Source organism: Psammomys obesus, unplaced genomic scaffold (assembly GCF_907164565.1).
Source record: "Psammomys obesus unplaced genomic scaffold, mPsaObe1.curated_primary_1811, whole genome shotgun sequence".
NCBI classification, from domain to species: domain Eukaryota; kingdom Metazoa; phylum Chordata; class Mammalia; order Rodentia; family Muridae; genus Psammomys; species Psammomys obesus.
The window spans coordinates 408136-539333 of NW_026589732.1; the positions used below are offsets into that span (position 1 = coordinate 408136).

General features: G+C 44.3%; 3 protein-coding genes across 8 annotated transcripts; 2 read left to right on the plus strand and 1 right to left on the minus strand.

Moving 5' to 3' along the window:
• The first annotated feature begins 29054 nt into the window (after positions 1–29054).
• Positions 29055–30821, plus strand: Ccin (calicin). The gene has a single exon (XM_055605420.1). The coding sequence runs from the start codon at positions 29055–29057 to the stop codon at positions 30819–30821; it is 1767 nt and encodes a 588-aa protein (XP_055461395.1).
• Positions 30822–46716: 15895 nt separating this feature from the next.
• On the plus strand, positions 46717–67577 carry Clta (clathrin light chain A). Of its 4 annotated transcripts, XM_055605256.1 has the most exons (7): positions 46717–47073; positions 53484–53521; positions 54828–54945; positions 60540–60651; positions 64930–64983; positions 66141–66176; positions 67128–67577. In XM_055605256.1, the coding sequence occupies exons 1-7, from the start codon at positions 46857–46859 to the stop codon at positions 67297–67299; spliced, it is 747 nt and encodes a 248-aa protein (XP_055461231.1). In that variant the 5' UTR covers positions 46717–46856; the 3' UTR covers positions 67300–67577. The 4 variants fall into 4 exon arrangements, with proteins under 4 accessions (XP_055461231.1, XP_055461232.1, XP_055461233.1 ...); XM_055605257.1 differs by lacking the exon at positions 66141–66176; XM_055605258.1 differs by lacking the exon at positions 64930–64983 and having other exon boundaries at positions 46718–47073.
• A 3843-nt stretch (positions 67578–71420) lies between these two features.
• Gne (glucosamine (UDP-N-acetyl)-2-epimerase/N-acetylmannosamine kinase) lies at positions 71421–117305 on the minus strand. 3 transcript variants are annotated; one of them, XM_055605286.1, is made up of 12 exons: positions 117252–117305; positions 100782–100987; positions 95984–96435; positions 91308–91460; positions 89128–89340; positions 81566–81653; positions 80453–80663; positions 77944–78073; positions 77397–77618; positions 75422–75604; positions 73141–73257; positions 71421–71962 (listed from the first exon to the last, which is right to left on the minus strand). In XM_055605286.1, exons 1-12 carry the CDS (start codon positions 117300–117302, stop codon positions 71727–71729), a joined length of 2262 nt encoding a protein of 753 aa, XP_055461261.1. In that variant the 5' UTR covers positions 117303–117305; the 3' UTR covers positions 71421–71726. The 3 variants fall into 3 exon arrangements, with proteins under 3 accessions (XP_055461261.1, XP_055461263.1, XP_055461262.1); XM_055605288.1 differs by lacking the exon at positions 117252–117305 and adding an exon at positions 106611–106876; XM_055605287.1 differs by lacking the exon at positions 117252–117305 and adding an exon at positions 106316–106604.
• Between the last annotated feature and the right edge of the window lie 13893 nt (positions 117306–131198).

Here is a 131198-nt window from a genome sequence, read left to right on the forward strand (position 1 = left end):
ACCTGCCTTAAAGAGTTTCTCGGCCATTTTAAGTTTTCTCTTTTGAGATTTTATGCTTAGATTTTTAAAAATTATTTTATGTCACCTACATTTGTGTTTTGGCTCTATGTATGTCTGTGTGAGTGTGTCAGATCCCCTGAAACTGGAATTATAGTTGTGAACTGCCATGTGGGTGCTGTGATTTGAACTCAGGTCTTCAGGAAGAGTAGCCAGTGCTCTTAACCACTGAGCCATCTCTCCAGCTCTCTTAGATTCTTAATTAGATTATTTGTTTTCTTGACATCTAGTTTTTTGGATTTTTTTCTTAGTTCTTTGTATATTTTGTATATTAGCACTCTATCAGATGTGTAGCAGGTAAAAAAAAATCTATTCTGGGGGCTGTGGCTTTGTTCAAATATAGTGGTCTTTGCTGTGAAGAAGGTTCTCAGCTTCATGAGGTCCTTTGGGGGGGGGTGAATTTCAGCCATAACATTTTAGTTGTGTGTAATTGAGATCTCATTGCAGTTGCTACTTTTGAAACACCAGAATTTTTCATATCAGTTGCAGTATCGTACACATTTTCAAACAAGTTCTTTGTATTATTTAGAAATAATTGTGTTGTTTAGAAACTTTTTACCTTAATCTTTTTAGAGGCATTATTATACAAAAATCACATATCTAATATACTCAGTGAACAATATTAATTTCAGTCTATTGCTACCCAAGAATAAAGCATTTTGCTTTCTAATACATTCTATTTCAGTATATCGCACTGGTATATGATGGAGGAAGGTGTTGCCTAAGAGAGAATATACTGAATGCTTTGCCTCCTCCCTCTTAAGAGTCTTCAGATAATATTTTCTTCTCATCCAATATATTCTGATTACAGTTTCCCCTCCTTATACCCTTCCTAGGTCCTTCCCAACTCCCCTCCCATCCACATGCACTCCCTTTCTGTCCCTCATTAGAAAAGAACAGGCTTCTACGAGATAACAATAAAACAACAAAATAAAATATGATAAGATAAAACAACTGTCACGTCGAAGTTGGACATGGCACGTCAACAAAAGCTGAAAACTGTAATAAATGTCTACCAGAGGACCTGGTGCAGACCTGTGCTTGCTGCTTCAGTCTCTGTGAGTGCGTGAGCTTTGACTCAGAGCAGGTTCTCAACCTGTGGGTCGTGACCCCTTTTGGAGTCGAACAACCTTTTCACAAAGGTTGCCTAAGACCATGGGAAACAAAGGTATTTACAGTATGATTCATAACACTAGCATAATTACAGTTATGAAATAGCAATGAAAACATGTTGTGGCTGGCGGTCAGCACAACATGAGGAACTGTATGAGAGGGTCACAGCATGAGGAAGGCTGAGAGCCACTGATTTAGAGGGACATATTCTCTGGGTGTCCTCCTTTCCCCTCTGGCTCTTACAGTCTTTCTGTCTGTTTCATGGGTTTCATGGGCTCTGAGTGGAGGGATTTGATGAAGATAGCCTCTTTAAAGCTGTGTGTTCCAAGGTGTCTCTCTGTCCCTGTCTGTCTGACCGTCTGTCTGTCTGTGTATGTGGGTGTAATGTCTGGCTGTGAGTCTCTGTATTTGTTCCCATCTGCTGCAGAAGAAGTTTCTCTGATGGATGGCTAAGCAACCGATGGATAGGTATAACAGAATGTCACAATGAGTCGTTTTATCATTACTTTTCATTTTAAGACCAGAAATACAGGGTTTTACCCTATATCTCTGGTTCTTGAACACCCAAGAAGTCTCAGGTATGGATTCCATCCTGAAGTGGGCCTCAAGTACAGTCAGACATTGGCTGCTTACTCCTACAAGCTTTGACATACATCTTTAATCTGTGTTGGTCTTAGAGGATACAGGAGTTATTTCAACTCTCATGTGTCTGTCGAGACTTGCTTTGTAACAGAGTATTTGGTCAATTTTTGAGAAAGTTTGTGAGGTGCTGAGAAGACAGCATAGTCTTCTGTGTTTGGGTGAAATGTTCTAAACATGTCTGTTAGGTCCTTTTGGTCTATTATCAGTTAGCTCCAGCATTTCTCTGTTCAGTTTTTGTCTAGATGTCCTCTCTGTTGGGAAGAGTGGGACGTTAAAGTTCCCCACTATCGGTGTGTGAGATCCAATATGTGATTTAAGCTGTAGTAATGTTTCTTTTATGAACTTGGAGCCCTTGTGTTTGGGGCCCAGAAGTTAAGAATTGCTGCGTCAGCCTGGCACAGTGGTGCATGCTTGTAATCTCAGCACTCAGGGAAAGAGGTGAATCTCTGTGGGTTCAAGGCCAGCCTGGGCTATGAAGTGAGTTCAGGACAGCCAAGGCTACATAGAGAAAACCTGTCTCAAAACAAACAGACAAAGAATCACAGTGTCCCTGCTGGTGAATTTACCCTTTAACGGGTATGTATATCCTTCCTTATCTCTTCTGATTAGCTTTGTTTTGAAGACTATTTTGTCTTCACCAGGTTGCTTTTTAGATCCATTTTTCTTAGAATATCTTTTTCTGTCCTTTCACCCTGAGCAGATGTCTATCATTGACGTTAGGGTATGTTTTTTGGAAGCACCAGAAGGGTGGATCTTGTTTTTGCATCAATTCTGTTAATCTGTCTTTTTATTCAAGAACTAAGACCATTGATTCTGAGAGATATCAATGAACAGTGTTTTATGATTCCTGTTATTTTGGTGGTGGGGGTGGATGGGGGTAGTGTGTATATGTGTGTGTGTTTTCCTTCTTTTGATTTTCTAGTCTAGGATTATTTATTTATTTATTCCTTGTGTTTTCTTGGGAGTGGTTAACTTCTTTAGGCTGGAGTCTTCCTTCTGTCACCTTCTGTAGGGCTGCGTTTGTAGACAGATATTGCTTAAAGTTGGCTTTATCATGGAATGTCTTATTTTCTCCATCTATGGTGATTGCACCTTATTCTGGGTATAGTAGTCAGGGCTTCCATCTGTGGTCTCTTAAGGTCCACAGGACATCTGCTCAGGCCTTTTTGGTTTTTAGAATATCCATTGAGAAGGCAGATGTTATTCTAATAGGTCTGCCATTATATGTTACTTGGTCTTTTTCCCTTACAGCTTTGAATATTCTTTCTTTGTCCTGTATGTTAGTGTTTTGATCATTATGTGCTGAGGGAACTTTTATCTGTTACAGTCCATTTGGTGTTCTGTATGTTTCTTGCACATTGATAGGCATCTTTTTCTTTAGATTAGGAAATTTTTCTTCTACAATTTTTTTGAAAATATTTTCTTTGCCTTTTATGAGTTTTTTTCTCCTTCCTCTAATCCTATTATTCTTAGTTTGTTGTTGTTGTTGTTTTCATGGTGTCCCAGGTTTCTTGAATGATTCTGCCAGGATTTTTTTAGATTTAACATTTTTTAACTGTTGTATTCATTTCTTCCATCTCTCTTCCATCTCTTATATTCTGTTGGTGAAGCTTGCTTTTAAGGTTACTATTTTTGTTCCTAAATTTTTCATTTTCAGATTTCCCTTAGTTTGGTTTTTCCGTATTGATTCTATTTCCATTTTCAAGTCTTGAACTATTTTATTCATTTCCTTCACTGTGTCTTTGTAGGTTTCCTCAAGGGATTTATTGATTTCCTGTGACCTCTGTTATATCATAAAGCCTATTTTAATGTCTTTCTCTTGTGTTTTAGCTATGTTGGAACACCCAGTGCCTGGTATGGTAGGGTTGCTGGGCTCTAGTAGAGACATATTATCCTGGCTGGGTTTTATTATATTTTTATATTGAGATTGGGAAGATTGTAATTCTAGGCACTAATGTCTTGTCTTGCCTATTTTGGGTGGATGTTTTGATCCTTGGTTTCTGCTTTTTCTGGTTCTTAGGAGGGAGTGGTGGCTATGTGTTGCTTGGCAGGAAATTCTAGAACCCTGATAGGTGTGACCACTGGGGTTCCAGGTAGAATTTGTTTCCAGGTATTAAGAGATGACAGTTAGGAATAGGGTTGGGCTAGGTGTGGGCAACTGAGGGGTCCAGAGAATAGAGGACAGCAGGATGCTCCACCAGGATGTGCGTCATTCCCTGGAAACGAGGGCAGAGAGCAAGGAGAGGCCACAGCAGACGCTCTGCTGCAAGTCTGGGGATGAGACTGGAGGACTGAACGTGGAGAAATGGAGGGAGAGGTGAAGATCTGCAGCAAGCCTACCAGCTTAGCTGGACAGAGTGGTCTGTGAGTTCCCTGTTGGAAGTTGGAGGCTGAGATAAAACAATGAGTAGGGGAAAGGAAGTTTGGAGAGGGAGATCTGCTTGATCCACTCATAATTAGGAGTGGGAGGCTGGAGCAGGTGTGGGGGTGAGACTGGGAGAGTCGTTTTGGAGGAGCTGACTAGGAGCTGAAGCCCTGTAGTCAGCCTACCTGCTTCCCTGGCTGGAGTGGCTTACAGGTTCCCGTGCTGTTCATTCAGCTTTAAACTCAAGATTTCTGTGAGTTTAATGTCAGTCTTGCCCCCTCCTTTTTTGTTGTTGTTGGTTTTTTGTTTGTTTGTTTTGTTTTGTTTTGTTTTTCAAGACAGGGTTTCTCTGTGTAGCCTTGGCTGTCCTGGACTCGCTTTGTAGACCAGGCTGGCCTCGAACTCACAGAGATCTCCTGCCTCTGGCTCCCCAAGTGTTGGGATCACAGGTGTGCACCACTGGCCCAACCTGGGCCTCTTTTTGTCTCTCTTCGCTTAAAGTGAAAGAGAATGGCATTCTTTTGTAGGCTGGTGGCAAGATGTCTGCTCTGTTCGAAAGGAATAACGGTTTGGAAGTGCTGACTCTGACTGACTGTGTCATGGAGGCCCCATTCATGCAGTGTTCACCACCGCCCCTCAAGCAGCCTTTGTATAAACTGCAAAGACTACAGTGGGGAGTGTATTGTGTTTATTTACTTTTCTTTTAAAATAATACACCCTGATAAAATACCCTGACAAAAAGCCACTGAAAGAAGAAAAGGCTTATTTTAGCTCACAGCTCCAAAGAAATGGAGCCTATCATGCTGGGGAAGACATGACAACATGTCGGAAAGACACAGCGGCAGGAGCAGGAAGATGGCTGTGGAGAAGAGGAAGTGGGTCTGAGCTATTAAACATTAAAACCCACCCCCAGTGACATTCTTCCAGTGAGGCTCCACGCCTTAAAGGTTCCACAACCTTGCCAGGTGGTACCACCAACCATAGACCAAGTGTTCAAAAACATGAACCCATAAGAGATATTTCACAGTCAAATCCCAGCAGGTACCAGAGACAAGCTATTGTGTAGCCTAGACAACAGTGACCACTTCCTGGCTGTAAGGGAGTCTGTGGAAACATCCATTTCCATTTAACTTCTTCAGAGCACATGTATTAAACTAATTTTTTTTTAAATAATTGCATCATTTTAGTGGCTGTCAATGCTTTATATTTGTGATGTGTTTCATACATATTTTCTTTTGTTGTTGTATGTGTAGATGTTTGCCTGTGTGTACATGTGTATATGTGAGGGCCAGGGGCCAGTGGTGGGCATCTTCAGTGCTCCCTCCCTCTTTTTGAGACAGGGTCTCTCTGAACCTAGAGATCACTCATTCAGCTAGTCTGGCTAGCCAAAAGATGCTCCTGTTTCTTTCTCCAAAACCCTGGATTATAAAAATACCCTGCTTTGTAATTCCTCGTGCTTGTGTGGCAAGCACTTTACCCCACGCGGCCTCTCCCCAGCCCTGCTTTCACTCATTCTAAAGGCTGAATAGTGTTCTGTTGTGCTCTTTTTATTTGCGGGTTCCTTTAAGCCTCTCGCTTCCAACCCCCAACCCTAGGTACGAGAGAGAAGGTTAGTGGGAGAAGGACCCCAGACCCCTTTACTTCTCCCGGCTGTTTCATGCCGATAGGTTCTTTTAGGGGCTACGCCTATCTCCCTCGCAGCAAGCAGCCTCCTCTAAGCTGCTGAGCCGTGAAGCGTCTCTCCCATATCTGTTCAAACTGCCCCATGACCCACAAAACTCTTTCTGGGCTCTCATATTTATATTCCTCAGAGTCCTGGACCAAGCCCCTCTCTGTGCTCAAAGACCACGCCCCAAGGGGAGCAATTGACAGCTGTGAACAAACTAAAGCCCCCAACTAAAATCCCATACTTGGGATTAACACAAAAAAATGTATGTACATAACATAACTGAGTTTTTAAAGAAACAGAACTTCCATTACAGTGTTCAGTTGTACATATACCATTTTTTTCTACCCATTCATCTCCTGAGGGTATGCCATGTTCAGTTTTCAATAGGACACTTACTATGTTCAAAAGGTGAATGTGAGATGCTAGGTGAATGAAACCACATCCTAGGGAGCCAGAAGTCACCTCAGTCCCTATCTTGCTGATGATCGGCTTCATGAGTGCCAGGTGAGCAGATTGTACAATGGGTTATTGGTTTTTTTTTTCTCCTAAAATGCCCTGATATGTGTCAATTTGCTGGCAACCTTAGAAGGATAGCAGTGGGGCATGGAGAGGTGGCTCCGTGGTGAAGAGCTTGTACTGATCTTGCAGAGGATCAGTTCAGTTCCCAGAACCCACACTGGAGAGTTTACAAGCACCTATAATTTCAACACAAAGGGATTAGATGTCCTTTTCTGGCCTTGTGAGCACCTGCACCCATTTGTTGTCTTTACATAAGTTTGTTACACACACACACACACACACACACACACACACACACATGCATGTGTGCACACGCATTAATAATAATAATAACAACAACACCTGGGTGGTGTAGGGCACACTTTAATTTCAGCATTTAAGAGACATAAGCAGCTATGACGCTGAGGCCAGTGGATTCTGCATGGTGAGCTCCGGACCAACCCAGGGCCACACAGTGAGACCCTACCTCAAAAAAACCAAAGGAGTAGCAGTCGTAGTAGTAATTTTAAAGGGTAATAATGTTGAGAAGGTTAAATGTAGGCGTGTAGAAGGGCCCAGAGACCCATGCCTGAGAGGAGTGCTGTCTAGAACTCGTTATGGCTTTAACACTATTTCCAGAGTACACTTAATATGGACACATGAGGGCACAGAACAACCTGTTAGAGTCCGTTCTCTCCTCCCACCGTTTGTAATCTAGACTCTAACTGAGGTCATTAAGTTTGGTAGCAAGGGCCTTTACCCACTTAACTATGTCGCCAGCCCTCACTCACACAAACTGTAACGGCAAACCTTTATGGCAAGTTACCATCTGGTGGCTTGTCTCAGGCACTCATGAAACTCACAACCACTCTAAGCTGGAACCCCATTTCAGATGAAAAAATAAAGGTGTGGGGGTGCAGAGCTAGTATTAAGTGCTGATTAAAGCTGCACACCCAATGCAGGCGTGATGGCACACACTGTAATTGTTGCACTTAAAGTTTGAGGCAGAAGGATGTGGAGTTTAAGGCCATTTTTTTACTACATAGTAAGTTCAAAGCTGACCTGAGATTTATGAGACCATGTCCCAAAGAATTAAAATATAAATATAAATATAAATATATATATATATTAGTTTTTCTAAGACATGGTTTCTCTGTGTAGTCTTGGCTGTTCTAGAACTCACTCTGTAGACCAAGCTGGACCAGAACTCAGAGACAGGCCTGCCTCTGCCTCCTGAGTGCTGGGATTAAAAGTGTGCTCCACTACTGCCTGGCAAAGTATAAAATTGTAAAACTCTAACTCTGAGGCTGGAGAGATGGCACAATGGTTAAGAACACTTGCTGCTTTTGCAAACGACCTAAGTTGGATTTCCAACACCCATGCTGAGCAGCGCACACCAGCCTGTAACTCTAGCTCTAGGAAAATGCCCTTCGGGCTTCTGTGGACAGACACATATGTATACACACACACACACATACACACACACACACACACACACACACACACACACACACACACAGAGAGAGTTTAAGTTCTTTCCTTATTAAAAGAGACCTAACTCTATAGTCAATTCTTTTGGCTGTTAGACCATGCACCCAATCCCTGTGACTTTTAAGACCAAGAAAACTACTAATTTATCACATAAACAAACTACTGGTCCCTCCTTAAAACCAAAATCTAGGCCTCACATGGGCCTTGGCTGGGCTCTGACTGCCTTTTTTCTTCTGTTACAATAGCTATTGTCTCCCGTGTACTGCGTGCCTACCATATCACAAAAAGGACACCGAGGGAGCTGGAGAAGGACACCGAGGGAGCTGGAGAACTGGATAAATCAAGAAAGTCTCATACACAACCACAGAGATCTCAGTTCTTATTCCCAGCTCCCACACAGAAGTCAGGCAGGGCCAGACCCACTATAATCTCAGCAAAGGAAGGCAGGGACAGAAGGACCAGTAGTCTCACTGACCGTTTAGTCTAGCCAATCATATCCTCAGGCCTGGTGCTCTCAGGCCATGAGAAATTACTACATCTCTCAAGCAGATGCATCACAGCAAAGGACTCCAGGCCCAGCACTTTTTTGTTTATTTATTTCTTTTTGACATGGTTTTGTAGTGTTGACCAGGCTAGCCTCAGACATAGAGATCCAGCCTTTGCCTCCCCTCTGCTAGAATTAAAGGTGTGTGTCACTACAACAGGCCAAGCCAGAGCCCTGCTACTATTTATCTGGTCATAGCCTCAGGCTGGTCTCCTGGGTGACACCTTCCTATGCTGGAATTTTTGTGGCTTTTCAGGAATTTCAAAGGAATCTTTTTTTATAATTTTTATTTTTTTATATTAATTACAGGTTATTTACTTTGTATCCCAGCTGTAGTCCCCTCTTTCATTCCCTCCCAATCCTACCCTCCCTCCCTCCCTCCCTCATCTCCTCCCTGCCCCTCTCTAAGTCCACTGATAGGGGAAGTCCTCCTCCCCTTCCATCTGACCCTAGTTTATCAGGTCCCATCAAGACTGGCTGCAATGTCCTCCTCTGTGATCTAACAAGGCAGCTCCTCCCTTGGGGGGGGGGGTTAAAAAGCCCGCCACTGAGTTCATGTCAGAGACATGTCAAAGGAATCTTAAATGTAAGACACAAAGCCTTGTTCTGTGCCCGCCCTTCCCAGGCAGAAGAAAGCAAATCGTTAAGTGGACATGTATACAAGACGTGTGCGTGGAGGTGAAGGATGGCCAGCCAAAGATCATGAAAGACTGGAACTCTTAATGCCTGAAGATGTCATGAGGCAAATGCATCTAAAGATCCTCTGGACACACACTTTCTAATAAAAAGGGAAGCAGCCCCTGGTCTGCAGGCCTTTCTTAATCTAGAAGAGCCCAGTTTCTTCTGGGGTGTGGTCAGGTGTGGGCCTCCACAGCCCCTAGGGTTAGGGACTATCACTATGTTCATATGCAGATCAGTCACTTAAGTAGGACCAGCTGGTTTCACCTGCTAGGGTGCTGGGAGAACTAAATTAAGAGTGGGTATAGATGCAGCGTGAAAAAATGTTCATCATGTACCAGTTTCCCAGAGCATGCACTGGTCAGAAGAAAGAAACCTGTTCCTTGTCTGAAAGTTAGTTATCACAGGAAATTTCCAAGGGAAGTGACACTGAGAGACCAAAGAATTAAAAATTAGATTTTGGGATATTGGTTTAAAGTTTAAAGCACAAGCCTGAACAAAGGCCAGCCAGATGGAGATATGTCCAGCCACCTGGGGAGAGGAACTAGCTTTACTGCATTCTTCTCCTGCCCACTAGAGATACAGTTGCTAGGAAACCAACCTAGATGGCCAGGCCAGAACCATTTATGAACTTGGCACCTAAAGTAAACCAATATTTCAAAAGTCAGTTTCTCTTACCCAATCATTAAAGTCAAAGCATGTAACCCAACGCTTGTGGTTTTTCCCTTTAAAAACCTTGTTCCCCTAGACAGCCCCACTGCACTCTTCCTCTTCACCAAGGAGGTTGCTACAACTTGGGCTTGAGCTTGTATTAAATACACGCTCATGTGTTTTGCAGCAGAATCAAGTACTTGTCTTTGGGGGTCTCACGAACCATGGTATTTAAGATGAACAAACAGACAGAGAGATAGAAATAGAGATACACTGGCAAAGAGATAATAGAGATGAAGATTTTAAAAAAGATACAGAGACACAGAAAAAGATGGGGAAACAGAAATATGAAAAGAAACACAAAGATATACAAATAGTGAGGCAGAGAAAGTGAGCCATACACAGGGCACATGGAGAAAAAGACAAAAAAAAAAAACAAAACAGCAGACAGTACACAGTGGCACACTCTTAGGGGTACAGGGATGCAGACACAGAGTCACACAGACAGAGACAGAGATGTACAGAGACAAAAGGCGTCTACAAAGGGAGGTGTGACTGTGTGTGCCTCCTCCCTGAGACATTAACAGAGTCAGTAAACAGCGAGACACCTGCACATCCATGTTTACTGGAGCTGAACTACATTATGGGGCTATAGAGACAGCTCAGAGGATGAGTATGTCTGCTGGCCTCAAACTCATCATCCTCCTGCCTCAGCTTCCTGAGTACCAGGGTTACAGGCATGAGTATGTACCCAGAAGTAGTGCAGCTGTAGCACAGAGTAGTTCTGTTTTTTGAAGAGCCTTCATACCAATGTACAGATACTTTTTAATACATAGATAAGATCTATTACCATGTATCTGTTGGCAGGCACCAAGGCTGATCCCATGACCTGGGTCATGAACTGCCACAGTAAAATAATCTATCAATTATTTTTTAATAGAGTTGTCTGAGTCAGTGAGATGGGTTGGGGTGCTTGACACTAAGCCTGACATGTGGCATGGGCACATATACACACAGTCAATCCGTCAATAAGTAAATAAATACATGTAGAAAGCACTTTGATCATTTGTCCTTTTAGACCAGACTAGCCTTGAACTTCTGATCTTCCTTCTTCTACTAATCACCTGTGGGATTACAGGTCTGCGCCACCATGCCCAGTTTTCTGAATGCTGGGGTTCAAACCCAGGGCTTTGTGTACAATAGGTAAGTACTCTGTCAACTAACTGAGCTGCATCCTCTTCCCAATTTGCTTCATTATTATAAATCAATCTGGTTTTTACTATTTTGTTCTGTGGGGGGAGAGGGCTATATTCATGAGTGCAGGTGCCTACAGAGGCCAGAAGAAGATGTCCAATCCCCTGGAGCTGGAGTGTGGGTGAGACAATCCTGTGTGGGTGCTGGGAACTGAGATCAAACCTTCTGCAAGAGCAGCAAATGCTGAGCCATCTCCCCAACCCTTCCTCAAACCAGAACAAACATTTCACTTATCCCCATATAAACTGCACAAACACATAAAGGAAATAAAGAAGTTTTCTACAATCATTTTTGCTAAGCAACTGAAGCCATTTTTCCTTATTTTCATTGTCTTTTTTTTTTCTTTTAGTTCATTTGAGCTGTGGCAGTCAAGCAGCCATTAGCATATTGAGGCATCAGACATCATTGTTGTCAGTGTGTATGGCATGATTGTGATGTTACATAAATTCACTGTGGAATGATTAAGTCAAGATAATCAACATATCACAACAGGGTGGAGGTGGTGAGGAGGGGAGGAAAATCTGCTAAAATACGCCTTGTTCAAAATACCATAATGGGTATAGAATGGTATAGGGCTAGAATGCGGCCTCAGATGTTACGAGCTCTTACTGTTATTACGGAGGACCCAGAACCCACATTGGGTATCTCATAACTGCCTTTAATTCCAGTTCTAGGGATCTGACATCCTCTTCTGTCTTCCACAGGCACCTTTACTCACTCAGTACATACAAACTACTGTAGTAACATACATACAGAAGTAAAAAGTTAAGGTTTTAATGACATACTGATATCTAATACCTTGTTAAGTTATTATTCATAATAGCCAAGAAGGGGAATTAATCTGACTATCCATCAGTGGGTGAGCGGATAAATAAATTGTGATGTATAAACACAACAGAATAGTACTCAGCCACTACAGTGAAAGAAATGCTGTCACCTGCAACAACATGGATGGAATATTAATAGAAAGCATGATACTCAGTGAAGTCTAATAGGGGCAGAAAGACAAACACTTCATGTCACCAAGCCAGTGGACTAAGAAGGAAAGTGTAGTCATCAATGGCTGGTGAGAGAGGGGTTTGGAAGCAGAATGTATAACGCTTCAAGCAAGAATCCTGTTATACAGTGAAGCAACAATATGTAGGTGTGATGCAAGCTGGCAAAATGGCTTGCAGTGGTCCTCAACCTGTGAGCTGAACAGCCTCAGAAAACACATCAGAAAACCCAGATATTTACATCATGATTCATAACAGTAGCAAAATTACAGTTATGAGGTAGCAATGAAATAATCTTATGGTTGGGGGTCACCACAACATGAGGAACTGTGTTAAAGAGTTGCAGTATTAAGGAGGTTGAGAACCAACTAGCTTAGAGGGTAAAAGTGCTTGCTGCCAAACCTGATGACTCAAGTTCAATCCCTGTGTCTCACATGGAAGAAGGAGAGAATTGGTTCCCACAAATACTCTGGTATACAGACACATACACACACATATGAACACACTCATGCACAAACATGCATGTGTGTATGTGTGTGTGTGTACACAATGGCACACAGGTATGTGCACACAAACATGGTAAATAAATGTAAAATTTTAAAACTAAGAATTATATATTTTAGGGGCTGTGGAAATGGCACACTGTGCAAGAATGAGGACTGGCTGAGAATTTAAAAAGTTGTGAGCTTCAAGCCAGATCTAGATACTGCCTTTTAAAAAATATCTGGGCAAGAAAGATGGCTCGTGAGTTAAGAACACTTACTGTTCTTGCAGAGGACCTTGGTTTGGTTCGCATCACCCATGTAGCAACTCACAACCACCCATTACTTCAATTCCAGGGGATCTGACGCCCTCTGTTTATTGCCCCACCCAAGGAAGCATTAAGGTCTAGTGACCTTTACTTTATAGTTTTAGAATGGAGGAAGTGAATTGGATTCATTTTGGTTGTCTTGTTCGTACTCTCAGATTGCGATGTTAGGGCCAGTGAAATAGGACAGATTAGGTAGAGTACTTGTCTTCAGTCCCCAGCACCCAGCTGGAAGACCAGAAGTTAAATAAAATCTCTGCCACATAGTAAATTCAAGCCCAGCCTGAGATACATAAGGTTCTGTTTAGAGAGGAAAAAAAAAAAAAAGACTGATGTTGTATTTTATCCAAGTTATTTATGGGTTAGATATAAAGAAATCTGTGCATATAGACATTTTAGACTTTAGTGCTGTGATTCTCAGCCTATGGGTTGTGAACCTTTAGGAGTCAAATGACCCTTTCACAGGGGTCACCAAAGAACAGTGGAAAGCACAGTTATTCACATTCTGATTCGTAACAGTAGCAACAAAAATAATTTTATGGTTGGGGGTCACAGCTAGGAAGGTTGAAAACCACTGATTTAGGACACCTGTTGTCTTCAACTTTGGGAAACAGCAACTTTGTCTTTTTTAGTAATATTTTTATTCTTTGAATATGTAACATGTCTGTTGTGTATTTTGACCATAATTACCCCTAATACTTTTTTCCATGTCCTCTTGAGGCCCAACAGTCTGTCTCTCTTCTAACTTGATGACTTTTTTTTTTGGTCTTGTTTTGTTTTTTGAGACAGGGATTCTTGTGTAGCCCTGGCTGTCCTGGAACTTGCACTGTAGAGCAGGCTGGCCTGGAACCTACAGAGATCCACCTGCCTCTGCCTCCCAAGTGCTGGGATTAAAGGGGTGCACTACTACACTTGGTCCATAATAAGCCTCTTGACTTATTGACTCCTGCTAGTCAAAAATGACACCTGCTCCTTGCCTGGGTGTTTGTTCTTGTCTTCCCTGTTTGTCCTGCTCTCTGCACTTCCTAGACACTGCTGATCCCTAGTGGTTGTGTGTGTGCCACGTGCATAAGGCTCTGACTGCAGTCTCTGGTAGTGCGTACGTAATGTGAGGAGGCCCTGGTTTCAATCCCACGTGATTGTGTGTGCACAGCATGAGTGAGGTTCTGGGTTTCACTCTAGTGGTAGTGTGCTCATGAGGCTGTGGCTTCAATCATCTTTAGCACTTATAAAAAAATTTCTTGGCCTTCTTTGATAAAGTCATAATCTTATAAAAATGGACAGACTCTGTTGGTCTTAAATCTTCTATGTCATGAATTTCAGACATTGGGTAGTTATAAGGATATCCAAGTCTTGCCCTTCATATCCACAAAACTTAATTTGTTTTTATTGTTTTGATTTTTGAGGCAAGGAGCAGGTGTCGTCTTTGAGTAGCAGGAGTCATTCGAGAGCCTTCTGATGAGCCAGTCGTGATAATGCACACTGTTAATGGCAGTGCTTGGATTAGGAGACAGAGCCACTCTGAGCTCAAGGCCACCCTAGTCTACATAACAAGTTCTAGAGCAGCTAAGATTTTTTGATGAGACCCTGTCTCAAATGATCTATGATGACACCCAGCAGCCTTCCTTTTGGCCACTTACCTGAATTCATGTGGTGCTCACCACGGCTTTGGAGAGGTGGGGCTCTGATTCCAGTTCAGGAGAGAAGATGGCAGCCTCAGGGACAGGTTCAATTACCTGCCATGTAGATACATTATATGTTTTTAGTTTTTTGTTTTGGTTTTTGGATGAGCTTCCACATAGATTTCCATGGTGGCTGCAGCAATTTATGTGTCTGCTAACAGTGAATAAGGATTTACCTTCCCCTGGATCCTCACCAGTCATTCCTTTTCTCAGTGACAGTCATCCTGACCCGGATGGAACCTCAAGGCAATTTCTTTAAGCTCTAATTATATGGGATCTCCTCAATTGATTTCTTTTTCAACACAAGGCAAGAGTTGTGGTAGAAAATAGCCAAAATGACCAATTAGCAGAGTGTTGGTTTTTATAGGCATCATACAATAACAAAGGAGGTCGTTTCAATTCCTCCTGGATGTTAGGAATACGTTATGCTGCTTCTTAGGGCTGTCATCAAAGGCGACATTGAGAAGACACGAGAAGAAGTGTAGGACTGTATAGCCATAACTGAGCTGGTGCTTGATGAGGAATCAATCTGTCTGTGGTGGCTGGTGACATAGCAGGATTGGCATGTGTTCATTGTCCACCTGGGCAGCTGCTTTGGAGAAATTTCTACTCATATCCTTAACCTGTCTCTTGATTGGAGGCCTTAAATTTTTTTCTGTGTATGTGCACATGCCACACTGCATGTGTGGACATCAGAATAACTTTGTGGTGTAGATTCTGTCCTTCCACCCCTTTACATGGGTTCCAGGGATCAAACTCACGTCACCGGGATTCTATGACAAATGTCTTCACCCTCTGAGCCATCTTGCTGGTCATATTGGGGTTTTCTTATCTATATTTAGGTTGGACTGATGTTTCCGTTTGTTTTTATTTTACGTGTGCATGCCTTTGGAGATCTGAGGACAACTTTCAGGACTGAGTTCTCTCCTTCCACCATAGGAGTCCCATGGATTGAACATGAGTGGTGAGCCATCTTGATAGCCTTTGAGTTCATTTTTAAAAAATTTTCTTTTACCACATCCCAACTGCAGTTTCCCCTCCTTCCTCTCCTCTCATTCCCTTCCACCCACCCCCCAGCTCCTCCTCCTCCATTTCTCTTCAGAAAAGGGCAGGCCTCCCAGGGATATCAACCAAACATGGCATATCAAGTTGCAATAAGACTGGGCACCTCCCCTCATACCAAGGGTGGATAAAGGGACCTAGTGGGATGAAAAGGTCCCAAAAGCAGGCAAAAAAGTCAGAGACAGCCTGCACTCCCTTTGTGAGGAGTTCCACAAACACCTCAAGCTCAACAACCACAGCATGTATGCAGAAGACCTAGCGCAGACCAATGCAGACCCCACGGTTGCTGCCTCAGTCTCCTGAGCCCACATGAACCCTGCTCAGTTGATTTTTGTGGTCCATATTCTCCTGGTGTCCTTGACACCTCTAGCCCCTACAATCCTTCCTCCCCTACTTCTATAGGGTTCCCCAAGCTCCTCCTAATGTTTAGCCATGGGCCTCTGCATTTGCTTTCATCAGATGCTGGATGAAGCCTGTCTGGTGGCAACTGGGCTAAGCTCCTATTTATGAGTATAGCAAAGTATCTTTGGGAATCATTGACTTTTTGTCGTGTTTGTTTCTGTGTTAGGTCTCTAAGCTATCCGGCCTCTGGGTCCTAGTCCTCCAGGCAGTGTCAGACATGGGCTCTCTCTGGTGGCATGGACTAGTCATTAGTTGACTGCTCCCCCAATTTCTGGGCCACCTTTACCATAGCACATTTTGTAGGCAAGACCTATTGTAGGTGGAAGGCTTTGAGGCTGGGTTGGTGTCCCAATCCCTTCACGGGAAGACTTGCCTGGTTACAGGAGAAGGCCAGTTCAAGGCTCTGTATCCCCCATTGCTAGGATTCTTACCTAGATCGCCCTTAATGGATTTCTGGCAGTTTCCATTGTATTAGATTTCTACCCTGCCCCCCAATGACCCCCAATTCCAGCTGTCTCTCCCAGCACTCTCTCCTCTTCCTCTTTCACCTCATCCTTCACTCACCTGTCCCAGTGTTCCCACGATATCTATTCTATTTCCCCGTCCCAGGGAGATTCATGGGTCCCCCTTGTGTCTTCCTTGTCACTTAGTTTCTTTGGGTCTGTGTGTTGTAGTATGATTATCCCTTAATTTACAGCGAATATCCACCTCTAAGTAATCACATACTATGTTTGTCTTTCTAGGTCTGTATTACTTCACTCAGGATAATGTATTTTTTCTAGTTTCATTCATTTGTCTGCAAATTTCATGATTTTCTTAACAACTGAATAATACTTTCTTTGTGTAAGTGTACCATGTTTTCTTTATCCATTGTTCAATCGAGAGACAAATTTAGGTGCTTATTCACTTCAGGGGATCATCTTTTCTCCTCATCACCCTGAGCTGCTTTCCAGAATCCTTTATTTTTCATTGAGTATAAATCTTAAAGAGGGGGAGAGGCATGCTTGGACAGTATTTCAAAAGTGAACCTTCAACTCCCCAAAGATGAAAAGTTGGTAATAAAACAGAGAGCTACATTTCTGACTGTGGAAGAAAGAAGTGCTGAAGGGCTTCCCTTGTGACCCCAAAGAGGCTCCTGGAAAAGAAATCTTGGCTTCTTGTGACTTGGCAGGAGAGCTAGTAAGCAGGTGAGGATGAGGACTGTCCCACAGGACATCATCAGTTCCTTCTCTCAACTGTCTCTTGTACCTTGGGGAGTCCTGGCATCCTCTATGATGTCACTAGTATTGTAATGATGCCATCTGCTCTTGGGGTATTCATTCATTGCCTATAGGATTCACCCTAGACATGTTGGCAAGACCAAGTGGGCTACTTGGGAGAGAGAACGTATCGACAGACTAGCATGAGGCAGAAGGAAGCTGGCCTTTGGTCTCAGTGTAAAACAGCAAGAAGTTAATGGTCCTGGGGAAAGCACAGTGAATTCTGGGAAGGGCCTGGGAGCTTTTTGTATGTGATGGGCTGGAGCCTTCAGAAGGGCTCAGAATCTGGGAACCTCTGAGAAGCAACGGGCCTATCCTGCTTCTCTGGGTTCCTAGAGAGCAGACCAGAGTCAAGGATTTCTGATGGTGACTCTGAGAGGAAGTTATCTCACCACAGGTATTGTAGCTCCCAGCAGAGGGTATCTCAGGAGCCTCAGCCTAGCTCCACTTGTTCCATTCTTTGCTTCTTGACTTCTAATGAGAGACACACCGGGCAGCAAATCTCAAAGATTTATTGGGAGGGTCTGTTATTTTTGGCCTGCCTTCCTGATCGGGTGGAAAGGTGTCCAGCCTTCTGGTACTCAGATGGAAGGTTGTCCAGGAAGCCCACATCTCTGAGGCTGCAAATCTGAGTCAAGTGCTATGAGGACTGGGAAGGTACCTCAGCTCTGAGGTGGGACAGTGTCCCAAGGTATCCTGAGACACAGGAGCCCGGAACCTCACAGCTCAGAGAAGGCCACCTCAAAAGAGACATTGCAGCTCCCAGGGAGGATTGTCCCAACCCTGACAAGCTGAGGCACCTAGGAGCCTGAGCTCTGATCCTTCTTTGTTTCTTCTTTCTTCTCCCTCGGATGAGTGAGTCACAGCATGCAGTAAATCTCTTTTAAGAGATTTATTGAAGCGACAAATCCAGGAGTGGATGGAACAAACAGGGCTGCAACCGCACCTGCTCCTGGGAGAAGGCAGCAGGGAACGGGGTGGGGGGATGGGGCAAACACAGCCTTTATGTAGGAATTCTTAGGGGGTGGAGCTTTCTGGGGCAGGGATTTCCACATTGTGGATTGGTGGGATTCCAAGTCCTGAACTGTGGGAAGCTCAGGGGTTGGTGGGCTTTCCTGTCCAGGGATTGGTCTGTTTTCCTGCTCAGGGATTGGTGGGGTTTGTCCAGCCTTTTCGCCTTAAATTTGCATAGTGTGGTATCAGTCCTATAGAGCGGCTGGAGATGACAGTTACAGAGGAGGGCGGGGGCGGGGGGAGGAGCTGGGCTGCTGGAGCTTCCTCAGGCAGAGGTCTAGCTGCTTTCACCTTGAGGGGTTATAAAGTCTACAGAGTGTCCAAATTAAGAGCGAGTCCACTGTGAAGGCGGTGGGCTGAAGCAGGAAAGGCCGTCGTCATCACGGACAGCTCCCATGGCAGCGGCAGTAGGCATTCTGCGGCGGGAAATGAGTCCGGTTCCCTTAGGCTGAGGCAGGGAGAGTCACCATGGACACCTCCCACTGAGGAGTTGCTGCCCTTTCATCTGTTTTCCACCGCCCCAGCGGCGGTAAAGGGAACTGGCAGGGAGCCGCTTGCTACTATGAATTTAATTAGCCTCTAACCATGCTTCTTGGAGAGTGCAGTGGGCTGCGGTTTGGATTCCTGGCTGCCTCGAGGGGGAAGAGGCTGCAGTGGGTCACCACAGCTTGTGAGGCGTCAGAACGGCTTGGGGTGGCCTGCTACCTCAGCTTGGGGCCGGTTGAGACGGCCGAGGCTTGGAATTGCCTCAGCCTGGGGCATCTCCTGCAGTGGGCTTAGCGAGGCAGATTGCGTCAGCTCCAGCCTTCCAGGAAGGAATGTGTGATCTCTCACCAGGCATTTCAGGGTGCCTTGACTGGCATTGGCTTGTGGGAGATGCTAGGCTCTGTTAGTTCATGATTAATCATTATGCTTAATCATAAGGTACTTGGGTACCAGTTGCTCCTAGGAGCAGCTGGATGGGCCTGGTTCCATTCGGTCCATCTCAGTGAGACTGGGAGGCCTGGAGCTCATCGCTGCTCCTCTCTGATCTTATTCCTTATACTCTGAGACAATGCCAGTTCCCCGCATTTTTCAGAATTCTAATTGTATGGGTCAGTGGGCCTGTGCCTATGTGGGTGTTGGTGTCCCTCTTGATTCCGGGGCTTCAGAGTCTGTGGTGGGGCATGTGATGGGTCTCACACTTGCCAGGTGATACCAGTGCTGAGGCCTGTGAGCAGTAGTGGCTTTGGCCCTTGTGCTCGCCTTGGTGGCACACTGGAATCCCCTGGAGAGTTTATAAAGCCATTCTGATATTGGGTCTCTTCCCTGGGAGCACTGACTATGTGCTCTGACCCAGGATTGAGAATGTCAATCACAGTTTTCAGTAGGGGGGTGGAGAGCACACCATCACACAGAAGCTTAGGACCATTTTAGAGAGTTACTCTATCTCTCCAGGCCCACTCAGGTGGCTCATGCAGCCTGGCTCCCTCCGTTTGTGCCTCCTGCCTCTGCTGGCTTGGTGCCAGGACAGCCAGCGAAGTTAATAAGCAGCAGGGTGTCCCCTGGTATGAAAATGCCCCAGAATGTGACAGCCACTGGGCTGCTGTAGTCCAGGACATAGTTTGCATCCTTATAATCCCTGAGGCCCAGTGTCATGGTTTTTTTTTTTTTTTTTTTTTTTTTTGCTCCTGGGGCCATGCCCTACCATGGGCTTGAGATACTGAAGATGAGGAATGAACAGGTGATGTCAGAGTGGCAGAAATTGTCCAAGCAGATAAGTGAGGCCTCAGACAAGAAGCTGACTGAGGAATCTGTCTCCTACAGGTGAGTGACCGACTTGGCTGGGATCCCAACACTTGGAAGTGACAGCATCTGCCCTTTCTTGTCTTTGAGGCAAAGTGAGGGCTCTGGTTTTAGCCTGTCTACCTGTCAGCAAATAACCTGCCTTGTCACTCTTGGAATTGTGTCGCTTGGACTCAGGGGTCCTCAGTGAAGAGACTATGCTCCCCTCCTAGTATTCTCCTGAAAAACTTAGGAACCTACAGATAGAAAAAGGTTTTCTCCATGAGGGGGATGTCAATCAGCCCGAGCTTCTGGGGCTCTGGCAGGGATTTACAAAGCTGGTTTCCATGGGACACACAGATGGAGTGTATTCCTGATGGGTCTCCTGTCTTCTCTCAGAGGGTGTTTACCCTCTATCTGCAGATGGTCTTCTAATACCATGAACAGATAAGCATAGGCAGGGCTACTTCCTGCCATAGGCATATGGATCCCTTTCTAGATAGAGGGTGACCTCTTCAGTCTCTATGACCCCTGAACTAAGGGGTCTCAGCTAGAGTCACCCCCATATCGTCCCTGGAGCCTGGTTGTCAATATTTGGGAGTTTGGTAGATGTTAAGAAAAAGCTGAGCAGAAAATAGAAAAGTTTTCCATGTTTCGTTTGGGAAAATCTAAGTTTTAAATTGGTGTTTTCATCAGCTGTGGGGAAGCACACTACAAGGTATATCAAGGGATTTGTTAGGTGAATTTCCTGGGTACTTTCACACTTGCAAATTCAAGTTGATCTGAAGTGCTCCAGGAAGACCATCCACCTGTCATCAGGAGTCTGGTATTTTTCCATGTGTGGCCCAGGATATTTCGTCTGAAAAATGTGTCAGCTGAAGTTAGTGTTTCCTCTCTGAGTCCTTGAGCTATTCCAATGTCCATTCCTTTGCAATCAACCACAAATTCTTATCTGAGGCCTAATAGACTGTTGCACATTTTAGAGAGTCTACTGTAATCCTAAACCTAGAGCAAGAATATGGATTGAGCCGTCCTTCAGAATATAGAGAATTAGCCATTTTCACTGGTGCTCTGTTCAGTCACTAGGAATTGGGAACATCCTAGATGTTCATTAGCTGGTGAATGGATAATGAAAATGTAGAATATTTGCACAATGGGATATTATTAGTTGTGAAATTTGTAGGTAAATTGATAAAGCTAGAAATACTCCTCTGTGCGGTAACTCACAGATTAAGATATGGCTTGTACATTTTCTTTCCTTAATGGGAATTTGCTTTGAATCCTGAGTCATATTTTGTTTTTCTTTGTTTGTTCTGGAATTCCTATGAAGTATAGCTATCTAGGGTCCCAGCTAGAGGGGTTTCCAAGGCAAACTGTCTAGAACACCATGGTTTAAAGGATTAAAGGGGATAATAGAACAAGAAGGGTGAAATTGAGATGGAGGATAAAAGGACAGGAAGGGGAGGGTGTGTGGGGAAGATAATACTGAAGAGCTTGTGAAAAGGCTGCATGGAATCATACTATGTTAGAGACATTCTCATCACTCACCAGCAAAATCCTTCCAGCACTTGTGGGGTGTCTAACCAGGCACTGTGAGATCATACATCCTACATTCCAGCAGTCAATCTGAACCTTCTCAGACACAGAAACAAGATTCAGAAGCATGAAATGGAGAGAGTCTGGGGTACAGGTCTTTGGATGAACAGAGTGGCTGTGACAATGATGAAAAACTGGGCTGAAGGACACATCACCGGAAGAGTTGAGATGGCAGATGGCAGTCATGCTCGTCTTCAGGAACCTTCTATAAATAAAGTGATGAACCTCGGATAAGAGCACTCAGAGTTGGTGTGTTGTTCCTGGATATTTATAAGTTCAATGGCATTTCCAGAGTGGGAAATGGAGGGATTGTCTTTGTTTTGGGAGCTTACACAAGCATGCACTGACACACACAAGCATGCATTAGCACATAACATGTATGTAGAGCACCACAGAAGCACACACAGGAACACATAAGCATGTACAGGCACTCAGAAGCATGCACAGATATACACAAGCATGCTCTGACTCAGGCTCACACAAGAGTGCACACACACACAAGCATGCACAGATTCACAAGCATGCAGAGGCACACACAGGTATCCACATGAAACACAAGCATGCTCAGACAACATCAAAGCACATGTACTCACAAGCATGCAGAGACAAATGATTATGAATATACACACAATCATGCACAGGCACTTACAATCAGGCACAGATCCTGAAAAGGATGCACAGGAACACACAAACATATGTACACACACATAAAAATGTGAAGGCACACACAAACATTCACAAATGACACAAGCATACACTAGCACACTTGCATGCACAGTAACAGAAGCATGCACTGGAACACAGAAGCACGTACAGGCACTCAGCACCATGCACGGCACTCAAAAGCATGCACACACACACCAGGGCATGCACAGACTCAAACAAGCATGCAGAGGCACACATGTATCCGCAAAAACCACAGGCATGCTCAAACACACAACATCCATGCACATGCATTCACAAGCATGCAGAGACACAAGCACACACAATAATGCAGAGGTGCTCATAAGCTTTCACTGGCACGCATAAACTCATGCAAATCCACAAAAGAATGCACAGGCACAAAACATGCACACATACACACACACGCCAACCTGCACAGGCACAAATAGGCATGCTCGGGCATTGACAAGTATGCACAAGCACACACAAATGTACACACACACACAAGCATGAACAGGCACACACAAAATGTCGAGGCATACACAAGTGTCCACTGAAATCACATGCTCAGACGTACAACCTTCACAAACATACACGCACAAGCATGCTGACACACAGCATGCACACACAAGCATGCATAAGCACACAAGCATGGGCACAATCATGTAGAGACACTACATGCATGTACAGACACAAGCATGTTAAGGCACTCACATGTGAACACACATTCAAGCATGCACAAACAAGCATTCACAGGTACAGACAGTCATACATAGGCACACAAAATGCATGAGCACACACACGTATCCAAAAGTTCCCACAAGCATGCACAGTCATGCACAAGCATGCACAACCACTCACAGGCAAAAATGAGTGCACATAGAAACAAGCATGCATGGGCACACAAAAGCATGAGTTCACACACAAGCATCCACAGATCCACAAAAGCATGCAGAGGCACACACACGTGCACACACACACATCTATATAGGCACAAATATGCATGCTTGACAGTGACAAGTATGCAAGGCACACAGAAAAATGCAGAGGCATGCAGATATGCTCCCCAAACACAGCATGCTCAGGCATGCAACATCCACTCAATGTACTCACAAGCATGCACTCACACACACAAGCAGGCACAGTTACACATAAGCATGCACAGGCACACAGAAAAGTGCACAGAGCCACACGAGCATGCACAGGCACATGTAAACATGAACAGGCACACACAGGCATGCTCAGACACTGACAGGCACACGCAAGAATGCACTTTTACAAGCATGTACAGACACAAGCATGCAAAAGCACAAATAAGCATGTATGTACAGAAAAACATGGCCATGCACAAACAAGCATGTAGAGGCATGCTACATGCATGTACAGGCACAAGCATTCTAAGGCACAGAAAAACATGCATGGACACATAAGAATGCACTAACAAACATGCATGCACAGCAACACACAAGCATGCACAGGAACACACAGTATGCACAGGTACTCAGAAACATGCAAAGGCAGACAAGCCTTTGTTCATGCTCAGACACTTTGAGGTACACACAAGAATGCAGAGACATGTACAAACATGTATAGTCACACAGAAGCATGCAAAAGCACAAGCATGCACACAAGAAAAGCATGCCCAGGCACAAACAAGCACGTATAGGTATGCTACAGGCATGAACAGACACAAACATATTAAGGCACACACAAACATGAACAGGCACACACAACATCACAGTTACCACACTACAGACAACATTACAGTGAATCCACTGGGGATGATGTTACAGTGACCAGATGGAAGAGGACATTGCAGGAAGATGTCATTCCCACGACATCAGGGTAACTGCACTAGGGAGACTTACAATGACCGGATGGAAGAGAATGTTTCAGTGACTGGACTGGGGAGAACACGACAGTTATGTTACTGGGGAGGACATTACAGTGACCCCACTGGGGAGGACATTATGGTGACATCACAGGAGGTGACATCAATGGGAAGGACATTACAGTGACCCCACTGGGGTGCGTGTCACAGTGACCCCACTGGTGAGGACCATACAGGTGGTTCATCCAGGGATATTGACTAGCGAGACAATAAAATCCTTTCCTTTCATGTAATTTCTTCCTCTAATGCAACTCATGCTCTTAGTTTATGGCTGAGGCAGTTCAGTACTCTGAATCTGTCTTCAACGACTCCACCTCTCCAGCCTCTCTCCTGGAGACGGCACTGCCTACATATCTATCTGCTCTAGGAAGCATGCGACATCATGATGAATGGACTCACTGATGAAGTACCTGATCCAAGCTCAGGCAGACGGCCCCCAGGCAGGCCAGGACAAGGAATTTGAGTTTAGACATGTGGAGAGAATTTCCTGGTGGAACTGAAAACATAGGATGGTGCAAGTTTAAAACAAGAGTCCCAGCAAATATAAGCCATATGTAGTCTAGTTACTAATGGTAAAGACAGGCGAGCCTGGCCTGGAAGCACAAGCCTAAAGTCCTAGCTGCTCTGAAAATTGAGGCAGGAAGATCGAAAGTTCAGGGCCAGTCTCAATAACTTAGTGAGACCTTGTCTTTTTTTTTTTTTAAGTTGTTTTTTATTTTTTGTTTTTATTTTTTATTCACTTTACATCCTTGTTGTAGCCCCATCCCTCCTCCCCTTCCAGTCCCACCTTCCCTTCTTTCCCCTACCCCCTCTTTCCTTCCCCCTCGCCTTTTCCTCAGAAAAGGGAGCTCCCTTTCCCATCCTGGCTAGCTCATCAAGTTGCATCAGGACTGAATGTGTCCTCATCCCCTGTCACCTGGTAAGGCACTTTCAGGGGAAAGTGACCAAAAAGCTGGCAAGTGAGCCTGTGTCCAATGCAGTCACCACTTCCATTACTACAGGACCTATATGAGGCCTAAGCTGCTCATCTGCTACATCTTTGTAGGAGGCCTAAGTCCAGTTTGTGCCTAGACCTTGGTTGATGCTTCAGTCTCAGCAAGTTTCTCTGGGCCCTGGTTAGTTGGCTCTCTAAATCAGGGTGGGCTCCCACGAGGATATGAGGGGGACTCAAACAGCCTCCTAGTAGCAGAGGCCACAGAAGAGGACACCCTCTAACTAGACTAGTCTCCTAGCAGAGGTGGGGGGAATGCCAACCCACACACAAAAACTTCAACCCAAAATTTACCCTGCCTACAAGATGTGCAGGGATACAGATAGAACAGATAGGCAGAGATTGAGAGACTGCCCAACAAATGCCCGGCCCAACCAAAGACACACCTCATTACCAGAGTGCCAACCCCTGACACTATGAACAATGCTCTGTTAAACCTGCAGACAGAAGCCTGAGAGAATTGTCCTCTGAGAGGTGCTACCCAGCAGTGCCTCAAAACAGATACTGAGACTCACAGCCAAACATTGAGTGATTGTAACGTGGGAAGAAAGAAAAAATGACCTGGAGGTGACAGGAGTTCCAAAAGAAGATCAACAGAGACCCTGTCTTAAAAAAGGAAGGTAGGAATGTTGCTTGCATGCCTGAGGCTTGCATGGCCCAAGGAGGCTCTCCTGAGCTTCCTGCTTATAATTCTGTATATCTTTGAAATAGCCCTCATTGTTTTTAAAGGTTTGCAATATGATAGTATCAACCTATAAAAATTAGAATACTAGGGTCTCCTCCCCAGGAAATCCCCATAAATGGAAAATGCTGAGCAGGGCAGGAAGAGAGTGAGTAGAATAAAGAAGTCAGGCAGAGGCCCTTTTCTGTCCATATCAAGCAAACAATGAACTTCCTGGTGACTCCTACGAGCACCAACGTATCCATATAATCATAAAGCCGGTCTCTAAGCTAGTCTGTTTCCACAGCCGGTTGGGCCTAAGGAAAAAACTACTTTCCAGGACTGAAAAGGAGCCAGATGACGATGCTGGCCCACTTTCCTTTTTATAGTCTGACGGTCTCAGGCTGGCTAGCACTTGCTATGTAGACTTAGGCTGGCTCCTAACTGGCAGTTCTGCCCTGGCTCATTCCTTCTTTAACTTCAAAAGAACATTTTACTAACCAGGTGTGGGGGAGTACACCTTTAGTTCCAGCAGAGGCAAATACAGGCAGTTCTCTGTGAGTTCCAAGCCAGTCTGGGCTACCTAGCAAGTTCTAGGGCAGCCAGGGCTACATAAAGAGACCCTGTGTCTTAGGGTTTTTATTGTGCTAAAACACCATGACCAAGAGGAGGAAAGGAGTTAGTTCATCTTAGACTTTCAGGTAACAGTCCGTCACTGAGGAAGTCAGAGCAGGAATCTAGACGCAGGAACGAAAGCAGAGTCCATGAAGGGCTGTTGTTTACTGGCGCTTGGCCTGCTTTCTGGACCACCTACCCAATGATCACATGAACCTAGAGTGATCTAGGCCCTCGCACATCAACCATTAACCAAGCAGTACCTCCAAGACTTGCATACAGGACAAGGTAATGAGGTATTTTCACAACTGAGGTACCTTCTTCCCAGATGTATCCAAGTCAACCAAAATATCTTGCCTAGTTTATGTGGTTCTGGCGATCAAACCTAAGGCTTTGTGCTTGGTAGACAAGCATTCTACCCACTGAGCTATATCCCTAGTCCAGTTTAATGAGCGTTTTCCTTTTTAAATTAACGTTGAGGACAGTTTATTACCTTTCCCAGGACGGCCTGAACTTAGGGTCTCCTTGCTTAGTCTCCCAGGGCTGAGGCACACACTGCATCCCACTTTTTGTTCTGTTTTAAGGTCTCTATTGCTCAGGCTGACCTTAAACTCCTGAGCCCAAAGATCTTCCTGCCTCTGCCTGCCAAGTAACAGGATTCTGAGCTTTCAGTCTTGAGTTTGTGGAAGATGGCCAACTCTGCAGTTAAGACTGGCGCACGCAGCAGGTGATGGTGAGCTGCCGAGCAAGCCTCTTCTCTCCAGGCCACAGTCAGGCCTGTCAGATCCTCCCAGACCACCCAGACTTCTGGCTAGAGGCGTACAGTGAGTGCACTCCTTTCTTTCTTTCTTCTCAGAGATCTGATGACCTTCTGTTTCTGATAAATGTCCCAGAAAGTGGGCTCTGGCAGCCAGGATGCTGCTGGGATCCAGCGTCCTTATCAGCATCGTGAGGCTTCCTCCAGCCAAGTGGCTACTGCTTCTCAGCTGAAGAGAGCTGGAGAAAGAGTGCAGAGCTGAGAGAGAGAGACAGAAGAGAGAGGAAAGGAGAGCGGGAAGGAGGGAGGGACAGACGGACGGACAGACAGTGACAGGCTGGGCAATGGGGATTGAATTCTCTGAAGTGGGGCTGGAATCTAAGTACTCCTCCAAACTGGGGAGACAGAAGTTCTGAGACTTTCACATGCACCACATCCAAAGAGGCTATCTGTCCCGGAAATCAGGTATCAAGACCAGTAACTTTAGTATTAAAATGTAATTGTTTTAAAAATAAACTTCAGATTACCAAGTTCCCAGATAAGGAAAAGGCTAAGTGTGGGATGAAAAGATGAATTAGAATCAAGGCCAGGGAGAGGAGGCCTTGGAGAGTAGGTGGAATGAAGAGGAGGACACAGTCTCTCTGGGAGGAGCACTCAGGAGAACCAGGTCTGGAGTGGGGCTTGGAGCCCGGAACGGAGATCAGGGTCTGAGCCAGGTCTTCCTGACCAGTGCAAGGGTCCCGAGGATGGCTCTTCTCTAGCAGTCATGCACCCTGTCGGGCTCTGTCCACATCTGTAAAATGAGAACTGCTGGGGTCTGTCAGACTGTGAGTCCCGGGTCCATATTCCCGAGCTGCTCCTATGCCAAGGAGCCCCAGGCACAACAAGACAGGCAGAAGGGGGCAGTAGAGCACGCAGACTGCCTGCTCCCGCCCGGGAGGTGATCCTGCAGCGCCACCGCGTGTCCAAAGCAGGCTTCTGCAACCCGCCAAGAGCCTCGGGGATGCCCACAACCTCCCACCACCCATTTACTGCGGTAATACTAAGAAACAACAGTTGCCATTTATTTGAACTTTTGCTACAAGCTAAGTACTGTGCCCACTGCTATCCAGTTATTTATTCATTTAAACTTGCTTTAAAGCGAGTGTTATTCCCATCTCACAAAAGAGGGATTTGAGGCCTGAGCCAACTGGTCTAACTCTGGGTAGAAGCTTCCCGGGTTGTCCCCAGGATACTTAGAAATCTGGAGCAGGGCATTTCCAAGAGCTCCTATCTCCCTGGGGCTGACTGGCCCTTCCATTTCTGCTGCAGTGAGTGTCACCGCTTCTCCATTTTGAATGAAAACGGTACCCTGACTACAGAGGCCAGAGGCCAAAGGGTTTTGTCTTCTCAGGTGTTCAGGAACCTTGGTAAGAAAGAGCTTTTAGAGCCTAAGAATCAGTCAGACCGTGGAAACTGGGTGGTGCCCGCTTTCTGGAGGAGTAAAAGGAGCCCAGCCCCACGAGGACACTGGGAAGCCCTTCAGCCTTCCTGCTAAAGAGGGAAGCTTCTAGAGAATGGCAACCTCCTTCCCTCTTCTCCCACCCCATTCTCTCCGCTCTACACAGCTGCCTTCTGCCCCACCCAAACCAGCTCTGACATTCCTGGTGAAGCTTGAATCATGGCTTGAAAGCCCAAGGTGAACACCATGGACCATTCCTGAGCTTCCTCTGGAGCTGTGAGGAGAGAAAAACCCCACGGCCTTGACAAAGGCCTGGGGGGAGGGAGGGAGCTGCATTATGATAACCATTCTATGACATCACCCTCTCTCCCACCCCCACTCCTCTCTGGTCAGCTGCTCTGCAAACAACCATCAGTACAAATCCCAAAAGGCCTGAAAAATTCTGTCCTCCAGTACCTGCTATTGATCTGTCTCAGCCAACAAGAAGCACCATGAAACTGGAATTCACGGAGAAAAACTACAACAGCTTTGTGCTGCAAAACTTGAACAAACAGAGGAAGCGCAAAGAGTACTGGGACATGGCCCTGACTGTGGACCACCACATCTTCTTCGCACACCGCAACGTGCTGGCTGCCGTCTCTCCGCTAGTGAAAAGCCTCATCTCCAGCAATGACATGAAGACCACCGACGAGCTCTTCATCACCATTGACCCCAACTACCTGAGCCCAAGCACCGTGGACCAGCTTCTGGACTACTTCTACAGCGGCAAGGTGGTGATCTCCGAGCAGAACGTGGAAGAGCTGCTTCGCGGCGCGCAGTATTTCAACACCCCGCGCCTGTGGATCCACTGCAACGACTTCCTCATTAAGTCCATCCGCCGGGCCAACTGCTTGCGCTACCTCTTCTTGGCTGAGCTGTTCGAGCTCAAAGAAGTGTCAGACTTGGCCTACTCCGGCATTCGGGACAACTTCCACTTCTGGGCCAGTCCCGAGGGCTCCATGCACTTCATGCGCTGCCCCCCTGTCATCTTCGGCCGCCTGCTCCGCGATGAAAACCTTCACGTGCTCAACGAGGACCAGGCTCTCAGTGCACTCATCAACTGGGTGTACTTCCGGAAGGAGGAGCGGGAAAAATACTTCAAGAAGTTCTTCAATTACATCAACCTCAACGCTGTCTCCAACAAGACGCTGATGTTTGCCAGCAACAAGCTGGTGGGCTTGGAGAACAACTCCGCCCACGCGACCTTGATCGAGAGCGTCCTGGTGGACCGAAAGCAGGAACGGCCATGCAGCCTGCTGAGCTACCAGCGGAAAGGGGCCCTGCTTGATTCAGTGGTCATCCTTGGCGGCCAGAAGGCCCATGGCAAGTTCAACGATGGCGTGTTTGCATATATCATCCAGGAGAACCTGTGGCTGAAGCTCTCAGAGATGCCCTACCGGGCAGCGGCGCTCAGTGCTACGGCTGCGGGCCGCTACATCTACATATCCGGCGGCACCACGGAACAGATCTCGGGACTGAAGACGGCCTGGCGGTATGACATGGACGACAACTCCTGGACCAAGCTGCCTGACCTGCCCATGGGGCTTGTCTTCCACACCATGGTGACCTGTGGCGGCACAGTTTACTCAGTGGGCGGGAGCATCGCCCCACGCCGCTATGTCTCCAACATCTATCGCTACGATGAGCGCAAGGAAGCCTGGTGTCTGGCGGGGAAGATGAGCATCCCGATGGACGGCACGGCAGTGATCACCAAGGGTGACTGGAACCTGTACATTGTCACTGGGCGATGCCTGGTGAAGGGCTACATCTCCCGGGTTGGTGTGGTGGACTGCTTTGACACCAACACAGGGGAAGTGGTCCAGTGTATCACTTTCCCCATCGAGTTCAACCACCGGCCCCTGCTCTCTTTCCATCAAGACAACATTCTCCGTGTGCACAGCCACCGGCAGAGCGTGGAAATCAACTTACAGAAGATAAAGGCCAACAAGTCAACGAGCTCAGTTCCTCTGCTACCCAATGGCTGTCCCTTAGACGTGTCCCATGCTATCTGCTCCATCGGAGACAACAAGGTATTTGTATGTGGGGGTGTCACCACAGCCAGCGATGTCCAGACAAAGGACTATACCATCAATCCTAATGCTTACTTACTGGACCAAAAGATAGGTGAATGGAAGACCCTCGCCTCCCCACCTGAGGCACTGGACTGTCCCGCCTGTTGTCTAGCCAAGCTACCTTGCAAGATTCTTCAAAGAATTTAAACAACTTATTAAGTAGGAGAATAAGTAAATGCATTATTATTCACAGTTTAATGAGAGAGAGCAAGAGAGGAATGTGGCCTTTGGGTTCCTTTTAGTAGTAGTCAATGCGTGGGTCTGGAAGTGGGGCTCTGAGCCAAGGATGCTCCTGAAAGACTCCCGGTCGAGCCTCTCTAGACGGGGAGACCCCGCTTTCCAAGGAACAGCGAAACCAGCCTTCGGATGCAAGCTGCAAGAGGTTTATTTCGATACACGGGTACCCAGGGCGACAAAGCCTTTCGGAAGACTTGCGCGCCTCTTGGTTGGGGTGACGGGTTTTTATAGGGCTCGGGAGCAAGAAGCACGGTTACAGAAGTGAGAAGCATAGTTACAGGGATCTGATTGGGCGGTTTGAACAAAGCCATAGTTAGGTCACATATTCGAAACAGAGAAGGCGGGAAGATGGACGTGAACTGAGTCACGTAGCCGGAACAGAGAAGGCGGGAAGACGGATGTTTCAGGCGCCCAACCGCAGATATCCTGCTGTTGGGCATCTGTCCCGCCTTGCCGCTGACCCTGCACTGCTCCAGTCTTGCAAAATAGTGTTGCCAGCATTATGCTAGGGCTTTATTCTTTCACTCCCAGTGGGGAGAAGCCAGGGTTTCTGTCTCACTGGAGGTAATGGACAGAGACTAGCATGGAGTCTCTGGTTGGTGGGTGGCAACATCTCTCAGGGACTTGTCTTGCAGTGGGTAGATTTTTTTCTTTAGTTACTCCAGCATTGGAGGTCTCTAACCTGAGGCAGGAAAAAGAATACTTGGTGCTTTAGGGCAGGGATTAAGGTTCTTCCAAACCCCCCTAATCTCAACCCCTGTGGTTATTCCTCCATCTGCTAGACAGGCACATATCCTGTGCTTGAAGTTGTGATGCTGTGGGCTCCTCCAGTACTAGCATGCTTCAGGTTTCTGGGGAGGCAGGAAAGAACCCAACCCTCGTGGGCTGGGGAGGAAGGAGGCCTGTGGGCAAGCTGAGGGACACCCTGGGTCAGCAGCCTATTGTGTGTGGTTTGTTCTCACTTGTGGGGAAGAGCTGAGGATTACGTACAGCTGCTTCCAGTAGAAAAGTCAAGGTTCACAGAGAACTTTCTCCAGGAATGTGAGCTTTGATCAGGGGTTGTCAGTAAAGAAAAATCCGTCTCTCTAGTGGAGTGAAGCTTGCAGGTGACATAATGAGGACCAGGTGACATGGTTAGAGTACCAGTTTAAGCACCCACTAGGTTATTCTGGGTAACTTATATCCTTAATTTTCTTTTCTATAACAGTAGTGAGACTGTCTACCTAAAATGTGGAGGGTTTGTGCTTTTATTTTTCCTTTTTTGTTTGTTTGTTTGTTTGTTTGTTAAGAGGGAAATGGATTCTATTACAGATGGTTGTAAGCCACCATGTGGTGGCTGGGAATTGAACTCAGGACCTATAGGAAGAGCAGACAGTGCTCTTAACCACTGAGCCATCTCTCTAGCCCCTTAAAGAGTGGAATGCCTAGGACAGACAGTCTCCAGGATTGGAGTGTTGATATTTCCTCCACCGCCCCCCCCCCTTTCTGTCACAGGGTCTCTCTGTAGCTCAGGTCTTTCAGGAACTCACTACATAGCTGAGGCTGATGTGAAGCCATGATCCTCTTGCCTTCACCTAGTATCTCATTTATAGTCTCTAATCCAGGGATTACAGGTGTGCATTCCCACACCTGGATCAGAATTACCTCGCTAAAAGGTGAGCTTTGCTTTGTCCAGATATTCCCAAGATACACTGCCCCAGGGTGCCACAGAAGGGTAAAAACCCGGTGTCAAGAAGGTCTTTTAAATCAATTACCTAAAGAATTTCTTATCTTTTTCTAATTTACCTCTTTAGATCTCTGTTAAGATATAAAGTCTGGAATTTGAAAAATGGAGTATTTTGGTACAAATTTCGTTGTTTAGAAATGCAGCAGAATGAAATGTTGATGTGTTTTTAAAAACTTTATGAAAAAATAATTTACATTCCCTCCAGTTGACTGATTTAAAATATACAGTTTAGCAGGACACAGTGGCTCAAGTCTATATTCTCAGCAGTTAAAGGTAAGCCTGGGTTACATGCTGGGTCTCAGGCCTGGCTGAGCTTCAGGGGAGAGACCCTGTTTCAGAAAGGAAGCTAGAGAGATAAGCTCACCTCTCCTCTTGCAGAGGACCCAAGTTCTACTCACAGAAAACACATAGTGGCTCACAACCATCTATAGCTTCAGATCTTAGCATCTGCAGCCCTCCTTCTGGCCTCCACAGGCACAGTACACAATACACATAGTACATAGACAGACACACAGACAAGCAAGCAAAACACCAAGAGACATAAAACAAACCAAACCAAAGCCCAACCAGTAAACAAAAGCTATGCAGCTTTTGGGGTGTGGTGGTGCACAGCTGTGACTCCCGTATTTCCTAGAGTTGGGAGGATTGGAAGTTCAGTCATTCACAACTACAAGTTGTGAACAAAAGCAAGTTTGAAAAAAGCCTGGATTGCATAAGAACGCTGTCAAAAAAAAAAAGTTGATGTTAGTGGTAAATGATTTTTATGCAACGCACTTGGGAAGCAGAGGCGGGTGGGTCTCTGTGAATTTGAGGCCAGCTGGTCAACAGAGCTAGTTTCAAGTCACCTGGGACTACACACTGAGACCACATTTCAAATAATAATTTATATTTTTAAAGTATGCAACTATTTGGTTCTTAGTCGTTCACACAGCTGCGTAGTCATCACCACAACTTTAGAATATAGTCTATCCTAGAAAGAAACACTGAACCCTGGGCATGGTGCCCCACACCTGTAGTCTGGCACCCCCACACTAAGACAAGAGTTTGCCAGAAGTTCAAGGTCAGGCTGATTTGCATAATTCTAGGTTATATAGGTTATATAGAGAGAGACATTTTGTCAAACACTCCCCCCCCACACACACACACTGCCTCAAAAAGAAAAAAAAATGCCTGCAACTTTTTGCTCACCCTTGAACCTCAGCTCCTCAGTCCTAGTCACGGGTCTGTTTTCCGTCACTGTGGCGTCCCCCGTTTTGGACATTTCGTGTACGAAGACGCTCATGCAGCTCATGTGCACCTGCATCTCGGGAGGCGGAGGCCGGCAGATCTCTGTGGGTTCAAGGCCAGCCTGCTCTACAGACCAAGTTCCAGGACAGCCAGGGCTGCCTCCCGGGTACTGGAATTAAAGGTGTGTACTACCACACCTGACCGTGTGTGTGTGTGTGTGTGCACATTTTGTTCGTCTTGTTTTGTGGGATTTTTCTAGATTAAAAAAAGCTTTACTTATGCATATGTATGAAGGTGCCCACAGAGGCTGTAGATCCCTTGGAGCTGGAGTTACAGGCAATTGTGAGCCAGGTGGTGCGAGTGCTGTGAATGGAACAGAACTCTGGTCCTCTGAAAGCGCAGCAAAGACTTTTAAGGAGTGAGCCATCTCTCTTGCCACCAGAGTCAGCCTTCAGATTTATCTATTCCATGAACTCTGCGATGCTTTGATAGCTTCATTAAATAGTCACGACCAGGAATGTGCTTATGTCATCTAGGTCTGTCATCTAGAGCTTTTCCAGTGATACTAGTCTGTGGTTTTCTTTCTTTCTTTCTTTCTTTCTTTCTTTCTTTCTTTCTTTCTTTTTTTTTTTTTTTTTTTTTTTTTTTTTGGTTTTTTGAGACAGGGTTTCTCTGTGTATCTGTGTAGCCTTGGCTGCTGTCTCTGACTAGATTTGTTGACCAGGCTGTCCCCAAACTCACAGTGATCAGCCTGCCTCTGCCACTCTAGAGTGCTGGGATTATAGGCATGAGCCACAAGGCCTGGCTTGTAGTTTTGTTTCTTATCAAGATTGTGCTAAATCCGTATAATTAGTTGAGGAATATATGCCATTTTAAAGAAGTTTTCAAAGTAATGAAGATCAAAGTTTTCAATAATAAAGATGAATAATGTTTTTGCATATGTGTGATATTTTAATATAACATTGCATTTAGTGGTGAGAAAAATAGTCAATTATAATTCTCATTGTTTGTTTTTTTTGAGATAGGTTCTCACAATATGCTCCAGATTGTCCTTGAATGAGTAGATATCCTCCTGCTTCAGCCTTCCAATGTTGGGATTATGGTTGTGAACTACTACATCTGGCCCATAAAGTTTCTGTATCTTGTTACCAATACAAGGGCTTTAAAATTTTATTACACTGATTCTGTGTTGTGTGTGTATGTGTGCACAATCACACTTGTGGGAATCATAGAGGGCCACCTTCAGGAGTCAGTTTTCTCCTTCCACCATGTGGGTCCCAGGAATCAAAGCTGTCAGGCTTGACAAGCACCTTAACCTGCTGAGTTTAAGGTTAAAACGTTCAGTGATGGCCACAGCTGGTGGCACAGGCCTGTAATCCCAGCAATTGGGAGGTGGAGGCAGGAGCATCAGGAGTAAGAGGTTGTTCCTGGCTGTATAGAGAGTTGTAGGCGGGCCTGCAGAGTGAGATCCTGTAGACAGTGGTTGCCCAGGGCTGGAGGGGTTTGAAGCAGCCACTGTCAAAGGCTAAGGTCTTCCTCTGGACGTGGTGGTCATGCTTGTAATTGCACACCACTAATAGATTAAAAGCCTCTGACTAAATAAAAGCATGGTAGGGCATGTAAATTCTATCTCAATAAAGCTGTTTTAAAATGATCATGAGTTCTGTGTCAGTCATTCTCATGTGCATCACTCACTCTGAGGAATGCCAAGTTCTGTACTGTCTGAGTCTTGTCCTGCCTCAGTCAAAGTTTCAAGGGCTAAAGCTCTGATCAACAGCTTGACTCCAGCCTCAGAAGAGCCCCTGAGCCACAGCTAAGCTCTGGCTAAGCTCATCTGGAGCTCTGGCCTTAGAGACCACATGAAATGATGTTTGTTATGAAGGTGCCGAGTTTTGAGATGATCAGTACACAACAATGGAGAAAATACAGGTTATCCATACCTTTAAGACAGGAATGTACATATAAATTACATTTAATAGCTTCTTGTCATAATGGAAGTTTTGGTTTCTTTGTATATTATGTAAAAATGCTTTTGTTTTAATCCCAAATGTGGGATTTTAATTGGGCTATAGTTTGTCCATACCTGTTAATGACAATTAAGATGCGGGGTGTGATCTTTGCCAGTTTGTAATGGCCTTCCACGTGCTGCACAGAGAGGGGCGTGTAGGATGGAGAGTATAAATATGAGGCCAAAAAAGAGACTGGATGGTGTTAAGTGGTGATCAGTGCTGGCATTCTGTGTTGGTGTGTGGCATGGAGCAGTTTGGAAAGAGATCAGAGATGGCGTGACAGTTTGAGGCAGACAGATAGAGAGATGCTTTGGGGCACAGCGGTGTGTGGAGGAGATGCTGGCTGCATCTGCAGTTGGTGGAGATTGGTATAGAGCCCTAAGAGAACCCCTGACCCTAAACAGCCAGGAGAAGTAAAGAGGTCTGGGCCCTCTCTACCCACTAACCTTGTTTCTCACCTACTTAAAAGTTTGGGGATTGGTGGAAAGGAGGTAGAGGACTAAACAGCCCACATAAAGTAGAGTTAAGAAAAAGACCCACTACAGGTGGCTTTTTGCTACAACTTGTTATTATGTTTCTCGTATATTATGTACCTCTGATGAAATGTGCACTGTAGGTGGAAATGTGGGGAATCCGCCAGATAAGACTGCTAGGACATGGGTTTAAACCAACAGAAAATCTTTACTAGCCAGCCAGAAAGCACACTGGGTGTTCAGGATCTTAGTCTAGCCCTGAGACTTTCTCGGGTGAGCTTTTAAGTACAAAAACCATGTTCTGAGTTGTACATGCTTCGGTTAACAAAACCTGTTAGCCAAAAGCAGAACTACAGAAGCCAAAAGGCAAGGTTAGTACATTTAGAGGCTTTCCAAGAACTATATGGACTTTGATGAATTAGGTCTTTGTTTTGATTCTAGCTGTGGTACTTCCATCATGGAGTCGGATGTGCTAAGGTCCAGGGGCCTACTAAGGTCCTTGTAATGCTATCTCCAATCCCCACCACAAAAATTTTAACAATTAGAGCTTTATAACCATAGATGTTTTTTAAAAGAAGGATCAATAGAATGTGGTGGTCAACACTGGTAATCCCAGCATTCAGGAAGCTAAAGGAGGAAAATGGCCTTGAGTTCAGGGCCAACATGGACCACAGAGGGAACTTCTCTCTCAAACTACCAAAGAGGGGAGATAGGAAGGGGATGGATCAGTAACAGGCAAAGCGCACAAAAAATTCTAGTAAGACAGAGTTCAGAAGTCAAGTACAATGGCGGAATGCATGCTAGAACACAAGTGAGGGTCTGAAATGCCTTTATCTCAAGGGCTTTCCTTTCTGCTGTGTTGGAGATAAAACCTGGGGCCTCCCACATTCTAGGCAAGAGTTTTACCAATGAACCACATCACCATTCACTGGTATTTTTAGTGAAGGCAGATCTCAAATTTAGTTTAGTTTAGTTTTTTAAAAACAGTCTCATTGAGTAGCCCTGTCTAGGAACTCATAGAGATCCACCTGACTCTGCTCCATTAAATATATTTTTAAAATTACAAAAGTGTGTGTGTAGTTCACATGTGTGCAGGTGCTCACAGAGGCCAGAAGAAAGGGTTGGATCCCCTGAAGACGGAGGTACAGGTGGTTGTGTACCACCTGATGTTGGTGCTGGGAACCAAACTCTGGTCCTCTATGAGAGCCACCAGTGCTCTCAATGGCTGAGCTATTTCCAGACCCTGAGATCCCACTAGAAGCAACACAGGTTTGGGTTCGTGGATCAGCCAGTCAGTAAACTACCTGCTGCACAAACATGAGGGCCTGAGTTCTCATCCCGAGTACTGTAACTCCTGGCTGTGGTAATGCTCATCTGTCAGTCCAGTGCCGGGCAAGGCAGAGACAGGTGGGTCCTGAGGGCTCAATGGTCAAGCCAGCCTACTCCAGATTCACTGAGAAACGGGGTCTCAAAAAATGGGATGGAGCTGGGCACAGTGGTGGATGCCTTTAATCCCAGCACATGGGAGGCATAGGCAAAGGATCTCTGTGAGTTTGAGGCCACCCTGGTCTACAGAGTGAGTTCCAGGACAGCCAGGGCTACACAGAGAAACCCTGTTGCCCCTTGTTGCCCCCCTGGTTGCTGTTGTGAGACAAGAAGTTGGAGATCTCCTGAAACAAAGACTGGACTGGCTCCAAGGAACCCAATAACCCTATCCAGCAGGAAGCAGCTAAAAGAACTGTGCCCCCTCTCCCACTATCCCTTTCTCTCTCCTACCTGGTGTTGGGGGGTTGTAAGGGATTGGGGTGGAGGGGGGAGAACGAGATAAGAAACGTAAATAAAAGTTTTAAAACAGTATGTGTCAGTTGTCTTTGGCCACTCACCTCCCTCTTCAACCCTGTGGCAGGTTCCACTCTTTCAGAACTCTCCCTGGGCTTTCCCTGGGAAGCTGTAGATACTCTTCCAAACCAGGGGCTCAGGCCAGATCACGGCTTGCTTAAAGCCACCTCAAGCCTCTACAAGTAAACACTCCCCCCTTGATACTCAGGCCTTTCGTGATTTGTTACAATATACTTCTACCTCTGTGTGCCTGGTCTCCTGATTTCTTCCTACAATCTAACCAAATCACATTCCTGAGCACTCTCTAGTATCCTCTATTAGTCCATTTAAAATTTTTTTTTAATTTTTATTTTGTGTGTGCAGAGGGAAGGCACATGCAGAGTGCACGTGTAGAGGTCAAAGGACACGTTGATGAAGCTGGTTCTCTCCTTCCAGCGTGTGTGTCCCTGGGACTGAACTCAGATCATAAGGTTTGATGGCAAGCACCTTTACCCAGAAGCCATCTCACTGATACTGGAACAACAATGGACAGTAATAATATGTAAAGAAAATATTTCGTGGAGGACGGGGGACTCGGGATTCTGGTAGCCATTAAGTTCTAACAGCATGATATTAGTGTATGGCAAGGGACCCCTGGCTCTGCCATAACATGAAAGATGACATTAAATAATGGATGAGTTAGAGGTCATGTGATAAGAGGAAAACCACAAAGAAGCCAAGATTGTTTTTTAAGGTAGATTTCTTTTAAATGCACTCTTTTTAAATAACTTATTTTTATTTTATGTGCATTGGTGATTTGACTGCATGTACGTCTCTTGGAGGCTGTCAGATATCCCGGTACAAGAGGTACAAACCGTTGTGAGCTGCCTTGTGGGTGCTAGGAATTAAACTCAGGTCCTCTGGAAGAGCAGCCAGTGCTCTTAACCTCTAAGCCATCTTCTCCAGCCCCCAATATTGTTCTTTTATAATCTGCTCTTGAGGGAGTTTATTCAATCCTATAAGACCTAGTCACTTTCTGGGACCACCATCAATGCTCAACCTTCTCTTCTAATCCCAGCACGTCCCATCAGGTTCTACCTCTTACAAGTTCTAGCACTTTCAGTGACATCACCAAAGTGGTAGTTTGAATAGAAATGACTCCCAGAGGCATATATATTTGAATGCTTGGTCATTAGGAAGTTTTTTGACAGGGAGTAGGTGTGGCCTTGGAAGTAGGTGTAGTCTTGTTGAAGAAAGTATTACTTACGGTGGGCTTTGGGGTTTCAGAAGCCCAAGACAGGCCAGTTGTCTCCTCCTGCTGCCTATGAATCCAGAACTCTCAGGCACCATATCTGCCTGCATGCTGCCATGCTGATAATGGACTAAACCCCTGGAACTAAGCTAGCCCCAACTGAATGCTTTTCTTTAAAAGAGCTGCCATGGTCATACTATCTCCTCACAGCAACGGAACACTGAATAAGATAAGCATGCATCCAGAATTAAGTCTCTGGGTTGCAACCATAGAGTCCTCTGTCCTTATCTTTCATGATTCTCTCCTGAGAGCCATCTCAAATACCATCTTGTGATGAGAATTCTGGAATTTTGGTTTCTTAAAAAAAAACAAAAATAGAAGAATATGTTTTTGTTTTAATCCCAGGGGTGATTAGCAGCTGATTGTGATTTGCCTCATGCTCTAGCAGAGGCATGTTTCTGTCAGCTGCAGATAGTTTTTTCGATTGTGCAATGTTTGGAATTCTGGGAACAAGAGATGGAAGAGAGAATCTCAGACATTGATGACACGATAGGAGAAATGGATACCTCAGTCAAAGAAAATGTTAAATCTGAAAAAGTAAAAAATATCCAGGAAATCTGGAACACTATGAAAAGACCAAATACATAAATTATAGGAATAGAGGAAGGAGAAGAAACCCAGGTTAGAGGCACTGAAAATATTTGCAACAAAATCATGTCTTAGTCAATGTTTTATTGCTGTGAAGAGACACCGTAACTGTGGTGACTCTTACAAAGGCAAGCATTTAATTGGGCTGGCTTACCGTTTCAGAGCCCATTGTCATGGCAGGGAACATGGCAGCATGCAGATAGATATGGGGCTGGAGAGGTAGCTGAGAGTTCTACTTCTGGAACTGAAGGTAGCAGGAAGAGAAGAAAATCGCTGGGTCTACCTTGAGCCCTTGAAGATCCCAAAGCCCAACCCCAGTGACACATTTCCTTAGTAGCAGAGGAAGATTCTGTAGTATAAGACTGCTCAGACATGGATTAAAGCCAAAAGAAAGCCTTTATTAGCCAACTGGAGACTACATTGGGTGTTTAGAATGCCAGTGTAGCCCTGAGCCTTTCTCAGGGTAAGCTTTTAGGAAACAAAACTATATTTTGGGTTAACATACTTCAGTTAACAAGAACAGTTAGCTAGAGGTGGAACCATGGAAGCCAAAGAACAAGGTTAGTATATTTGCAGACTTTCCCAGAACTGTGGACTTTGTGGATTAGGCCTTTGTTTTAGTTTTGGCAGATAGTACTGTCTATGTGCTGAATTTTAACGCTTGAATTGTACTCCCATCATGGTGTCATATGTGCCTAAGGTCTGGGCACAGTGAATCAGTCAAATCGTGGGCTCATCCTGCTTTAAAGAGGTGTAGTTGGTCCTAATGGCCATTAATTTTTGCTGAATTGATACATAATTGGCCATATAGTTTAAGATGGAGGTTCCCACCATTAATTCAATCAAAATGAAAATTAAAGGTCCAGCTAGTGCTGATCGCAGAGTAGTTAGTTAGGGGGACCAAGAGAACAGAGACTGGTACCAATTATCTGATTTATGTCTTTTTGTTTTTGAGGTTTTCCCAAACCATGGTAAGATTTTTTTTTTAATTACTCCTGATTAATTAACATAAAACAGCAGGTTTCTCCCAAAGCACTATGTAGCCTCCTTTATCTCATGAAAATTTTAAGTTCCTATCCTTAGGAACTTAGGCCAAACGTCTAAGCATAACCAGCAATCCTGGCCAATTTCTTACTGGGAATGATAAACTCTATCCCCAGGGTCCCTTCCTGTGACACAGAGTTTGATTCCCCAAATCTTCCCTGTTTCCCAAAAGTCAAAATATTTTTAAATGAATTTTCCAGGAAACTTTATTTTCACAACCCCAATTTTGCGATGGAAACTCCCTTGTTTCTGGGAACGAGGGGACCTAGCCACAGGGCATGTTAGAATTGTAAACTTTGTCTTTCTATCTCAGATAAACTTTCATATCTTTCCAATACAACCAGACACTTAAAGCGGGCCTCAGTGGGCAAAGGCCAACATGAATATATGGGTTACTGGTCTGTAGCCACACCAGCTAATTCCTTCCCTGTATCTGTCTTTCTCAGTTCCCAGATGCAGGCCTGAGGGAGGTGTGCATTGAACCATGCCCAATGAAACCTTAATTTTAATGGGTCTATGGTCTGTGAGAAAGTCCCCTTGGCAGCCGTGTCTGTGGCTTCTGCTTTCTTGACCTCGATGTGTGAATCCATGGTGTAATGTTAGCCTCCTTCACAGCCACAGGAGTGGAGAGAAACACCTTGTAGGGTCCTTCCCAGGTTAGTTCCTTAGGCTACCTGCTTGACCTAGACGGTATCGCTGGACTCAAACACGGGGAAACTGATGGTGGACTTAAGAGGTCAGCTGGGTCCATCAGATAGTCTGATAAACAGTCTGTGTGGAGAACTGGAGGGTCTGGAGTGACTTGAGAAAGGAACGGTTAGAGATTTCTGCCAACTGCTGGTCTCTGAGCCTGGGAAGCGGTGGGGGAGGTCTTCCAAACATAGCCTCACAGGGAATAAATCCTTCCCTATGTGGGTGCAGGGGCCCAAAGCAAGGCAAAGGAAGGAAACCTAACCACTCTTTGCTGGACTCTGGGTCACACAGTCATTAGACAACCAGTGTTCTGGTGTTCCTTGGAGGAGGCCCTTAACGCCATGGAGTGCTATGGTATATGATCTTGACTCTGATTTTTTTGTTTTTTGTTTTATGTTTTCCCCATTAGACTAACAGTAGCTGCCACAGCTCTTAGACTGGTGGGCCATCCTGTGGCTCCTGGTCCAATTGTTTGGGCAGTGTATCATAGGACATTTCCATAGCCCCAAAGTTGGGGTTAAGATACCTTTTGAGGTTTTGTGGTTGCTGGGAACTGAACTCAGGACCTCTGGACAAGCAGTCAGTGCTCTTAACCACTGAGCCATTTCTCCAGCCCCATATTTAATATCTTTAAAATTAAATATTTGACATCTTAGTCATTAGAGAAATGCAAATCAAAACTACTTTGAGATTTCATCTCACACCAGAAAGAATGGCAAAATTTAATAAAACAAATGATAGCTCATTCTGGTCAGGATATGGAGTAAGGGAAACCTCCATTCATGGTGGCAGTGCACACTGTATAGTCCTTATAGAAATCGGTGTTCAGGGCCTCGGGAAGTTGAGACCAGGTCTACCTCAAAACTCAGCCACACCACTCTTGGATATAGATGCAAGAGATTTCATGGGGGTTACTTAAGACCATCAGAAAATACAGGGATTTATATTACAATTCATCATAGTAGCAAAATTACTGTTATGAAGTAGCAATGAAAGAAAAATAATTTTATGGTTGGGTGCACACAACATGAGGAGCTGTATTAAAGAGTCACAGCATTAGGAAGGTTGCGAACTACTATACTACAGAGACACTTGCTCAACCATGTTCATTGCTGCTCTATTCATAATAGCCAACATTGGAAACAGCCTTGATGCCTGTCTTAGGGTCTCTATTGCTGTGAAGAGACACCATGACCATAGCAACTCTTATAAAGGAAAACATTTAACTGGGTCTGCTTACAGTTCAGAGATTTAGCCCGTTATCATCATGGTGGGAAGCCCGGTGGCATGCAGTCAGATGTGGTACTGCAGAGGACCACACCTCCCAGTAAACCCATTCCTGGGTGAGGTAATGCTGAGTTCAAAAGTCAAATATGGTATTGTGATGGTTTGAGTGAGAATGGCCCTCATTTTTGCACGTTTAGTCTCCAGTTGATGAATTGTTTGGGACTTATTAGCATGTGTGGCCTTGTTGGAGGATGTGCGTAACTGGAAATAGGCTTTGAGGTTTCAAAAGCCCATGTCCATCCTAGTGTCCCTCCCTCTCTGCTGCCTGTGGATCAGGATGTAAAGCTACCAGCTGTTGCTCCAGCACCATGCCTGTCTGTTCTCTGTCCATGAGGAAAATGGACTAACCATCTGAAACTGTAAGTAAGCCTCCAAGTAAATTCTTCTTTTGTAAGAGTTGCCTTGGTCATGGTGTCTCTGCACAGCAATAGAACAATAACTAATCAGGTCTGCATTCTTCTATCTGTGGATATTAGCTTTTAAGCCTTTGAAAGGCATGTTACTCTATAAGTAACCATAGAGGTTAGCATATATTAAGGAACTAGGGGAGAGGAAAAAAGTACCCCAAGGATAGAAAAATAGATATGTAGAGCGAAAAAGCAAGAAGGAGACTAGAACAGGAGGATTAAATAGTGAGAGGGAGGGAAAAGGAGTAAGCAAAGAAATATAGGGTCAGCTAACAGTAAGGTTGTTTGAGGGGGTCATATGGAAACCAACTACAGTACAAGCTTCTTCAACGAGTATCCATGGTTCTGGAAGGTACTCTGTGCCCTAGCAGAGGAGAAAGGTAAACACTCACCAAACTACAAACCTTGGATCTACAATGGCGACCTGCCTGCGTGAGACACTGGCGCAACAATGGCTTAGCTGTGTTCGGAGTAGCCAACTACACACCAGTTGGATTTCAGGCCCACTCCATGAGATGGAACCCATGCCTAACACTGTCCAGGTGGCCAAGGACCTGAGACTACGCCGGTAATAAATCTAGGGAGAAAAACAAATGCTGCTAAAGGTACAGAGCAATAAAACATTCTCAGAACATTCTGCTGTATCCACAGATCAGTGTCTCACTCAGCTGCCATCAAAGAGACTTTCTTCTGCAGTAGAAGGCAGAAGACAGATCTTGGAACACTTAGTCCTGATGGGGATGTCTCCATCAAATCCTTCCTCTCAGGGCTCAGGGAACTCTGAAGAAGAGGCACAACGATTCTCAGAGCCAGAAGAGATGGATGATACCGAGGAAATTGTCTTCCAGATACAACAGTGCTGACACACATACAAACTCACAGTCTATATGTACATTGTTTGGTTTTGCTCATTTTGTTCTGTTTTGTTGTTTTTTCTTATATTGCATTTTTAAACTTATGGGTCTTTTTCTTGTATATTAGGGTTCTCACTTTTGAATTTTTATGGGCTTTGTTCACGTGCGCGCGCGTGCACGCGCGCGCGTGCGTGTGTGTGTGTGTGTGTGTTTTGTGCTTTTAGGTTTTTTGTTGTTGTTGTCAGCCTGTTCATTTTGTTTTATCCCTGTTTGTCTTTATTCTTCCGTTTGTTGTTTGTTTTTAAGAGAGTGAGAGAGGAGTGGAATTTGAAGGGTAGGAGATGAGGGAGGGAACCATAATTGAAATATAGTGTATGAAAAAAACTTTACTTTTAAAAGAAACTAATACTTAAAGATGTTAAAAAAAAAAAAGGGGGGGGAAACACTCGCTTATAGGGAACTTACAGAGGCATTTTCTCAATCCTCAAATGACTCTAGCTTGTGTCAAGTTGATGTCAAGCAACCAAAAGTTGTTTTCCTGGGACCCTCTCCTGTAGTCCATACTAGCCATAGGGATGTTCCAGAAATGAATGAGGGAAATATTTCATACATCTGCCCTGCATAGCCAATATGTAGACCACACTGGCTTCAAATTTATATGTTTCTCCTAGTCTTAGTTAAGGTTTTTATTGCTGTGAAGAGACACTATGACCAAAAAGCAAGTTGGGGAGAAAAGAGTTTATTTGGTTTATACTTCTATATTGCTGTTCATCATTAAAGGAAGTCAGGACAAGAACTCGAACATGACAGGATCCTGGAGACAGGAGCAGGAAGCCATGTATGTGGAGATGTGTGTGTGTGTGTGTGTGTGTGTGTGTGTGTGTGTGTGTGTGTAGGGGTGACAGGGAGAGATGCTGCTTACTGGCTTGTTTCTTATAGAAGCCAGGACCACCAGCCCATTGGCTGGGCCCTCCCACATTAATCACTAAGAAAAATGTGTTTTTCTCAGCTTTTTCCCTTCTTTCAGATGACTCGATCTTGTGTCAAGCTGACACAAGACTCCTTCAGTACTCCCCCGCTTCTGCCTCCACAGTACTGGCATTATGGATATGCATTACCTTCCCCCAAGCTTTTCCTCTGAACTCTTCTTTAAATTGTTTTTACACTTATCTTGTGTGTACTGTGTTGTGTGTGTTCATGTGGCGTATTTGATTACGCCATGGTAGCCGACTCAGGTCATCAGGCCTTGCAACCAACATTTTTACCTGCTGAGCCATCTCACCAGTCTTCTTCTGAACGTCTTACATTCCATACTTGAAATGGCTTTAGAAGGTTTGGGGATGTAGTTCAGTGAGTGGCACAGTGCTTGCCTCGCCAAGTGTGGAGCCTTCTGTCTCTGTTCAGCAAAACAGCAGAAAGAAGTGTTTTATGTAGTTACTTGAAAAACAACAACAAACAAAACAATCGAAGATATGTGTATTAAAACCCACAGGCCTGGAAAGATGGCACACTGGATAAAGGTGCTTGCCATGAAGCCTGATAACTCAGCTTCAACCAAGGCACACACATGGTAGAACTGCCTCCCAACAAGTTGGCCTCTGATCTAATTTAAATAATTTGACTATAATTTAAATAACCTAATTAAATCAACAAATAATTTAGATATAATTTAAATGACTTAACTATAATTTTAAATGTTTAGTTTCTCGAGACAGGGTTTCTCTGTGTAGCCTTGGCTGTCTGGAACTCACTCTGTAGTCCAAGCTGGCCTCAGACTCAAAGAGATCTTCCTGCCTCTGCCTGGGATTAAAGACATGCACCGCCACCGCAGCCACCACCACCAGGCGCCCTTCCTATTTCTGAAGGCATCTTTGACATAAGGTTTTGTTTTTTGTTTTTTTGTAAAATGGGAATTTCCACATGATGCCCAGGCTAGCCTCAAAGTAGTAAAGTGACCTTTGTTTTCTGTTTGTTTCTTTTTAGGACGGTGACAATAAAAGAGAAACGTACTTTTCTTGGCTTATGTGCCCATTAAAATGTTAATAACGCAGGAGAGAGGCAACGCAGGATTCTAACCCCTGCCTTCCAAGCGGAGACACTGAGGTTCAGAGAGCGGTTCCGTTTTCCGTAGTCGGGAAGAGCTCACAAGCCCCTTCCAACAAGCCCCACAAATGGCTGTCCCCGGCCGCTCTGCTCCTGACATTTGACGAGCCGCAGCTTCGATCTGGCGGCACTTCCGCTCCTCCCTCCGAGCCTAGTCACGAGTTGTCTCCAGGGCTCCGCCTCCTCGCCAGCTGAGTGGGCCGTTCCTGTCCTCTGATTGGCTGTTCCTTTTGCGGCTCGCCAACCCGACCGGATATAGAAGCAGGGCTTCCGCTTTCCCCTTCTCCCTCCTCTCGCCCGTCCTGCGGTAGCTGCTGCCAGCACGGTGTCCGCTGCCGGACGCGGTGTCGGCTTGTGGTCGGTTGGCTTCGGCTTCGGTGTCGCTGCGGGCGAGTTGGGCCGTCATGGCTGAGCTGGATCCTTTCGGCGCTCCCGCCGGTGCGCCCGGTGGCCCCGCGCTGGGGAACGGAGTGGCGGGCGCCGGAGAGGAAGACCCGGCCGCGGCCTTCTTGGCGCAGCAGGAGAGTGAGATTGCGGGCATCGAGAACGATGAGGCCTTCGCCATCCTGGACGGTGGTGCCCCCGGGCCGCAGCCGCACGGCGAGCCGCCGGGGGGTCCGGGTGAGAGGGCGACGGCGTTAGGGCGGGAGGACTTCGGGCACTCCGGGGCCGGGGCGGGTCGGAGCTCTTCCGCGGGACTCGGGCTCCAGGCTAAAGCGGAGATTAGGAGCGCAAAGAGGAAGTGAGACCCCGCCTGGGTCATGCACAGACCTCCGCTGCTGCAGGCTGATCCCGTCCAAGTGCCTGAGTGCTGCTGACCGGGGCGGAGGGGAGCAGCGGTGTCGGGAGCCGGGCCCGTTCAGTCCCAAGTTTTCACTAAGCACTTGACTGTGCTTGAAGCCTGGTCTCGGAAGCTGCCGCATTGCCGCACTTTGGCCAGATTTACCGACATGTCTTGAGTCCACCCAGAAAGAACTGCTTATTAGGAAAAAGTAAGAATGAAAAAAAAAAAAATGTTGAGACACGTGCAAACAAAAATGGCAACGTAGTTTAGAAGTTAAGGTACATGAAACGTTGGCTTGTGGGGAGGAAAAGAGGAAAATAAGGAGCTCAGAGAAGGTAGTCTGGCCATGTAAAGAGAAGCTGGCCTTACATGCATGGTTGAGTGTCTCGAGGCGAGGACTCCTTGTGCTTTTCTTTGGAAACAGCTTTGGAAGGAAGCATTGCCTCAGAAAAGCTAGGTATAGTCTGGACCAATCAAAGGGGGTGGGGGCGAGAGAGAATGTAGAGTGTAGTGTGGGGCTTTCCACAGTAAAACTTAAGCAAAAGAGGGACAGGCATAAGATGACAGTTTGGCTTTTGGATGCCTTCCTTAATTTGTATGATGCTTAGGATTGTGATGTGGGAGGAAAGATTGAGTGGAAAAGACCTATTCAGTAGAATGAGGAAGTAGGAAGTTCGCTGAAATAAAAAATGACAATAGCTTTTCATTTACAAAAAAAAAAAAAACAAAAACAAAAAATTTTGGGTTGTGGGCATTCACTTAGGTAATGTGGAGGTTGGTACCAGAAGTTCACCATCAGCCTTTGTAACATAGGGCGACCCCCTCAATCAAAAAATGCATTGCCTAGGAGGAATAGCTACACTGTAAACTCTGAGCCCAGGTAACAGATGAGAACAGCCAGCAGACTTAGGTTTTGGTGCACCACAGAAATGCTTTGTGTGTATTTGTGGCCCAGTGAACGCAAATGGCCGTTCTAAGCAAGCAGGATATATTTTGGTAGAGAAGTGCTCCTGGTTGCAGCCTCTGTGGGTTTTTCTTTGTTTTTAACAAAAACAAAAAACAGGACATTATGCTATCTCCTAGACTAGTCAGCCCCAGCAGGAACTTCCATGGGAAGGTCTGTGCTCCAGGTCTGCAGTGTACAGCAAGCTGACTGGACAGGTTTGTATCCTAAAGCTGAGGTTGATTTTAAGTGGCAGAGGCTGTTTTCTTGGGGCAGTCTTTGGCATTTGCCAATTATAAATTTTGCTTTTTAGCCCTATAACTTCCTTCATTTACTAAAAAAACTGAATCCTAGAGAGAGATGTAACTTGGTTAAGAAAGCAGGCTGAGCCTCAATGTACTCTCCTGTGGCGGAAGCTTTAACAGGGTGTCTTGGGTGTTCTGGGCAGGCAGGAATTGGGAGAATTTGAACCCACAGTTAGAAGATGTTAGTGACTGTACAGTCAGTGTTTTGGGTGGTCAGTGTCACCTTTGGATTACTGAACAGTGTGGCCTATAGTAGGTGTTCATGTGACGGATAAGTGGGCAAAAAGAGCCCTGTACAGAACAAGCTTTTGGGGCTAGGCAGTTGAGGAAGATAAAATGGAGAGACTAGAGCTGCACAATTCAGCCTTTTGTTCAGCAAAGGGAAGGAAAGGGTGATTGCTGACTTAGTTCCTAGGAAAGACATTTTTATGAACTAAGCATTTAGTGACCTAAGATCCTGACTGTGTTGAGGTTGGTAACGTGTAGTCTTAGGACTTCCTTTTGGGATCAGAGAACTTTCATACTCAACATTTTCATACTCAACATACTCTTTGGGATGTTGGGCTATCCTGTGCGGCTTGAGCATGAAATGAGACGATTTATGTAACTACCATCACTGCCTACCCTGTTTTCTTCTTGATATATACCACATGACTTAGAAGTACATTAATTTGTCTGTAAAGTGCTTACTGCTGTGTAGTAAGTGATCAGTGAATTTTAGCTACTACTACCCTAGGAGTAGGAAGAGAAGTTACAGGGCTTAGAAGCTTTGAGGTTTACTGAATAGATTGAGAGTAGGTGGGAGCTCTGTTTCCTGTACTCTCCATAGGGGCAGAGAAAAAGACGTAAACTTGCTCCGTCTGTGGGAAAATTTCCATGGGAGATGAGCACGGGTTGAACAGAAGGAGTTTAGAGATAGGAGATAACTAACTAGGTGAAGTGGCTGGGTTATTGAGGAAGAACAGATGGTCAGGATGGAGGCAGCACAAGGCCAGGTATTGGGGGGGTCCCTGAGTGGTGGGTCAGGAGAGGAATACTGAAGGAATTGAGGAACTACAGAGAGTGGCCACAAGGTACTGTTTCTAACAAGTCCTTTCTTTTAGGAGAGAGGGGAGATAGAGGAATTAAGAGGTTTTCTAAAGGGAGATTAACTTTATTGGTAGAAATGGAAGACAGAAATTAAGAGAATATTACCCATGATACTTAAATATGCTGTGTATTTACTGCATGCCAAATACTCCTCATACCTCTGGATCCATGCAGTAACTGACAGTTAAGCTGAAGTGCCAGCACAGGTCAGATGGGAACGGATTGCTGTGCAAGTTAAGCAGTGTCCTAAGGTAGCCCCTAATCAGTGGCTCAGGTAGGGTTCAGCTCTAGGTCTGCTTGACTTCTCACACTGAAAAAATTAGTTAAAGGTGTTTTGCTCCATGGAAATGTCACCCTGACCCTTGATTCTTTTTCTTTTTTGGGGAGGTGGTTGTTTGAGACAGGTTCTCTCCCTGTAGCCTGGGCTGTCCTGGAACTTGGGTATAAACCAGGGTGGCTGAACAAAACTCCACCTGCTTCTGTCTCCCAAGTCATGGAATCAAAGGTGTGTGCTGTTGTGCCTGGCTTGGCCCTTGTTTCTTTCCAAAGCTTGTTTGTTTGTTGGTTGGTTGGTTGGTTTATTTCCAAGACAGGGTTTCTCTTGTAGCCTTTGCTGTCTTGGTACTTATTCTGTAGACAGGCCAGCCTCTTTAACTCACAGAGAACCACCTGCCTCTGCCTCCCTGGGTGTTGGGACTAACGGCATGCACCACCACCACCTGGCTTCTAGGCTTCTTACGATGCCTGAGAAAGTTTTTGTTTCTTGGGTTTGGTTTTGTTTTTTTTGTTTGTTTGTTTGTTTGTTTGTTTGTTTTTTGTTTTTTTTGTTTTTTTTTTTTTCTGGATCATTAGAGTTAAATCAAGGGCCATGGATATAATTTTTATTGTTTCTGTACCCTGTCCTTGACTTGGGTCATTTAATTCATGTAAGAATGTGAGAACAGGACTGGAGAGATGGCTCGGTGCTTAAGATAACTGACTGCTCTTTCGAAGGGTCTGGGTTCAGTTCCTAGCATCACATAGCTGTAACTCCAGTTCCTGCATGTGGATTTGCACACGTGGAGGCATAGACATACAGACAAGCAAAACACCCATATGCATAAAATAAGTCTTTAAAAAATAATGTCAAACAGTCCTAAAGAAGCTAAACAACAAGGAGGACCCTAGGGAAGATGCTTAATCTTCGTTTAGAAGGGCAAACAGGATAGACATCAGAAGTAGGAGAAGACAAGGAACAGACAGGAGCCTTCCACAGAAGACCTCTGAAAGACTCCACCCACCAGGGTATTAAAGGAGGTACTGAGACTCATAGCCAAACTTTGGGCAGAGTGCCAGAATCCTTATGGAAGCAGAGGGATATAGAAAGTCCTGGAGGGCACAGGAACTCTACAGGGAGAACAACAGAGCCAAAAAAACCTGGGTCCAGGGTTTTTTTCTGAGACTGATACTCCAACCAAGGGCCATGCATGGAGGAGACCTAGACCCCTTGTCCAAAGGAAGCCCATAGGCTGCTCAGTTTCCAAGTGAGTTTCCTAGTAAGGAAAACAGGGGCTGTGTCTGACATGAATTCTTTGATCGCTGGCTCTTTGATCACCTCCCCCTGGGGAGTGCAGCCTTCTCAGGCCACAGAGGAAGATGATACAGCCAGTGTTGATGAGACCTGATAAACGAGGCTCAGATAGAAGGGAAGAGGTCCTCCCCTATCAGGGGACTAGGAAAAAGGCATAGGGGAAGAAGAGGGAGGGTGGGTAGGACTGGGAGGAGATGAGGGAGGGGTCTGCAGCTGGGACACAAAGTGAATAAATTATAATAAATAAATAAATGAATGAATGAATGAATAAATAAATAAATAAAAATTTAAAAGTAATGTCAAAAGAATAATACGTTGTCTAATGAAGAGCTCAAAGCATGTGTCAGAGGATCTGGATGAATCCTTACACCCAGACAACTGGCTGCAAGTAGTTTAGGAGGTATGGAGTGTGTCTCTCTGCTTTTATGTATGGAGTAATGGCCAAAGTCTTCTTTTGAAAATGTCCCTGGGCTGGACTGTATATTAACTGGATACTACTCTGTTATCTGTAATATATTAACTGTACTGTACAAGTAGTTAGCTAGTCATTAGAGGCTCTAGGAATAAAATTGTCTCACTCTTCTACCTCACACAAAAGTAAATTAAAGGTGAATTAAAGAGACATTTGAGAAGTACAAGAAGAGGGCCAGAGAGCTGGCTTAGCAGGTAAAAGGCCCCTGATTGTCTTAAATAAATAAGGTGTAATAAAATATTTTTAAGTACCAGAAGAAATAATACTGTTGTGGGATAGCCTACAGCAGAAATCACAAAGGAAGAGTTGGTAACATTTTCATACAAATTAAATTGTAGTTCTAAAGTATTAATTTCATAAGTCGGATTGAAAGCAAAATAGGTGTTGCAATGTAACTTTGTTGGTAGAATGTTTTCCTAGTATGTGAAGCCCTGGGGTCAGTTCCCAGTACCATATAGCCTGAGTGTAGTGGTACATGCCTGTAGTTCTAGCACTTTGGAGGTGGAGGCATAGTCTTAAGTTTAAAGTCATTCTCAGCAACATGTTTGAGGCTAGCCTGAGCTACAGTGAAAGCCTATGTCATTTCTTTTAAGCGTTTAAAAAACCCACAAAAAAAATGGTGGACTTGGGAGATGGCTCGCTGGTAAAGTGCTTCCTGCACGTGTTTGAGAAGCTGAGTTTAGATCCCAAGTATTTATGTAAAATCTGGCTGCTGTGGTGTATGCTTATAATCTGAGAGCCGGGAGGAGGAGACAGTGGCATGGATGGATGGTGCTTGCTGGTCAACCAGCGGGCCTTGTCTTAAAAAATAAGGTTGGAGAGTAATTGGGGAAGATAGCTAACAAGAACCTCTGACCTCCACATGTATGCAAACATGCACAGGTACACAGAGGCACCTAGGAGGGAGGTGGACAAAATGGGAAAAAAGGTACAATATTTAATAAAGAAAAATTAGAAATCAGAAGACAGTAAAAATAGGCAAATATCAGATAATTCAGTAAAGAAACAAAAAAGATACATTATTATCTTACAGGGAATAAGGACCCTTACAATAAATACATATCCTGTGATCCAGCAGTTCTACAACAAGGACTTTAGCAGAGGAGTCCTTGACAACACCAGACAAATACCGTCATTCACTGTTTAAAAAACTTTTGTTAAAATTGTTAGGATTTATGCCACCTATGTATAGTTTCTTATTGTGTGGCATGAGCTCATCTGGAATTTGCCCAGGCTGGCCTCACAATCCGTAATCTCCTACCTTAGCTTCTGAGTGCTATAGGCATGTATCACCATACACAGTTGGAATCCACCCCCTTACCATGTGTGTATTGGGGCGGGTCAGAGGAAAGCTTGCAGGGATCCTGTTCTCACCTACTGTTTGGGTCACAGGGAATGAACTCGATGTCAGGCATTTTTGTGTGCGTGTGTGTATATATATAAATGTTTTGCCTGCATGTATGTTTCTGCACCACTAGGGTGCCTGGCATCCATGGAGGCCAGAAGGAGGGTATCGGCTCCCTTGGAACTGAATTTACAGATGATTGTAAGCTGTCGTGCAGGTGCTGGGAATCAAACTTGGGTCCTCCAAAGGAGCCGCCAAGTGCTCTTTATACTGAACCATCTTTCCGGCTACCCTCCTCCAGGAAAGTATTTTGCCTGTTGATCTCAGGGCCTCACTGAGGTATGCCTGCTAGGCAGTCTGTCTGCCTTTGAGCTGTACTCTAGCCCTAACATCACTTCAAGGCTACTTAGTAGCTCATAGTCTCCTCAGCACACAGTAATTGTATTCTACTACATAATCCTTAATGCTTTGGTCTAGCATTTGAGTAGCCCTGATTGACAGGCTGAAACCTTATGTCTTGCAGATGCCGTTGATGGAGTGATGAATGGTGAATACTATCAGGTACAGAGAACTCTATATTAAATGATAGTAAACTAGAGTCTTAACTGTGATTTGAATTGATTGACCTAAAAAGAGATCCTAGTGCTGGCATATTATCTATCAAAGTAGAAAATGACATTTATAGGATGAGCCCTGGCTAGTCTCTGACTTACTGTGTAGACCAGGCTGGTCTTGACTTTAACACAGATCAGCCTGCCTGTGCCTTCTGAGTGCTGGGATTAAAAGTCTGTCCTTTTTCTCCTGCCTCAGTTTCCCAAGTGTTTGGATTATAGGTATAAGCTACTACGTCCCAACAGTGAAAGCACTGTTTTAAAGTTTAGCTCATTTCATTGTCTTTTTTCCCCACAAGAATTGATCCTTCTTGGTGGTGGTGGCGGCAGTGGCAGTGGCCAATTTAAATGCTGTGTGCCGTGTACTATATCAAACACTAGAAAAGTCACTAGGACTTTTTATTTTTCCTTGTTAGAGACAAACAAAAACAGCACAGCCCTGGCTATTCTGGAATTCACTGGATAGACCAGGCTAGGTTACCTCACAGAGCTTTTTCGGCCTCTGCATCCTACGTGCTGGGATTTACCATCAAGTCTGGCAGTCACTAGAACTTTAAAGAATTCTCTGTCTTTGTTAGAATCTGATAAGATTAAGCTGGTAATAGTCTCCAGTTGAGAGTATAAGCTGTGAGTTTTTATCAACGTGTTAGTAGCTCTCAAGTCTTTATCCACTATAAAGAAGCGTTCCTTTGACCTCTGACTTGTAGTTGCCCACCTTTTTTCTCCCTCCCTGGTTTGACTATATAGTTGCTCTCCATTTTCTTTTGGATTCTTTCTTAGAATTTATTGTTTGGTTAGATAGTAGTAAATGACTGTTCCCTGCATGGTAGAGTGTTTGAAGTCTTAGGCACTAGGCTTGGCTCTGCTATGTACTTAGCTCTGTTACTTGGCGATAACACATAATCTCTCTGTCACGTGAGAAAACAAACTGATAATGGTGTTTCTAATATGTCTTCTAATATATTAATTCTAATATAATTCCTAATATGTCTCTTACCCATCCAACCTTAACTTTCTTATCACCCACTTATGTCCAATTCTTTGAGATATCAACCACTCTGCCTCCTTCATGAGAGTGCAAGGGTTCAGCATAGTAATGCTGAAAGCTCTGTTGGCTTGTAAAGTTTTGTTGTTGTTTTAAATAATCCTTTAACATTTTACGAAAGCCTGCTGTGTGACCTGAGGTTTTAACTTATGAAGAGCATTTCAGGAAGGTATTTGGGTACTGAAAGAGTATGTAATTGTTTTGTGTTAAGGAAAGTAATGGTCCAACAGACAGTTATGCAGCCATTTCAGAAGTGGATCGATTGCAGTCAGAGCCTGAAAGTATCCGTAAATGGAGAGAAGAGCAAACGGAGCGCTTGGAGGCCCTTGGTAAGGAATCCCATTTTGCCTTTGGGTGTCTGTTTTCAATAGAGTAGTTGACCTGACTCTTACCCCTTTTAAGCTTGAATTAGCACAGTGTCTCTGTCTGGTTTTTGGGAAGGTGTATTTTTCATCCTAAAGGTCATAAGGTCACTGACAAGCTTCATTATAAGCTATTACATGAGGAACACAGTAGTATAGGGAGCCATCTTCTCCAGGAAGAGCCCTGGATTTGCAGTGAAAGTTGCAAATCAGTTTAAGATTTCGACTTAATCAGTTTAATCAGTTTAAGATTTCGACTGACTGACTGTGTGTGGGCACTTGATTCAAATTTTGTGTCATCAACTGAAGGGAAATCAGTGTTCCTGGCCTCAAGCTGAGTGTTCTTTACTCACTTGAAGTGAGTGGCATTCACAGTTCACTTATTATTTGAAAGACGAATCTAATGTTAGAAAATGTGTTAGTAGCTTCCCATTGTTGTGACAATATGGAGAAAATCAGTTTGAGGAGGAAGGTTTAATTTGGCTCCCAGTTTTAGAAATGGGCCACTCTGTTACTTTATTTTGTCTCTATTACTTTAGTACTGGTAAGACAGAAACATTATGGTAGAAAAGACAGGAACTCTGTCCACTTCATGGCGTCTAGGAAACAGCTTAGGAGGCCAAGGACAACAGACTTCGTCAAAGGCACTTTCCACAGCCACCACTTCATTCAGGCCTCACCTTTCACTGTTACCATCATCTCCCAGTCGTCCATTAAATTGTGAATCAGTCATGGATTAAACCATCAATTAGGTTGGATGGATCTCTTGTGGTCCTGTGGTCTAGTCACTTCCTAACAAATAGCCCAGGACCCTTATTTCTTGTCTTTTTTTTTTTTTTCTCTTTTTAGGTTCATAATTTAATTTATGTGTATGAATGTTTTGGCTGCATGTTTGATGTGTGTCTGGTGCCTGCAGAGGTCAGAAGAGGATACTGGATCCTCTGGACTGGGAGTAACCGATGGTAATGAGCCATTATGTGGCTGCTGGTGCTCTGGAAGATCAACGAGTGCTCTAAATTCCTGAGTCTTCTCTCAGGCTCCCTACATGAGCCTTTTAGGGGCCCTTCCTATCCAAGTCATAGCAGGAAACATGAATTTTTTTTTTAACCTTACTGTCCCCATGAGGTAAGGGTTTTTTCCATTTTTATTAGTAAAGGAATTGAGGATTATAACTAGATTATTTGAAGCACAGAGCTTCAAGTGGTAAAACAAATTTGTCTGCTTTACTTCATGATCCACATTCATCCCCATCAGCCACATGGCTTTCTAAATGCATTTTGTGTACCTGGCCATCTAGCTGGGCAGGCCAACCCCTCTTTGGCATCAACTTCTGGTAGAATTCTATACCTGAGTGTCACCTATTCCTTCAAGATCAGGAGGATCTGGTGGTTTAGCAGTGTGAGGAGGTAATCAATAGTGTTTCCTATTTTCAATTATTAACATGTCAAACCCAACAGTACAAAAAGTAACATTAAGTGATTTTTATTGTTTGTTTTTGAGACCAGGTTTCTTTATATAGACCTGGGGCTAGCCGGGAGCTCACTGTATAATCCTAGAGCTCACAGAGATCCTGCCTGCCTTAGCCTACTGAGTGTTGAGATTAAAGATATGTACTATTACACCCAGTTCTTAAATGATTTTCGTTTTAGTTATATTATGTATCTGTGTGTATCTGCATTTATTGTTAGGTTTGTTTATTGTATTTTTTGTGCATAAGTGTTTTGCTTACATATGCTTATGTATATGTACCTTCTGTGTGCCTTCAGAGGCCAGAGGAGGGTATGTGGTCCCTTGGAACCAAGACAGATGTGAGCCACCATGTGGGTCCTAGGAACCTAACCTGGATCTTTTGTAAGAGCAACAAGTATGGGCTGGAGAGATGGCTCAGGGGTTAAGAGCACTGATAGCTCTTCTAGAGGACCCAGGTTCAAATCCCAGCATCCACATGGCAGCTCACAGCTTTCTGTAACTCCAAGATCTGATACCCTCACACAGACATACATATAGGTAAAACATCAATGCACATAAAATAAAAATTAGTAAAAAAGAATAAGTATTCTTAACTACTAAGACATCTCTTCAGTTCTGCACATATGTTTTATAGAGATATATGCATATACCCCCTTTGTTTTGGCTGATCAGCTCTAACATACAGACATAACTTCCTGTCTATTTTATTCCATAAGTCCTAGGAATAGTGAATTCTTCATGTACCCACGCCAGTAGTAGTATTCTCCCAAGAACACTGAATGAAAACACTAATGAAAACATGACTCCTTGTTTTTCAGCTGGGGTAACTGACACCTGGAAATAGGAAAAAACTTGACTCAAATAACCTAACCAGTCAGTGCCAGATTGTTATCTCTTGTCTAGTTTCCAAAGCTGTCAGTACAAAGAGTGGCCCTGAATAGCAGGACCTAAATGTCCTTTCCTCAGTGGAAATATGTGGTATCTGTACTTTGGCCAGTTTGCTCCTCGTATATAATAATGTTTGTGCTGAGTGTGGCTGCAAAACAGGAGCCCCTCAGCATACGTGAGTATTCAAGTACTTGTGACTGGAATTCAGAAGTTGAGTTTTATACTTTGTTCGTTTTTAGCAAGCTCCTCCAAGAACCATGTCTAGATGGAAACTATTGCATTGGAGCGTGCAGCGTTAGGAGAGGAAGGCAGGCTGTCAGGTCTTAGCAGCCATTGTCTTTGCCGCTTGCTTTTTGTTTGTCTTTAGTGAAGGCTTGGAGACAATTTGTTTTTACAGAAAGGGTGCATTTTGGTAGTAGGAAATTTATTTTTTATTTTTATTTAATTATCAAGTTTGTATTTTTTTATCCCCTACCTCCACCACGGAGTGTCATAGTGTAGCCTTGCTTGGCCTGGAATTTGTTGTATATACCAAAGTGGCTTTAAACTTAGAATCCTCCTGAGCACTGAGATCACGTGTTCATCCCCACTCCCGGCTCAAGGTGGCTGCTTTCAAGGTGTCTCAAGGTGTTTTGCCTTATAGTCCAGTCAGGTTGTCGGCAGATGAGGGGTTTCTGCAGTTTCACCTTTTTCTCTGCAAGAACTGTGAGAAAGTACAGCATGTGCTTTTACAACTCTGAGCCATCTTGCCAGGCCCAAAAGGGCTTTTTGGAAAGTAATTCCACTTTGCATTTAGGTTTGGTAGTAGATTTTTATTTCCTTGAAGCTCACATGGCTTCCTCAACTTCCAGAATCTGATAGCAGTAGAGTCTGTCCTCGGTTCTGTGTGTGCCGTGGACAGGATCATCAGAGTAATTAGGTCTCCTATACATAGCCTTGCACAGTTTGTTAACTGCATTTCTTGCAAAGGGCATAAAGTGCCCAGGAGTGCTTTCTGTTCTTTAGGTCATTACTTGACGCCATGCTGCTTCCTACTTCCCAGCTCTAAGACACTAACAACAGGGTGAGCTTGTGCTCTGCACTTTGCGGATCCTCTGGGTTACTAGTAGCCTCGATGGCCACATCATGTGATTATCTCCAGGCTTGCATGCTGAAGTCTGTCAGGTGTGAGCTCGGGGCACACTAAGTCTTTGCTCTCCCTTTGTCTGTGGCTCTTAGTTTCTTTTCCCCCCCTCGCTGCTGAAAAAGACCTAGAATTTACCTTCTTAGGAGTACTGTAAAGATTGAGATGCATGTAGAACACCTTCTGGAGAGGCTGTCCTTAAGGACATGCTTGACTGTTAGCGTGACGTAGGTGACAAATGCACCCTAGCTCCACTACCTCCCTCCCACTTTACTGACAGGTGGTCTTCAACTAAACATTGTAGGAAAACTACATTTAATCTTAAGAATTTCACATTGGAGTTGGAGAGCTGGCTCAGTGGTTAAGAACACTTGCTGCTCTTGCGAAGGACCCCATTCAAGTTCCCAGCACCCACATGGCAGCTCATAACTGTCTGTAAGTCCACCTCCCCGGGGCACCTGCATTTGTGCCTGTGTGTGTGTGCACACTTAAAATAAAAGCTTAAAAAAGAAATTTTATGTTTGAGAATCCAGAGCAGCAGACCTGCCTACGTGACTTTTCTCGCCTTTGTGTTTTGACCCTTTTGGGTGATTGTTGAATAGTGATCCTGTGTCCTCTGTCCCTGCAGTCCCACCATTCCTGTTTTCTCTGTTAGCTCTGTTACAGACTGAGTATAGAGTAGGGATTTTGTGGTCCTGTAGCCTCCCATTCTCTGATTCATGAATCATTTCTACCTCTGCTAATTTTCCTGTTCGTGTCCTACCTCATGCAAGTGTTTCCACCATACTTACAGTTGGAGACTAACTTTGTGTTTCATGAAAACATGATTACAGGGGGGTGTGGACTGTGTATAATTGTGAGAACAGCTAGAAGATACTGTTCACTTGGGAGAGTACTTGCCTAGCATGCACCAAGTCCTGAGGTCAGTCCGAAGCACAACACAAAACTGGGCCTAGTTGTACATGTAGTACAAGTGTGTGTGTAGTACAAGTGTGTGTGTAGCGTGCAGGAGGACCAGAAGTTCAAGGTCTTTACTAGTATCATAGGTTCAGAGCCATCCTGGGCAACATGAAATACTGACTCAAAGAAAAAAGTTGTATGTATGCCTGTGCACCATATGTGTAAAGTACATGTAGGGGCCAGAAGAGGGTGTCAGATCAATCCCCTGAAACTGGAGTTGCAAATGTTTGTGAACTAAAACCAAATGGACTTTCTGTGCCCACCCCCGCTCTGAATAATGACAAGGAGACTTATATTTATAATAGCTTTGGGCCTTAGCTTATCCTTGTTCCCAACTAGCTCTTATAACCTGTGTTAACCCATTTATATTAATTTATGTTCTGTCATGAGGCTCATTACCTCGCCTCAGTTTCACACAATTTCCTCCAGGTCTCGTAGGTGAATCCCCCATGCCTACTTCTTTTCCAGAGTTCCTGTCTCTCTGGAAGTTCTGCTTATTTTGTCCTGTCTTTGCTATAGGCCATTCAGTTCTTTATTCAACTAAGCAGAAGGTGGAGGAGAACAATGTTTATAAAATACAAAGCTAGAAGATGCTTCATAAAAATGACAGTATCAAAGTCCAGCCTGTCCTCCCACCTATAGAAATCAGCATTTGAATAAAACAAGGACAGTCTTTACACAGTGCATGAAAAGAAAGGTCACCCCAACAGTGATACACCACATGATGTAGGTGATGGAAATCGAACCCTAGTCCTCTAGAAGAGCAGCCAGTGCTCTTAACTGATGAGGCATCTCTCCAAGCCATTTCCTGTCATTTTTTTCCTCCAACATATATGTATACACACATTTCCATACGTAGGTAAATTCAGTAAGATCAGAATGTTACATGTTGGAACCTGGGCATGATAACTCACGCCTGTAATCCCAGCACTCTGGGAGGCAGAGGCAGGCACATCTGTGTGATCTTGAGGCCAGCCTCGTCTACAAAGTGAGTCTAGCATAGCCAAGACTACACAGAGAAACCCTGTCTTGAAAACACCAAAAAAAAAAAAGTGTTGCATGTTAAAATGAACTTTTATTTTGCTTTCCCTCAGTTATATTCTTTTCTTTTCTTTAAAAGATGCCAACTCTCGGAAGCAAGAAGCGGAGTGGAAAGAAAAAGCAATAAAGGAGCTAGAAGAATGGTATGCAAGACAGGATGAGCAGCTACAGAAAACAAAAGCAAGCAACAGGTTGGTCTATGTGCTTCTAGAATAGCCTGTTCTCTGAGACTGAATCAAACCCATTTTCCAGTACCCAGTCTAGGTTCTTGGCAGTGCCTGTCTTCGTATGAAAGATCTTGGCGATTTGGAGGAAGCTGCTAGAAACAGAGGTTGTGAGCCTCTTGAGTCTTGTGAGCAAAATTCAGCTTGGATCAAGCTTGGCTCTTAAACTGGGTTATCCAGGAAAGATAGGCACTGGAGAGCCCTGAGATTAAAGGCCAGCTGCAGGGTCTTGTTAATTGGAAGACAATTACAGACCAACTTATACTGTACCCTAAATGTAGCCCTGCCCTCCTAAAGAGGCTCCTGAGGGTTGTTAGTATGGACATGCTCTGTAATTAGGTAGCTCAAAATGTTCCAACATGGACTGCAGAATTAAGGGTTCACTGTACTTAAGCCTGAAATTGGTTTCCTAAAAATGCTTTTTTTCAGAATACATTTTATACTTAACTGAAAGTTAACACTGGGGAGAAAACACTCATTCTCCTATCATTACCAAGTAGTAACTGAGATATATATGCTCATTTCTTGGACCTTCTTTCTTGGAATATCCTCCTTCTTAGAGGTAGCCTAGAATGATAGTTGTAGTATAGCCCCTGCCAACAAGGCAGATTGGCTTTTACTTTCTGCTGGATTCAGAGCCACCTGTCATTGACTAGGAGGCATGCCACTACTTTGTTGGTTTATCATTGTTAAAATAGCCCAAGGCAGACTGGGCCTTGGGTTACTCTCTTGTGAGCTGGGTCTGTTTTAGGGGCAGCTCTTAGATGGAAATTGCCAACCCCTTGACCACCAGCTGATGCCAGTGTGAGGCAAGTGTGACAGAATAGGTGGGCTTTCCTCTGTGACAGTCCTCTAAAACCTCCTGTGTTTCTTGGTCACTGGCACTGTTCTTTGACCCAGGCCCAGCCTCTCAAGCTGCTCAGTTCTCTGAGGGATATGCTCTAAAACAGTGCCTTTCAAGTTCTGTTTGAAGTTTTGCGTCAGGTAGGGTGGGAACTGCTTTCTTGTCAGTGTCAGTTGCGAAGGGGACAGCTGCCATTCAGCTACCAGAGCTGCTGCTGTGCTGATGTCAAGTGTGACGTGCCAGGCTCCTCTGCGTGAAGAAAGACGCTGCAGTGTGGTGATGCTCCCCAGCAAAGCTGCCTCAGGGCTCCATCTACTCGGAAGTTCCTGGGCCAAACGCACTAACTCTCCCTGCATCGGGTGCCCAAGGCTTCAGCGACTTGACAAATAGACTTTCAGATTTCATAATGAATATATTAGGAACCGGCTTTCTGTGGCAGAAGTTTTTCCTACTCCCTTTATCTAAAGGAGTGCCCCATGTCTGTTGTAGGTACTTAACATTAGAGGTTGAGGTTCTGAACATGTAGTCAGATGGTAGTATACTCTACTTGGAATTGTAGAATATTGACTTCCTGGTTTCAGAGAGGAGAGATTTCTCATGGAGTGTTAACATAGCACTGTCAGAAACCAGCTTACATATATGCCTTGTAAAACCTGTTCACAAGCTTGAGTCTGTGTATATAAAGTTAGTGGTATGCTAGCCACTGCACCATAGTCCTAGGACAGAGATGTTTTTCTCACTTTATTCCAATGGTTTTTGTTTTTCGAGACAGAGCTCTCTATAGTCCTGGTGGCTGGCCTCGAACTCAGAGAGAGATCTGCCAGCCTCTGCTCTGTTGGGATTAAAGGTGTCTGCCAGCATGCCTGGCTTCCAGTAGTTTCTTGAGAGGATCAGTGGATGGTGGTTAGGAGACTTTAGACTGTGAGGGCTGGCAGTGAAGCTCTGGTCGAGCATTCGCCTAACATGCAGGGTCCCTTTTCCATCCCCAGCACCACAGAAAGAAGGAGGGTCGAGATCAGGCCAGTTGTGATGCCACACTACTATAACCCCATGCCCTAAAGGCTGAGACAACAACACACATCACCAAACATTCAGAGCCAGGCCAGTCCTGCTGAGTGGGGAGTGGAAGGGTCAGCAGACAGGAGGAAGAGGGGTCTTTGGTCCCCATGTAGACTGTGTTGTCAGTGCCTTTATCCCAAGTTATAGCTTACCTGTCATTGCACCAGAGCATGAATCATTCAGTGGTGGCCTATGAGAAAGAACGCCAGAGACTCAGAACAGTGGCGGTCTCTTGCAGTTCATCTATGGAGGACAACCCTAGAACATCTCTCTTCCCAAGCAAGAAAAGAAACATTCCCCTTGTTAGAGATCTCTTGTGGTAGGACTTTCAGCTCTACAAAGGCCTAAAACCATTTGAGGACTCTAAATCCATTATTCTCAGCCGTGGTAGACTTCTTCCCAGACTACCGTGGAGCTATTTATACACTGAAATTCCGAATTGTTATTTTAGGCCTGTGGTCAGGCACTCCTCTCCCCTCTCCAGGCTTCCCTGAGCACCCTGACAGTGCTGATTCCAGGCCTGCCTTAGGCTGGCTGGGAGAGGGGCAAGCAGATGGAGGGCCTGTTTGTGTATCTTCCTCTCTGTCCTTCAGGGGCCCTGCTTGGCTCTGACAAGCTCTTTAGTCTTGGGACTAGTTGCAAGGAGGCAGAAAAAGCCTTTGTTGTCAAGTGATGCCTTGATGGGGGCAGTAAACCTCTATTGTCCTCCAGTTAGAGCAGGCAGAGTTGAATGATTAGGCTAAACCTTCTGTGAACTAAAGGATTAGGGCGGACAAGCTGTCTGCCCTTCTTTGCCTCCCACTTACTTGACTCACGAACAGATGTCTGCCTGCTGAGTCACCAAGTTACAACCCGGCTGCTCCTTTTGCTTTCTTTAAATTTCCACAGATACCTTCTGTGTAAGGAAGTAGAAAAGAATGAAGGGTATGTGTGCATTTTAAAACTAAGCCGAAACTGCTGGAGTTCAGTCAGTAGTGATGGCACAGTATAGGTGAGGCCCTGGTCTTGATCCACAGCACTGCATAAAATAGTTGAGACGGAGCATACTCATAATCCCAGCATTGCTAAGACTGGGGATGTGTTGGCAGGAGAACTAGAACTTCAAGGTCATCCACACTTATCAAGTTTAAAGCCAGCCTGGGCTACCTGAAACTCTGATCAAAATGAAATAAATATAAACTCAAAATTACTAGAATTTGCTTTGAGATAAATATGTACTTAAGTTAATGAGTGAGCATCACTGCCCTTTACAAATGAACCTTCCAGCAAGTTACTGCCTACTCTTGGAGGCCAAGGCAGGGGCATTGCAAGTGAGCTCTAGTCTAGCCAGAGCTACAAACTGAGATCCTGTTCCACAAACCCCAAAGTTTCCAGGGTTTTTTTTGTTTGGTGTTTTTTTTGGTTTTTATTTGTTTGTTTGTTTGTTTCCCTAAAACAACCTGGCAAAGGACAGGCTGAGACTTAGCAAGGTTATTGTCAGTATACCTTTTTGACATATTGTGCCCTGGTTAGTCCAGATCTTGTCAGTTGATCCACTTCCTGCCCAAGTTTATAAAGACTTGGTAAAATTCAGGATTTTAAGCTACACTTTGTCAAATATAGGTATTTAGAAACTGTCCAGACACAGAAGCCCAGAGCCAGATACCAAACCTGCTTCAATTCCCTAGACCACTTACTCTCCAGCCTTTTTTTTTTTTTTTTTTTTTTAATCTCTTAAGACTGTCATTTTGCAACGACTGCAGGTTTTTTATTCCACCAAGCCAGTGTTGGAAAGCAGTGATTGGGTCCAAGATTTGGGATTAAATCTTTGGGACTGTGCCCATCTGTTACCTGGCAGTGATCATACCCAATGATAATTTACTGAGGCTGGCATAAAGGTAGCTTGGCATCCTGAGCTGGGAAATAACTTTTATACTGAGTAAAATATGTGCCCCACAAGCCACCCTGCCACTGCTGTAGTTGGCCAGGTCTTCACCACTGAGCCTCAGTCATCGTACCTGGGGAATAGGCTAAGAACACTGGCAGCATGGGTGGTCAAGGTTGAGGCTTGAGGAATGGCAAATAGCTCATAATAAAGTGCCTCAGAAAGGTCGTTGCTGGTAAGTCCCAAAGCTGAAGCGCAGTGCTCTCTTCTGGAAAGCCCATGAAGGCCGGCTTCCAAGATGCCTCTGTCCACTGAAGTGTCCACCGCTGGAAACCCCCCTGGGGTTAGGATGGAGCCTTGGGAGCAGCTCCCCAGGGCGCTGTCCCACCTCTATTGTGGATTTTAGATGTTTCTGCTTCTCAATGTTTTCTCTTTTTTCCTGCCTGCTTGCCTGCCTTTTGGACTTCTTGCTGTCTAGGGTGGCAGATGAAGCTTTCTACAAACAACCCTTCGCTGACGTGATTGGTTATGTGTATGTTGCAAAACTAATTTCTTTTCTCGTTTTGATTCTTTCTTTCTGTTTAGAGTTAATGCTCCTTTTTGTCACGAGTTGCTTTGCTTTTTAAAATACTTCACATTGGCTCTGTGGGGCTGCTTGAGAGTTGATAAGCTAGATATGACCATTGCTAATCTTGAAGAATTGTCACTCCATGCACTCCCTGATGACCATTTGCATACTTGGGGTCCTGGAGGGATACAGGCATTCAAAACATGGTTCTTATGCTCTCTCTGGGAAGAGTTTGGGGCTTGGATGGATCTGACCACTCGGTGTTTCTGCTACTGGTGCTGCTTCCAGGCCCTGTTGCCTGCCTGTCTGCCTAAGATGAGAAGGAGTCTCCCTTCATCGTAGGGGATGACCTGCGATGTTCCATGGACCACACAGCACCATATATTACAAAGTCAGAACTGGGAAGGGGGGGTGGTGTCTCTGCCTGGCCAATTTTTGATCCTTAAAACATGTGAGGTGTCACTGACTCAGGCAGAATGGGTATCTGTCACTGTTTTTCTCTGGTCTTAGATATCAGATATTGCTATTACAGTGGCCAACTTCTGGTGCCCTATATCCCAACCCCCAGCACAGAGGCCCCCAGCTGTGAGGTCGAGATAGTCAAGACTGTCCAGTAAGAACTGTATCTTTTTGGAAAAAAACTTTTTTGTTTTTAATAAGGATCCTTGTTAATAAAAATCGTATTGCTACAGACTTGGAAATAGTCTTGTTTTCCTTTTTACAACAGAATTCGAGGGAAAATAGCAACTCCTTATGGAAGGTGGGTGGTAGGTGGAGAGTCTTAGGGCCCATGACGCTCAGGTGGCCACCTCATTAGAAGACAGACTGGGTTTCCTGGGCCGCTGGAGGAGTTTGCAGTGAGACTTGTGAAATGCTGGACTTACAGGTGGTGTTTCATTTGACTTTTATTCATTTTCTGGAGTAGAAATGGAGACTGGAAAGGTTAAGTCTGGGTTTGCTGGACAGCAGGGTGGCCCGGCAAAACCAGCTGCACGTTCCCAGGCATAGGTAGAACGGCAAGGGCATGTCTAGCTTACTGACCATCTGCATTGAGCTCATTCTCATTTTCTATATCTGACCTAAAGTTTCTCCTTGTTTCTTTTCTTCTCTTCACCCTTAAGCACAAACATAAACCATCCTTGCTACAGCCTAGAACAGTTAAGTAAACCTTTCTCACTGCCCCTAACTGTGTGTGCCATGAAGTCGCAGTGTTGTAGTGGCTCTGGGCTTCAGCAGTGTTTGCCACGGCCATCCCTGTGATAGTGCCACCCTCTGTCCCCACAGACCGGTCATCTCCATTGCTTTTGCTTTGCCCGTGGTGCTTGTTGGAGTAGATGAAATACATTGTCTTTCCCACTTCTACCACTGTCCTTTTGGGGCTGTTGCTCCTGCCAGTTAGTTCCCCACTGGGGGTGGGCTGATCTTGATGTGAAAGAAATGTTGGAGTGGCATCCTGCCCAAAAAAGCAGCTCGTGTTGGCTCTCCTGCCAGGATATTCCCTGAGTGGCACCAGGCACCTGGCTGGAGAGAAATGGTAGACTTGGCTGAACTGGCGAATGTCCTAACAACCTCTTCTAGAATGGCTTCAGTCTCTAGTGCCTGCTAGCATGGGAGCTTGGTCTTGAATGCCTTTTGCTCTGCCCTGTTTCTCTCCAGCCTTAGAACTAAGTTTTGTGCAATGACTCAAGGGCTTCTTAGAAGTCTTAATTTCCTTGAACCTCAGGATAGCCGAGCACAAGCTACTCTGAAAGCCCTTGATCAGTCTGCTGCTTTGCTCTTCTTCAGAAAAGCAGTGTGCAGGTGGCCAAGGACTTGGTTTTTTCATGCTCTGATCAGCAAAGACAGCCATAGAGACAGACTGAGCCCTGAACCAAACACCTGTATTCCACCATTTCACACAGCAGCCTGGGTACCTGTACCTAGGAGAGCTGGCCAGTTATCTGCCCCTGCTTCTGCCCTGAGCTAGCGGCTGGTATTCTGGAAAACCAGAATGCCACTGAATCAAAGAGACAGTTGCTTACTCTGTAGTAAGTTATATAGCAAGGTAGCCACCAGATTGCTCAAAAGGTTTTTTACATTAAACCAACATATTTTGTTATTGCTTCCAGGGCAGCAGAAGAAGCCTTTGTAAACGACATTGATGAGTCATCCCCTGGCACTGAGTGGGAGCGGGTGGCCCGCCTGTGTGACTTTAACCCCAAGTCCAGCAAACAGGCCAAAGATGTCTCTCGCATGCGCTCAGTCCTCATCTCCCTGAAGCAGGCCCCTCTGGTGCATTGAAGAGCCACCCTGTGGAAACACTACGTCTGCAATATCTTAATCCTACTCAGTGAAGCTGTTCACGTAATTGGATTAATTATGTTGAGTTCTTTTGGACCAAACCTTTTGTCTTTAGAGTTGATCATTGTTTGTGATTGCATGTTTCCTTCAACTGTGTTCTCCCTGGCATACAGAGAAGAGAGGGGAGGAGGAAGAGGAAGGGAGGGAAGCTCCCTACAGTAGCCTCAACCCGTGCTTTTGTGCATTATTCTAAGAATAAATTTCTGTTTCAAACAATATACATGAAGCATCTTTAATTGATCTCAAAATGGTGCTGCAACTTAGGGCAGGCTTAAAGGGACGAGTGATTCTTGGTTATTTCTGAGTGAGAAGGCACAGCCTTTGAGCATCTACCCTCCTTAAACTAGAGTAACTCCAATTTGCTGCTGTTTTGTGGGGATGGCAGTATAGCTGTGTGGACCTAGGGTCTTGGGTATGCTTCCATAGCCCCATCAACAGCCCCTTTTTAAAACAGGGGTCCAGTTGAAGAACCAGTTTAAAGGCCCCTCCATGCCTTGCTCCTCAACCCTGAACTCCCGTGGCCCTAGAACACGGCCCTTGGTTCTGGTATTGTCTACATGTCATTGTCTGGAGTGACAGTTTTAAAATCTGATATTGTCCAGATGGAATAATGGCCCGTGAGTTTCCAGGCTAGCACAGTTCATGGCTGATGTGTTCAGATCTCTCTCTGCCTGGTAGCCCTGAAAAGTTCTACTGCTGTAAAGGCACTGTGCACCCAAGCTTGCCCAGAGAGACTCACCCAAGAGAACCCCTAAGAGCAGTAAGTACTTCATTATCAGCTCTAGGCACTAACTGCAAGTGCATGACTTCGGAGCCAGACCTGCTGAGCAAAGGCTTTCCCGACTCCTGACCACAGACATCATAGATGGAATTACTGTTTGGAACCCTTTGCACCTTTCTTTCGTTACACAGAATTTACATTTCTTATTTAACCACACATAGCTTCATAAGGCGAGGGAATGGGAGAGTAGGCTGCCCAGGGACAGGACACGCCTTTCATCCCAGGACTAGGGAAGCAGAGGTAAATGGATCTCTTGAGTTCAAGGCCCGCTAAGACTGCACAGTGAGACCTTGCCTTAAAGGAAAAAAAAAAAAAAGGAGCAAGTATTGGGTGTTCAACATTTAGTTTTGAGCTTCCTTCTTAGGGCTACCTTTTCTCTGTCAAATACTAAATGCTAGTTTAATAATGCTCTCTATTAATAGCTCCCTTTCCCTTGGTTAAGAAAGCAATGGGACAAGGAAATGTACTTTTTTAAATTTGGTTCAGAATCACAACAAAATTTATACTTAAGATGTAATTTAACCTTATGTGATAATTTATGTCAATCTATTATTTCCACAAATTTGATTAAAACAGATTTGGCTTTCAATCTGGCTTTCAGTGGTACCATCTTTTCAAATACTTGGCTCACAACTTGGTAGCAGTCCAGTTGTTTGGTGTGCAGTTGTACAGGTGTAGCCATTAGTGAGTGGCGATGCCCCTCTGTGCCAGCCTCGGCCCCAGACTCAGCTTCTGGAGAGTAACCAGGCTCAGATGATTAAGGCAGCAGTTCTCAACCTGTAGGTCATGACCCCTCAAAAACCCGGCGGTGGTGGTCCCACATCAGATAGTCTGCATATCAGATATTTACGATATGATTCATAACAGTGGAATTACAGTTACGAAGTAGCAGCGAAGTTATGGTTTGGGATCACCACAGCATGAGGACCTGCATTAAAGGGTCACAGCATTGCGGGGGGTTGAGAACCACTGATTTAAGGTCTGGATATAATTAGCCCAAGAAAGATGTGTGTGCTGGAGACAGCAAAGCTGGAGGATCTGAGCCATCTAAGCCCTTTGAAACTGATGGCCCAGGTGCAGACATGAAGCTACAAGATATGGAGTTTATCCGGCTAAGTTTGGTTTATGTCGTGTTCTTGCAGTGTCCCTATTCCTTCTGTGCCCCATTGCTCCCTTTGGAAGAGGAATGTACATTCTGCTATTGTGGGTTGGATTTCTGTAATTTTCATTTTACCAGGAGGTTATAAACTGAGAGATTGCCTTGTGTCTCAGAAGAAACCTGGGACTTTTAAATGGTGTTGAGACTGTTAGAGATGACAGATTTTTGAAGGTGAACCAACTAACTGCATTTTACATGATAGGTCCATGTGTTTATGGGAGTCAGGAGTGGGTGTGGTAGTTTGAATGAGAATGACCTCCATAGGCTCAGGTATTTCAATACATGATCTCCAGTTGATGGTGCTTTTTGAGGGGTGCAGCCTTGCTGGAAGAAATGCATCCCTGGGGGTGAGTTCATAGCCTTTCCCCACTTCCAGTTCACTTATCCTGCTTTTTGCTTGTAGTTGAAGACGTGATTTCTCAAGCTCCCTTCCCTGGCCTCCTCCTGTGCCTTCCCTGCCATTATGGATTCTCTAGAACTGTAAGCTGAAAGAAACTTCCTGGTGTAAGTTGCTTTGGTCACTGTATTATCACAGCAACAGGAAGGAACCGATGCAGTGGCATTTGTTAGTACTTACTTCAGGGTACTCTTAAATTTTTTAAATTTTAGGCACATTAGTGTGAAGGTGTCAGACCTCTTGGAATTGGCATTACAGACAGTTGTTAGCTACCATGTGGGTGCTGGGATTTGAACCTGGGTCCCTTGAAAGAACGGATGGTGCTCTTAACCACTGAGCCATCTCTCCAGGCAGAACTTTTGACTTTTGTATTTTGTCATTGAAACGAGATTTTCAGCTAGGTATGGTGACTCATTATCTATAATCCCAGCACTCTAGAAGCTGGGGCAGGAGGCTTGTTTAGAGTTCAAGATGAACCATGGATACAGAGTGAAGCATGAGATTCTGTCTCAAAAACAAACAACAAAAAGAAAGCACAGATTCTAATTTTGTCAGAATCCAGATTCGTGGCTCTGAGCTTTAGATTTGTGGCTCTGTCACACACATGCACAGCCGTGCACACGCACACAGCCACACTGCCTCCGCAGACATTGTGGGTCACAGAGAACAGTGAAAGTCAGGGAGGGTAGAAGCATCTGCTGAAGCAAAGAGCCTTTGAGGACAGCGGCCCTCCTTCAGAAGCTCTCAGGCCTGCTTGCTTTCTCTAGGAAGATAAGGACACCCACTAAGGCCACCATAACTTGGACCCCAGTCTGAAGTGTAACAAATGCCTCAAGTAAAGCATCTTTCAGCAGACACTGGGGTGTGACACATCTGTCCAGTCCCTTGACGTGGTGGCTGTTTAACAGAACAGGAGCATGGCTTCATGAAATGTATAAAGTTATGTTGCTAAAAAACGGTGAGCAGGCATTCCCTGGTGAGCGAGCTGTTGTGTAACAGGATCTCTTCCTGTGGTCTAAGGAAGGACTTCTAACCAAATCTTCTCACGGTGCTAGCATCCCAAGGTCTATGAGGAGTCCTAAGGCTTCTGGGTCAGTTGCTGTTGCTCCTTTTGCTGCAAAAGGTGTCCCTGAAACTCACAACAGGGTTTGCAGTAAGAGCAAACCTTTGCAAGAGCTCATGGGGAAACATGGGTTTGGAAGGTGTGATACTATCCTTGGTTGTCAACTTGACTGCCTTGAATTAACTAAAACCCAAGAGCCTAGATACCCCTGGAAGGAAATTTTAGTTAAATCATTTGAAATAGTAAGTTCCACCTCTAATTGAGGCCTTTGAGGTGGGAAGGTCTACCTTTAATCTAGGCCACACTTTATGGTGACAACCTACATAAAGTACATGGAAGAAGGAAAGGATTGCTTTTGCCTGGTTGCCGTTGCTCTCCATTCACCAGTATCAAAGCCTGCTTCACAATTTTGATATATACTGAAGACCAACTGAGACATGCAGCCTCATGTACTGACCCAAGTACTGGATTCTTCGGCTCTCCCTCAGAAGACAGCTATTGCTGGACTAGCTGACCACCGTCTGTGGCCAGTCTAATAATCCCCTTTAGAGAGCAAGAGAGTCATGTCTATCAGTTCTTTTCTTCTAGAAAACCCTAATACAGAAGGGAAGGAAAAAAAAAGCAAAGATACTTCTGGTGTTTCTGGAGATTAAATATCAAATTTGCCTTTTAAAAAATAAGATTTATTCTTAATTATGTGTATTTGGGAAAGGGTATGTACATTTGAGTGCAGAGGCCCTAGGCAGCCGAGGCATTGGATCCCCTGGAGCTTGGCTTTCAGGCAGTTGAGCTGCCTGACATGGGTACTGGGAACTGAACTAGGGTCCTTGGCAAGAGCAGTACAGGCTCTTAACACTGACCCGTCTCAGCAGCTCCCCAAATTTGCCTTTGAAGAAATACTGACCTAAAAGAACCTGGTTCCACTAAGCAGCTTCTGGGTCTCAGTCCACGTCTACTCCCAGGAGGCCTAGTGGATTCTGCGGGTTGTGTAGTCCAGAACCATGCTGGCAGCGCCAAGCAGGGCTGGGTCAACCAAGTCTGAAACCACCACATCCACATCCTGCACAGAGGACAAGGCTTGCTGACGGATGACGTCCTTTACCATGTGGATGTAGTGACTGGCCAGGACTCCAGACAGGATCACCAGGGAAGGATTCATAGTGTGGAGGATGTTCACTACCCCAAGTCCCAAAGCAGTTCCAGCTGGAGGAGAGCAAAAAGCAAAAAAGTTTCTAAGAAAACACTAAACCAGGCATCAGGAAGTGCTGTATTTAAAAGCTGTTCATGAGGATACAGTGAATAAACTGTATTAATATAAAAAATAATTAAAAAAAAAAAAAAGCTGTTCATGAAGGTTAGGCATGCTGGCACACAGCTTTAGTTCTACCGTTCTACCACTCAGGAGACGGGTGGGTGGATCTCTTTTGAGTAGGCCAGCCTGGTCTATACAGTGAGTTCTAACACTATGTAGACAGACAGTCTTAAACCAAACCAAACCAAACCTTTTCCTGACTTTTCTTTCTTCCTTTTTTTGTTTCTATTTTGACAAAGCCTCTTACTGCATAATCCAGGTAGGTGCCCTGCTCAGCAGGCTTCTTGCCTCAGTTGCCAACACCTGTGTACAAGCTGGCTTTTTGTTTTGCTTTGAGACAGAGGTCTCACAACATGGCTCAGAACTCCTGGAATCAAGCAATTGTCCTGCCTCAGCCTGCTGAGAAGAGAGGCCCATAGGAGAGTGTCATGATTCCTTATCCTCTGTGAGACAGGCTCTCATTCCGTAGCCAAGGCTGGCATTGAACTCACCTAATCATGCAAGCTGCTACCTAGATGTCTAGAGGTGAGGCCTCATCTGAGAAAAAGAGAGGAATGGGAGTCTATATAGTGCTTGCCAGAATGTGTAAGACCCTGTGTTCATTCTAAGCACTGCAAAACTAAACAAAATTTTATATATACTGTAAGATATAATCTTATGTGAGCATTACAAGAACAAAAATTGGGAAGACATTCTAACTGTTGGTGACTGGTAAAACTCAGGATAGTTTTTTTTTTTTTGTTCTTTTTTTTGTTTTTGTTTGTTTTGTTTTCTTACGAGACAGGGTTTCTCTGTGTAATAGCGTTGGCTGTCCTGGAACTCGCTCTACAGACCAGGCAACCTCTGGCCTCATCCTCTGCCTCTGGCCCCCAAGTGCTGGTATTAAAGGCATGCGCCACCATGCCTGAGAATTAAACACATTTAAAGGCAGTGCTTCTAAACATCTCCACACCTTTCCCTATCTCAGTGACTAGGAAAAGTGTCTCAGAGTGCACAATGCAAAGCACTGCAGCTGAGGGAAACTGAGGCTCTCTGTAGGAGCCATGGGTGTCTGGGACTGCAGGCTCACCTGTTCTTAAGATGCTCTGGGCCTTCACATTGCCGAGCTTGGCAGCTTGGATGAGATGGAGGGCGCCCACAGCTTCATCTTTTGGCACTGACATCCCTTCCACCAAGAGCAGATCCTCTGAGCAAACAGAAGGAGCAGTCATTCGTGAGCAGTGAGCAGCCCTGAGGGAGGCCTCACTTACACCCACCACGTACTCACGAGCTCTAAGCAAGGAGGTATTTCTTTTCATCGTGGCAGAGCTATTTATCACTTGTACATACCCATACATTGCCGAAGCCCTTGCTGCACTCTTGCTAGGACAATTCTGAACTTACCCACTTGGAAGATGTTCCAATCTGAATACAGCCTCTTACCTGCTGCTTCCCTCACTTCTCATTTGCAATATTATTATAATATTATTATTATATGGTTATTCTCCCCACCTGACTCTTCCTTCTCCCACCCCACCCTCATTTACCACAAACAACGCTACACTCCTTGCCACAGCTCTGAGGTGGTCTACAACAGCAAGGTTCGGTGGGTAGAGTGACAGGCCTGGCCAGCTCCAGCTCAGATCTGTTCCAGCTGTCACTACTGGCTGCACAGGCCTGCCCTCATTGTTTCATTTCTGCATCTCTTTTCTAGAAGACTGGAATGATAACTAGAATTATTTTAGGAATTAGACAGTGGACCTGGATTATGTACAAAGCTGGCTCAACTAAATACAGACATTTTTTTTCTGTGTGAGTGCTATATGTGTCCGTGTAGGTATGTTCACGTGTACGTGTGTGTGTGTGTTTGTGTGTGTGTGTGTGTGTTGTAAACCAGAAGTGGATTTGGCTGTCTCCCTCAGTCCACATTATTTTTTTGAGGCAAGGTCTCTCATGGAACCTAAAACACCATTCTGTCTAGACTGTCTGGCCTGCAAGCCCCAGGCACCCTCCTGTCTAAATCACGGCTGCTGGGATTGCAGATGTGCACCGCCATGCCTGGTGTGAGTGCTGAGGATTCCAACAAAGTCCTCATGCTTGTGAGGCAGGTGCTTCACTCACTAAGCCATCCCCACACCCCAACAGTGGACACTACTCTGCTACAATCTGGAGTCTTTGTCTTTGTCTTTCTGTCAGTCAGGAGCTGCTGTGTTAGGGTAGGTTAAGCCACTGGGGACACACAAAGATTCTGGGTCCCTAGCCCTTCTTTCTGCCTCTGTCCATGAAGTGAACAGGAATCTGGTACCACTCCTGCCATGATAGCCTGTGCTGCCATGGGCCCATGGCACCAGGACTGGCTGGTCAGCCTAAAGCCTGAAACTATGAGATAAAATAAAGGGCCCTTCTCACCCCCAGCACCTGTTTCAAGTTTTTTGAGACAGGATCTTAATATAGACCAGGCTGACCTCAAACTCACAAAGATTCACCTGCCTCTACCTCCTGAGTGCTGGGGTTAAAGGTGTGCACCACCACACCAGGTTATTTTGTGTGTGTGTGTGTGTGTGTTGTGCGGAGTTGGCTTTCTCCTTCCAAATGTGGGTCCTGAGGATAAAACTCAGGTTGCCAGGCTTGGTGGCAGGTGCTTTTATTTGCTGAGCTGCCTCTTTTTAAGCTGGTTACATCGAAAAGTAAAATACTATTACTATTATTGAGTCTGAAGGAAGCCAATGTCCTCCCACCCTACTTAGGTGTCATGCCAAGCTCTACTCTCTGGGCCTCACAGCTACCAGTTGTCTGTCACTTTTCACCAGGCTGCCACACACACCTTTCAGACAAGGTCTGAACAAGGTCTCATGCTTTTCCACCCCACACCTGCACATCTTCGCTCTTTCTTCCTTCTCTTCGATCCTCCACCTCTCTTTGCAGCTCACCTCTTCCCACCTCATGAGGGACCCTACACAGGGACTGCACCCCTGCTCTCTCCTGCATAACACCCCCTCTTTTCCTGTTTGGAGGGTACTTGGTGTCCCCTGTACAGGTAGCCACCTCCTTGGTCACTGTTCTCCCTGCATTTGACACACTGAAACTGAAGATGTTCACCACTTATTTCTTCACTAAAATGTGTCAACCAGTGGCTGAGAAACAGAACTGAAAGAACTCTTCTCTACTATCTTGGGGCAGTAGGCCCTGTCCAGCTCTCCCCAGGACAAGTGTAGATCTGGGTGAGAATACCCTGGAGTACCAGGATGAAGGAAAAAAAAAAAGAGTTAGTTGAGAACCATGGCTTCCATGATAAGCTCTCTGTAATTTCTCCTCCTAAAGGTACCTGTCTGCCACTTGGTTAGTTACTTCAGAAGAAGAGAGATACCAACCATCATGGAGCTTCTTTGCTTCCCTCTGCAATGCCATTCCAGAGGCATATGCTTCAATACAGCCATGGCTTCCACAGGAACAGTCAGGCCCATCCAGAGATACCACGAGGTGGCCAAGCTCTGCAGCACAGAAGGAGCTGCCATGGATCAGCTCATGCTGGTGGATGATCCCTCCACCAATCCCTGTAGGGAGACAGATCACTGTGGCACTGCCTGAAACAGACAGCTAGGCTGTGCCAATGCTCCCATCTGCTTAGCCTAACCTCTGAGTGTAAGGTTTAAAACGTCCACTTCTCTACATGGTTGAGGCTCATGAAGCACCAAAGGTGTGTTTGGTGCCACTTTGGAAGGAAGTATTTGTAGATCTTCTGAGGTCTCATTTCCCATCTGGCTGGCTTACTATGGCTTCAACCAGCTTCGGCATCTGACCTATCCTGTGTTGGTTGGGTGGTCCCTCAAGCACACACTGCCTACTCTGCACTGAGTGAGACCTCATAAGCTGACAGACTGGTGCCCAGGTGAGACAGAGCCAGCAGGAATCGGACACTCCAGACACTGCTGTGGGAAGCTTCTTCAGGGTCCTGGGAGATGTGACCCTTACATCACACCTTTAAGTGGCTGTACTCCACTTTACCTCCCTCCCCCTTCGCCTCCCTCCTGCTTCTCAGGACCTCCTCCACAAGAAAAGGCCCATACCTAAGTCCTTGTGCAAGCTCTGCCTCAGGAAAAGCAAGATAAGACAATCATGTGTCTAGTGGTGTTACAGTGCTTGCTTCCAGAAGCACACAACGTGGACTGTGATTCTGAGGCCACATCTGAAATTCTACCATTCTAAAATAACAAAAAAATGACTGTCTTATATGGAGTACTAACACATTAACTCTCTCATTAAGGAGGTAAAAGACATTTTACCTTAGAAGCCGCCATTTTTAAGAGCTGTCCTGCCAGCTATTACCTTTGTTTTTCTTTTGGTTTTTTGAGACCAGGTTTCTCTGAGTAACAGAGCCTTGACTGTCCTGGACTCACTTTGTAGATCAGGCTGGCTTTAAACTCACAGAGATCTGCCTGCCTCTGCCTCCAAAATGCTGGGATTAAAGGTGTGCCACAGCAGGCCCCACCAACTATTACTTTTTAACTTTAAAATTTATGTGTATGGGTATTTTTCCTGTATGTATCTAAGAGCAACACATGTGTGCCTGGTAGCCTGCAGAGGCCAGAAGGGTGTATTGGGTCCCCTGGAATGGAGTTACAGATGGTCATGTGTGATTATGGGAATCACACCTGGATCCTCTGAAGAGAAGCCAGTACCCTTAGCTGCTGAATCATGTCTCCAGAACTTATTTCTCAATTCTTCTTCCTCTTTCTCTGTAGTTTACTGACTGCTCTGAGCTAGAAAATGGTATCCAGGTTTGTTAAGTTGTTCAACACAAAAAGAGGACTTGCAAGAAGAAAAAAACCAACCAACCAACCAACCACCACCACAACAAAAAACACAAGCTTCATCAGAGCCCCAGAGTTTGGAAGGTCAAGGCAGTAGGCTCAAGGGTTCAAGGCCAGCCTGGGCTACATAAGATCTTTGTCAATCGAAACAACAAACAACAGGACCCTAAAAGGAAAGCATAATAATACAAAATGTAAGGGTTAGTACAGCCCTGGCTGGCCTGGGAATTTGCAGCCTTCTCTTTCTTCTGCTTCTCAAGTGCTGGGGTTTCATGGGTGAGCCACCATGCCTAGCCAAAATTCTTTTTTCTTTTTCTTCTTAATGATACTGGGGATGGAACTCAGGGCTTCATACCTGGTGGACACGTGCTCCTACCATGGAACTACCTCCCCAGAAAAGGGCTGAGGAGGCCCTGACCTCAGTGTGTGCATACTCCCAGCTGCAAGTGAAGGCTAAAGTGTAAGCTGTAGGTGCCTTACTGAGGGTTGACGCCAGTTCTGGTTCATTCTGAAGTGCTTTTTCTTCCCCTCTCACCTGTCCCTGTGATGAGGGTCACAAAGTTTTCCTGTCCTTTTCCTTGGCCAAACTTCCTTTCTGCCATGGCAGCACAGTTGCCATCATTGTCCACCCACACAGGAAGATGCAAGGTGTCGGAGAGAGGTGTTCTGAGGTCCACAGAGTTCCATTCCTGTATCAGTTTGGTTGAATGCAGCACAATTCCTTCCTGGGGATTCACACGGCCACCTGTGGAGATGCCTGAGCTCCACCCCAAACATGGAAGACAATTTTGATTACCCATTTTAGGAAAGCCTGCCAACCCTCTTGGCTCCAAACATAAATTAATTCACCCAACATCCTGAACATTAGCAAGGACTTCAAGGACAGTTCTGAGGGACTGTCCCATAGACCTACAGAACCATCCATGCTTCTCCCTAATGCTGGCATTTGAGGCATGCTTGGGGCCCAAGTAGAACCTGGAACCTAGTCACAGGCAGACACTGGCCTGAACTTAACTGTAAGAACTTGGTGAACTATGAACATAGAAAGGAATGTTTCTTGTATTTGTAGTTTAAAATCTCACCTACTCCCAGAATTCTGCAGTTTAGTTTCACAGCTTCTGCTGCAGCTTCCACACACATCTGCAGGATTAAATTAATCCTTTCTTCATAAGTCTTAGGGTTGAACTGAGTGTACTTCTTAACTATTTCACCCTGAAAGAGGGAGAGAGAAAAAACAAAGCACAGGTCTGTTTCAGTGCCACAGCTAGGGAGCACAATCATTTTGTGAATGTTAGGCAGCCTTTCAGGGACACTCAGCCTTTGCAGAGACGGTGCTGCTGCAGACAGAAGTGCCTACGTGTAGATGGCCTGTCCCTGAGATGAACCTAAGTAATTTCCTGAGAATCCACCCCAACAAAAGGTTGCTGACACAATGGCAACTCCACAGCCATCAAAGAAGATCCTCTGAGACTTGTGGTCAACAGTGGGCAGTCTAAGCCTACTTCATTAAAAAGTCATAATTCCTCTTTTCAGGTTGATACAGGTTGATACAACTATCTAACTTCAGCCAGGCTCAGTGGCACAGGCCTGTCATCCCAGCACTCAGGGAGGCAGAGGCAGGCAGATCTTAAGGCCAGCCTGGTCTGCAAAGTGAGTCTAGGACAGCCAAGGCTACACAGGGAAACCCTGTCTGGAAAAAACAAAACAAACAAAAATAATTACCTAACTTCAATACTGAGACAACTATATAGTTACCCTAATGTTTGCATTATAGTCATCTACTATACTGAAGCCTGTAATGGTATGAATACTCAACTCAGGACAAACTTCTATGTGGACTGGCACATTGCCATTTTGTATAAAATACTGTGCTGGATGCTGCAATTTAATACAAAACAGAGATAGTCCCTCCTACTTATTCTCAGTGTTCCAGGGTCTTGTTTTGTTATTCACCTCAACTGTGTATTATTTTGTTTCAGAATAATGCTATTTTAAAAAAAAAAAAAAACCCATTAGCTTATGGTAATTTTATGAAACTCTCATTGAAATGTTGACTATATTTATGTTAAATTTATAATCCAATTTGTGAGGTGCTGACATTTAAAAAACACTCAACACTTTCACCAAGTATACCTTTTCAGGACTTTGGCACTATTTCATAATTTTATTTATGTAAATCATGGTTTATGGTTTTAATTATTCTTAGGAATCTGAATTGGATCACCTTTTCCCTTTGTATTAATTGACCTTTACATATGAAATACAAGAGTTAAAGCCATTTATCATTAAAAATAAATCCACAGGAGTGCTTCTCAGTGTTTACTGTGTGATAAAGTAAGCTTAGTGCAACTATGATGTCTCCAGAGATTCCAAACTAATGAGTCTGGACAGGAGCCAGACATCTGGAGTCTTACAGCACTTGAGTGATGCTAATGCGCAGGCACGTTTGACAGACATTCACACGAAGGAACCCAAAATCCTTGTCACAGATTCATATAATCAGAAAATTACTGAAACATATTAGTTATACTATATACCCATTTACTAAATCACCTTCACTCTAGAAGCCAGTTAATTTATTCACATGGCCCATACGTAATATTTTCATTTTTGCTGTCCCTTGCTTTATTCCTTACAAAACAGAAAACATTTTTTTTCTTGATTGCAATAGAAATTTCACCTCTAAAAAGGTATTGGTCACTGATAAAAATCCTATGTTAGAAGAATAGTCTATTGACTTTTAAAATATAGGGAGGCTTTAAACTTCTCTTGAGATAGCTGTTGTGTTTTGTTTTGCTTTTCATTAATTGTCCTAGTCTCATTAAATTTCTATTAATTTGTGTTTAAAACCACTGCTATTTCTCAAGGACTGCTGAAACTTTACATATCTATCATACTGCAAACAGATATTTCTGGGAGGCTTATTTTTCATTAAGTAGGTAGATCATTTTAACACTGTTTTCTTGTATTTTCTGCTTTTTTCATGAAAGCTTTTTCACCCTGCCAGAACTCTGGCAGTGTTTTGGTTAGCAGAATGATGGTCTATGTGGTACTCTGTTAAGATCAGGCTTATGAGAATGAAAAATGAGGAAGTACCCAGCTGACCACTCCCTAAAAGAGGCACACTTCTTCACCTATAGGGACTCTTATCTAGGTGGGGAAGTGACCAGTGGACTCCACACTTCAACTATATAATTTCAGTCCTCCTGAGTGGCAAAGCCCTCTTTTACGCCTAAAGCAGTTTCCCCATTGCCAGCTCAAGATCTACTGATTTGGATTCCCTAAAAGTTTAGCTGTGTTTTTGGGTTTTTGTTTTTTTTTTTTTTTGAGACAAGGTTTCACATTGTAGTGTAGGCTGGCCTCAAACTTGTGGGAATCCTCCTGCCTCAGCCTTCTAAGTACTAGGATTATAAGCATTAGCACCACAGCAGCTTGAAATGTTAACAATCAGAAGATAAGAGACACACACTGTAATGGATCCAAAAGCACTATGAGCAATGATGACAAACTCCCTCTGTTTTCTGCTTCCATCTTCCATGCATACATTTAAATATGTATACATGTGACATAAGTGCTTAGCAGTGACTTTACCTTCATGCTAACTATTGCCACTCTGAGATTTGTCCCTCCAAGGTCAACAGCCAAGGCACTCAGAGTTTCAAGAATATGATCAATATCTTGAGAGATGTTCTCCTTTACAGGAGGAAAGCAGAATTTCTTCTGTAGTGGCTCTTGAAGGTCAATAGATTTGAGAAACTTTAAAATCCTTGGAACAGCATTTCCATCCCCATATATCTTTGAGCTGCAATAATCCAAAAAAGCCAGTTCAGTGAAATGGTTCTGCCATACATGACAGCTGATATAGCAAGTACATTGAAATCAGAGTCCTCAGGGAGAAATAATCTGTTCTTGATAAAATAACCTCTCTGGGCTGGGAACTACCCAGCAACAGAGCACTTTCCTGGCATGCATGAGGCCCTGAGTTAGTCTCCTGCACCACAAGAAAATAAAACAACATCCCACCCTGTTGTTTTAAAATGTGATATATGATAAATCACTCCATGAATTTATTTTCTGTCAGTTAAAACAAAAATTACAGTGGGTATGGTGACACAGACTTTTATTCTCAGCACTTGGGAGATAGAGGCAGAGAGATCTGAGTTTGAGGCCAGCCTGGCTTACACAGCGAGTTCTAGAACAGCCAGGGCTGCACAGAAGAAAGACCCTGTTCAAAACACAAAGACAAAAACAAAACTACAACAGCCCTACAAATCATAATAACACAGAACCAGATACATTGTAACTTAGTACCTGAATTTGGGGCTTTCTGTCTTAGTTTGTGGTTTTGCTATTTTAGAAGTTTTATTTTTACATTTCTGGGAAATTACCACATTGAAATTAAAGGATGGCAGCCAAAGCTAAGTTTTAAAGAAAATCAGATACACTATTTCTAGTCCAATTATAGCAGAGAAACACAGTGTAGGGCAGTCCTACCGTAATGAGCAGTCCGGTCTTAAAAATTCTCTGCTGGGACCAAGGCAGAGCATGGGAGCGGGCGTCCTTGTCCTCCCAGCTGCCAGGGCACGCCAGCAGAGGAAGGAAAGTTCTAGTAAGATTGGTTAAAGGGTGATGGACAACAGCTTCAACTGGTGCCTAAGTTAGCTCCCCTTTTAAGCAGTCTGAAATGAAAGGCTGTATACACACCAAGGGTACTGTTTCCCGAACTGGAGGTGTAGCGCTTGTAATATTTTGTCTTGGGTATCAGCATCCCGGACATGAAGAACATTCTCCCCTAAATAAATCCAGGGACATGTTAGAATGACTTGACTTGAAGTATGACTGTCCAAAGAAAAACAAATAGCAGTGTGCTGGATTCATAATTTAGTCCTAAACTAAAACCCAGCAGATTGCAGAATACCTTACAGCACACAATGTCTTTATGCCCGAAGAAAATAAATCACAGTTTTGCTCATTCAATGAAATCAGATAGATTAATGTGTTTGATTTTGATTTTAGAGACAAGGTCTAACTATGTAGACCTGGCCGGCTTCTAACTTGTGGCACTCTCCCACTTCTCCCCTAAGTGCTAAGGTCACAGGCATATACCACCATACATAGGCTTGTTCTTTTATTTTGGCATTCTTGCTCTACAATCTAAGTTGGCCTCAAATTCATAATCTTCCTCCTTCAGACTCCTGAGTGGGTCTACTGGCATACAACACCACACCTGAGTAGGGAGTATTTAATCTAACTCGGACAAACTGTTTGTCTAGATATCTGCCAAGTCCATTTTCCGGCAGGGCTGGCCAGCCAGCCAATACGTAGGCACTTTTTAGACATCTTGTGACCAGTGTGAAAGAGTAAACATCACCAATAGCCAGGTTTTCAACAGTCTTGGTTAAAAGGAGTAGAAGAAGGTAGGAAGAGTAGAGAAGTGGTTGGAAAGACATAAGGGGTAAAAGGGGAGTTCTGCTTTTGTTTTTCCCAAAATTAGGAGAGCCTAAGCATGTTTAAATGATGAAGATGTTAAACATACATGGAAGAGAACGGCTGACTGATGGGCATGTGGATTCCAGGAAGAGGCAAGAAGGGTAGGGATTTTGAGCACAGGTAAGAGGAGGAGCAGTAGTTAAGCAGGAAACACCTTCATATCTGTGGCCTCTGGCTCTACTGAAAGATTAGAAGGAAGGGGATCCTGAATGGGGCACATACAGTTATGTAAGTACAGTGACAGCCACTTACATAAGGCATAGATTATATTGCCAAATCCATCTCCAGAGTTCTGTGATTACAGGTGTGTGCCACCAGGCCCATACCATCACGTCCAGCTCCTTTCACCTCTTATTTTGGGGTCATAGTAGCTTTCAACACCATCTCCTGGAAACCATTTCCTTTCGGATTCTAAAGACAACAGCTTTCTGATTTTCCTATGACATCATTGGAAGTTCCTTTTCTGGCCTTGTATTTCACTAAATGTTGAAGAGTTCCAAGGCTGGTCCAGGGCTGCATTTTCTGCCCTATTTAAGACATTCTTCCTGGGTAATGTCATTAGTGCCTTGTTTTTAAACACTGTCTATAGCAGACAGCCATTATTCTCATTATCTTCTCTGCAGCACTCGTGTGTGTGTGTGTGTGTGTGTGTGTGTGTGTGTGTGTGTGTTGCAACAAAGCAGCTAATTCATGATCACTGTTGAGTTCTATCCATCCTTCACAAATTTAACTTTACATAATCTGATATTCTCTTAAAACATCAATTTTACTTCCCTACAACGAAGAGGCTGGTATAAATTATTTCCAGGAACTTTGCAGTACTCTTGATGAAAGTTTTAGCTAGGAATGTAATTGTCTACCAAAAAAATATTCTTTAGCTTCCCTTGCTGCTAGATGTAGTCTGTGATGACAAGGTTCAGAAAGATGTGAGAGGAAATATTTGCAACTTTAACGAAATTGCCCCTTCCTTCCCTCCAAATGGCTAAATATAGACTAGACAAAAAAGGCTAGAATAACCACTAAAAACATAAGCTAATTCTGATGGCTGTGGAGCTGCCACACCAGGAAGGAAAAAAAAAATCTTTTAACTTCTTGCTGTTTAGGATGCATCTCTGTTAACAGCAAGCAAATTGATATAACCACCATCTATAACCACCAATTCTCAAATTTATCTCCAACTCTAAATCGCCCTGGTACAGTCCAGCTCCTTGTCCTCTCTGCTTTGATGACTGTGATGGTTTGAATAGGTACGTTTGAATGCTTGGCCAGAGGGAGTAGCATTGATTAGGAGGTATGGCCTCATTGGAGTAGGTATGGTCTGTAGGAACTGTGTCACTGTGGGGGGCAGACTTTGAGATCTCCTATGCTCAAGCTACACCCCATGCAGCACACAGTCTCTGTCTGCTGCCTGCAGATCAAGATGTAGAACTCTGGGCTCCTCTAGCACCATGTTTGCCTGGACGCTGTCAGACTTCCCACCATGGCGATGATGGACTAAACCTCTAAAACTATAATCCAGCCACAATTAAATATTTTCCTTTATAAGAGACGCCTTGGTCATGGTGTCTCTTCACAGCAATAAAACCCTAACTAAGACAATGGTCTAATTAGCATCAACTGAACATGGCCACAAGAAAACTCTTAATTTCATTCCTTCCCCAGTCTTTTCCTTCCTCAGTGTTCTCATGTCATGAAAGTATGCCCACTGCTCAGCACAAAACTTAAACATTACCATTTATTCTCCTCCTCCTTTTGCTGCTCACATGCACCAGTAATCTTAGTAACAAAACCCAAATCTAACTTTTCTCTATCTTCAATACACCACTGTCTTTGTTTGGGTTACTATGCTGTGATGAAATTCCAGGACCAAAGCAACTTGAGGAGGAAAGGGTTTATTCAGCTTGTGCTTCCACATCACTGTTATCCTCAAAGGAAGTCAGGACAGGAACTCAAGCAGGGCAGGAACCTGGAGGCAGGAGCTGATGCAGAGGCCATGGAAAAGTGCTGCTTACTGGCTTGCTCCTCATGCCTTGTTCAGCCTGCTTTCTTACAGAACCCAGGACCACCTCCCCATGGACAGTACCACCCACAGTGGGCCAGGCCCTCCCCCATCAATCACTAATTAAGAAAACGTCCCACAGGCTCGTCTACTGAGGGATCTTATGCAGGAATTTTCTTAATTGAGACTCCCTCCTCTCAGATGACTTTAGCCTGTGTCAAGTTGACAAAGTACAACCACTTGGTCTAAGCTACTGTTATCTCTCATCTGAGCAGTGGACACAGCACTGACCCCTTCCTTCATATCACACTCTACTTTCCCTATAAGCTTTCCAAATGCAAGTCATATTGTATCATTCCCTCCCTTAAATGGCTTCCCATATAGTTAGAAGAAATTACAAGTCATCTGTTCTGGTTGGTTGGATCTGTTTTATTTTATTATTCATTTATTTTGTTATTTTGTTCAGCTTGCCATAAGCTGAAGTCATCTGGGAAGATGGAGCCTGAATTGAGGAACTGCCTTCCTCAGATTAACCTGTAGGAAAGTCTGTGGAACGTTTTATTGATTGAGGATTGATGTGGAAGGTCCCAGCCCACTGTGGGTGATGCCATTCTTGGGCAAGTGATCCTAGAGTGTAGATGTAAGAAAGCAAACTGAACAAGCAAGCCAGTAAGTAGTTTTCCTCCATAGCCTCTGCTTCAGTTCCTGCCTCCAGATTCCTATCTTGAGTTCCTACCCCTGCTTCCCTTCATGATGAACTCTATAAGCTATAAGATGAACTATATAAGCTATAAGTAAACCGTTTTCTCCCCAAGTGTTTGCTACAGCAAAAGAAGGCAAACTAGGCTATCTATATTTTAGCTTAAAAGTCCGTCTCAGTTCGGTGTGGTGGCACATGCCTTCAATCCCAGCACTTGGAAGACAGGTGGATTCCTGAGTTTGAGGCCAGCCTGATCTATATAGCAAGTCCTTGGAAAGCCAGTGCTACATAGAGACTCTGTTGGAATTATTATTATTTTCTTTTTGTGCACTGTGTAAGGTTGTCTCTGTATATTCAAATTCTGATTTCTGTACTGGCAAAGACTGAGGACAGGCCGACTCTGGTACTGTTATTTTTATGAAGCATCACCTGTCTCAGTGTTTTGTAAACATCTCCATCACCTTCTGATTTGGTTTATTAAAGAGCTGAACAGCCTATACCAAAGCAGGAGAGGATAAGCTAGACGGGACTTTCAGGCAGAGACAGGACTCTTGAAAAAAATGGGGGTTGGGGGAAGGATTTGCCAGCCAGACTCTGGAAGAAACTGGGGAGAGGTAACAAGCCAAGTGGCAGAATGCAGATTAGTATAAACAGGCTAATTTACGTTCTGTGAGCTAGTTGGCAACAAGGTAAGCTAAGGCCAAGCTTTCATATTAACAAATTAAAGTCTCCATGCCATTACTTGGGCAGCTGTTAGGTTGAGACAGCCTAGTGATAAGACCTCATCTGAGAGAGAAAAAAATGTTTCCCTCTCTTTTGGGGGCCAGGGGAATAAAGAGGGTCTCTATGTAGTACTGGCTGTCTTGGAGCTTGCTACATAGACTAAGCTGGTCTCAGCTCACAGAGATCCTCCTGCCTCTACCTCCCAAGTACTGGCTTTAAAGATGTGCAGCACCACACCCAACTCTTGTCTGGTTTTTAGCCAGCAGTTTACAGTCAGGCTTCTGTTTCCCCAATATCAAGATTATTCTTACCTTACATCCTTGACTTGGGCTAGTCATCTGCTCCTGCCTGATCCCCATAAAGCTGATCTCAGCTTAAAGTGTCATCTTTCAAAGAGGCCTTCCTTTACGTATTCAATGTAACCCATCCCATTACCTTGCATTATAGTCTACATGGCACCTAGAAACCCTAGTCCTTTCCTTTTGGGTTGCTTATTTATCTTCCCCAGCCCACTAAAATGTCAATTATATAAAAGCTCAGCACTTGGCAGTCCCTACAAACTACCATGAAGTTCTGTTAGGTCTGCCCATCTTTCTGAGTTGCTATTGAGAAAGCCGTAATTTTCCCTTTTCCTTTCTGTTTCTCTTTCTTTCGGATGCTAGCTAGGGCCCAAGTACATTTTTCCCTGGTAATCTGGGCTTCTCCTTTTCTAAAGTGTTCCTCTCACCGTGTGGCACTGGGCGCTCTTGTGCTTTCTCCCTCAAAGGAAGGTTCTCATGTGGCCCAGGCTGGCCTTGAACTTCTGATACTTCTCTCTCTACCTCCCACGTGCTGGGACTTCAGGTGTACATCATCTTGCCTTGGTGCTGGGGACTGAACCCAGGGCTTCCTGCATGCTGGGGAGCACTCTACCAGCTGTGCTCTGTCCTGAGCTCCTTAGTACTGCCATATCCCAAGGCCTCACACGAAGTAAGTGTTTTTATATATTTAATTAACAAATCTGAAAGAATTTCCATCTTGGACTTCTATTTTTCCTATAAAACAGGAAACAAAATAATATTCTGGGAATGACATAAAGATAATAGACTCTTACGGTAGCAATGAAAAAAAATGGAATGAATAGCAGAGCTGGAAATAATATCCTTAGTTCTAGTCCAGTTCTTTTTCCAATAATGACATGCATTTTCCCACTAGCTGTAGATACATATTTGCATGTACACAGCATTATAACTTGCTAATATTAAAACATATATAGCTCAGTTAGCACATGCATTAATAATCCTGCTTGCACTTTCATTATTTATGATTGCCACACTCTAAGGACTGACTGAAAGGGCACTATACCAGGCTCCGAAACCAGACTAGCATTCACTCATACACTCAAGACACATTCAACTCTAGTCTCTTTGAAACAAGGCTAAAGACCATAATCAAGTTTTTAACTCTAATTGGTCTTACAAAGCAGTAAAAGTGCAAGTAGAGCTATAAATGTGGTAATCACCTGAGTTATTTATACATCTTAGGCTACAGCTGCTAATTCACTTCACTCACCTATTGTCCCCAAATGCGGCCATGTACACTTAAGAACCTAATATCCTTGACACAGGTACATGCTCATCCAAGTTCACAGCCACTCTATTCACAAGAGATAGGAAATGGAAACAACCCACAAGACCGTCAACTGATGGATAGACAAATCATGAAATGTTCAGGTAAACAGATAAGCATTGGAAAACACTACACCAAATGAGGTAACCCAGATGTAAAACATAAACACTGTGTTTCCTATTTGTGGATCCCCAGCTCACTCTTTAGATCTGAGTATATAACCTGGACTAACCATATAAGCCAGAAAAGTAGAAAGGGGCCATGGGAGAGAGGGATAATATGACACAGGTGCTATGTGAGGGAGGGGAAAACTGGGGGAGGCTTGAGCTGGGGAGTGTAGAGGGAAGGTAATACAGAGGGAGAGGGAAGGAGATAACATCAAGGATATTTGAAAAAGCCCTAAGAAAATGCATTATTTCATAAGATTCCTTAAAAATACACACATACTTTTTTAAAAGTAGAGTTCTGCCACATGAGGTGATAATGTCCTCATCTCCCCGCCACCCACCCACACAGGAGCCACAAAATATCTAACAAAAGCCCCAGAGCCAAGAATGGGAAACCTCCATTTGACTTGTTGGTCAGGGGTTCAAAAGATTCCTAAACAATATAAGCCAATGCATTGTCCCTGGTTGCCTTCTAGAGCTGGAACACAAAGACCTATTGCTGGATACACCAGGACACAGGACTTGGAGGAATGCAGCCTCTGCTCTGAAGAGTGGCTCCCATAGTATTGGAAGGTGCTATGCAAGCTGCCAAGGGAGAAAAGCAATCAGTAGTCCTACAACAATGACTGTCTGGCATTTTATCTTGGGGTAACCAGAAGCTGTTTAATTGGACTTAAGGCCACTCACCAGGAGAAAGTCATGACTAGTACTGTAAACTTCATCAACTGGCAGTAGCTAGAGAGATCACAGACCCTACGGAAGAACCTTCTACCACCATCTTCCTAAACCAATATAATTTCTAACTACCCTCTAAGTAATTACCCTTATACCCACAGATATGTGTAGCTCTCACCCATCCATCAATAAAGAAGCTTTTTTTTTTTTTCACCAGATGGAGACTGTTCCAGAGATTCATAACTGGTCAAAATGCAGAGCATAAGTGACTATGGGGTGGCCAACCCCAACTGGTACATCTACAAAGCAACCCTACACTTAAGGCTGAGGGGAAATCATGGAGGAGAGCACAGAAAGATTTTAAGAGCCAGAGGACCAGCACACCTACTTTAAAATAGTGTCTTCTAGATGTGTCAGGGAAGCTGCATCCATTAAATCTCAACAGTATGGCTGCCTAAACAAGACCTGCACAGTGTCAACACCAGCTGGCATTACAGTGTGGGTGGGGGAAACTTCACAAGGCCTCACCTTAAATGGAAGAACTACAGGCCATCAATGGTTGCTGAAAGAGGAAGAGTCAGTTTTCCCCAGGGACAAGTTCCCCCATAGATTCTCTAATCCCAGGTCAGCCCGAAACACATGTACAAACAAACAACAGTAAATGGATGCAGTAGGTATGTTTGAGTGTGTGTGTGTAAAACAATAAATCAGAAGTCATGAATCTGAGAGAGAGTGGGAAAAAACTGGAGGAGTTGGAGAGGGAAGAGGAGTAGACATGTACTCATGTATGAAGTTCTCAAAAAAAATGAGAAAAAGGTAAATTTAGAGAATGTTGCCAGCACTAATCCATCTCACAAACAGATAAAGTTAGTTAGTTAGCAGAGATATAGGCAAAGGTAAATACCTGTTTCTCTTCCTATCTGGCGTGTTCCCAGGTTGATCACTGGTGTTCCAAAAGCACCAACCTCTCGCACTCCACAGCTGCTGTTCCCAATCATACACCCAGCATGGGCAACCAACTGTATAAACTGGTCAAATGGGACATGCTTGACTGCACGGAAATTAGGGTGGTGCTCGATGCCCTTCTTCCGCATCACTCGAACCATCTCTTTGCTCCCTGTGAAAATGAAAAGATTGAATGATGGAATACAACCATTTAATGAATGAGATAAAGAAATCATTTTACTGACAAGTGTAGCCCTAATCCTCGTGCCAGTTATTAGGAAAATAGTGACATAGACCATTCCTCTTTCCCCTTTTTGGTGCTGAGATTTTCATGAGCAGCATATGTGTGACTAGCTCTCTGCCTCTCATCAGCAGCTGGAGGTTTCAAACAACTTAGCAAAATAAATATATTTTATTAATACTTTAGTAAAAACTTCCACCATACTTAGAGTCTAACAACAAGCCAGCAGTCTCTAAGCAGGAACGTCAGAAGTTTCATACATGAGCAGTTTAGAGTGGTTTTGCCCAACTGCTCACATTTCCACAAACTCCCACCTCTGTGAACTAAACGCCAAAGCAATGTGGATAGGGACCAACACTATAGCTGGCATTTTATTTTAAAATCCACCACCTTAAAACAAACAAACAAACAAACAAAAAAAAAAAAACCAACAGTATTTAATGGTCTCCCCTCCCGTCCTTTTTTTTTTCCTGGTGTGTGTGTGTGAGTGAGTGAGTGTTTGTATGCATACATGCTGGTGTGTGCATTGTTCATCTGACTGGAAGGCGAGACAATGCGCACACAATGCTCCCCAGTGCACAGACGTCATTGAGCCACCAGAAGCTATGCATGCATCTCTTCTTTAAAAAAAAAAAAAATTATGTGGCAAGATAGGTAAATAGGCTCAAGGTCCAACCTTCTGCAAGACAACTGGCCACTTTCCTCTTTCTATGCCAACCCTCATCTATAATTAGAGAATATGGCACTCCAGAGGGTCCCTCCACCTTGGTTTGGAGCCTAGGCCACATGCACTATTCTAGTCTTCCCAAGAGCCCAGCACGGACAATCACAGGCATGCTGGGGCACTGAGCCAGGAGCTGACAAAGGTCTGGGTTGCTGCATGGAAAGTAGAGGCACATGCGGGACGTGACTCAAGAAAGTCTCCTTTAAATCGGAAATTGTTTTTCTTTGAGTTGGTGTCTCCAGGGATCCGCCCCTCAGCCTCCTGAGGAGCTGTGACTACAGATGCACCCCACACTGCATATCAGGGTCCATTTTTAACAGAAGGAACAATCTCTAATTCTTAAGTGCACTACAATCAGAATACATCATCTGGAGGTAAACAGATATAATTACTTATACAGAACTTGAAGGATACAGTTTTTTGAAATATTGCTGTATTATCTGATCAAAGTCTGGGCTGAAAGTGTTGTTTCTTCTAACAGAAAAGATTCTCTGCAATATCTTAGCAAAGAAAAGGTCCCCCCTGTTACCAAAAGAACCCTAAGAGTTCTGCAATGAGTAATGTCAGCTACAGTAACCAGTATTTGAAAATCCCTTAGTCTAACCTCCATATTTTATATCTCAGATCCCTGTCAACCTGCCCAAGATCTTGATTAGCACTAAAGTTTACAGCTATCAGGCAGTCGGTCATCCACAGCAGACCTAAGGATTGACAGGCTGCGGACCCAGATCCAAACTACTTATACTCAAGATTATACTTTGAAGCATAGCTGACAAAGGAAAGAAAACAAAAAATAATAATAGAAGTTATCTTACTGCAGCCACTGGTATCAACACTTGCCCAGAGACACTCCTTCCCCTGACTTCTGAGGTTTATCTCACAGCCCTTAGAGTGTCTTCTCAGTGAAAACTGGAGGGAAAAGTCTAAACATGAGAGCAAACTGCAGATCAGTGAGATCCTTAAAAAGTATTTATTTCCTGCTGTCTCCACTAGACTTGACAAAAATATCACAGCATTTTGATCTTCAGCAAGATAGGTAACCTTTGACCAGGATGCATTTCAGAAAAGCCTCTAATGAAACATGGGCAAGAAAAGGTGACGGTCAAGAAAAGAGGTGACAGAAATTAAGGTGTGAAAAGGCAGATGGCATAATTTCATTTTCACGTTCCATTACCTGCATCAATATTTGGAAACAGAACCAGGGTCCTCTTGTTAAATGAGATAAGTGCATCCAGTGTTAGTTCAAACATCTTTATGGAATGCTTAATGTCAGTGGTCACAGGATGCTGCAGCGCGACAATGTAATCTTTACACTTCACATCATCACCTGTTTAATAGGAGGCGAACCAGAGTGCTTCATTAGTTAAGACTCTTGTTCCTGGTTTTGAGGCAGGGTCTCACTATGTAGTCTTGGCTGGCCTGGAACACATTTTCAAAGGTGAAAAGGGAGACAGCCTCTCCCATTACGGTTAGCAGAAGTCTAAAGGACAAGCTAATGTAAATGAGGTAATCTAAGTGCCTGTACCATAATCCATAGGGCAATACTATGTACAGCTACACTAGCCCGCAGCTACAACCCATGGTGCTGTAATGAGAACAAGCTCACTCCTGACTGGTAAATAGAGGAATGCTGTCAGCCTTTAACGCGTAGTTAAGGTACTCGTAATTCTTCCCAGTAGTAACAGAACACTGATGTCTACACAGGCAATAAGCTACAAAGGATACAATCTCCTCTCCCCGTCTCTTCACCCTTTATTCTTTACCTTTATTCTTTGAAAACACTTAAAAGGGCAACTCTCTGATCTCTGGGCTTTTCAGAGTGTTTTCTTTGAAAGTGAGGGGATCCTCCTCAACTTCAGGGGTCTGGGAATTAAACCCAGGGTTCACTAATCATCGCTAGCCCTGGGGGTTGGGAAGCTAAAGAGCTTCTATAGTCCCATGCAAAGGGCCATTCTCTACAATGTATTGGTACAGAGTAAGCACAAGACTCAGGGGAGAATTGTAGCAGTTTTCTCCCTGAGTGATTGCCACTTCTCATTTACCTTCTACTTTGAGGGTAACTATTTTACAACTTGGTTTTATTAACCTATTATTATTATTATTATTATTATTATTATTATTATTATTATTACTATTAGTGAGGGGTATGGCATGCATAGGATAACTTGCAATAGTCTACCACATGGGTCCCAGGGTTGGTGTCAAGCGCCTTAGCATCTGAGCCATTTCCCCCTCCTTGACTTTTTTTCTTTGTCACAGGATCTTGTACATTCCAGGTTAGCCTTGAACTCTTAAATAGACAAAGATTACCCAACTCTTGACCTCCTCCCAAATGCTGGGATTACAGGCATGTGCCACCAACCCTGGTTAGGTATGTCTGTTGTTTATGTTTGCCTGGTGTGTGTGGGTGTGTATGTGTATCTTTAACTTTTGAAGAAAAAAAGCTAAAGCCATTGATCCAGATCCATCTATTCCTGGCAGCAAAGTCTGACATTTACTGTGGGATGTCTCTCATTATTGAAACTTAATGTATCTTTTTGACCTTGCTAAGATTTCATTAGGATCATATTAATGCTCAGGCTATACAGCTGCACGTTATTATTATAAGTGACCTGCACAATTTATTTTCCTGTAAGCAGAGTGAAAATGTAAGCTGCTAGTGGAGAAGCAAAATGTGTTATTTGTACAAAATGTATTACTGTCAGATAGACAGTTCTGGTTCACTGTCTTGTGTTTTCTTTTTCACTAGTTTAAAACAAAACAAAACAAAAAGCTGAGTGTTGTGTGCACACTTGTAAGCCGAGCACATGGGAGGATGAGGCAAGAATGCCACAAGTTCAACACTAGCTGGGCCAGGCAATAAGTTCCAAGATAGCCAGAGCTATACAGCAAGGCTCTGTCAATAAACAAACAAATAAATAAATAAACTAAAAATCCAGGTTTTGCTCTTTTTATAATGAAGTATAAATGGTCAAATGGGGCTTTAAGCTTGTAATTACAATTTTATCGCGCTGTTTATTCAGTTTTGAAAAATTAGTATTCTTTTGTGAGCATGATGTGGGTTAGCATATACACCACTGCATACATGCAGGGTCAGAGGACAATTCTGTGGAGCCAGTTCTCGTCCCACCTTTATATGGGTTGTCAGGGGCAAGAGCTTTACCTGCTGAGCCATCTCTGCTTTCTTATAGTTATTTTTTATTCATTAGAGTTTTTCAGTGACATATTTTCCATGATAAAGGGAAAGCTAATGGTATGAGCAGAATGCAGGAGTATTTACTCAAAACCCATGAACCAAAGTGAGACACGCTCTCTCCACCAGCACTATCTACATGGGATCCTTGATGACTACACATCTACCCAAGGATAAGACATATATAAAGTGGATTAATTTACCTATGAGAAAGTCTAACTCCTTTCCTGTTGTAATATGCCTAGATTAAAATGTAGCTAATTTGGGCCCACCCAGAGGCTCAGCAGGTAAAGGTACTTGCTGCTGAAACGGACAACCTGAGTTTGAGCCCAAGGGCCCACAAGGTGAAAGACTTGACTCTTACAAAGTTTTATATGACCTCTCAGTGTAGTGAGGCACACACGTTCACACACACAATAAAAAATGGACAAAAATAATGATTTATTTCTTCGATTATGCAATTACCAATTTTCCATTCCCTAATTCCATTACTCAACAGATATGCTTTCCATAAAAAGTCCTAAATAGACAATTATTCCTGATCCCCCAACATAGTACTCTCACTGTAGGTTTAGGGTTTTTTTTTTTTTCAGGTTGTTTGTTTGTTTCTCTTTGTATCCCTGGCTGTCCTGGACCTCACTCTGTAAACCAGGTTGGCCTTGAACCTGGAGATTTACCTGCCTCTGCCTCCCAAGTGCTGAGATTAATGCTGTGCACTATCACTGCCCAGCAGGTTTAGTATTTTTACTATTAACTTGGCTCATTCAAATTTCCGTTTGTAAGCTGGTTTTCTTTACTTCTATTAACAAAAGGTAATTCCTAGGAGGCTAAATCAATGAAAATTTCATATTTCAAGGCTTATTTATGAATACAACAAAATCCAATACTACACTTGTCACTTTTTAATAATATCGATTTCCCTTACATGAGTAAGTACTTAAGGGTTACTGTTTCAACACTCATTATCTCATCTGACTATTCTGAGAATACCATTAGAAAGGCATTAAGGTAAAAACAGGAGTCTAGGGAGACAGCTCAATAGTAAAGTGCTTGCCCAGCATGCAAAAGGCCCTGGGTTTGATCTTAACACCAAACACCACACATCCTACAAAAGTAAAACCGGGAGCTGAGGAGATGATTTGGTTGGTAAACTGCTTGGTGTGCAAGCAAGAGGACCAATGTTCAGAGCCCTAGAACCCAGGAGGTGGGAGGTGCGGGGTAGAACCAAGCATGGAAGCACATACCTTTATTGTAGGACTTAAAAAGAGGCAAAAGGAGGAACTCTGGGAGTTCATGGCTGGCCGAGTTTAAACAGCAAGTTCCAGGCTAGCCAGGGCTACACAGTAGACCCAGTCTCAACACACACACACACACACACACACACACACCCCAGTTATAGCAGTGTCTGCCCATAATCCCAGCACTGAGGTATGGGGAGAGACAAGACACTCTCTCGGCTGGTTGCCCAGGCAGTCTGGCCAAATCAATCAGCGGCAGTTTCAGTGAGAGACCATGTTTCAAATAATAAGCAATAGAGGAAAACACTGGACATCAACCTCTGGTCTCCACAGACATGTGCACACTCAGCATGTACATATACCACATGCACGCACGCACACACACACACACACACAAGAGTAAAAACAACAATTTCCATTATACTAAAAAATAAAATGCAGGAAGAAGTAAAAGTACCCTAATGTCACACTGGAAAATAATAACTGACTAGGTTTATACACTTTCCATCCTTTCTATTGTAGCTTTACAGAAATGGCATCGTATTATATACACAGTTTCACAGCTTACTCCCAACGCTGTGTGCCTGTATACACTTGTGCACAGGCATGTGTGGGGCCAGAGGTTGGTGTTCTTCAACTGTACTCCACCTTACCTCCTGAGACAGTCTCTCTCACCAAACCAGAGCTTACCAACTCAGCTAGACTGGCTGGCCTTACTGTCTCCGTCTCCCCTCATGCTGGGACACGGGCACACCTCCACAGTGGATTGTTATGTGAGTCTTTAGGGATCAGTCTCAGGTCTTCATGCTTATATGCCAAACATTTTGTGCTCACAGACAGGTATGGTGGTAGCATATGCCTACAATCGTACATGCAAAAGGCTCAGGAATTCAAGGTATCCCGGGCTATATAACAAGTTCAAGGTCATACTACACTAGATCCTGTCTAAAAAAGAAAAAGAAAACAGAAGGCCATCAGGTTAAAGTGCTCAAGTCTGCTGACCTGACTCCAGAGGGATGTCCTCTCACCTCCATACATATGCACATGTGTATATTCATGTTTAAACACATACACGTGTGAATAAGCATATAAAATAAAAGTAATTTAAAAATAAATTCACTTATTACTTCATCAACACATATATTAAAACTGTTAAAAGAATAAGGAATTCTGTGAATACTATTCACTAAAATATTTAATAGAGCAAAAGCATTCCATTGTACAAACATAGCACAGATTTTAAGATCAATCCAGCATGTCTTCTTATAGATAACCTCAAGGCAAGAACTATGAAATAAAATCTTCACTCTCTGGTCTCTAACAGAATATTATGTCCATGCGTTTCCAAAAAGATCGAAAGATACCCAATACTTTCTAAGAAAAACAGCCATTAGCCTGAATAATGTTTGGCATACATACCCAGCCACATGCGAATGATGCTCATATAGTCTTTATTCTTGGCAGAGAGCAGTTTGTCGTAAGAAGGGCAGCCTGCCAGAAGAATGCGGTCGTGGTCCTCACACATGGATATGAGGTGTTGTTCGGCACTTCGGGTACAGCACACATGGTAGTGAGCCAGCTTTGTTATGGCATGTCTGATAGAGTCATCAATAGTCCCACTGACCTCTCCTCCTTCAATGTGAAGGATTCGGATGTTCATCAAGGCAGCAGATGTAGCCAGAGCAAGGGCATCAAATCGGTCTCCGTGAACAATCATGATATCAGGCTTCAGGCGATTGAGGACATCTGGTAGCTTTACTAGAGCGAGGCCCACTGACTCTACCATGGCTGCTTCATCTTCCCCTCTAACAATCGTGTGTAGTCTGGTGTTAATGTCAAAGTCATCTTGCTCAATCATGCGATACGTGTTCCTAAAGCAGGAGCAACAAGATGTGACACCATGTTCTTATGTAAGAAAGCAGCAATGTTAACCCTGAAGCAGAACACTTGCTGACATTTTTGCTTGCTAAAACAATTACAATGAAGTATAAGCTACAAATAGAGTGCAAGGGCCACAAATATACCTATACATGATTCTCACTGATACATAAATAGTCAATAGCCTTTCCTTTGAAAGCTCAACTGTGTCCCTCCCAGGCAGTACCAAGACAGAAAAATAGTAAGGGAGAAATTTTCTTTTGGGGGCAGAAATAAATTCAACTTTTAATAATGGTCAGGCTTTTTACTTTTTATCACCCATCTATTTTTTTTCTCAGGAAGAAATTGGCACTATAATAGGGGGAAGTTTCCAAAATAAAGCTCTTTTTTTTTTTAAACGAAAAATAAATAAATAAAATTAAAAGGCAGGGAACCAGGATGCCTGGCATGACACTATACTATACATTTTTTACATTAAATTTTTAGCTAGTATGCAAAAAGTAATGGGGTCATCATGACATTTTTACACATACATGTCGTTACATTTCGTTCTTCCTCAGCCTCCCACTGCCCTTCCTCTACCCACCCCTTGATAGTCTTTTCTGCTTTCCTATCACATACAGTCTATAACCCTCTCCTGTCTCCTCTTTTCCTCTCCCCTTAGACATCATCCTCCCTCAGTCCACTTTCTACTTTCATGTCTATGAAAGTAGACATGCTTAAATATTAATTCAAATCTATATTCTACATGAGACAGCAGTCAGTCAGTCTGTCTTTCTGGATATGGCTTATCTTACTTAATATAATTCTTAGCAGTTCCATCTATTTTTTGAGTCATAATTTCACTTTTAGGCTGGATAAAATGCCATTGTGTATGCAAACCACTTTTCCTTGACCTGCTCGTCTACTGGTCAAAAGCCAGGCTGGTTCCATAACTTGGCTACTGTAAGTGCCATAATGAGCACAGCATGCAAGTGTCTATGATGTGCTAAGACACCTTTGAGAAACACGGGGTTTAACTGCTAACAGTTTCAAACATTTCTAGTTGTCTTTTTGTGACTGAGTGAGTGATTGTTTCTCATCTTCCCTTCCCTGCCCCCGGCCCGAGTGTGCGTGTGTGTGTGTGTGTGTGTGTGTCTGTGTGTGTCTGTGTGTGTGTCTGTGTGTCTGTGTTACTACAGACTGAATGTAGGGCCTCCTGCCCTGGTTTTATTTTTCATTTTGAGACTATGTCTCACTAAGATGTCTGGGCAGGCCTGAACTTAAAATCCTCCTACCTAAACCTGGAGAGTAGGTGGGATTATAGGCCTGCACCACTACAGTCATCCAGTATTTTAAATTATTTTTTCAGAGCTTTTAAGGGATAGATGTGGGGAAAATAATCTCATATGAGCTATTCTGACACTCCTAGAAACTGTACTTGTTTTTCTCAAAAAGTATTTTATAATTTGAGTCTAATATTTACTCCTAATATCTCCCAGTAATGACAGCACTGCAGGCCAAGAATTTATTTCTTATGAGGGAAGAAATGACACGTAAACTATCACTTCAGCCTCTGTATGTTATGACTTATCGGTGCACCCTCAGTTTCCCCACTAGAAGGCAGGCTCTAGCAGGGCCTGCTTTCTTGCCACTGTGTGCAGTCCGTGTGCAGTCACCACCTGCTGAGAGGACGGGTGAGTCTACAAGCATGCTGCCGGTATTAATTTGATTTCTCCTCACATTCAACTCTAAACATTTTCTTAGATTTACTTATTTTATGTGTCTGAGTATTCTGCCTGAGTGCATGTCTATGCACATTTGTGTTCCTGGTGCCAGTGTTTGGAGTTTGGAGGAAAGAATCAGATGCCCTGGAACTGGAGTTACAGACGGTTGTGAGCTACCATGTAGGTGGTGGAACTGAGTCTGGGTCCTCTTGAAGAGCAACAAGTGCCCTTAACTGCTGAGTCTTCACTCCAGCTCATATTCAACTCTTAAAGAGTATAAGAACACCAATTGAAAACAATCCTGACAGTAAATCCTTATAATCTTACTGTAAATTAAAAATACCACAAACCGAAAATGCATTCAGGCTACCACATTTGGGAAGCAGAATGCTAGTTTGTGTGCCTCAGCACCCTGAGTTCCTTATTGTCTATTTCTAGTCCAGGAAAAATCTGAATTCAAAATCTCAAGTGTAGTTTCAACTGAATTCCTATCCCTTCAGATTAATCAAACAGTTAAAATATTCCTAAAGTTTAATAAACATAAGTCTGGGTCTATGTGAGTTGAAATAGAAGGTAGCTTCTTTTTAAAATTTTGTATCATTGTGAGCGTGTCTACGCACCGTGTGTGTGAGTGTAGCACATGGTTGCTGAGATGCATGAAGGGACTCTCCCCTCCCCCTCTAAATGGACTCCAGGTACCAAACTCAGGTCACTGGGCTTTCTGAGGAGCTGTCTCACAGGCCACGCTGTTGTAATGTCTGTGAATTTATGTCTGTGTAATTTACTGTGCCTGGCTTGTAAAAGTAAATCGCACAAGCCAGGCATGGGGATGTGTACCTACAGCCCACCAATCTGGGAACCCAAGGCAGAAGGGCAGTTAAGTCCAAGACCTGGGAGCCAGCCTCAGCAACAAACCTAAGAAAATGAAAACGTGGCACAATGATACATGCCATGACTTGGGAGGCAGAGACAGGAGGACACAAGTTCAAGTCTAGCTTGGGCCACCTAGTGGTTTCCAGGTTAGCCAGGGCTATATATACAGACTGTCTTAAACAAACAAACAAAAATAAGCCAGGCATAGTGGCACAGAACAAGGTCATCCTTGCCTGCCTGGGCTATAAAAACAAACTGCCTCATAAAGCTTAAAAAAAAAAAAAAATCTCCCTGAACAAAACTAAAAATAAAATAAAGTAAAATTTGTGAAAATGTATTCTCATAGTTTAAAGATGAAAAAGTACAAAAAGGTAATATGAAGTCTCCTACATTCTTATTACCCAGTTCCTCAAGTTAGAAGGTGTCTCAAGCATATACTTTTCCTTAAGTACTAGCTGATTATTTTATTCAATATTTCACTATCAAATATTACCTTTCTACCTCAGTTGCTGTGGCTGCTACCACTTCCTGGAGCACCTCCTTCCGGCCAGCCTTCCTGCCCCAGCTTTGTCACCCAAGAGAACCTACTGAGACTTTCACTTCTGGCTCAGACTCTGTCCTACCACTCAAGTAGATTGTCTTAGAAAGCAAGAATTCATTTCAATTAAAAAAGTCTGTGGGAGCTACCCATAAGCCTCATGGCTGCCCCTTAACTGTCTGTTTACAGCAAGCTGCTGCGTGGAGTTTTGGAGACAGATGGGTCCTCAGCTTATTGCTCTCGATGTGCATTATGTCCTGCTCTTTAAAGTGCTCTGAAAGAGACAGTTTCATTTAGGGGGAGCTTCTTTCCCATGGTCATGTTGTCCCAACAGTCTTTGGAGACGGCATGAACATGTTTACACCACAAGGGTGCAGTAGATGCACACAGAGAGCAAAGTCAAGGCTCCCTTCTGGTTTTTTTCAATGCACGGCTCTCAGATTACCCTGCACACAGTCCAGACCTTAATGTCACACACATGATACCAACAATCTTGCTAATATAACTTTTAATTTTCCTCAAAATACATTAATTTTTGTAAATCTAATTTTTGTTTCATAAATACTACTTTTTTGTGATTGACCTGTAAACCAGGGTTGGGCTTTGTTGTCATTTTTTGTTGTTGTTGGGTTTGTTTTGTTTTTTTTTTTGTTTTTTGTCTGTTTGGAGACAGAGTCTTATTACATAGGCCTTACTGGACTAAAACTCACTATGTAATCTGAACAGGCCTCAAACTAAAGCAATCCTCCTGTCTCTGCTTCCCAAGAGGTAGGATTATAGACATGTACCAATATACTCAGTTCAATAAACCAGTTTTGAAAAATTGCCATTAGAACTCACAAGACACACTGCGGTAAAGTAAGGGCTGCCCAGCAGTAAAGCAAGTTTAGCATGTCTGAGGCTCTGGGCTCAAGCCCCAACATCAGAAAAAGTATGCCACGAAGCCATGTTATTATAGCCCAATTATATGTATATATAATATACAATATATAAATAATATATAATTATATACACATATATGATGTTTCTTCTGATTGTAGTCACAAACAGTAATATTTTCAGCTGTCAATTATCAAGAATCTACTGAACAGAATTGCTGTGATAGGCTTCATCACCATATTGGTTTTTACCCTGTTTTATAACTGAAGACGCTGACTCTAAGATGCTCCCCAAGTTCTCCAAGGTACACAGAGACTAGAGAGCAAGAGAACACTCATCTCACCCATAGTCGTCTATCAGGTGGGAGCCCAGCACCACCACATCCAGCTCGAAGAATGCAGGCTCCGTCTTAATGCCAAACATTATCGGGGCCAGTTTGGAGTAATCAGCGCGGTTGCAGGTAGCAACACAAACCCGGAGCTTTCGGTTATTCCCGTTCTTCTCCATGACTTGCTTTTTTTTACTTGAGAGTTTCTTAAAATAGAGTTCCTAAGGATACAAAAAATAAGTCAGTGTTTATAGCTGAATCCCTACTAAGTAGAACAGAACTGTCTGGCTGGAAGCACTGCTGCCTGGCTTGTGATCTGTGTCGCCCCTGCTCCTCCTGCAAGACACTCTCACTGATGTGTCAAGGGACGAGATTCCAGCAGGCTGACCTAACTCCATCCTTTTCTCTCACAATTTCCATTCAAAAGATAAACAAATATCAGCTCTTTAGTCTAAAAGTACTTACCAAAAATTAAAAACTATTTGGTGTACTTACAAGTGAGACCAACAAAGTTGACTCTTAGAAAATTTGAGTAGAGAACCATCCATCTAGTTAACTCCCTCATTTTACGAAAAGGGAAACGCACGCAGGTCTAGAGAAAGACAATTACTTCCCCAAGATTCAAGACCACATCTTCAAAGAACATGTCTTTGCTCTCACACTACACAGTCCCTTGGGAAGATAAAGATACTTAGGAGGAAACCTGACCTCTAAGATCCCATGCTGGGCCTCAAAGTTGACTCCAAATGCCCACAGATACCTCTGCTATATGTCCCCAAGCCACCTGAAAGTCAGTTCAGTGTCCTAAACTGGACTTATTTTCTGCTGCAAACCTGATTTTCCATGTTTGCTCTCTAACTCAGTTACACGCTACTCATCCAAATGCTCTAATATCTTGCTGCTTCCTTCATTACCAATATCCCTAATCCCCGTTAATTCACCCTTGAGCTTTCAATCTGTCTCCTCTTGATTCCCACCAGCATTTTCCTTAGACCAGTCTCTTGTCTTGGGTCTGAGATATTGGTCAAAGTGCTGTGCTGTCTCTAGTCCTGTCCTTCTCTCACAGACTTTCAAAGTGATGCTTCCAAGTCCATAGATCCTATTGTCACAGCAACCAGCATACCTCACTATGGGATAAAATCCTGGATTTTATCTGGATCCCACCCAGTTTTTTAAACCATATCTCCCTACCTCTACTAACTGTCAATGCATCAGCTTATCAAAATGCCTGTGGTTTCACTAGTGGATCTATGCCATTGATAGATGTAAGCACCTCTAGCTTACCTAAAACTTCCTTTCCTCTTGCTCAGACACCTACTCAGGCTTCAAAACACAGCCAAGTGTCACCTCTTCTGGACAGGATTCACATAAACCCCAGGTCCTTCTCACCCCATCCCTCACAGATGCCATCTTCCTCTCAGCACTATGGTCCTACCACATACACAAAAAGACTCTAGTTTAACTCCTCTGCCAACCTATTTTCCCATCTGTCCTCACACCACATCCTTCCTCACAACCTCAAAATCAGAACAAGAAATGTTTATTTTGTAGAACTTGTCCCTGTCATGTAATCCCAACACTTGGAAGGCTGAGGCAGAAGGATCCAAAGATCTTAAATTAGAAGCCAGTCTGAGCTATATGGTGAAACATGAGATGGGGAAGGGGCAAAGAGACAGAGACAGTAAAAGAAAAAGAGCTACAAGAAAGGGATGGGGGAGGGATTTGTTTTATGGAACACTCGGAACTTCCCAAAATCAACGTTAAGTTTTACCTCATGGACTCTGGCTCAGTGCTTAGGTTTGAGGAAGTACATCAATATTTGGAACCTGAACTAAGAATCCAGGCAGCTTGGATAAGAATGTGATAGGAGCAGCACTGTCCTCTGACACCCACTACAGCCTGTCAGGAGTCTTCTGCAGTGGGTACACCATCTAAAGCAGCTATTCTTCAGTGTGGAGTTCCCTGACCATGAAGACTGCCCTATGGTGAGGCCCATTCACACACTGACAAAGCACAATACCCTGGAAAGGCTAATTCTACCCAATGAAAAGCTCCTTTAAGATGTCAAACGAGCATTCTGCCAAGAGTCTAAGAACTACTTAATCATTAAAGACTAAACTATTCTTTAATATTGGCTGTCTTAAGTGTTCATGTCCATAATCTTCCCTCCACTGACCAAATGTGAACTGACTAAATTGCTGGTGATATTTAATTTGATGGGTGAGGCAAAGCAAATGATTGTCAGTTGGTCAATTTCTATTTATTTTACAGGGGACAGTAAACTTTCCATCTGCTGGTGCTCTGTTTGCCAGGTTAGTGAACATTGTTCTGACTAACCCACGTAAGCCAGATGTACAAACTAGGAAAAACACAAGTGTTCTTTATTTTTTAAACTCAAATCTTTTTAGGAAAATTGATTAAATCTTAAAACCTTTTAAAGAAGAGTGTTTCCTGGATTTTAAAAATTAATTATTTCAGGGGAAAAGGGGCTTTGGATCTGGGGGAGAGGAGACGTGTGAATGGGGAGCTGTGGGAAGGAAACGAAGGGGAAACTGCAGCTGGGATGGAATAGAAAATGAAATAATAAAAATTATTAAAAATAAAGATATACACACACAATTAATTCTTTCATACTAGACATGGTGTGGCACACCTTTAATCCCAGCACTCAGGAGGCAGAGGTAGGCAGATCTCCATGAGTTCCAGACCAGCCTGGTCTACATGCAAGTTTCAGGTCAGCCAGAGTTCTATAGTAAGACCCTGTCCCAATAAATAGATAAACATACGAATTCATGATTAGGTGGCTTCAGATGAAAAAGTCACAACACACCTCAGAACAAAGAATCCGCCAGGCTGTGCTCTCAATCATATGGCTCTTCTCAGCAGCCCACAGTACTGGTTTGCTTTCCTTTCCTTTCCTTTTCTTTTCCATCTCTTCTCCTCCCCTTGGCTTCACCATTTGTTACTTGGGCTTATTTGTGGCGTTTTTTGTTTGGTTGGTTAGTTGGGTTTTTTTGGTTCTGTTTTGTTTTTTTGTTTGTTTGTCTGTTTTGAGACAGCCCTATTTAGCCCTGGTTGGCCTGGCACTCATTACATAAGCCTCCAACTCATGGCAACCTACCTGTCTAAGCCTCCGAAGTACAGGAATTGTAGGCATGCACCATCCTCCTATATATACTTATTTATTTTTATACATAATGCATATTATGCAATCGGTAACATTTTACAAACTGTTGCTACATTCTTTACTTTTTAAATATTTATAATTTTGTTTCTGAATTAAATGGGAACATGGAAAATTTTAAAGGCAATGGAAATATCAAACCAACTGTGCAAGGTATCAGCTTTTCAAATAAGTGAAGGGTTATGAGAGTCTTAAAATAAAATGCTGGGTGAAGAGGCACTGAGTCTTTCCTCCATGTGGGGCACTGTACAGAATTCTGAGATGAGCAGGTATAGGGCTGAGAGGTCTCATTTCTGATTTTAGGAACTAACATTGTGGAAGGCTACCCAGAATACAACAGCCCCCAACTATTTTGCTTTCACAAACAAGAGCAACAGAAATTAGGAACGTTAACAAATTATCTGTTATTTGTTCTGCATAAAATATTCCTAAAGGCACTTTTTTTGGTGTTTTGTTGTTGTTGTTGTTATTTTAGGACAAGGTCTCTACATATAGCCCTTACTGTCCTGGGATTTTTCTCCATAGAACAGGCTGGCCTGAAACTCACTGAGGTTTGCCTGTCTCTGCTTCTTGAATACTGGAATTAAAGACTTGAACCACTAAAGACACATTTTTATACTGAAGATAGTGACCAGCATCTTCATTTTGTCACATATGGATGATGTGACAAAATAGACTTAAGCTACTTAAAGGGAATTTAAGTTTTGTAAAGCAAGATAAAACTTGCTTCTCTACATAGTGGAATAATAGACAAAATATTAAAGTTGATTAACTGTATTTATATTTGTCAGTGTGCTCTTTGTATCCCCATCCAAAAGTCTGAGGTCCCAAACATTGCAAAATGCAAATGGTTTCGAGCACTGGAGCCAGGCTGGCTGTTTGGGTAAAAGTGTAGTTCAAAGGCCAACCTCCCATATCAGTCCTCCTCAGCTGAGGGAGAATTACAAGAGTGAGGGCGGATAGGAGTGCAGGGGTGAGCTTCTGTAAGACCTGGGGGATGGCAGCGTGAGAGAGACACAACAGCAAACACCCAAACAAACAAAACCATCAGAGAGGAAAGACTTCCCAGGGCTAACACCTGGATGGGTGGACCAGCCAATAAGGGGCATGGGAGGATGCAGGGGTTTTTTTAATGCCCTACCCAGAGACCACCTGCCAGGGCTCCCAAACCTGGGGCCCATTCCGTCCCAACGGGTGCTGCCGGCTTGCTTCAGAAGAGGTTTTACTTCGTCTCCTCTGCCTTCGGGTGTTCTGTCAAGCCTATGCCTGTCTCACAGAACAATCTCACCAGCTCCCCGCTACACTTGCACCTGGTTGGAGACAGGCTTTCTGTTCTCTCCCCAACATCCCTCCCAAGATTCCTTCGGATTGCTGGGATTACAGCCACTCGAATTATATGACTGATTTCACTGGGTTCTGAAGACTCATATTCAAGTCAAGTTTTCAGCTTTACAGCCCCCCACCCCCAAAACACACACACACACACACACACACACACACACACACACTCTCACTCTCTCTCTCACCCCGGCTCCAAGAAATGGCAATGCTGCCACAGGTGATAAGTGAATGTCCCAACCACGAGAAGAGTGTTTAGAGTGTTTTCTCTAAGTACACCTGTGCAAGCAGTCACCAGCAGAGAAAGCAACAGCAAACATTTGCCAAGCGCTTTCACCTCGCACTGTGCTAACATAGCGTTATAAGCATTTTTTTTTTTCATCCTCTCAGCCCTCTCCTTCACTCCCCTATACAGACAAGGACGCTGAGGTATAGAGAAAAATCTACTTGCTCTAAATGACAGCTTAAATAGTTTATAACCGACAGGGCGTCAATTCAAACCCAGGTGTACTTCCTGCACTCAGGTCACTGCCCTGCACACCTTGTGTGTACATTCCACAATCATCCGAGCCTTTCTGGAGAACTTGAGACACACCCTCCTTTCACGCAGAGCAGATGGAAATCACCGCAATAAGGAAAAAAAAAAAAAAAAAAAAAAAGAAAAGAAAGACAGACAGAAAGAAAGAAAAGAAAAGAAAAGAAAGGGGCTGCGTCCTCTGAACCCTCTGACGGGCTATAAGTTGGGTGTTCCTCCCACAGCCCCTACTGAACCCCCACCACACCCCTTCTATCAAAGAGCAAAGCCTACCCCTGTGCTCTAACGATTTTATAAGCTTGTTCAGTGATGGATATAAATGCCTATCCATTTCCAAGGAGGCCTAGAGTGCAGACGGTCAGAGCTGGGCGGGCAAACCCTCCCCGCCCTGGGCCGTGGTGGGCCCTGGAGCTCCCTCACGCCTCCGCCCCGGGACCCACGGCGGGGCCGCGGGAGGCCCGCAGGAACGGGCTGGAGCCTGTCCAGGCCTACCTCTGCGCGCCCCAGGCCCCATTCACCCGCACGCCGAGGCTAACAGCTCCGGGATCACACGCCGGAGCCTCGCACCGGCGGGAGGGGCGCCTTGCCGCGCAGCCCGAGGCACGGGGCGCGAGGCCCGCAACTGCAGCGGGCGGTGCCGGAGCCTGGCACGGTGTCCGTGAGTCACCGGCTGCCTCGTGGCCCTCGCCGGGTTAGCTGCCTCCGGCGCCACCTCCGCACTCAGCAGGCTCGCGTCCGGCCGCCCGCACGGCGAGCCCCGGCAAGCGCTCCCAGAGGCTTCCGCTACCTGGCGCCGCTCGCTCGACGACTCGGCGCTCGACCCAGCCCCAGTCGTCGCTCCTGCAGTCGCGATCCCCGCTCCGGCCGAGCGTCGAGCCGTCGATCGCTCCGGCACTGCCCCCTCCTTGGCGAGTTTGTGTTAGCCTTCGCCTCAGCGCTTTCCGCGGTCGTGTCAGCTCTGCTAGTGGCGATCGCTCGGTGTGTTGACCCAAGTTCTCGCCTGGGATCTTCTGTCCTCTGGGGAAACCCACAGTGAAGCCCGAGGTCTCCCGCTTGACGGTTGTACCCAAGCTGGGAGCCATCGCACAGACCAAGCAACCAAGGCAACCGCTGCAAACGCGGTCTCAGATGATTCCTGGAATTTAAGCCTTGCCACGTCTGCCACGAGGTTCTGGAGTGCGGGCCGACAAAACACGTACTAGCTGACAGTAACTGCCAACCACTCCAGGGATCTAGGCAATTCTATTACCGAATTTGGGGCGTCACAGTTTGTGCCTAGGAAGCCAGGTTCTGTCACCTGTCTCCCTAAGTCAAGGAGAACAGCCTAATAAATTAAAACAGCAGACAATGGGGAGCCATTCAGTGTGACCATATTGGGAAGAGGGACAAAGAGGGTCAAAGATATGCTCCCAGGTCCATTTTCGAAGCCCTAAATTGAGGTTCAAATATAAGAGAGTTAGAGATGAGCACATCTAAGTGGTCCAGTTCAAGCTGTAGTCTGGCCAGCACTGTCTGGACTCCAACTCCTCCAGTAAAGTGGCCGTAGCAAATTGTCGGCCCTTTGTGAAGTCTCTTTCCAGCACCAGAATTCAGCCTTTTCTTTCTTCCAACATGAGATTCTTAGAGAAATTCCAGCTTCTTTGAGTCCATTGATAGACTGAGGGACACAGATGTCTTTAGAATATCCTCATCTTTGTCAGGCTAATTGCGGCTCCAAGACCAAGGAAGTGGGGGGAAGAGCCTGTGCAGCCAGCGCCTAAGGTTTTATCTATCTATCTATCTATCTATCTATCTATCTATCTATCTATTTATTTATTTATTTAAGATTTTATTTTATTTGTATTCTGTATATGTGAGTGCGTTTGTGGTGTGTGAACTTTAGAGTGCAGGTGCCCATGGAGTCCAGAAGAAGGCATCAGATACCTCAGAATCTGGAAGAACTGGTTGCTGTGAGCCTCCTGACATGGGCGAAATTTACCACAACTAGCTGCAGGAGAAGGAGAAGTCAGGCAGTGTTCTGAGCAATACAGCTGCGTCCATGTCTCAAACAACAACAAAAAAGCACAAGTGAAACTTTCAAATCTATTTTCTAGTTTTTTGAGACAGGACCTTACACTGTACCTAGCTGAAGCTGGCAGAGAATTCACTGTTACAGTCCAGACTGGTCTCAAACCCATGTCAGTCTCCCTGCCTCCGCTTCCAGATGCTGGGATTAATGCCCCACCCACCGGCCTGACCAATGATACTATTTAAACAGTCTGGCAGTCCGTTGGGTTTCCAGCCATAAAGCTGATTGAAAAGAACATCAAGCTTTTGCAGCTTGTGGTCTATTTCAGTTAAGAATGAAGCTCTGGTTTTGCATGGTGTTTGTGAAGCTTTGTTGGATCCAGCAAGGGTCACATGATCCTGAAAGTAAAGACAGTGGATGGTTTTGTACAAGGAGGTGCCATCCATCAACTACCTTTCTGTCTGAGGACAGAGAAATCATTTGGAAGCTAACCAAGTCGCCATCCATATCTGTTCTGATAACATCCATTTCTAACACATTTCATAGTATACATCTTTTCTAAATACCTCTTGGGTGTTTATTGGGTATTTATACTGCCGAGTGGAGACCAGATTAGCTGGGAATCAATCATTGGTGCCAATGAAAGTTTGACTGAAGTAGATAGATACATAATTCATTTGAATGTAAACTGATGAAACTTATTATTATGATTAGTCTCCCTTATCATTAGTCATAAGGGAGAAACAAAAATTACTTCCAGATCTCTATTCAGTAATCGGCTGGTGATTGTGGCACTTCCTAGGGTGACTTGGGCTAGAGTGATGAACAGGTTTGGGAAGGAAAGGTAAAAGCTTTCGTTTGGAGTATGATCCGCTTGAGAGCCACAGGCAGCTGTTGAGAGCTAATAAGAGATTCAAAGCTGGACCTGAACTCAGAACCCACCAGAGAGTAAATGATTTACTAGCTTCCTACCATTGCTGTAACACAGTGCCACAAGCTGGCTGGCTGAGGATAACATACATTCCTGTGCTTCTGGAGGTCAGGAGTTAGCACGGAGTTTTCAGAAACTAGCATACAAGTGGCAGCAGGGGACCCGCCCTTTGAGGCTGAAGGGGAGAATTCATGTCCTTGCCCTTTCCTTCTGGAGACAGCATTCCTTGCCGTGTGAACATTCTCTCAGCAAGGCTTTTCCTGGCTACGACTTTCCTGCCTTCCCTTCATTTAAAGAGACTCTTAGAATAATAAAGTTGAGCCTACCCAGTGATTCAGAAAAATCTTCCTGGAACAAAATACTTGATCACATTAGCAAAACCTGTCTGGAAAGAAGGGGTAAGGAGATCTTGGACATTCTGTCTGTCACTGGTGATATAGAAGAAAGTTGTGGAAGATGGCCAGGAAAGGATCTGACTTTTAAAGTTACACGTTCTATCACTACACAACCAGTGTGGAAAGTTAAAACAAACGAACTTCAAAAATAATGTTTAGGTGGGCATGGTGGCCCATGCTGTCATATAGATGGGGGGGAGAGAGAGAGAGCCAGGACAAAAAGAGTCCTGTTAGAGCCTTTGCTTCTAAAAGGCATGCTGATTTAGCAGAAACTCTAAAGTAAGAGATTCTTGAATATTTCCCTTGAAACTCTCAGAAACCATTAACAATCTGAGACGTAGGCTGGAGAAATGGATCAGTGAGTTAAAGTACTTGACATGAAGTGTGAAGACCTAAAATCATATCCCTAGAACCCAACTAATCCCAGCTCTTTTATAAGGACATAAAAGCTGAAGAAATACACATTTTTTTTACTATGTGTGCCAGGCTAACTGACCCATGACCTTACACACACACACACATTGTACTGAGGTGTCAATAAATAGCTAAATCATGTGTGGCTTTTGCATTTTCATAAAACGGACACTACCGACAAGCTAAAGAAAGAACAGATTATCTGCGCCTACTCAGGAGGTGCCTGTCCATAATCCCTAAAAGACCTCGCACCAAGGCTATGGTTAGTTTGTTACGCATCAGTAACAGCTGGGTTTGTTGCACTAACTCTCTGAAGCGTTCAGACAGGAGGAGACAGTGATTAGCTAGTTGGGTATGAGTGGGAAAGGGGGAATGTTGGAAGCACAGACACAGGTATTACGTAAGAGGCAGGACAGGTGGTGCACCTGGAGAGAATACAGTGCCTGACTTGTCTAGGAGCCTGAGCAGCGTTCTGGCTTCAGCCCATTTAGAAGGTAGGCTTATTTTCCCCCATTTTCTGTTGTTTTGCAATGCTAGTGATCTACCACTGTGCCACCTTCTTAGCCATGGTGTCAATTCATTTTTATCATTACAATAAACCCTCTTTTTCTTCAAATGCCTTTTCCTCGAAGTCATGCAGTGATAAAATACAACTAAGCTGAAAGTCAGGGAGAACCCCCACATCCATTATTTTGGTTCCGGACTCCAACTCACTGATGATGGCTGCCTGGAGAACCATGTCAAAAATGACTCAGGGACAGAATACAATTGTGACAGGAAAGAGGACTTGTGTGTGTGCCCTATTGTTTGGAAGGGCCGGAAGGGAGGCAGAAATGGTGTCTCAGCTTTGAATCATGAAAAAGGCAATCAAGGGGCAGGAAAAGAGTAAGTAATCAGCTGGGCATGATGGATAGGCCTGTCTGGAATCCCAGCCCTCCAGAGGCAAAGAATCAATGTGGGTTTAAGGCCAGCCTGGGCTACAGTGAGCAACCAGTTATCATATTCATCTGCATAAGTCATACTTAGTAAACACCTTTCATTTAGTTGTTCTCACTCATAATGCTCTTGATTGAAGGGTCTCTGGAGTACCTAGGGCTGTGGACTCTTTTGTTTATAACCTTCTCATGAAGCAGAATAAGGTATATAAAAAGACCAATTATTAGACTCTGCTTTGTTGAAAGCATTGCTAGTACAGCCTGCCACCAAGCGTGGCTTTGCAGCTACCTGGAGGAGTAGCTGAAACAATGGGTCGTTGCTCTTAACCTGACCGATCTCGCTTGTCCACCTCAGCTTTCGGTGTTACAGTATAAACTGGACCCAGTACCGGGGGCTTTCAGGAGCCACCCTGGCTTCCACCCACCCAGGACACCTCCTCTCCTCTGCTTGTCCCGGAGGGTTCTCACAGCACTCAGGACAGAGCATGGCTCCTATTGTGCTAAGTGGCATTAGGTCGCTGCTGTATACAGGAAAGCAATGTTTTTGCCCCAGGAAAACCCATAAAGATTAAGATTACATTGTCTGACCACGTAGCCTACTCTGGGGAGTTCCAGATCAGTGGGAGACTGCCTAAAACAAAACAGAACAAGTGAAGAGCGTTTGAGAAATGACACCCGAGGGTGACTTCTGACCTCTCCACACAGTTACCCACAATGAGCAAGTGGGCTTGCATATAGCATGCACTCACATACATGAACACACACACACAGAGAAAGAATTCAGAACTACCCTAAAGTGTACAAGTCAACTTCAGTTTGAGGTTAAAAGATAGGCTGACAAAAAGACTAGGTAAGGTACTATTAGCAGCAAGGGAAGCCTTTTTGTTTGTGTGTGTGTGTGTGTGTGTGTGTGTGTGTGTGTGTGTGTGTGTGTTTGTGTGTTTGTTTTTGTTTAGTGTCTTGAGACAGGGTTTCTCTATGTAACAATAGCCTTGGCTGTCCTGCACTCACTTTGTAGACCAGGCTGGCCTCAAACTCACAGAGATCTGCCTGCCTCTGCCTCCCGGGTGCTGGGATCAAAGATGTATGTCACCAGTGCCCGGTAAGAGGAGCCTTTTTGAAATTCATAGTTCAGAGCCATTAAATGATTCTTCATAGCTGCAGTTACTAGTCATCGTGCTTTTCAGAGTTCTGTGATGACACGCTGACTCTGTGCTAGTGCTCCCACTGTAGAAGAGACGTGCATAGTAAGACATGCATAGACTCAGCATTGTTTGTTTTCATTGGATGTTGTCCTTTATTGGGATTTTAAACTGTGGTCTTCGCTGTGGACTATAAAGATAAATCATTTTATCATTTGGAAGTTAGAGTAATAAAGGAAGCACTAATAGAAGTTTAGAAATTGGCACAAAAGCTGGAAAAAACTTGGGAGGTAGTTTGTTTGTTTGTTTGTTTTTAAACTTTGACTCTGCAATAAAACACTGGGTCAACATAATTGTTCTCTAAAATAATGTCTCACTGAAAGTGGTACAAGTTTGTTCCGTTGAACCTTCTGGTACTTAGCTATAGTCAACAGCACTTAATCAGCAGCAAAGCCTTGGAGAAATTTCATGGTTCCCCAGCAGAGGCTAAGGGGGTAATCTGGTATTGGTCCACAACTCTTGGCTGAGGAATAGCCCGTGTCTGTTGTATAAGTACCACATTTTAATCCATTGTGCTACTGGAGCATCCAAGTCATATTAATTAGTAAGCATACAGCTAAGGATGAAGGAAAGGCCCTGCAGGATCATGCTATGTAGCCCAGGTTGGCCTCAGCTCTGTAGCCCAAACTGCCATCAAACGTTACTGTCCTTTCACCTCATCCTTGAACCCTGGGATTACAGGAATGTGATCCCATGCCTGGTAGTGCACGTGGGCCGCTCAATGTCTGTATGAAACTGGATATAGTGGCTCATTCCTGGAGGAGGCCTCAAGTTCAGGAGACTAGCTAGGGCTATAACATTAAGACTCCATCACAAACAAAACAATGCTGCATGAATGCTAAAGGCATATCCAAACACACGTAACTAACATCTCTAAAAAAGGTCTCGACTTCTCTGTTATGTGTCTTTCATGCCCCGACTTGGATAAAATCAATTCTATGTTTCAAATAATTTCTTTTTCTTCTTTACAGCTTGTCTGGTCCCTGAATGTAAGGACTGCCATGACTGTGCCTCTGTCTGTCCATGGTTCTCTATATACTCGGTTTCAGAACTTCTTTCATTCTTAAGCTTTCTCTTTTGAGTTCCATTAGAGAGAGACTTGTATACACAGCCCTGCAGCAGCCTCCCCAGTGTGGACCCACACTTACACTTGCCTTCAAGGACTTTCCTACCTCAACCTCAGTACAGAGAAAGTTCAGTTCCATTTTCCCCTTCTGCATTCTCTTCTCCCCCCCCCCCTTTGTCTACTCCTCTCTTTTCCTCTCCCCCTGCTCCTTCTTCTCTCCAGGATTTCTTGTATACCAGGCTAGCCACACACTCACTCTATAGCAGAGGACAACTTTGAAATGTTAATCCCCATGCCTCACCTCCCCAGTGCTGGGATTTACATGGCTGCTTCCCCCACATTCGGGTTTATGTGGTGCTGGGGATTGAGCCCAGGGCTTTGTGAAAGTGTTCCACCAACTGAGTGTCCTCCCCAGCCTGAGTCCTTCTGTCATGAGCACTTCCTTCTTGCTCCCATGTTTGCACTGAACATTTGCAAGGCCCAGCCTTGTCTTTGCTTCCTGTGCCTTACTTGAATTTCAAATCCCATCTGTTCTGAAACTTAATCTGAACCCTGTCTGAAGATAACCCTCCCTTCACTGGCTTTCCTGCACTTGGCTTGAGTGCCCATTTTATACTTATTAACTACAGAAGGTCTTTAAGTGGATACATTTATAACCGTGATGTCAAACATCACAATTGGTATTCTGTGAAAATAAGTCATAGTAGCTATCTCCTCATCTGTGACCTAGTTCTATAATCAGATCATAAATTCCTTGAAGTTCGCCCTGTGTGTGTCTCTCTAATAGTATCCTGAATCAGTAAGAAATGTAGTCAGTAAAAACTGAGTCATTTAATGGTGGTCCTGGACATCCCTGGTTTTTCTTTAAGGCTCACATCACTCTGTAATCAACCGCTCCTAGTCATCCTCCACCATCTAGGTTTAAATAGCTTTTTTCTCAAAAAAAAAAAAAATCATTACGACGTTGTGTGCATGTGTATGTGTGTACTCATACATGCTATGACACATATGTGGAAGTCAGGGAACGATTTTGGGGAAGTGGTTCTCTCCTTCCATCGTGGGATCTAAGGAATCAAACTCATGTTGTCAGGCTTACATAGTAAGCACCTTTATCCACTGAACCATCTAGCTGGCCCCACAATACTCTTTATTAGAACGATCAGGTATAAAAAATAGTAATGAGGTGGAAGAACAAAGAGAAATTCAGTGTTGTTATAAGACAGACGGGGGGGGCGGAAAGTAACAGGAGACGTGACGTAGCTGAAATACAGGCAAGACTGGGTCAGCAAGGGCTTTGCATAGTACCCCACACAGGAAGTCAGATACTCCCCTTACGGTGAGGGACTGGGAAGAGGGAGGACTAGAGGAGAGGAACATTTCCAAATCCGCTGCACGTGGTGGCACACACTTGTAATACTTGGGAAGCTGAAGTAGGAAGAGCAAAGTGAGCTCCAGGACAGCATGAGCTATATCGTGAGATCCTGCCTCCAAAGAGGAGTGGAGAGGAAAAAGAAGAGAAAGAATGTGGAGAAAGAATGTGGAGAAGGAATGGATAGAAGCAGATGGTAGAAATGATAGCGAGGGGTGAGTGAGTGTCCAAAGCTCCTGTTTCAGGGTGTGGGTGCTTGACAAGCTTTGATCTGAACCCTGTGAGAGACAGAGTAAGGGTAAACAGCTGGAGAGGGGAAGATGGGTGCTCTAGCTTTGCATTTGATGAGTCCGTAGAATCCTAGGAGCTTTTCGTGAGGTTAAGGATCCAGAGAAAAGCACAGGTCAGAAATAGTGACGTGTCATGACATGATTGGTTCCACTACCTGATTAGTATCTGTTAGGGTTTGTTTGGTTTTTGTTTTGTTTTGTTTTTGTTTTTGTTTTTGTTGTTGTTGTTGTTTTAATATACTTCTCAGTCTTTGTCCAAGGTACCACTGACTATCTTGGGGGGGGGGCTATTTTTTTTTTTTTTGTTTTCCAGTCAAATTTCCCACATTGGGGACATCTTAGAGTGCAATGGATGAACCTCATTCTGGGAAAGCCTTACCTGTGTGATCATGGCATCTCCCTTGCAAGGTTGAGTGTCCAACTATACTTTTTACCATCCCTTCTCTGCCTGGACTCCCAGTTACTCTTACTATTTGGTCAACTCTTCTTATAAAATAGCCTTCTCTCCTCGCAAGCTCCACCTCAGTAGATTTAAAGAGTTTTCAATAGGAACATTCAGAAAAGATGTGTTTGTACTGAGGCACATGGCTTCTTTCCATGTCATTATTTGCTAAATAATACAGCATAACAGGGACACAGTGTCTCCACTGTACTGAGCATTGTGAGTGATTTAGAGGAGATTTAACTGTACAGGAGAATTGTGACATTATCGCTATAGGAAAAAACACCTGCATTTTCTATAAGGGGCTTAATACCCACGTGTTTGTGATGCCGTTGAGGCTTCTTCGAACCAATCCCCCCATGGATATGAAAGGCTGACTGTTGACGTTTGTTACATATTTTAGCTGGGTCTCAGACAACTAGACTCAAACATTATGAAGCTGAATTTAATAAGGTAGAAATTTCCATGGAAACTGGCACCTCGCTCTGTGAGGCTCTGTCCTAGACAAGCAGGGCTTTTCTGGACGTGCGCCTCTTTCTAACTCACTTTTGCCCCTTCCAACAGTCCAGGTACCTGTTTCCCCTTCCCTCCAGCATCTCTTCACTTAACATTTCCTTTACATTAGGATTTATTGAACTTTTTTTTTTCTTCTTCTTCTTGAGATAGAGAGCCGCACTGGCCTGAAACTCACTGTGGAGTCAAGGATGACTTAAATGCCAGTCCTCCTGCCTCTCACTTTTAAGTGCTGGGATTACAGGTATGTGTTGTGTATGCCACAACACTCGGGCTTTTTGCCCCGTTCTGGAAACATCCCACTTTCTGAGCTTCCTGGACATCCAGCTTCCGGTCTGTCTCTACTCTCTGGCCACTTCACTTCCTCAAATCCTGGTGCAAAAAGTTGGCCCCCAGGATTATGTATGTAGTCTTCTACCTGTGTCATTTAAATATCCATGCTTGACCTCATTTGCTTGTGTGGCTTAGCCATAATTTAAAATTGTTCCAAATCTGAAAATCTAGCTGAGGCTTCCTACTCCAACCTCCAGCAGCTTATAGGTCAGCTCCACTTGTCCCAAATACCTCAAGTCAAACTGATCCGAACAAAGATTTCTTTAACCTCATAAACCTGGGCGTTCTCCTCAACCACAGCTCCCAGTGAGTGGCATTCGAGTCTTTTCAATAAACTGTCCTTTATCTCTTATGTACTGTAGGCCATAAAAATCTTATGAGACTTAAAAATAGGCACAGCGGTTACTTAGAGTGACTCTTGCCCCTGTAATTACAGATAACCATTGCATACTAGATTTCACTGAAAACCATGAGGGGGAAAAAGAACTTAGTTTCAGCTGGAAGCTCAGAAAGTCTAAACCTGAATTTAACTGTTAAACAACAACAAAATAATAATACATTTTCATTGAAGGCAAATGGAAATCGGGTCTCACTGCCTTGACACAGCTAGCTTTAGACTGTGGGGGAAGACAGCTGCGCTCATCTCTGTATCTACACTGTACTGGAATGAATGACACCACCCCACTGAAGTTCTTTTTTTCTTATTTCTTTATTAAAAAAAAAAAAAAACTGGCACATATTTTTGTGATAACCATGAGACATAGTAATGGCCTTCACAAAGACAGTTTCTGTCCAGTATATGGAGTTTGGCCATATTCACCCTGGCTCCCTCCCACACTCCCTTCCTTCTTCCTCCTGTCTCATGCCCCCCCCCCCAAGTTCTCAGAGCGTTCCTTAACTAGAGCTGATCCTCACACTGAAGCATCCAATTTACATGTGATGGTGCCCTAGAGCATGTAGCTGCTCATCTGTTCCGATCAAAACTTAGCCTAAACATTCCACATTCTAACATCACATGCAGTGTGGTGCATCCAAATATCGATAAACAAGGCGGTTTCAGCTTAGAGCCTGGTTAACTCAGACACCCCCCCCCCCCCACAGCGTGGTTGTTCAATAACTCGGGTGTGAGGGGTATCAGTGAAGGAGGGTCTGCCTGTCATGTTTCAAAAGCAAAATTAAGTTGCGGCAAGCACTATACCATTTGAAAAGAAACAGTATTTATAAAGCAAGGAATTAAAAGGGCAACAGCAAAACCTTTTTCATCTGATGGAAGAAACAGGAATGGGGAGGAAAGAGTTTGCTTTTATCACTCTGCTGGGAAATGCAAAGAGGTTGTGAGTGCCAGGGTGATGACAGGGAAACCAACCCAGACTGTACAGTGACTAACTCTAGACTGACTGGAGTGAGCAAGAGGAAAAGACGTTTAAAAAAATAGTAGGTGTGACAGATTCCTCCCCTTCCTCAATTCGATGGCCTTTGTCTCTGACAGCAAAGCCACAATGCCCTAGTTAGTGGCCCTGCCTTACTCACATGAGGTCCAGGGTAGGGCTGCTCCCTGTGGAAATGTGTGTGTGTTTCCATCCCGAAGTGTGGTTGGACCCAGTGAGCGGCTGTCTGTCCTCTTGGTTTAGCTGCCACGAAGTGGTCATTAGTAAGCACCTTCATTCCAGACTGACTCTTAAGCCCCGCCTCTTGCAAAAGGAAAAAAAAAAAAAAGTGTGGCTCTGAGTTCTTCCTGTGTTCCTGGACATTGGTTTTGAAGTAGGAGGGGAGCTGGCACCTAAGGGTCACTTCCCTGTTCTTGATAGATGACTCAACTATGTTATTTTATTTCCAATAAAAAAAAAAGTTTCTTCTGAGTTTCTGAACACAAACTCAATGATATCTATGATGAAAATCTGTGTCGTCCTTTTCGCATAGGTATATCTACCCAGAACATCTGCCCAAGCAATTAAGAGATTAAACCGGGCCTGGTGGTGGATGGCTGGATTCCCAGCACACAGGGAGGCAGAGGCAGACAGATTGCCTGGTCCACAAAGTGAGTCCAGGACAGCCAAGGCTACGCAGAGAAACCTTGTCTCAAAAAAACTGAGAGAGAGAGACTAAGCCAGAGTTATTAGGATTCCTTAGCAAACTTCTCCATATTTCGAACCTTTAGCTCCATTAGACTGAAGAAAAATCAAATCACATTCATCTGAACTATGTTTGCACAGAAAATTACTTCAGCTTACAAAGAATACACTTTGTGATTTTAGTGCCCTGGAACCCCCACAAAGGGATCCTGGCTAATGATCCGCTTGTTATCAAATACAATCCTCCATTTCAATGGCAAACAATTATTCGCACAGTTTCCTATTCCGTTCAGCCATATCCACCACACAAGCTTACTTTCCACCTGAGGAGATCTATAACTAGTGTGACGTGCCTTGCTGGGGGCTGTGGTACCAGCCTGCAGTCTCTCAGCAGTCCACAGGCCCCCTCTCCGAAAATAGAGGAAATGCTTCCACAGAGTATTCCTTTATGCTTCTCGGGCCTTCCTCAGTCTCTGTAGTTATGGCCCCTTTTATCTCTAATTTTGTGAACTTGGATCTTCTCTTTTCCATCTTGACTTGGCTAAGGATTTGTCAATCTTAGTAATTTTCTCAAAAATCAACTTCTTGATTTTGTTTGTTTGTTTTAGTTTTGTTGCTTTCAGCCCTGAGTTTGGTCATTTCTTGCCTTCTACTCCTTTGGGTGTTATTGTTTCTTTTTGTTCTAGAACTTTCAGTTGTACTTCAAGTTGCTAGTATGAGATCTCCATTTCTCTGTTTTTGTTTTTGATTTTTTTTTCTTTTATGTAGGCACTTAGTGTTATCAACTTGCCTCTTAGAATCACCTTCGTCATGTCATGTCCTTAAATTTGGGTATGTTGTGTATTCATTTTCACTCAATTTTAGAAAGCCTTTAATTTCTTTCCTAGTTTTCTTGATACATTTTTATTCAATAGTAATTTGTTCCGTTTCCATGATTTCATAAGTTTTTTGTTGTTTCTGTTGTTGTTGATATCCATCTTTAATCTGTGGTGGCCAGATTGTATACAGGGTGTTATTTAAATTTTATAGTGTCTGTAGAGACTCTATTTCGTTTTTGTCTGGATGACCTATCTATTGACGAGGGTGGAGCACTGAAGCCTCCCACTATCAGTGTGTGAGGGTCAGTATGTGGTTTGATCTGAGGCGGTGTTTCTTTCATGAACATGGATGCCCTTGTGTTTGGTGCACAGATGTTAAGAATTCAAATGACCTCTTAGTGAGTTTTTTCTTTGATGGGTATATAGTGTCCTTCTCTATCTTTTATGGTTAGTTTTGGTTTGAAGTCTATTTTCTCAGACAGTAAAATTACTACACCGGCTGTTCATTAGGTCTATGTACTCTGAGTATCTTTTTTTCATCCTTTTTCCCTGAGGTTATGTCTATCCTTGAAGTTAAGGTGCATTTCTTGGATGCAGCAGAAGGATGCTTTCTGTGGGGATTTGAGGCCATTGATTTTGAGAGACATCAATGAGCAGTTTTGGTTGCTTCCTGTTATTTTGCAGTTGTGATATGCCCCCCCCCTTTTGACTTGCTGCTTTGATATTATTTATTCTTTGTGGGTTTTTTTTTTTTTTTTATAAATATTGTTACCTCTTTAGATTGGAGTATCCCTTCCAGCACCTTCTGCAGGCTGGATTTGTAGATAGGTGCCACTTAAATTTGTTTTTTATGATGGAATGTCTTATTTTTTCCATCTATTGTTCTGGCAGTTTAGCAGTTTTACTGGAACTAGCAGTCTGTGCTGGCGTCTGTGCTCTGGTCTCTTAGAGTCTTTAGGACATCTATCCAGGCCCTTCTGTCTTTTAGAGTCTCCATTTCGACATCAGGTGTTAATAAAATGGGTCTGCCTCTATATGTAATTTGGTCTTTTTCCCTTGGAGCTTTTAATATTCTTTCTTTCTTCTGTACATTTAGTGTTTTGATTGTTATGTGCTGAGGGAACTTTCTTTTCTGGTCCAACCTATTTGGCATTCTGTAAGCTTCTTGCATCTTTACAGGCATCTTAGGAGGCTAGGAGATTTTTTTTCCTCTATGTTTTTGTTAAAAATAGTTTCTGTGCCTTTGACCTGGGTTTCTTCTTCTTCTATTTCTGTTATTTGTATATTTGGTTATTTTTATACTGTTCCAGATTTCGTAGATGTTTTGTGCCAGGGTTTTTTTCAGGCTTAACATTTTCTTTGACCAAGGTATCCATTTCCCCTGTCATGTCTTCCATGCCTGAGATTCTCTCTTCCACCTCTTGCTTTCTGTTGGTGAAGCTTGCCTCTGAGATTCTTGTTCAAGTGTCTAAATTTTTCATCTGCAGAGTCCCCTCAGTTTCAGTTTTCTTTATTGATTTTATTTCTACTTTCAGGTCTTGAACTGACTTATTTCACTGTTTGTTTTTTCATAGATTTCTTTAAGGGGATTTCTTTATTTCCTCTTCAAGACCTCCATCATTTTTATAAAGGCATTTTCAAAGACCTTGTGCTGTGCTCTGGCTACGTTGCATTTCTCAGGGTCTTCTATAGTGGGTTGCTGAGCTTTTGTGGAGATATCCTGTCCTGGCTGTTATTGATTGTGTTTTTACACTGTTGTGTAAGCATCTGGGTTTAGGATGACTATAATTCTGGGTGCTGATATGTGGGCTTGTCTTTGTTAGGTCTATGCTGTTAGGTCCTTTGTGTCTGTTTGCCCTCTCCAGTTCTCAGGAGAGTGTGGTGCCTCTGGGTGGCCTGGTGGGGAATGCTTCTGAGAGACTGCAGGTTCTTTTCAGAACATGTTCCTTCGTATTGGGGGCTGACACTCAGGGCTTTGGGCTAGAGAGGGGTGCACAATGGTCTCCAGGGGGAGTAAAGCTGACTGTGCTTCCAGGATGTGCTGATTTCCCTGGGAATTGGGGCAGAGAGGAGGGCTTCAATCTGTTGTCTGGTACAGGGAGAATATCAGAGGATTGGATTTGGAGGAAAAGAGGGAGAGTGAGGGTTTGAAAATGGCTCATCTGCTTCTCGGGCTGCTGTGGCCAGTGGGTTCCCATGGGATGTCTGTGGGAGTTGGAGGCAAGGGGATGGAGTGGTGAAGAAGGCTGTAGATTAAGACCTTGATGGTCCTCTGGAGATGAGGGCGGAGATGGAGGAGAGGCCACGCAGGTGGTCAGCTACAGAGCTGAGGGTGAGACTGTGGGGTTGGATTTGGAGGGCAGGAGGGAGAGTGAGGGTCTGCTTTCCTGACTAGTGGCTTCCCAGGGAGTCCCAACAATGCACCCTAAGAATAATCCCTAATGGTCAAATGGCCTTCATCACTCAACCATCAGGACGGTTCAATTTTGGAAGACCGCTTTACGTAATCTATTATACTAACAAAAACCCTAAGTTAGCTAACTTTTTAAAAAGCGTTTCTGATTTTAAAAGCACACAGCCGACAACATCCCAGTGGTAGTTCAATAAGAAAAACCATCCACATCTATGGCAAGGAGCACAGGTGATGCTGAAATGCAAACACCCTCTTATAGCCACATCACCCACAGCACTGATGGTTCTGACACAAGACAGACATAGAAAATGTAAGTACTGGAAAGAACTAAAACCATATTTTCCATGGATCACATGGCTGACTACCTGGATAATCCCAAAGAGACTCAACCTAGAGGTTATTATAATTAGTGTTTGCCAATTTGGCTAGAAACAAAATTGCCAGTAGTAAATAGTTTTGTTTTGTTTTTTTTTAAGTAACAAAAGAAAGTTCTTATTCCCACAATGCCAAAGACTATATAAACAAAGCACACAGAAATAAGTCTAAATGAAAACATTTAAGCCATTTACATGAAGAAAACCATAACACTTTGCTGGAAGGACCTAAGAGACCACCTCAATAAATACGCAGACTCTGTTCCTACATGGGAAAGATACTGATTCTCCCAAATAATCTACAAGCCCAAGGTGGCCCAGTCCCAGCCAGCCTGCTGTCAGCTAAAAGTGCTGAAACATGTTGTAGGTTACTTAAATCAGGAACAGCAGAAAAGATGAAGGATGATTCCCTTAGAGACGAGCGATGATTTGAGCTCACTGCCTAAGGTGCACAGCAGAAAAGGCACAGCAGAGTTGAGGGAACTCCTGAAACCTCACAGGACTAGAAAGCAGAACCTGGCGTGTGTCTGTGCGTGCGTGCGTGCATGTGTGTGCATGTGTGTTGTTGGTTTTTTTAAAGCTCACATATGGAGAGAGTATATTCCAACTCATAAGGTATGAGTTAACAAGTTGACATTACAAGCTTATGTTGACACATAAAACACGAACATATATTTGTGTATATATATATATATATACATATATATATATATGTATATATATGTATATATATATATATACACACTATACATTGTATATATACATACATGTACATTTGTGTATATATGTGCTTATATGCACAAATATACATACAAGATTATTTTGAGACTTTTTTTTGCGAGTATAACCCAGTCCGGTCTTGAATTTCTGATCTTTCTGCCCCCACCTCCCAAATGTTGGGATTAAAGTCATAGAGTACATTTGGGAAAACATGGTCTCACCCTATAATCAAAGCTGACTCAAACTCATGTTGATCTTTCCTCTGCCTCCCAAATACTGGAATTAAAGGAGAGAGCTACCATGCCTGGCTACAATGTAATTTTTGTTGTTGGTGATGGTGGTGTTGGTGGGTTTTGGTTTTGCGGGTGGGGCTGGTGAGTTGATTTTTTTGAGACAGGGTTTCTCTGTGTAGCCTTGGCTGTCCTGGACTCTCTTTGTAGACCAGACTGGCCTCGAACTCACAGAGACTCACCTGCTTCTGCCTCCCAAGTGCTGGGATTAAAGGCGTGTGCTACCACATAGCCACTAGTGTACTTTGTTTTGGGGGTTAGGATTTGAAGGTCATCCCCAGCTACATAGTGAGTTCAAGGCCAGTCTGAGCTACATGAGACCCCACCTTAAAAAGAAAAAAAAAAAAAAAAAGGTGAACAGGATGGCTAAGCAAGAATTTAAATCAGATTTAACCTCACATTTTTGTGGCACCAATGTTTAGGTAAATTTTTACTCTGGATTAGGAAATACAATTTCATTGTTCTGTGTCTTTACCTTTTCTTATACAAACAAAAGTATACCTTAGCCAGGCATGGTGGAGCATGTCCGAATCTCCTGGACTTGGAAAGCAGAGGGAGAATGGTCCCTTCGGGCCAACCTGGCCTATCTAGTGAGGTCTAGACAGGTGGGGGATACATAGTGAGTGTGTCTCAAAACAAACAAAAAGGAGAGGCCTTAGAGTTAGCCCTGGCCTTGCTTCCATTTGGCGTATACGTTTCCCACAGTAAGATCCACGAACGAAACTGTGCATTGGAAAGGGGCTTTGCGACTGGGTCTGGTTCTAAGAGCCTAAGCGAGTGCATCTTGTCCTTGCAAGAAGAAGCAGATGTTAAGCAGACTTCCAGAGTCCTGGAACACATGCTCTCAAAGGGAAATTGTTGAGCGGATAGTGAGCTTGGGTTTTCAGGTGCTCAGCCCTGCAGAGTGTGTTGCTTGGGTAAATGCGCTGACCTGGGAGACAGTGACAGTGGGCATGTCCAGGGCTGAGCAAAGCTTAGCACTTCTTGGGCCCAGAAGACAGAATCAGCCTAATCTTTAAAGACTAGACGCTAGAAGAGTGGAGACTATAGAACTCGGGTGCGGGCAAGCGAGGAATGCTGGCCAACAGTGGGTAAGCACAGGGCTCCTTTGGCAAATTAGGATTTGGGCAGGAGGTGAGAGCAGTCTGGAGGTGAAGGGTTCCGAGGAAGTGAATCCTCCTACCCTTGACTCTTGTGTGTGCATCCCCTCGCATTTGCACACATGCCTGCACAAGCCCATGTGTGATTAGCCAGGCTACGGGCAGTGAGGAAGATGAGCCATTGTGTTTGCCATTGTGTCGGCTCCCTCAGGACTATTAGTCAACCATGAAGAAGAACAGCAGAAATATTTTCTCACACTCCTGATATCCAAAGTCCCAAACTAAGATGCCGGCAGACCTGTGCTCCCTTTGCAGACTCTAGGGGACACCTTCTGTTTGGCTCTTCCAGCTTCTGCGGGCTGTAGACATTCCTTTGCTTATTTGGCGTGCTCGTGTCAGTCACCCCAGCCTCTTCTGTGCAGCCAAAAAGCTTTCTTTGCTTCTGTATGGTCCTTTATGTAGCTCTTTTGAGGACACTAGCCGCTGGACTTAAGAACTACGTAGGTGATCAGATCAGTTACTTTTCTCATTGTTGCAACAAATACCTGACCGCCTAAAGCCACTTAAAGCAATGTTTATTTTGATCTGCAGTTCACCGAGGTTGCAGCAGGAGAGGGAGGCAGCTGGGGAGTGAGGAGAGATGGCCGCTGGTCCCCAGCTTGTCTTCTCCTGGTTTATTCAGTCTGAGACTCCAACCCAGGGAAGGGCACTGCCTGTAGTTGGAGAGGATCTTCTCATCCCATCTCTCAACCCAGGCCGGAAGCCCTGGCAGGTATGTTCAAGATTAATCTCCTAGGGGACTCTAGATCCTGACAAAATGGCAGCGTTCGAGGCTGCAGTGATGGAGGCTAATCCCATCTCAAGATGCTTTGTCTAGTCTGTGGGAACTTTTTTTTTTTTTCAGATTATACAATACTTGGAGATTTGCAGACCTATCTGTTGGTAAGTGTGAAAATGTAACATTAGTTTGACTGGACCACCATATCCAGGTTTTTGTAATGAGGGGAGGGGCTGCTAGCGACTGAACCCAGGGTTGTAGACTTCCTAAGCACATATTCTATCACTGAGATAAACCCTGATTGTAATACCCACATATTTGCTAGGTGGTCTCCTGGGAGTGTTTTGGAATGACATTTACATTTAAAGGGATGGGCTTGAGTACGGTAGATTGTCCTCCACAGCAGGGAATCCAGGTCAAGGAAAAGACCTCTCCCACACAGGAAGTACGCTTCATATTCATCTGCAATATGAACACTTCCTGGATCTCTGGCCTAATTGCCTTTGAATTTGCACTATAAGTTTTTCTGAGTCTAACTAACCTCAGATTTTAGTCTCAACAAGCCACTGTGATCAACTCCTTAAGGTAAACCTCTGTGTGTGTGTGTGTGGGTGTGTGTGTGTGTGTGTGTGTGTGTGTGTGCAATTGCTCTGTGCCTCTGGTGAGCCCTGACCAATATGGGCTGTGGCAACCTCTGGGCCTCTTTTCCCCAGAGCTTTCACTCTGGATTTTCTCTCAGGGAGTAGCTTCCATGGGGAGACTCCTTCGTCAAGTCCCTCACAGTGGCTCATCAGACACACTCACCCCCGACATCCCTGAGGTACGAACTTTGCAGGGAAGCCCCGGCACCCTGCCTTCCGGAGCTGACCCTCCTGTTTGTGGTTCACCCCTTCTCCGGGCTGCTGATTGGGAGAGGGATAAGGCTGTGCAGTCAGCCACGGCCTGAGTTCTGGCCCAGCCACTTACCCTTGGATGATCTGGACAGTTTAGCATTTCTAAGGTCCATACTACTTCTGAAGCAATGAGTGCAGTTAGCTGACTGGCTGCCTATGCACAGTTCATTCCCGAGCTCCATCCTTGAATTCCCTTCCTCTCCACACGGACAGAAGGATGACCCCGGGCCTCCACAGCTGCCTAAGCACTGTCTGTCACATTTTAATTTTATCTCTCTCTTAACATCAAATTCAAATCAATTCTTCTATTTTTACATAATTCTGTTGAGATGATGTCTCATGTAGCCTAGGCTGACTTGTTTGCTTATGGGGCATGCCACCGTCAGAACACCACCCAAGCATGGAGTTGTGTGAGGAGAATTCTGCGTGCTTGTGAGAGAACACCAAGGAAACAAGCCAAGGCTCTTACAATCTCACTTTCTTCAAAAACGTGGACTTGTCCTCAGAATGTGCTTTTGTGCCCCCTCCACCCCGTGTAGCAGATAGGAGTGAGTTCACTTCAGATTGTTCATTACAGCGGGCTGTTGGTATTTGCTTATTTGCCTCTATGGAAAAAGATGGTTTTGCCCTGTGCAGCTTGTCCACGAGAAATTTATTCAGTGACCTTTCTCAACCCTCGGTGCGTAAACTGTCCGATGCTCCGAATAAAGCTGGCTGCCGCATGAAACTTTGGTCTACCTCAATTTGGAGCACCATTCTCCCAGGTTCTGCCGCCTTCAGAGGTCAACATGCCACCAGGCCAGCTTTATGTGGTTGAAGCCCACATGCCAGGAAAACGCTCTACCAACTGAGCTGCATCTCCAGCCCTTACGTCAAAACAAAAACAAACAAACAAACAAAATAACCTAGCAAAATGGCACATTAAGTAAACATTCTTGCTGCCAAGCCTGATGACATGGATTCATTCGGTCCCTAGAACCTTCACGATGGGAGAGAGAACTGATTCCCAAATGCTGTCCTCTGACCCCCACATGTGGACCACGGCATGCACATGCCCACAGATGTACACATGCACACGAAAGAAAAAAATAAAAACGTAATCAAAAATTTCTAAACTTAGTTTTAACCAATAACATTTACAAAATTATGTTTAACATGATAATTTTCCAGTACATCGTATATTTGTTCGGTTACTCATTCAAGACTGAAAAATATTTATGGTTAGAGAGACTAAAAGGTTAGTTATGTATTTTTTTCTAAAAAAAAAGAAAAAATAAAGGACACATTGGTAGTCATTCAGCATATGCGTAGCAGGCGTTTAGTTTAGTTTATAGTTGTATTTTATGTGTGTGAAAGATGTGTGTGCGTGTGTGCCAATACACTCCTGTGGAGGTCAGAGGACAACTTTGCCGGGCCATTTCTCTCTTTCTGCTGTGAGTGTCAGGCGTTGAGTTCAGGATGTCATGCTTGCGTGGCAAGTGCTTTTACTGCTGAACTTTCTCGTGGCGCCCGGCAAACGCTTTATGTTAGTTAACAGCCTGGTTTTAAGTTCTGTCTGGTTTTGTTTTTTGTTTTATTTGGGAGTCAGTTTCTCTCTTTGTGGCTCAGACTGTGGTGGGAGCTTGCTACATAGCCTGGGCTGGAATTTGATTCACAAGCACTGTGATATAGGTTTGTGCCACAGTGCCCAGTTTGCTGTGAGCCCTTTAGTGCCCAGACTAAGCCCCCAACCCCTGGATTCCTACAGATGGGAAGACTGACTGCTGAGGAAATTCTGTTGTGTCTTTAGCAAGGAGCCAAGCAAGTGTGCACAGGATCCTCCACTTCAGACTGGAACTCTGCTCTGCTCTTGATTTCCCTCCATGTGGACGGGAGCAGAGAAGCTAGCTCAGTTAAGCCAAGCTGGGCCAAGCCAAGTGGGGCCTTTGCGATACTAAATAATCATCTGTTCTTGCTTCCTTATCTAATTCTTCCTGACAGAAAAATGACTAAAAATGAAATAGATTTGAGCCCTCTGCACACCCCCGCCGTGTGTGTGTGTGTGTGTGTGTGTGTGTGTGTGTTCTTTTTGTCCACTCAGGTCCCTTTTCCATACAGCTCACTGATTCAGTTCTCGAAGGGCCTGGCAAGCTAGTCGAATTGACCAGTGCTTTATTACTGACTGCTTTCCCCTCATAATGTTGCCACAGGTGTCGAGGCTCATGTAATGATCTTTAAAATCACAAGAAGTGACTTTACACAGGTGTGAAGGAGAGGCCAGCCCTGGTGGTTAACTCCGATGGGGTTCAGGGTCACCACGGAAGCTGTCCCCTGAGCATGAGGGCGTTTCCATATTAGTCTAGTTGGGATGGGAAGATCCACACTCGCTGCTCATGGCACCATTCCAAGGGGTGGGCTCCCAGACCTCAGGAAGGGAAGAGCAAGCTGAACGGCACCACTCACCTCTCTTTGCCGCCTCCTGCTAACACAGTGTGGCCAAATGCCGTGAGTTTCTAAGGACAGTGGACTAAACCTTCAACTGTCAACTGAAATCAACCCTTTGGCTTTTTTTTTTTTTTTTTTTTTTTTCAGTCTGAGTTCTTCCTGATATTACTGTCCATAGTCAGTAGCAGCCTCTCCTGACCTTGGTTTACCTCTGGAGCCAGTGACCCTCTGGACCTCCCTTAGCTGTGGCCCCAGATAGCTTTACACACTCTCTCCAAGGCTGTTCCTGACTTATCCTGTCTCTCTACCCTTGTGAGGTCATGGGGCCATGTCCTCTGGCCTACTTTCCTATCTCAAAGAAGCCTGTGTGTGTCCTCCTGTCTCAGCAGTGTGACATACCGTCTGCCTTCTCATTAGAGGGACAGGAACAGGATTCATCTTCATTCCCTCTCAAAGTCCAGAGCTCAGGACAGGAACTTGGAAAACCTCATGATGAGGCTTCTGGGAAAACCAGTTCGAACAGTTTAGGTTTTCAGCAGGAAGTGTGACTGTGGAGCCAGTGGCTCAGAAGAACAAAGAGATGTGGAGAGGGAGGCATTCCGGAGCCACCACGTTGCTTTCTGTTGACAGACAAGTGCAGTCAGCTGCTCAAGGGTCCACACAGCCGAAGGACCCTGGGGTTGAGAGCAGAGTCAACCAAAGGTTACCACAGCAGCCCTCTAGGCCAGGGAAGGAGAGAGGAAGTAAATCTCTTTTCCCTGAGGCACCACAGAAGGGACTTCTGAAAAGAAAAGACTCCAGGGCACAGTGGTGGTCAGAATGGCCCAGACTCCTCACGAGGTGTCACAGGGAAGGGAAGTGGTTAACACACGGAAAGATCCACCTCTGCCTCTGCCTCCCTGTGTGCTGGGATTACAGGTGTGAGCCACCGTGACTGGCTTCTTCTCCCTTCTTTTATTCCTTCCTTCCTCCCTCCCTCCCTTCCTTTTTTCTATCTTTCCTCCATCCCTCTCTACCTACCTTTTTTCTTTCCTCCCTTCTTCTCTCCCTCCCTTCCTACTTATCCATTTGAAATAAAGTCTTGCTGTCTTGCTCAAACCGAACTTACTCTTTGAAACTTTTTAGATTTACTTATTTTACTTTATGTGTATGAGTGTCTTGCCTGTGTGTGCATGTGCCTGCTGTGTGTGGGCCTGCTGGATCCCCTGGAACTGGAGTTACAGAGCCATGGTGCAAATGCTGGGAACTGAACCCACGTCACCTGCAAGAGCAACAAGTGCACTTAACCACTGACCCCCCAGCAGGTGCACACACGAGTGCCGCTGTGCCCAGCTCTGACAATAAACTTCCTGTTGGTGAAATCTGTTAAGTACAGAGAGCAATACAGCCCAGCTTTTAAGGTCAGCCTGATGACATTTTGTGCCAGTTCTTATGGTTGAGAAAGAAAAGGTCAGAGAGCACAGCTCTCCTGTTTCTGACAAATCTCTTTGCTTCGACACTAGCCTCGGGGCACACCGGCACAGGACTTGAGGTGGGGAGGAGTTGCTGATGTGGACTCTAAACTTGCTCTCCTGTTCAGGAAGGGAGGTAGACAGTGAGGGTTTGTGTGGGAGGCTCTGCTCTGAAGGGAGGGCTCCAGAAACAGGATCTCTAAAGGAAGCAATAAAGGGCACCACCCAAGGCTGGGCCCTGGCTTTTCTTGTTTGTGACGTTAATCTTGTTGACTGTCCTTTCACTCACCTGCTCATAGGATTTTATATTCTGTTCCAGCACACCATTAAAACCGCTGGCATGCACTGGAAATTTCCACTCACATGACTGTCTGCGCCTCCATGTTCATCTGCGAAATTAGGGCAGTATCCGAGTCAACGTTTTCCTGAGAAGCTAAGCTTGGTGGGTGGCTCACATCTGTAGCCCAGCATGTGGAAGCCACCGAGGCAGCAGATTCGCCGAAGCACAGGTTCCAGGCCACCCTGGTCAACAGAGCCGATTCCAGGCCAGTCAGGGTTACTTAGTAAGACCCTACCTTAAAGTAAGAGACCGGGAGATGGTTTATGGGTAAAAGCACCTGCTCTAGAACTGGGTTGTGAGTTTGAATCTGAAGAACTGACGTAGCTGCCAGATGCAGTGGTGTGAGCACCTATGGGGAGATGGGACCAGGGACAGGAGAATCTCCAGAGGCTCTCACACCAGCTAGCCGGGAACAGGTAGCCGAAAACCAGCAAAGAAGCTCTGCCTCAGGCAAGGTGGAAGGTCATCTTCTGACCTTCAAATGCATGTGGCTGGATTTTCACATATGGCTCTGCACACCCCTACATGCTTACCCATATGCACATACAGGGTCTTAGTGTGTAGCCCTGGCTAGCCTGGAACTTACTATGTAAACCAGGCTGGCTTTGAACTCACAGAGATTCTCCTGCTTCTACCTCCCAAGTGCTGGGATTAAAGGTGTGTACCACCAAACCACACCACACCTATTTTTAATTATGTGTATGTGTGTCTCTGTGCATGTATGTGTGCAAGAATGTAGGTGCCCACAGAGGCCAAAAGAGTATATCAGATCCCCTGGAGCTGGAGTTTCGGTGGTTGTGAGTTACCAGGTGTGAGCAATGGAAACTGAAGTTGGGTCTTCTGGAAGAACAGTAAGCACTCTTAAGCACTGAACCATCTCTCCAGCCTCACAATAGAAGATTAACAACAATAATTAATAACAGTTATAACAGGGTTTTGTAATAAATTATTTTGGCTCATACCTGTAATCTTAGCATTCAGGGAGGCTCAGGCAAGAGCATTGTGAGTTTGTGACCAACATGAGCTACACAGATCCTGTCCCAAAATGAAACCAAAATAGTTATTATTTTTTTACAAATGTTTATTTACTTATATATGTGCTCACTCTATTTGCTTGTAAGCCTGCATGACAGAAGAAAGCATCAGATTCCTTTATAAATTATTGTCAGTTACCATGGGAATTGAACTCAGGACCTCTGGAAGAGCAGATAGTGCTCTTAACCACTGAGCCATCTCTCTAGTCCCACAAATAATTATTTAAAAACTTATACCCAGGGATGAAGAGATGGTTCAGAGGTTAAGAGCACTGGCTGTTCTTCCAAAGGTCCTGAGTTCAATTCCCAACAACCACATGGTGACTCATAACTCACCTGTAATAAGATCTGATGCCTTCTTCTGGCCTGCAGGCACACATGCAGGCAGAATACTGTATAAATAATAAATAAATCTTTAAAAACAAAACAAAACAAAACTTATATCCAAAAGTATTGAGCCTGGCCAAAGACAAATTCCACAAGGGACCCTTTGGGTGACAATCCTTTTATTGTAAGCATGGAAAAGTGGGACATATTTGGGAATTAGTGAGGACTAAAAAGTGTAAATAGCATTGGAAAGATTGGATCTGCTGATAGAGAGCCTCGGTTTGCTGATGGAGAGCTTGGGTCTGATGATGGAGGGCCTGGGTCTGCCGATGGAGAGCCCGGGTCTGATGGTGATGGAGGGCCTGGATCTGCCAATGGAAAGCCCGGGTCTGATGGTGATGGAGGGCCTGGGTCTGATGGTGATGGAGGGCCTGGGTCTGATG

Coding starts and splice junctions, on each gene's coding strand:
- Gne (XM_055605286.1), bottom strand. CDS start 117,302: ATGGAAACACACACACATTTCCACAGGGAGCAGCCCTACCCTGGACCT. Junction 100,988..117,251: donor AGCCCTACCCTGGACCTCAT/GTGAGTAAGGCA, acceptor TTGTATCCTTAG/GAACTCTATTTTAAGAAACT. Junction 71,963..73,140: donor CCAGAGCATCTTAAGAACAG/GTGAGCCTGCAG, acceptor GCTCTCCTCCAG/CTGGAACTGCTTTGGGACTT.
- Ccin (XM_055605420.1), top strand. CDS start 29,055: ATGAAACTGGAATTCACGGAGAAAAACTACAACAGCTTTGTGCTGCAA.
- Clta (XM_055605256.1), top strand. CDS start 46,857: ATGGCTGAGCTGGATCCTTTCGGCGCTCCCGCCGGTGCGCCCGGTGGC. Junction 53,522..54,827: donor TGAATGGTGAATACTATCAG/GTACAGAGAACT, acceptor TTTTGTGTTAAG/GAAAGTAATGGTCCAACAGA. Junction 60,652..64,929: donor AAAACAAAAGCAAGCAACAG/GTTGGTCTATGT, acceptor CTTGCTGTCTAG/GGTGGCAGATGAAGCTTTCT.